General features: G+C 41.8%; 3 protein-coding genes, 1 long non-coding RNA gene and 1 pseudogene across 8 annotated transcripts in view; 2 read left to right on the plus strand and 3 right to left on the minus strand.

Moving 5' to 3' along the window:
* DIO1 (iodothyronine deiodinase 1) overlaps positions 1–9,046 on the minus strand; it is a 17,384-nt gene extending 8,338 nt beyond the window's left edge. The window contains exons 1-2 of one of the 3 annotated variants that reach the window (XM_039239020.1): positions 8,905–9,046; positions 553–699 (exon numbers count right to left, since the gene is read on the minus strand). In XM_039239020.1, the coding sequence (XP_039094951.1) occupies positions 553–699; positions 8,905–9,046 (289 nt within the window). Of the gene's footprint in view, positions 1–552; positions 700–8,724 lie in introns of all 3 variants that reach the window. The other 2 variants (XM_039239005.1, XM_039239011.1) reach the window with 2 other exon arrangements.
* Positions 9,047–32,601: 23,555 nt separating this feature from the next.
* On the plus strand, positions 32,602–70,025 carry YIPF1 (Yip1 domain family member 1). 3 transcript variants are annotated; one of them, XR_005529514.1, is made up of 11 exons: positions 32,602–32,692; positions 33,418–33,497; positions 37,841–38,004; positions 41,653–41,733; positions 41,929–42,016; positions 48,274–48,390; positions 51,777–51,943; positions 52,293–52,475; positions 57,205–57,302; positions 67,131–67,183; positions 69,495–70,025. XR_005529514.1 is itself a non-coding variant. In XM_039238369.1 (11 exons), the coding sequence occupies exons 3-10, from the start codon at positions 33,467–33,469 to the stop codon at positions 57,292–57,294; spliced, it is 921 nt and encodes a 306-aa protein (XP_039094300.1). In that variant the 5' UTR covers positions 32,608–32,692; positions 32,977–33,048; positions 33,418–33,466; the 3' UTR covers positions 57,295–57,302; positions 69,495–70,025. The 3 variants fall into 3 exon arrangements, 2 of the variants coding, with proteins under 2 accessions (XP_039094294.1, XP_039094300.1); XM_039238369.1 differs by lacking the exon at positions 67,131–67,183 and adding an exon at positions 32,977–33,048 and having other exon boundaries at positions 32,608–32,692; XM_039238363.1 differs by lacking the exon at positions 67,131–67,183.
* LOC120235858 lies at positions 70,013–76,322 on the minus strand. Its single transcript, XR_005529516.1, has 2 exons — positions 76,156–76,322; positions 70,013–70,166 (listed from the first exon to the last, which is right to left on the minus strand). It is a non-coding gene; the product is annotated as an uncharacterized LOC120235858 (long non-coding RNA).
* Positions 76,323–76,334: 12 nt separating this feature from the next.
* NDC1 (NDC1 transmembrane nucleoporin) lies at positions 76,335–119,600 on the plus strand. The gene is made up of 18 exons (XM_039238351.1): positions 76,335–76,799; positions 78,039–78,159; positions 80,575–80,676; positions 83,473–83,647; positions 84,082–84,220; positions 88,770–88,878; positions 91,469–91,520; positions 94,447–94,582; positions 95,387–95,479; positions 97,811–97,892; positions 99,720–99,875; positions 102,251–102,496; positions 102,599–102,714; positions 104,974–105,024; positions 106,972–107,035; positions 107,825–107,925; positions 116,050–116,210; positions 118,857–119,600. Exons 1-18 carry the CDS (start codon positions 76,437–76,439, stop codon positions 118,918–118,920), a joined length of 2,331 nt encoding a protein of 776 aa, XP_039094282.1. The 5' UTR covers positions 76,335–76,436; the 3' UTR covers positions 118,921–119,600.
* An 18,505-nt stretch (positions 119,601–138,105) lies between these two features.
* On the minus strand, positions 138,106–138,504 carry LOC120235701 (annotated as a pseudogene).
* Positions 138,505–141,249: the final 2,745 nt, after the last annotated feature.

Raw genomic sequence — 141,249 nt, forward strand, 5'->3', positions numbered from 1 at the left:
CTCAAAGTGTGGTCCCCAGACCAGCACCTTCAGTATCACCAGGGGCTTGTCAAAAATTCAAATTCTCAGGCCCCACCCCAGATCTAACTGATAAACTCTGGGGTGGGCTCTAGCAGTCTGTTTTAACAAGCCTTCCACGTGCCTCTAATGCTCACTAAAGCTTGGGAACCATTGGCTGAGATGAACCAGTGTCCCTTTGAGCTTCGAGAAACTTAGGCTGGATTTCACAAGTAGCTATGGAACAGTCATTCCGGTCTAAATTCCTCCTATTAGCTTCTCTCCCTTGATTTCCTTGTTTATCCATTCAAAATGGTGGGTGCTCTCCATCTTAGACCCGTCCAACCAGGTGTGCCTGGTTGAAGGCACAGGCGGCGGAGTTAGTGGTGGTGGGTAAACCCAGCAGGGACTGAACTGGCAGGTGCTCAGTGAACAGTGGGGCTCTTTCCCTCACTCCTCCTCTTCCTCCCCACCTCCCACCCCTGAGTCAGGGCCTGCAGGAAACAGGAGAGAAAAAAGAGACGGTAGGAAGAGGTAAGGGCAGGGAGTCTCTACCTGATGCGTGTGCTTCTTCGATGTAGATGATGAGAAAGTCTGCTATGGAGCAAAAGTCTTCAATAAGTCTCTTGAACTGGTCAAATTTGAAAAGAAATGAAGGTCAGGTACAACTTCCAAAATTCAGCACCAACGGTCTGTTGCCTGAAACAGGAACGGAACCATCAACAACGGATCATCTACACACAGCATTGATATGCCAGTACCATCTTTACTCCTGCCCTCACTTCTGTTACCACCATTAAAACAATTTGATGTTTATATTTATTTTGAGAGAGAGGGAGAGAGAGAGAACGAGAACAGGGGAGAGGCGGAGAGAGAGGGAGGGGGAGCGAATCCCGAGCAGGCTCCACACTGTCACTGCAGAGCCCGATGTGGGGCTTGAAACCACAAACTGTGAGAGCACGACCTGAGCCAAAATCAAGAGAGTCAGACGCTTAACCAACAGAGCCATCCAGGCACCCATATTCTGTTACCACCTTTATTTTCCCTCAGAGATGGAGCCAGACCACAGTTGGGGTCTGCCGCCTACAGGGCAAGACTTAACAGAGGCTGGAGCCAGTTTACGCCTCTCCACAATGAAGCGATTTTATCAAGGGGCCTCAGTGGACCACTTGCAGCCACTAGGTGGTCATTAAAATAATGATAGAGTCCCTCTCCTGCAGTTAATAAGGCAGGCACGCATCTGTTTTCTCATGCGATAAGGTTCGTATACTGCGAGGTAGGCAAATTTTTCCCTTGTTTATAGACTTGCTCCAGGCCACACAGCAGGTCAGTGGTGGCATTAAAATTAATACTCTGGCTTCTAGACTCTTAATTTAGTACTCTTTTCATTCAAAGCCACTGTCTCCTCATTCACAGATAGACATAATAATAATGCTTACCTTATAGGATCATTATGAGGATTGAAGAAGGTAGTACAGATAAGGGCTTAAAATGGTGCCTGGCTTATAGTAGGTACTTAATAAATGTAAGCTGTTGTTATCAGCTGTCTGATTCCTGAGCTATGAAGTGGGGAGGAACAGCAAAGGGGATGCCACCGAGGGGAAGGAAGGGTGAGGACGAGACTGGCTACATAATTTGCTGGCCTTGGACAAAATGAAAATGCTGAGCCCCTTGTTTACAAAGTGGGGAGGGGGAGTGCCCCAAAGTATACTAAGATAAAAAGATTTTCTGCCATGATCTCTCTCCTGCACTGGCATGGTATTTTTTAGCTAGCGCTTAATGTCATGCTCCCACGGACAGAGGGATATTCATGGACTGTGCAGACCCTCACAGTCACCCAGGAGCCCCCAGACTCAGTGCTCATGTCCGTGTGTGTGGCCAGTGGCTGCCAGTGTTCCTCTTCCTGTAGCACGAGATCCCCACACCATGCCTCCGCTAGGAGTGCAGAAATTGAGCTCTTCCCCCATGCCCTTCATTTACTCTTCCCCCATGCCCACCTCCTACCCCACAGCATATAACCACCTCCATTCAGGGACATGCCAGGCTCCTTGATGGGGGACAGGAGGTGGGCAAGAGGCTTCTGCCCCACTTTACTCCCCACACTTGGCAAACTGCACAAGGCACTGTCAGCCCAGGTTGGGGACGGCCGCCTCCACGCCCGACCACGAGATGCGGCAGGATGCGTACAGCTGGCCCCAACCTTCCCCGTGTCTGCGTCCAGGCCCTCTGGGGTTGAAGGTGGCAGCAGTCACTGGATAGCACTGGGAAGGAGGCAGGACAAGCCCTGTGTCCAAGGTGGGAAGAGTGGGTCGTGGAGAACATGTCCCAGAGAGCAAGGGGGCTGAGGGAGGGAGGGTCCTGCAGGAGCTGAGCCTCCAAGTCCCCTGCCGCGGGGACTGTCCCATTAGGCCTCACTTATAAAATGCAGCTTCAAAGATAAAATGATTCAGGATTTCAACACAGCTGCTGTAAGACGGTGAACCCCAAGCACGGGGCCCTCCCAAATGTGGAACCCTGTGTGACCTGCAAAGCCAGGCCCGGGTGGGGGCCTTACGCAACCCTCCCACCTTAGATCGGGGGTAACTCTGGGGAGCTGCCAGCACCTGGTGCTTACCTGTGGCTCGAGCTGACACTGTTGAGCCCTTCCCTCATATCTGTAAAAGCACACAGGCTGCACACTGTGACGTGTCTGTGTCCCCCAGGCTGCTTGTTGCCCCTTGTGGGCCAGGCCTGTTCCTTCTTCATCCTCACGTCCCCAAGCACGCTCTCATGCCACCTAGAAGCAAGCTGTTCTGACGTCATGTGCAAGGCTCTCTGCCACACACCACGGATGCAGCAGAGAACAAGGCCAGCAGGCCCCTGCCTGCATGCAATTTGAGGTCTATTTAATGGCAAAAAACCAAGTAAACACATAAATGTGGTAATTTCAACTTGCGATAAGTGTTACGAAAGAGACTGTAAAGGAGTGACCTACTTTAGACAGGTGGGGCGGGAAAGGCCTCTGAGGAGATGCCATTTGACCTGCGAAATGAAGGCTAGGAAAGAGCAAGCCATGGGCAAAGGGAGAAGAAGGGCATTCCAGACAAAGGGACTCTATCATGTACAAAGGCCCTGAGGCAGGAGACAGCTTGGTGTCTTCAAGGACCTGCGAGGTCACTGTGACCAGAGCCAGGCCTGCGGAGGAGGTGGGGGGTAACGAGAGGCAGGACTGCAGAGGTAGGTATGGGCCAGGGGAGGCAGGCTGTCCTATGCCTTGGTGAAAAATCTGGATTTTATTCCAGGTACAATGGGACATCATGGAGATATAAAACAAGGATGGTGGATATTTGTTGCAATTTTGGCTGCCCAGCTCCCAAGCCTCCTTCCTGGCTGGAATTTCCTATTTTGTACACTATTCATGGGAGAGTTTGCCTCTGTGGAGGACAGAGGGGCCAGGTCTGTCCTCTGTCCTGAGCAGCCAAAGCAGTGACCGAGGCCAGGCTGATTGGACCCTCCCACATAGCTCTTTGATTATGGATCCACTGAGATGGCAGAATTCATCCATGGCCCAGTGGTGGTGCCCCTGTCAGGACGGTGGGGTCCTGGGGACAGGGGGTTGGTTCTCAAGGCAATCACAGAGACAGCAGCATCTTGGCCTGACTGCTGATGCTAAAAGACAGTCCAGGCCCAGGGCTCCAGCTATAGTTGATTCCAGAAATCTTGCAACACCTGATTAATATGTTCTTTTGTACACGTATGTGTGTGCCTAAGAAAACCCGAGTGAGTTCCTGTGGCTTGCAAGCCAGAACCTTGACTGTTAGGTAGAGGTATATAATGACACACAATCGGATTTACACTTGGACATCACTCTTTGGAGAAAGGCCTGATGATGGGAATGGAAGTGGGCAGGATCCAGTTAGGGGGTGTCAGAGAAATGTATGTAAGGGACCATGGGAGCCCGGGCGAGTATGTGGGCAGCGGAGAAGGCGAAAGATAGAACTTGCTGATGGAGGGGAACAGAGGGCATTTTAACTTGCCGATAAACTTGCTTCATTCCATTAGTTATATCCTTACCTTACTGTGCAATGGGTTTGAAGCAGCTTACACATACAGTAAAGTATAAAAAAAAATCAGGCCTTTCTGGGAGGCACAGAGCAGGAGGTAACTAGTGAAGACAAATAAACCAGTCCTGAGGTCCCATGCATTCATTATAACTGAACTAATATTGGACTGAAAGACAGAAACAATTGCTTATATAGTCCTCATTTTCAGTACCCGAGGAGAAAGCTGGCCAGGAGATACAAAGCACTCCTTGCCCTTGGCTCACAGATTTTCTCTTAGGAGGCCCTACGGGGCACTGAGTGGGCCTCAGTCCCTGTTGGTTGATTACACAAGTCCTCATCCACGTGACAGGGTTGCCCAGGCCTCATCAGGGCAGCCTCAGAGGCAAGTCAAGGCCAAGTGGTCAGCCACTGGCCTCCAATGACCTCAGAGAGTCATGCTTTAGATAAGAACCCAAAAGACTTAAGGTCAGGACCAGTGCTAAATATTAGCTGTCTGGAATTTTGTTTTTAATTGGAACAAAATTCAACACTGATTAGGCCATTGGAAGAGACAGAGAGACATTTGTTTAATTATTTATAGTGGGGTTGGGTGCAGTGATCAGTATTGAGGGCAAAGTTTAAACTTAGTTCCTCACTTTCGTGGTAGCAGAGAGGAAGGATGGGTGCAAGGGGGTAGCGGTACGGGGGGCTGGCACTCTGCCTGTGTGCACAAGCCACGGTGCAGAGAACACCATTTCAGATGTCGGCCAAGTACTGTCAAGTCCAGCTTGTCTGTGTAAATGAGAAAACAGCTCTGTTGCAGCTGGACTTGAACCCCCCATCATAACCTCCATGCCAGTAAATTAACCCCCATACCAGGCTCTTTCAGCAGAGAAAGCCCATTTATATTTGCTAGATGACACCTCATAAGTACACTTGGAGAGATTTTAGAGGATTGGAAACAGGGGCTGAAATAAATACAATTCCATATTAACTCCCAAATACCTAGACAATAAAATACCTAGCATTGCCTTCTACTACAACACACCAGTTCATCACTGTTTTGCTGTGTGTGTGTGTGTGTGTGTGTGTGTGTGTGTGTGATGTGGGTACATGTGCATGTACATGCAGACAACAGGAGGTGGCTGGGAATTTCTCTGAGCCTCTGTTGTCTTATCCAACAACAAAAAGCACAGTAGCTGAGAGTCGGAAAGCACAAGTTCTAATTCAAGCTCTACAAGAACTTGCTATATGACTCTGAGCAAGTAATTTACCTCTCTGGGCCTTTGCATCTGAAAAAAATGAAAGAACTCCTTTAGATTATCCATAGAGTCTTCTAGCTCTTCCAGTCTGTGTCTGGAAATGAGCTCAGATTTATACCTAAAGCATACATCAGAGATTTTTAGTGGTCTGGTGGGTTTCCAAACCAGTTAAAGGATATCTTTCTATTAAGCAGAAGTGATCATGTTAACATCCTGCTTGAAAATCCTTCCAGAAGTCACCAATACCTTCAGGATGAAGTCTTCTCTCCTCAGTAAGACACATAAGGTCCCTTAAGTGCTGGTCCCTGATGACGTCTCCAGCCTCATCCTTCACCACTTCACGCCTCCCACAGCCCCACTTCTGCCAAACTGACGCTCCTTCACATCTTGGATCTCTGCAGCTCCTTCCTCCCCTCTGTCCTGCTCTGCCCTCCACTCCCCTACTCCCCACACACTCCAAGGCTTCGCTGTCCATAGACAATTGGCTCACCATCCTCTTCTCCAGGAAGCCTTCCTCTGACCACCTTCCTACCCCACCCCCACTTCTTCCAGAACCCCCTGCTTACCTCTCTCACTACACCATCTCTCCCTCTGGGTTATGAGATTTTGCAGGGCACATACCAGTTGTGTTGACTTCTGTATCACCGTATCTATTATTTCAGGACCACTCAGTACCATTATTTCTGGGTCCATGTGCTGAAAGCCAACTCCTTTTATAAACAGAGTTTTCTTTTGTCTCTTGGTATCCTTCTCTCTCCATTCTTCGGTCTCAGGTGCAATAGCAGGGAGCAGAGGCAAATAGAACAGTCTTTAACATGTAATCTGGTCCGCTGAAAGTCAACAGTTAAAAGAAGCGAGTGCGTTGAACTGGCCATGAAGCAAGGTGGCTTTCAGGGAACTGGTCAGTAGATGATTGACATTCATCAAATTGGCCTGCTTCTAGCTCAGTGCCTGGCACATAGTGGACACTCAATAAATGTTAGCTGTTATTCTCAGGATTCTTATGATCAGTGGTCCCTTAGCAAAATGCTGGATAAAAAGAGGTCATTTGTGCACCGCAGTTTAAAGTCATGAGCAAGAATCTGTGGCCTGTTGCTCGGCTTGAAACGCTTTTCCCTTAACATGCTACAAAAATCTTACTCATTTTTCAAGGCCTAGTTCCAAAGCCACCTCCTCCAGAAAGTGTTCCAAGCCCTGCGGGCGAACTTTATACCTTTGCAGCCTCCCCCACCTCACAGAGCTGTGAGGCTTCGTTTACTATGCCCATCTATGCTGTGAAACCATAACTTCAACCTTTTTGAGTGAAGGAGCAAGCTCTGACCTAACTCTGAGTCCCTGGCGTCTAGCTGAGGGCTGGGCACAGAGGAGGCGCTTGTGAATGATACTGAAAGATATGAGATGAAGAAGCCCAGATTCTGGGTCTGACTTGGTCACCCACTGGCTCTGTTGCCTTTGCCTCTCTCCGTGCTCTTCATTTCCCTTTTAAAGTGAGAGGACTGGATTAGGTCAACTTTTCCCAAAGGGTGTTCTTTGGATCTTGTGTGAAGATGACAGGCATTTCCTCAGGGGGGAGAGCTGGGGGTTGTGTGTGTGAGGAAATCAGTCAGTGCTTTGTCAGGTTTTCTTTTTTCCCCCCAAGTTTTGTTTTGAAGCTTCAGGGCTTCTCAGAGCTTTTAAAATATTCACGGGCTTGGGGCGCCTGGGTGGCTTAGTCGGTTAAGCGTCGGACTTTCGCTTAGGTCAGGATCTCGTGGTTCATGGGTTCGAGCCCCGCGTCGGGCTCTGTGCTGACTGCCAGCTCAGAGCCTGGAGCCTGTTTCAGTCTGTGACTCCCTCTCTCTCTGACCCTCCCCTGCTCACGCTGTCTCTCTCTCTCTCTCTCTCTCTCTCTCTCTCTCCTAGAAATAAATAAAACATTAAAAATAAAATAAAATAAAATAAAATAAAATAAAATAAAATAAAATATTCACGGGCTTTACGAATTTCCAGGAGGAGGGGATGGTGTGCAGGGTTTCTCAAACTGCTTCAGTCAGGGAACTTGAGGTAGTAAAGCGTATCTGTGGGATTTGACCTCCAAAAACATGCTTTGAGAAACACTAGATTAGCCACCCGCCTCAGGGACCTTCTCTACTCGATCCGCTGGTTCTAGGTCCTGGGAATTCAGAGACGGATTAGACACAGTGCTGTCATGAGGCTCCCCGTTAGGCAGCCAGATGCTGGGGCACAGACTCAGTGTCTGAGGAGAGGTGCAGGTGCACAGCCCCGAGTCCAGGAGAGAGAGCCCACGCCCAGCTGTGGGGATCTGAGCTGGCCTGAGCAGGCCCCCCGCTGATGAGGGGCTTGGACTGTAATAGAGGAGAAGAGCCAACAACATCAGCAAGGCAGAGAAGGAAAAGCACAAGGGATGTGCAAGGCCCGGGACTGGTCTGGAGGCCAGAGCATGAGTGGTGGCCCGCGCGTGAGAGGGAGGCGGGAGTTGGCTCAGGGAGGACCTTGAGCACGAGGCGGGGCCCGGGCTTCGTTCCAAGTGCGGAGGGCAGCGGAGGACGCTGGTGAGCTGAGGATGCGCTTGTGGAGGGGTGGTCTCGCAGCCAGTCACAAGTTGGGTGGGGAGGGAGGGCAAGAGGGGGAGGAGGAGGAAGGCCTTGTAGGAGGACAAAAAAAGAGGTCTGCTAGACCCCAGATCGATAGAGCTGAGATACACAGGAGAGGGAGAGTGGGAGCTTCAACATATATTTACTGGTGCCTATCAAGGGCCAGCAGCAGCCACCAGGGTGCAAAGTGGGTTAGATTGCAGGCTCCACCTGCATGGAGTGTGCAGGCTAGCGGGGGCGGCGCAGAACTACCTACCAGGTCAGGTGCAGTAAAGAAAAGTCCAGGACGTCCGGCATGGAAGAGGAGGTCACCTAGCCGTGGGAGCCAGGGCTGGCTTGCTGCAGGAAGTGTCACTGAGCAAGTCTGAAGGAGATGACCAGGCAGAGTGACTCTAAGAGCCTAAGAGTGTGTAGAAGGGGTGCCTGGGTGGCTCGGTCGGTTGAGCATCTGACTTTGGCTCAGGTCATGATCTCATGGTTCATGGCTTTGTGGGTTCGACCCCCACGTTGGGCTCTGTGCTGACAGCACGGAGCCTACTTCAGATTCTCTGTCTCCCTCTAAATCTGCCCTTCCCCTACCTCTGAAAAACGAATAAACAACAACAAAAAATAAAGAGCATGTGGAAGGAGCGGAAGGCCAGTGTAGCTGGTTTGTGGGTTAAGAGCCTGGGAAGGTGGTAATGCCCCTCAGAAGAACAGGATCTAGAAGTCCTAGTTGCAGGAAGTAAGAAGAAGACAAGAAGCCAAAAAAAGGAGCAGCCAGAAGAGAATTCATGACTTTCCCACTTCCCCACCCACCTCTGGTTCCCCCTCTCCAAGCACGTCTCAAGCCTGGAGCAGTCTCCTGACCTTGCATGAAGTCCCAGATGCTGCACTGCTGTCCCGAGAGCCGGACCACAGGGCAGTTGGGAGCCAGACCTCCTGGCTCAGTCCTGTCCTCGAGTCGTTGCCATCGGACCTTCAGGACAAACCGGAAATACTGCATGCCATACAGGGTCGGGGCCCAGTTGTCGTAGGAAAAGTGGGGGTTCTTCCGGTTCATGGCCATGATGTGTTGCTTGACTCTTGTGGGAAAGAGTATCAGGCACACTTTGCCCACAGCCACATGCAGGGCCACCTGCAAGAGGACCCAGAGCCTCCTCAGCCACAGCCCTACCCAGGGCAGCCCCATCCTGGCACAGCCAGAGCTGGCTCTGGGGCCGGTGGGCAGAGAGGCCACAGCCAGGCGGTAATGGGCGGAGCTGAACAAAGGTGCAGGGCGGACGTAGCCAACCCGGGACAGCAGGAAGGTGCTGGGACGGAAGGTGTCTGCCAAAGCGAGTGCTCAAAGGTCTCTTCTAATTATTATCATTTCTGATCCTTTGCCTTAACCTTTGAGAGATCCTTGTTGGTGTCTCCTTGGATTGGGAGACTTCAGATTTTAAATCCTCCCTCTGATACATTTTTAAAAACCAATACTTAAAAGGATTACACTTCAAGGGACTCTGTGTTCCTTTAGAAAGGCTCTGTTGCAAGTGAGTAAGTCCTAACACTAATTGTTCTTTGAATAATGTAAATGGTTCCTTTACTAATGAAAGAGGTTTTTCCCACTCACAGCTTCTTACTTGGTGGTTGAATGTTTCTGGAGGCATAGCCTCCCCAGAGGATTTTGGGCCTGGAAACTCCCCAGGCAGAGACAGAGCTGGGTTATCCCCAAGAAAACCTGGACTTGTGTGTGTGTGTGTGTGTGTGTGTGTGATGTAACAATGACACTCTGCACTCAGTAGGGTGGCAGTCTAGAGTGGAGAAGAGACAAGTAAGCAAGAAGTTATCATTTAGCATATTAAGTACAGAAACAGAAGATGGGGGGGGGCGGTCTGGAAGCCTGGAAGAGGGCAGTCAATCCTGTTTAGAGAGGTCATGATGACGTCTCCCAAAGTGATATCTATGCTGCAACCAGAAAGGCAGAACAGCAAGCCATAAGCCAGGCAAATGGTGACATTGGTCCTAGTGGAAGGAACCACATGTCCAAAGAGCTAGAAGCCAGAAACAGCATGGCCTACTGGAAAAATTAAAGAAGAATCCTAGAAGCTCAGAGCTGGAAAGTGTTTTAGAAAACATCTAAAACTGCTTTCCTTTTAAGCAGGGAAACTGAGGCCCAGAGAGGGGAAGGGACTGGAGGCCAGTTCTGCAATTAACTACTGTATAGGGAGTTAGTTAACAAAGCTTGAAGTTTACCTCTCCCTCACGCATTTGCATACCTGCACATTAGGGCCGAGGGAAGAAAGGCTTGAAAGCTGACTGCCACAGTCAAGTAGGTGTTAACCTTGGCCTCTAGCACACTAACTCTATGTAGAGAAGAAAAAAAACAGCTCCAAAAGCTGTTCTGTTTCTAAGCATCTCACTGTAAATGCCAAGCTGTGCCCCCAAAGTAGTATAGCACCTGCCTGTTTGAGCAGTAATGTGTACATAGTATTTTCCCATACAAAGCATTTCTGTTGTTTGTTTTAAATAGACTATATTTTTTTCAAGCAGTTTTAGATTTACAGCAAAATTAAGCCAAAAGTACGGGAGTGCCCAACTACCCCCTGTCCCCATATATGCACAGCCTCGCCTACTATCCATATCCCAGCAGAGTGGTACATGCATTACAACTGAGGAACTTGTATTAACAAATCATTATCACAAAGTCCATGGATTACATCAGACTTCCCTCTTGGTGTCGTACAATCTACGGGTTTTGACAAATCTATAATGATATGTACCCACCATTATTAAGGTGTCATAAAGAATAGTTTTGAAGCCCTTAAATCCTCTGTTCTCCTCCAATTCATCCCTACCTCTCCCCAGCCCCTGGCAACCATTAATCTTTTTAGTGGGTCCATAGTTTTACCTTTTCCAGAATGTCAGATCGTTGCAATCTTAAAGCAGGTAGCCTTTTCAGTTTGACCTCTTTCACTTAGTGATATGCAATTAAGAAACTCTCATGTCTTTTCAGGACTTGATAGCTCATTTTTTTTTTTTTTTTAACATTGGACAATATTCCATTGTCTGGATGTACCACAGTTTACCTGTTCACCTATTCAAGGACATCTTGGTTGCTTCCAGGTCTTGGCAATTACAAATACAGCTGCTGCTGCTATAGACTGAATGTTTGTGTCCTGCCCGCCACCCCCCTGCCCCCCACCCCCGCATTCATATGTTGAAACCTAATCCCCAAAGTGATGGTATTTGGTTTTTTGTGAGGCCTTGTGAGGTGATTAGGTAATTAGGGTGGAGCCATAATGAATGAGTTAGAGCTCCTTCACCTCTTCATCCGTGTGAGGACACAAGAAGAAGGTGACTGACTCTCTGGGAACCAGCAAGTGGACCCTCACTAGATACCAGATATGCTGGTGTCTTGATCTTGCGCTTCCCAGCCTCCAAAACTGTGAGAAATAAATTTCTGTTGTGACCCACCCAAGCTATGGTATTCTGTTATAGCAGCATGAATGGATTAAAACAGGTGCCATAACAACTCCACACAAGTTTCTGTGTGGACATGTTTTCAACCCATTTGGGTAAACACCAAGGAGCACAACGGCTGGATCTTATGGTAAGAGTATGATTAATTTTAAAAAGAAGTGGCTAAATTGTCTTCTAAAGTGGATGCATCGTTTTACATTCCTATCATCAATGAATGAGAGTTACTGTTGTTCCATGTCCTCACCAGCATTTGGTGTTGTCTGTGTTCTGAATTTTGGCCATTCTAATAGGTGTGTAATAGTATCTCACTCTTGCTTTAATTTGCAATTCCCTAATGACATATGATAATGAGCAGCTTTTTATATGCTTATTTGCCGTCCATACGTCTTCTTTGGCGAAGTGTCTGTTCCAATCTTTTGCTCATTTTAAAATCAGTTTGTTCATTTTTTATTGTTGAGTTTTAAGAGTTCTTTGTTTCTTTTAGATAATGGTCCTTCATCAGCTATGTCTTTTGTGAATATTTTCTCCCAGTCTATGGTTTGTCTTCTCAGTCTCTTGACAATGTCTTTTGCAGAGCAGAAGTTTTAAATTTTAATAAAGTCTAGCCTACCAATTCTTTCTTTCACAGACTGTGCCTTTGGTGTTGTATCTAAAAAGTCATCACCAACCCAAAGTCATCTAGGTTTTCTTCTGTGTTATATTCTAGCAGTTTTATAGTTTTGTGTTTTACATGTAGGTCTAAGGCCCATTTTCAGTTAATTTCTATGAAAGGTCTGTGCCCAGATTAATTTTTTTTATATGTGGATGTCCAATTGTTCCAGCACCATTTTCTGAAGTCTGTCTTTTCTCCTTTGTATTATCTTTGTTCCTTTGCAGAGATCAGTTGATTATATTTGTGTGGGTCTATTTCTGGGCACTCTTTTCTGTTCCATTGATCTTTTTGTCTATTCTTCTGTCTATATCACTACTGCATCGTTATAGTAAGTCTTGAAGTTGAGCAGTGTCAGTCTTCCAAGTTTGTTCTCCAATTTCAGTAGTGCATTAGCTATTCTGGGTCTTTTGTCTCTCCATATAAACTTTGGAATGAGTTTGCCAATATCCACAAAATAACTTGATGGGATTTGCTTTGGGGTTGTGTGGAATCTATAGATTAAGTTGGGAAAAACTGACATCTTGACAATACTGAATCTTCCTATTCATGAACATGGAATATCTCTCCATTTTTTAAGTTCTTCTTTGACTTATTTCACCAAAGTTTTCCTTGTATAGGTTTTTCACATATTTGGTTAAATTTATATCTAATATTCCATTTTGGGGCGTGCTAATGTAAATGGTAATATGACTTTAATTTCCGATTCCAATTGCTCGTTGCTGTTATATAAAAAAGCAATTGACTTTTGTATATTAACTTTGTATCTACAACTTTACTATAATCACTTATTAGTTCTGGGAGGGTTTTTTTTTTGGCCAATTAATTCAGATTTTCAATATTGTAATCTGTGAACAAAGAAACTTGTATTTCTTCCTTTCCAATCTGCATACATTTTTATTTCCGTTTCTTGTGTCTTACTGCATTCTCTAGGACTTCCAGTATGATGTTGAAAAAGGGTGGTGTTAGAAGGGATGTTGGCAGAGGTTATTGGGAGGACATGACTGCCAGTTGACCTGCAAGCTGGGCCTGGGAAATCAGGGGCTCCTTTACTACCTCCCCCATATTTGGAATGTGTGTGCCATTTGCCTTCCCTGTGCTAGAAGCTGCCCAAGGACACAGCCTTCACATAGTAATGTGCTGTGGAGACCATCTGGATGGTATACATGACGGAACCCAGTTAAGGCCTTTATATAACTTTTAAGATTCTGGCTGGCAGGTGCAGAGATCTACTTCTCTTGTGGTTGCCCAAGACAAGCCTCATAAGTAAGTTCCCCTGCTTACTGAAACTGCCACCTACCAATCTGGAATAGTCTGCCTCTTTTGCAGTCTCTCCTTGCCCTCTGTGTAAAAGGGCCAGGTTGTAAACCAACAGGGTGTGTCCTTGCCTTGTTCCTTATCTTGGTGGGAAAGCATCTAGTTTCTCATCATTATGTATGATGTTAGCTGTAGTTTTTTTGTAGATGTTCTTTATCAAATTGAGAAGTTTCCTCTATTCCTTTTTCTGAGATTTTTTTTATCGTTAATGGGTGTTAGATTTAGTCAAATACTTTTTCTGCATGTATTGCTATAATCATGTGATTTTTCCTTAATCTGCTGATGTAATGGATCATATTAATTCATTTTTGAATGTTGAACAAGCCTTATATATGTGGAATAAGTCTCACTTGGTCATGGCATGTAATTCTTTATATACATTGTTGGCTTCAACTTGCTAATATTTTGTTGAGGATTTTTGCATCTCTATTCATAAAAATGTTGGTCTCTAATTTTCTTTTTTTATAATGTCTGGTTTTGGTATTAGGGTGATGTTGGTTTCATAGAATGAATTAGGAGTTATTCCCTCTGCTTCTAATTTCTGGACAAGATTGTGGAGAATTTGTATACTTTCTTCTCACCCACCAGTGAACCCAGGGGGTTCATTTGGGCCTGGTGCATTTTCTGTTTTTCAAAAGTTTTTTATTTAATTTCTTCCTTTCTTTAAAAAAATGTTTTTAATGTTTACTTATTTTCGAGATGGGGGAAGGGGCAGAGAGAGAGGGAGGCACAGAATCTAAAGTAGGCTCCAGGTTCTGAGCTGTCAGCACAGAGCTCCATGTGGCGCTTGAACCCATGAACTGCGAGATCATGACCTGAGCTGAAGTCAGTAGCTTAAACAAGTGAGCTACCCAGGTGCCCCTTGATTCAATTTCTTTAATAGATATAAATCTCTTCAGATTGTTTATTTCTTCTGGTGTGAGTTTTCACACATTGTGTCTTTCAAAGAATTAGTCCATTTTATTTTGGTTATCACATGTGTGGGCATAGAGCTGTTTATAATATTCCTTTAATATCCCTGGGAACTGTAGTAATGTGCCCTCTTTCATTTTTGATACTAAAAATTTGTGTCATCTCTCTTTTTTCCTTAATTAGCCTGTCTAGGAGTTTATCAATAAACCTCTGATCTTTGGCTTCCTTGATTTCCTCTATTGAATTTCTGTTTCCAATTTCATTGATTTCTGTTCTAATTTTTATTAGGTATTTTCTTCTGCTTACTTTAGATTTAATTTTCTCTCTCTTTTTTTCTGGTTTCCTAAAGTAGAAGCTTAGATTACAGATTTTAGATCTTTCTTCTTTTCTAATTTTCTAGGTATTTTTCTCTAATTGATTTCTAGTCTGATTCCAGTGTGGCTTGAGAGCATATATTGTATAGTTTCTATTCATTTAAATTTGTTAAGGTATATTTTATGACCCAAAATGTGGTCTATTTTGGTGAATGTTCCATTAAGTTTGAGAAGAATGTATATTCCACTGTTGTTGGATGAAGTAGTCTATGTGTGTCGATTATGTCCACTTGACCAATGGTGCTGTTAAGTTCTACTATGTCCTTACTGATTTGCTACCTGCTAGATCCGTCCATTTCTCATAGAAGGATATTAAAGTCTCCGACTATAATAGTGGATTCATCTATTTCCTCTTTCAGTTCTATCAGTTTTTGCCTCATGCATCTTATGCTCTGTTGTTAGGCATATACACATTAAAGACTGTTGTGTTTTCTTAGAGAATTGATCCCTTATCATTATGTAATGCTCCTCTTTATCCTTGGTAATTTTTCTTGCTCTGAAGTTTGCTCTGTCTGAGCAAACCATCCCATCCCAGCTTTCTTTTCATTAGTGTTAGCATAGTGCATCTTTCTCCAACCCTTTACTTTTTTAAAAAATAGAGTTATTATGTAAACAGTTATTGGAACGATATGCTTTATATAGTCACTGTTCCTATTACTTTTTTACTTTTGATTTTTTATTGTGGTAAAGTTTTATTGTGTACATAAAATTTACCACCATAAACATTTTTAAGCATACAATTCAGTGGCATTTAGAACATTCACACTATTGTACAACCATCATCATCATCCACTCATGTAACTCTTTTCATCTGGCAATTCTGAAACTATATCTATTAAACAATATCTCCCCATGCCCCTCAGCCCCAGGCAACCACCACCGTTTTGTGTCTATGAATCTCACCACTCCACATACCTCATATACATGGAATCATACAGTATTTGTCTTTTTTATGACTGACTTATTTCACGTAGCATTATGTTCTCAAGGTTCATCCATGTTGTAGCATACTGAGGAATTTCATTACTAATTTAAGGCTGATTAATATTCCAGTGTATGTATATAGCACATTTTACCTATCCCTCATCTATTTAATGGTTACTTGGGTTCCTCGCATATTTTAGTTATTATTGTGAATATCGCTGCTATGAACATAGGTCTTTTTAAAAAAATTCTTTTAGTGTTTTTTATTTATTTCTGAGAGAGACAGCATGAGCAGGGTAGGGTCAGAGAGAAAGGGAGATACAGAATCCAAAACAGATTCCAGGCTCTGAGCTAGCTGTCAGCACAGAGCCTGGTGCGGGGCTCAAATCCATGAATCATGAGATCATGACCTGAGCCGAAGTTGGATGCTTAACCGACTGAGCCACCCAGGCACCCCTTGGTTTTGTTTTTATACTAGCTATCCCAATCGGTATGAGATGGTATAAACATTAATATTTAAAATTTTAATAGTTATATATTTCTTTCAATTTGTATTACATATAAAAAGCACACCAAAAACTGGAGTCCTTGGGTGGCTCAGTTAGTTGGGTATCTGACCCCTGGTGTCGGCTTGGGTCATGATCTCATGGTTTGTGGGTTTGAGCCCTGCACTGGGCTCTGCACTGATGGCCTGGAGCCTGCTTGGGATTCTCTCTCTCTGCTTCCCCCCCAAGAGGTAAATAAACTTAAAAAAGAAGCACACTAAAACTATCATTTCATAGTTATTATCACTTTAGGATAAGACCAACACACTTGGAATTTAGAAGGGTTCCCACCACTAATGATAGAGGTTCACTATGCACAAACTGTTTATGAAACAATGTGAACGCCTGCTGAATACCTTATGCGGAACACCTGCTTTCCTTCTGGGAATCTGGAATCTCGATGTGTACTAGACAGATGCCTATGTGATCAGCCTCCAGTAAAAAAACCCAAACAAACCTTAGGTACTGAGTCTTTGATGAGCTTCCTTGAAAGACAATATTTCGTACATGTTGTCACAACTTCTTCTCTGGACTGTTTTTCTCTGGTCTTTTGCCCCGTGTGCCTTTTCCTTTTGCTTATTTTGTTTTATATTCTTTCGCTGTGAAAGCACAGCTGTGAGTATGACTATATGCTCAGTTCTCTGTGACCTCCTGCAGATCACTGAAACCTGCGTGGACCTATGATACACCATGTTACACAGGCTGCCCGTAGTATTTCAGACCCCCAGGACTTCTGTTATTTTCAGTGATACAATAACCATCACTTCAGAAGCTGACAATTGTTTATAATGCAAAGTAGGTATAAACATGTTTCACTGACATCTAGAAAGGGATTAAATGTTTTGCCCTTCCTTTCCTATTGCAGATATGTGTTGGGAGTTGGGATTCCTGGTGCGATAGCACTGAAACCAGACAACAGAATCATTTTATCATTCTAGAAACAAATCTTTATCTTAAATAAAAAGACAATGAGGGGCACCTGGGTGGCGTAGTCAGTTAAGTGTCCGACTTCGGCTCAGGTCATGATCTCATGGTTTATGAGTTCGAGCCTGTGTTGGACTGTGCTGACAGCTCAGAGCCTGGAGCCTGCTTCAGATTCTGTGTCTCCCTCTCTCTCTGCCCCTCCTCCACTCACACACTCTCTCTCTCTCAAAAATAAATGATAAATGTTAAAAATGACAATGAGTTTAATATATCTGTGTTACTGATTGATCATGTGTTGTTTCATTATTCTCACTAAAAAGTATTTTAGATATGTATTTGTACAAATCAATTATTACTTTTATATATATTTTATCATTTATTTTCTTAATTTTAATGACTTTGATTTTCATTGTATTTATTAGTACAGCTACATTCTATTAATGGTAAGAGATCATGGTTTTCCATTTCATGGAGTTGATATAAAGCTTCTCTTTAAAGTAAATATATTTAGGGGCACCTGGGTGGCTCAGTCAGTCGAACATTCAACTTCGGCTCAGGTCATGATCTCATGGTTCGTGAGGTCGAGCCCTGCATTGGGCTCCTTGCCATCAGTGGAGCCTTCTTGGGATTCTCTCTCTCCCTCTGCCCCTCCCCTGCTCGCACTATCTCTCTCCCTCTTAAAATAAATTTAAAAAAATAAAAAAATATAATTTAAGTTTAAAGAATGAGCTCACAAAATCATTAAAAAAGAGAAGGAAAACGAGGACAGACGGCAAAATTGTAGTACGTGAACATAGGTGATGGTATATGGGATTTCACTGAATTGTCCTTTACTTTTCCTGCATGCTTGGAATTTTGAATAGTAGAAAAAAAGTTAAGAAATTCATTTCTAGCAGCATGCCAGCCTTTTGTTCACAAAACAGCTAGCTTTTCCATGAAAAAACTATTTTATTAGCTTAAATGTTTATTTATTTAGTTTTGAAAGAGAGAGAGAGAGTGCACAAGGGAGAGGGGCAGAGAGAGAGGCAGACAGAGGATCCAAAGCAAGCTCCATACTGACAGTAGAGAGCCTGATGCAGAGCTCGAACCCATGAACTATGAGATCATGACCTGAGCCAAAGTCAGACGTTTAATCCACTGAGCTACCCAGGTGCCCCTGAAAAAGCTATTTTAATGCACTACTTTCATAGGAGATAAAGAAAAATCTCCAAACATTCACGTGTAAGTGTACACACACATAAAAAATATTGGGTGAAACCAAAATAGGGAACTGGGCAAAATAGTTTGGGCAAATGGAAAAGTTAGAGCAGCCCTGAGGGAAAATGCCATATCAGTTCTGTGACTGTGCAAGGAAGTCCTGAACATGCTATGGGACAGAGCAGCTGATTCTGAGGTTCCTGCATTAAGACACAGACTCCTGGAAGGATATGGAAGTGGTCCCATGTCGGCAGTGACTTCCAGCTTCCGGAAGAAGCAATAGTAATTCCTCTCTGAAAAGGTATCCCCGTATCTTGGTGTCAACAGTGATTGTGTGCATTTGCAAAAAGAGCCAAACAGAACTTTTAGAAAAGAAAAATATTTAGACCTTGAGGATTTCCATAGATTAGGATAAAACTGATATGAGCATGCAAAGATTACCGCCACGAGTGGTACAAAGAAACAAACCACCATGGGTGAGAGTCAGCAGAAAAACATTGAAATCCTTAAGAATTCAGATAGTGGAATTATCAAATACAGACTATTTAAATAATTATAACTATGTGTTAAAAGTTTAATTCATTCACAGGAGCCAGGGAACCCTCAAGACAAAGATCAGCTTCTACCAGCAAGCTATTAAGTATTTGTCTTCCTGGATTATTAAACACAAAAAAAAGCATTCACGGGTTATCCAAAATGATTTTTAAAGAACCAAACAGAACTTTTAGAAAATAAATACATAACGGTTGGATTAAAGACTCAGGGGGTGGTTTAAATAGCAGATTAGGAACCCCTGAAGAAAGAATTAATAAACTAGAATGACATATAAAGAAATACTTTGGGATGCCATACAGATCAAAGGATTTGAAAAATATGAGAACATGTTATTTGAAGACAGGAAAGAGAAGTTAAAGCAATTCAGAGTAACATTTACAAAAAGTCATCAGTACGCTTTTTAGTGAGGCTATGGAACACACACAGAGACACACACAAAACAAGAAAAAGAGATTTTCAAGTAGGCATGGGGGGACAGGAAGTAAGTAAAAGCAAGCAAGCAAAGAAAAGAAAAGTCAGAGGGAAGATACAATCACCTACAAAGAAGTGAGAACCATAGTGACAGCAATCAGGAGGCAGCTTTCCTAGGAACAGAGCCTGAGTGAGGCATGATCCTTCAGGACATGATTTACTGACAGAGTGCTCTCAGGAGAACCTCTAAGGAATAGGAAAGCAGGACAGGGCAAGGGAAGACGATAAGTAAAATGTCATTTCAGATGAAGTCCAGGCTTTCCCTGATCCCATGAGGATGCTCTGGATCATGAAGGCACCACTGAGTTATATCAATTTGAGGCAAAGAGGGGTCAACCATTAGTACACTCATATCATTCAGTTCCTGGGTACAGGTCACTTCCCAGGCATTTCCAGGCAAAGCAGCATCCTTTGGCTGAGGGTAATTCTCCAAGGGAAAAGGGAGCTCTGAGCTGTGAGTAGTCACCCTGGAAGTTGGGGAATGGATGCACCAGAAGTCATGGAGATCTAGGTGAGGCACCAACTGCAATGGCAGAGTCCTCAGAAGGTAGCAGGATAATGCCTTCAAAGTACCAAGGGAAAAAATAAATGGCAATCAGGAACGGTGTGCTCAGCCCAACTGTCTTTTAAGAATGGGGATAGGGGCGCTTGGGCGGCTCAGTTGGTTGAGCGTCTGACTCTTGATTTCAGCACAGGTCATGATCTCGTGGTTTTGTTCATGAGTTTGAGCCCTGCATCGGGCTCTGTGCTGACAGTGCAGAGCCTGCTTGGAGTTCTCTCCCTGCCCCCCGCCGCCCCTTCCCTGCCTGTGTGCACACTCTCTCTCTTTCTCTCAAAATAAATATATAAAAACTTAAGAAGAAAAAGAATGTATCAAATATTCCTAAAAGAAAAGAATGGGGATGAAAGAAAGTATTCCTGAATAAACAAAAGCTGAGTTTAAGATCACAGACTTCATTAAAATTCCTTTTCAAATTTTCAGGACGAAGGAAATGCTCTCAGGAGGAATGTCTAAAATGCAAGCAGACATAGTGGCAATGAAACTGGTAAACATATGGGTAAGTTTAAATAAATATTTTCTGAATAGAAAAAGAAGAATAGAAATAAAGGGTTGGGCATCAGCTACCCCCCCCCCCCCCGCTCCCCCCCCCCCCCCCCCTCAACCACATCACCTTATCAAAAACGAAAAGTTGACATTGACACAGTTCAGTGAACTCAGGCACAGGCTAATGTGGATCTCACCTAATTTCCTNCCCCCCCCCCCCCCCGCTGCCCTCCTCCCCACAGTGATCAATTTGGAGGGAAATGTTAAAGTCTGTTCCTAACAGGATAGAGACACCTGGAAACACCCAGGGGCCAAGGTGGTTGGTCAATCTGTCAAATTAATGGGAACACCATGGTAACTTCCTGGGCAACAGAGGGTGAGGAGGTGTCATGAAGGCCCAGGACAGAGTGACAACACCTAAGAGAAGATGGTTGGGCACTGGGGACTGGAGAGAGCGTGGACTACGTGTTTCCATGTGTCCTTTGCTGTCCCATACATCCCACCGATAGACTGTTTCACTCCCTCTTATTAAAAAAAAAAAAAAAAAGCAGTACCCAGCCCATCACTACTGGTTAAACCAGCCTAGAGTGGCAAGGTTAACTGAGTTTCAGGCAGACTGGCCAGTCCTCAGTGGTCCCCCTTCTGCCATCTCTCTCCATATCTCCAAGGACTGGGTAGTTGTAGCTAAAGAGAACAGTGTTTGACAATGAGCAGTGCCAGGGCACCAATGCACAGTATAACACAGCCGCTCTCTGCAATCTTCGGTAGCTCTCCACACCTTTCTCTCCCAATTCATCACATAGAGCACAGGTTGTTTTTTTTAGGCTCTTCTGTCAGGCAGTCATCACCAGGACAGGGGCTAAAACCCCTAGGAGAGTAAGAGTTCATTAGGAAAGATGAAACACCAACTTAAGGGAAAAGATTCAATTGAACGAGTATCAAAGGATGCAGTGCGGGGAGGGTCATCAGTTATTGCAGCATGACCTAGCCTGTCCTGATTCGCAGACGTAGGAGGGAAACAAATAAAGGGAAAAGGATTTTCATAAAATCCCGATTAAAAACCACTGTAATTAGAGAAATATGTAAGCCTTCAGATTTAAAGGGAAATTTAAAAAACCACACCTAAGGGTGCCTGGGTGGCTCAGTCGGTTAAGCATCCGACTTCGGCTCAGGTCATGATCTCACGGCTCGTGAGTCTGAGCCCTGCATTGGGCTCGGTGCCAACAGCTCAGAGCCTGGAGCCTGCTTCAGATTCTGTGTCTCTCCCTTCTCTCTACCCTCCCCAACTCACACTCTGTCTCTCTCAAATATAAATAAACATTAAACAAAAAATACAAAACACACCTAGTCATCTTATCGTGAAGTTTAAGATTAGTCACAAAGAGAAATTTCTGTAAGTTTCCAGAGAGAAAAAGCAGATGTCACATAATACTGAAGGAGAAGAACAAAGTCATATGACTGATACTACCCAAATTCAAGACTTACTATGAAGCTACAATGGTAGGACAGTGTGGTATTGGCAGAGAATAGACAAGTATCAATGGAAAGAAATAGGGATCTGCCCAGAAATAGAATCACATACATATAGTCAAGTAATCTTTGACACAGGAACAAAGACAATACAAAGGAGAAAAGACAGTCTCCTCGACTATGGTGCTGAAAAAACTGACAGCCACATGCAAAAAAAAAAAAAAAAAGAATCTAGGCACAGACCTTACCCCTTTCACAGAAATTAACTCAGAGTAGATCACAGACCTAATGTAAAACACAAAAAGATGAGACTTCCAGAATATAACATAGCAGAAAACCTAGGTGACTTTGGGTTTGTTGATGATTTTTTTTAGATATAACACCAAAGATACAATCAATGAAAGAAAGAATAGGCTGGACTTATTAAAATCAAAAACTTCTGCTCTGCAAAAGATGCTGTCAGGAGAATGAGAAGACAAGCTACCGACTGGGAGAAATATTTGCAAAATACACATCTGATAACCAACTGTTACCAAAATATACAAAGGACTCTTAAAACTCAATAAGAAGAAAACAAACGATCCAATTAGAAAATGGGCAAAAACCTTAACAGACACCTCATCGAAGAAGACATACAGATGACAAATAAGTATATAAAAAGATGATCCACATTGTATGTCATTAGGGAATTGCAAGTTAAAATGACAATGAGATACCACCATAGGCCTATTAGAAAGGCCAAGATCTGGAACACTGACACCACCAAATACTGGGGAGGGTGCACAGTAAGACTCTCATTCTTTGCTGGTGGGAATGCAGAATGGTACGCCCACTTTTGAAGACAGTGTAGCAGCTTCTTAAAAAACTAAACATAGCCGGGGCGCCTGGGTGGCTTAGTCGGTTAAGCGTCCGACTTTCGCTTAGGTCATGATCTCGCGGTTTGTGGGTTTGAGCCCCACGTCGGGCTCTGTGCTGACTGCCAGCTCAGAGCCTAGAGCCTGTTTCAGTCTGTGACTCCCTCTCTCTCTGACCCTCCCCTGCTCACGCTGTCTCTCTCTCTCCTAGAAATAAATAAAACATTAAAAAAAAATTTAAAAAAAATTAAAAAAACAAAACAAAACAAAACAAAAACTAAACATAGCCTTACCATACAATCCAGTAATCCTGCTCCTTGGTATCTGCCCAAAGGATTTGAAAACCTAAGTCCACACAAAACCCTGCACACAGATATTTATGGCAGTTTTATTCACAACTGCCAAAACTTGGAAGCAACCAAGATTTCTCTCAGTAGGTGAATGGATAAAGAAACTGTGATACATCCAGACAATGGAATATACTATTCAGTGCTAAAAAGGAAGGAGCCATGAAAGGACATGGAGGAACCTTAAATGTGTAGTATTAGGTGAAAGATGCCAATCTCAGATGGCTACATATTGTATGATTTGAACCATATGACACTCTAGAAAAGGCAAAATGGAGACAGTGAAAATATCAGGGGTTTCCAGGGATTTGGGGTGGGGTGAATAGAGGAAACACAGAGAATTTGGGGGGGGGCATTGAAAGTACTCTGTATGATACTATAATGGTGGATACATGTCATTACACATTTGTCCAAACCCAAAGAAGATACAACATTAAGAGTGAAACCTAATGTAAACCATGGACTTCAGATGATTATGATATGTCAGTGAAGGTTTATCACCTATAACAAATGAACCATTCTGATAGGGGATATTGATAATGGAGGAAACTATGCATACGTGGGGCAGGGGTACAGGAGAAATCTCTGTACCTTCCTTTCAGTTTTGCTGGGAACCTAAAACTTCTCTAAAACAATACAATACAATACAATACAATACAATACAATACAATACAATACAACAACACAACACAGCACAATGTATAGTCCCACCTAGAGAGATGAGCAGATTATCTACGAAAGGATAAAATAATGATAAGAACCATTGGAAGCAAGTAGAAAAGGGAATAATATTTGTCAACTGGTGAGGGAAAATGACTGAATTTCACGTTCTGTTAAATCAATATTTAAACATGAGGGTAAAATAAATTTGAGATATTATGAGGCACATATAGCCATTGGAAGGTTTGCCACAGAGATACATCTTGAAAACATTATCACAGGAATTTCTTCAGCAAGAAGAGAAATGAAGCCAGGAAAATGCCATGAGCTAAGGAAAATAAGAACGACTAACTTTGTTCTGTAAAGTTTATCATTTTCTAAATGAGCAGGTATCAGAACAATGTATATAATAACAATACAGAAATAAAATTCTAGAGAACGTGCTAGGGTATTTTCTTGTTCAATAGGATAGTATGTATAAGCTTAATAAGTTGATATGAAAAAATAAAATGAGTTAGAAGCAACAAACAAAATAAAATAAAATGGATATATAACTTTGAATTAGCAAGAAAAGATTAACCTAGCTAATGAAAGATAGTAAAGGAGGTATGAAGAAGGCTTGGAAGTGATTAATGTGCAAAAATATGACTGAAGTATCTAAACATAGAAAATAATCACATTTAATATAAATGAGTCAGAAGTGCTTCTGGAAAGGAAGGAAGGGTAAGGACCTTGGAAAACCCACTCCTTTATAAAGGTGATGAGAACAATAGTAAAAATTGTCAAAATCAACTTTTTTTCCTAGAATTCTTTAAATTCACCAGCGAACAGTTTGTAATAATCTGAAAAGTGTCTATTCAAGAAAAACAGCTGAATCTTGGGAAGAGCTTTGTGATGTTTTAACTCTCTCTATTCCCATGCCCCTCACCCAGCTCCACCAGAAAGTCAGCTTCGTGACCATGGCCGCTGTGAAAAACAGCCATCAAGTAGCCACCGGATGTGGAAGAATGGGTTTGGAGCTCTTCAAAAAAAGTCCTATCCTCAGAGAACTGCCATTATTTGACTTGTCTAATGTCTTCCTTGGAAAGCCCCATTCTTGGGTCTTGGTTTTATTTGACCTGAGTCAGAGTTCACTCAATAAAAGCGGGGCATTTGTCAAAATATCAGTGGCAATTCTTTAACACTACAGTTGTCTGAGGTGATGCAAGGTTAGGGTGATAAAAAGCTGACCAAGACAATTAAGAAGATAATATCGAGGAATGAGATGTCCAAGGGACGTCTCGCAAAGCTGCATCGTATTCCTGGAAATCCAGAAGGCCATGTGCGTGCGTGGGGCTGTAGGTGCATACAAGACCCAAGAAGGCCCTCGTCTTTATCTCTGGCTGACCTCGAGGCTCTGCACAAGCGGGAAGTGAAGCCTAAGAGCTGTCACCTGTCTGGCTCAGTGTTGGAGGCAGGAGCCGACATTCACACAGAGCCCCTCAGCAAAGTCTGAGAGACTGATTTGTTCCAGGCAGTTAAGGAAATCTGTGTAATCATTAGCTAACTGCTCAAGCAACCAAGCAGAGGCCTCAGTAGCCACACACAACAAAGAACACAGATTTTAAAGCCTTAGTTCAGGAAAGGAACCGTGTGACCCAGCAATTCTACTTCTAGGTATATGCCCAAGTGAAATTAAAACATGTTCACACAAAACCTGTACATGGATGTTTATAGCAGCATAGTCCATAATGGCCAAGAAGTAGAAAGGACCTAAATTCTGTTAACTGGGGTATGATAAACAAATTGTAGTATATCCACACGATGGGATATTAGTAAGCAATAAAAAGGAACGACACATTGATACATGCTACATTATGGCTGGATCTTGAAATCATTACGCTATGTGAAAGAAGCCAGTCTTTAAAACCATATATTGAAAAAGTTTTAAAAACCTATATACTTTTCCACTTATATGAAATACCCAGAATAGACCACTGTATAAAGACAGAGTAGATTAGTGGTTGTCAGGGATTGTGAGGTGGTGATAGGATTGGGAATGACTGCTGATAGGTACAAGGTTTCTTCCGTGGTGATGAAAGTATCCTAAAATTAGATAATGGGGCTGGATACACAGCTCTGTGACTGTACTAATAACGACTGACATGTACATCATCATTAAATTAGAAATTTGGGAACAAAATGCTAGCTAAAAAATCCCTTATACCTTGAAACTTTAAGATACGCTGTCAGGTAAGTCTTGGGTTGAAGAAGAAATCACTTGGGAGATTATAAAATATTTAGAATTGAATAACAATGAAAGCATAATGTGTGTCACAGCTGAAACACTACTAAGAACAAATACATTTTTTAATAAAACAAGAAAGAATGAACAAATGAATGAAAGATTCAAATATATAATGAGAGAAAGGATAATAGAATGAGCCCCCTCACAAGGAAATCATAAAGATAAGGAAAGAACAGAATGGAAATAAGTCAGGCAGAGAAGGACGAATATCATATGTTTGCACATATAGGAGGATTAGGAGGAACTTAACTGAGGACCATGGGGGAGAAGAATGGGAGAAATGGTGGGGGAAAGGGGGACAGGCAAACCATGAGAGACTCTTGAATGCTGACAAAAACTGAGGACTGATGGATGTGGGGAGGGGAAGGGGGATGGGCATGGAGGAGGGCACTTGTGGGGATGAGCACTGGGTGTTATAGGGAAACCAAATTGACAATAAACTATTTGTAATAAAATAAATAAATAAATAAATTTAAAAAAAAAGGAAAGAACAGAATGAATTGGTAGCGTGGGGCGGACGGGGGAGCCAATGGAGAGCTAAAAGGAAAAAACAAACGACTCAAAATCTTTTTCCTTGGAATGATTATTGAGATTAATAAATCTCTAACAAAATCTGATTTAAAAAATTTCAAATAAACATTAGTAAGAATGGACATAACAGAGGGACACCTGGGTGGCTCAGTCGGTTGGGCATCCAGCCCTTGATTTTTGCTCAGGTCATGATCTTATAGTCATGAGATCGAGCCCCGTGTGGGGCTCCACACTGACAGTGCAGAGCCTGCTTGGGATATTCTCTCTCTCACTCTCTCTCTATACCCTGCCTCTCCCTCTCCCACTCAAAATAAATAAACATTTTTTAAAAAAAGAACAGACACAACAGAGATTTTAAAAATAAAATGGCATTTGAACAGCATGTTCATAAATTAAAAACTTAGATGACTTGATCTCACGGCTTGTGAGTTCGAGCCTTGCATCTGGTTCTGTGCTAACAGCTCCAAGCCTGCTTGAGATTCTGTCTCCCACTCTCTCTCTGCCCCTCCCCTGCTCTCTCTTTCTCTCTCTCTCTCTCTCAAAAATAAATAACTAAACATTTAAAAAAACTTAGATGACATGTACATTTCTGACAAATATCAAGATACTGAAATTGGTAAAAAGCAAGAGAAATTTGCAAAGACCAAAGCCCATTTAAAAATTGAAACTCTAACCTGACATCTTTCCCACCAAAATAATCCTAGCCTCACATAACTTTACAAAAGGGTTTAACCAAACTTTCAAAAGGGTTTAACCAATCTTTACAGAAGTTTTAACCAAACTGATAATACTTGCCTTGTACAAGATGTCCAGAAAATAGCAAAAGAGAGAGTGCCTCTCAATTAATTTTATGAAGCTATATAACCTTAATTTGAAAGCTGGATAAAGACCGTAAAAGAAAAGTATAGGTCCATTTCACTTATGGACATAAATCTAAAAATTCCCAGAATTCTCAACAATATTAGCTAATGAAATGCAACAGAAGTCAAGCAGTTTGCCATCTGTGTTCACTGGTTCCCAACACTACCCTCTGGTTCAATTACAGTTAAAAGGATATAGTTGAAAACGTATTACAGTGAAAGGATACAGAGTAATTTCAGCAAAGAAAAGGGACATAGGGCAGGATGTAGGTGAGACCAAGTACAAGCCTTTAATTGTCCTCCCTCCGTGAAGTTTACAGACCTTGCTTAATTCTCCGGGTAGAAATGGGTGGCAAGATGGAGAAACACTCACCCAGCATTGATGTCCAGAGCTTCTGATGGTTGATCATACTGGGAAGACTGACAGCTTCCATCTCCAGTCCCTCCAGAGGTGAAACTGATACCATATGACCCAAGGTTTCCAACAGAATCACATTGTTAGCATAAATTATCTGGTGTGGCCCAAAGCCTCAGGTAAACAAGGACTCTCTTAACAGGCAGGATATTCCAAGGGCTTAGAAGGGATCTTCCAGTAACCAGACAAGAGGCAAACTTTCATTTAAAATGTGCAGGATTTAGACAAGTCAGACCTGCAGAGTTAATCTTTTACTGCATAGCATCTTTACTGGGCTAAAGTAGAAAGATCACGCGATTTCTCATTAAATCAAGAAAAGGCATCTCATACAGTTTAATGTCTATTTAAAAAAAAAGATAAAATTCTAAAGATTAATTTGATATCTGCAAAGCCAAGGTACTAACCTTCTGTCAATTTTTGTTCAAAGGTGAGTGGGGGTTATGCAAATAAGACAGCGTAGCTGCAGGTAGCTGTCAGGTATGCTGGGAATCATGGTGGTAGCCCTGGACAGCTGAGTTTTGGAAAGCTTGTGGCTCCCTGTGGGCTTTGCAGAGAGAGCTGGATCTGAACCTAAAGTTTAATCACTGGATCTCTAGGGAAAAAAAGACTGTAAGTTTGTTATAAAATTTACCGATATCAAGGATGTGTAGTAAAACATTTACAAATGACAGTAAAATATAAAATATTCCTTATTGCAAATTCCATATTGCCAATTAGTTCTCACAGGATGCTTTCATTGCTTTTTTGCCAAATACTTTTCCTGAGCCTACCTATGTTTACAATTTAGAAATAGGATAATTTGGATATGAGTGTTGTTAATACTTTCCTTTAAGTTAAGGAGGAAGATAAAAGGGAAAAAATCATCACATATGTCAAGATTTGACTTGTTTGTTCATGATGTTGTTTTTGAATACTCAAAGAATACTGCCTCAACTTTTTTGTGTTATTCACAATATTACTACTACAGATACAGCATGTATTTTTATATTTAACCTGTTCGTTTTCCCCATCACTTTCTTAAATCTAGACCAGGGGCTGGTAAATGGTGGTGAGTTATGGCCAAATCTGGCCCTCTGCCTATTTTTATAAATAAAGCTTTATTTGAATACAGCCTGTCATTCATTTATACTTTTGTCTATGTCTGCTTTTGTGCTACAACAGCAGATTTGACTAGTTGCAACAGAGTTGCAGCTAGAAAAAGATTGCCAGCTCTGGTGGAGACAATTTATTATAATCAATCCTAGACACGTAGCTTTTGCCTGTATCTGTGATGTAATTAATTCCATCACTGCTAATTTTAAGCTACCAACGTGACATCACTGGGTTGGGAAGAGTATCAGAAGCACACTATGTGTATATGATAGATAGGGCTTCAGGAGAATAGATAATGGTGAAATGTAGAGAAATATTTAGAAAGCAATGGTGAAATGTAGAGAAATATTTAGAAAGTGATGTTTTGAACATTATTGCCTCTTGTTAAAATAATTTATTGTTCATATAATTTCTTTAATTTAACTTTGATAATGGCTGGATTTACTAACTGGCTCACAGGATTCCTGAAAATCTAACAACCGGCTCTCATGAACTGGTTCAAGAATGCTCCAGCACACCACTGGCCTGATCTCCACCGGGCTGGATGATCAAGGCCGAATCACTTAACCTCTCTATCAGACAGGGCATGCAACAGAATGCAGTCCAAGCCATGCTTCTGCACCTTGTCTCCCAAGTACTGCTAACTACTGAGTATCTGGGACTAGCCCCCTCAGTTTATAAAGACTTTGAAATCTCGTTTTGTCTTTTAAAATGCATGCAGTCGGTTTACAAATTTTTATAATCAAATTTTGGTAGGGGGGACACTTATATGAGTCTTGCGTCCCGTTTGTTGCAGGATGGCTCTGGCCTACCCTGGGCAAGTGCCGGCAGCCTAGGCCAGGTCTCCCTTACCCACACGGTCGCTTCAGCCAATCTTAGCCCTTAACACCGGGTGCATTAAAAAAAGGACAAGAGGGCTGTTTGTTAGGAAATCCAAAAGAGAAAGATTAAAGCAATCCTAGAGTCAGGGTGAGATGCTCCCACAGCTCCAGCAGCCCTCTCTTTGTGCTGGGTGTTGCTCAGGGGGTGGTAGAGATGGCTCAGCTATGGGGACACCGGCAAAAAGCCAGGATCACATGCAGAGTGTCCCCTTCACCCTCCATCCCCATCCTTATCCATCAGAGCAAGACGCTCCTCAGCTTTCCTTCCCCTCTCATGCTTCCCTCATTCTATCAAAGCGGGGGGGGGGGGGGGGGGGGGGGGGGGGCGTTCCACCTCTCACTGGTTCATTCTCCTTCAGAGCAGTACAGGCGGAATTAGCATCAGCAGCTGAGCTCATCTACTTTCTCATACTTGGGCAGACAAGTTAAGGACATCTGAACATTTGAGCTCAGTTTTTTAACCTTGACACCAAGAGTCTACATTTGGGACTCGAAAATTCTTTGTTGGGAAGGGGTCTCCTGTGCGCTATAGGGTGTTAAGAAGTATGATGGCCAGGAAAACTCCAGTAGCACCCCCCCCCCCAAGTTATAGCAATCAAAAATGACCTCAGACATTGCCAATAACCCCTCGGAGCAAAATATCCTACAGTTGAGAATCATTGTTTTAGTTAAACTAGTAATTTTTTATTCTTATCTCAGTTTGAGCCAAAACTTTTATATCATTATAACTAACATACCGATATAACATTTATTTCTGTTTCCAAGAGAAGAAATACATCACCTCCCGCCAACACACACCTTTACCACCAGCGATGGGACGGTTGCCATCTGACCGACGGGCAGTCTAGTTCTAAAATTCCAAGCTGAGGGCTGCTCACTGGGGCCACTCGTGGTACCAGTGTGCCTTAGCGTAGCTTCCTCATATGAGTCCTACATTGGCAAGTGTGGGTCCAAGAACCAGGAGTGACGGATAGGGGTTATAAAGCAAGGAAGGAAGGAGCACCATTGCAAGGATGCTTTACCAAATTGGCCACTTCTGAAGGTACTTGTTGCTCGATACTACAAGAGAGTTAGGAAGTTAAATACGAAATGTCTGAAGAGAGTCTTTCTGAGGAGAAAAAGAGAGAAGCGTCAGTTGTTGACCCCATTGGTCAAAAATGTGTCCCACCAGGCATCAACCACTCCCCACCCCCGCACTTCTAGGCTCTTCCTGTCCTGGTGCTGACAAGTTCCAACAGCCCCAGGACCCAGTGGGGTCAAGACACAAGCCATGACGCAGGTGAGAACCTGGAGTCATGGGCCTGAGGTGAAGCCCACTTAAGTTTATTCCTGCTGGAGTCGAATAAGATCCGTGGTGGTGAAATAAGCAGCAGGTGAGGCCAAGGGGATCTGAAATGGGGCATAAGAGGTGTTTAATATACTTGCCCACCTGAATTTGTACATTGTGATTCATCCCTGATACCTATTCAACCAAAGTACCCTTCTCATACTCTTAAGCCTCAGCCTTTTCTTTATAAAATGATAATCACCTCAAGCTTGCAGGATTATTTGGAGACTTAGAGATCCTGCATGTAGAAAGCCTGATCAGGATGTCAGCTCAACAAATACACTAAATGTTGGGGCGCCTGGGTGACTCAGTTCATGATCTCACGGTTTGTGGGTTTGAGCCCTGTGACGGACTCTGTGCTGACAGCTCGGAGCCTGGAGTCTGCTTTGGATTCTGTGTCTCCTTCTCTCTCTGCCCCTCCCCGCTTGTGCTCTGTCTCTCAAAAAATAAATAAATTTAAAAAAAATTAAAAAAAGGAAACAAGAAAATAAAACTTCCAGAAAATGCTTAAGATTAGGTTACAAAACAAAAGAAAACAAAAACCAAATACACTAAATAAAATGTGTGTGTGTGTGTGTGTGTGTGTGTGTGTGTGTGTGTGTCAGACGTAGTCTTTCCGATTGACCACAAGGGTCCGGTGTGGTTAAGGCTGAAGTCACCCGTTCCACCTCGTGTGAGCCGCGAATTATGTTTTTGCTGCTCAGACAGCCAGACCTTCTTCACGCCACAGTTAACCTTTAGTGAGCAACTACTACGTGCCTGGCCCCTGCGCCGGGCCCGGGGGACCCAGACACCATAATCATTTTGCTCTCAAAGCGCTCACAGGCTGGCAAAGACGGGCAGAAAACAAATCAGCAATTGCAGTGGTAGAAGAGAGCCCTGGGGACCCGGGGAGCCAAGATGTCCTTGCGCTGTGCTAGAGCAAGGCAGGCTTTTTCTGCAAGGAGAAAATGTACCAAAACCTGGAGGGTTGTGTAGGCGTTGTTAACCAGGCTAAGACGGAAGGTGCAAGGCAAAAAGGATTCTCACCAGGTTTGCTGGTGCACCCCCGCCATCGTTTACTGGGACCTCGTCGCGTGCCGGGTGGCGGTCAATGCCGTGGGGGACTGACGGGTGCTTGAGGACAACCTGCCGCTTCCCCCGCCCCCTCCTACCCCGGGGCAGAGCGAGGCGGGCGCGGGAGGGAAGGAACAAATAACTACACACACTGGGGACGGCGGCCACTAGTACAGACGTCATCCTGCTCTCGCTCACTCATTCACAACTCAGAAAGGATGGGACTCGTTCTCACCGCTTCATTAAATTTTTAGCCAGAAAATAATGCGAGAGGTTGATGACTTTTTGTCTCTGGACAACCGTCCTTCATTTCGCTATTTTATATTTCAATAACAATAGAAGTATAAATAAACAAAAAAGACCCCACACTCTAGAGAATTCTCTGCGCCTCCCCTTCTCCTCCTCCCCCCCGCCCCCCCGCTCCGGGCTGCGCCTATCTCTTTAAGAACCGAGCCTCGGCTTCGCAGGGGCGGGGCTCGGAGCCTGCTCTCGAAGCCGCGGCGGCCTTGTGTCTGAGACAAGGCGTCGGTCTCTTTAAGGAGGCGGGGCTCTGCCCGGAGGAGGTGGAGAAGTTCCTCCTCCCGGACCTCCGGCTTCCGGCAACTCGGCTGGGCTTGAACCTGCCAGGGATTATTGAGGTTGGAGTCTTCCCCCGACCAGCTGGACGCATAGCCCCTGAGGTGAGGCGGCCGGGCCTGCAGGGACAGCCCGGGACGCAGGAGGCCCGCTATCTCCTGGCCGCCGGGCCGCTGCACCCCGGTTGTCCCCCCTACAACTCTGCTTTTGCTTTTTGGGCAGCTCTTGCCCAGGCCTGCCGGGGCTTAGGGTGTCCCAGGCTGCAGGGTCGCCGTCACTCCAACGCCTACTAATTGCTCAGCTGTGCACAAAGCGCCTTACACTCACTGTCTCATTTAATGGCCCCCAACACCATGTGAGTAGGTGCCATTATGAACCCACTTTACAGATGAGAAAACTGAGGCCCCGACGAACCCACAGTCCTACAGCGAGGAGAAGCAGAATCGGGAATCAAACCCAGGTCTGTTTGACCCCAGAGCCTGTGCCCTTAACCACTGCCTCGGCTTAACTGTCTTTGCTTTTCAGTGTCCTCATAGCCACCTCTTAAACTCCAGCCTCCCCTTCCTCACCATTACATTTCCAGGCTGCACCTGGTCCTTAAACACAGAGTGAGTGAGATTGGATGGAACCTTTGGACCCCCTAGGGTTAGTTTCTTTATGACCGTTTTAATAATACCTGATGCTAAGCGGTTATCTTCATATAGACCTATCATACCCCCCTAAAGAAGGAGGCAAGGAAAATCAGTACCATTTCTAATGCCGAAACAAGATTTGTTTGCATATATTTTATTCTGGTAGCCTATGAAGTTTCTCTATTTTTCCTTTTTAGACCTCTGCAAATTTTCTTCTGAATAATTGGGAGAAGACCCACTGGCTGAATGGCAGCTGTAGATGACTTGCAGTTTGAAGGTACATCAGTTGGGTGCCCCCCCCTTTTACGATCCATACCTCCAGTCACAGCAACGGGTTCTGACTGATATACTGGCATATATATTTAAGGAGATTATTTCAAACATCTTGGTACAAGTATGTTGGCCACATCCAGGGTTTTGTTTGTCCACACCGGCTGTTCTTTTTTGCCAAATAGCCCTTCAGATTGGTAGCGTCATTAATTTAATACTGTGATTACAAAAAATGCTTATAGAGTTACTGCTTTAGTTCAACAAATATTTACTGAGCATCTACTTTCTGCTTAGAACTTACTAGATACAGGAGATAAAAAGTGAAAGGGGGAGGTTTTTACTCTGCTGGAGTAGATAAAAGTGTAAAAAACTAATTATGATGAAATGTGATCAGGTCATTCCTTTACTGAATCAATAAATATCTCATGAGTGTGACTATGAACCAGGCAGTTATTTTAGTTGTCAGGGATGGAAGAGTGACGCTTCACTCCCTAATGTAGCTTTCAGTCTGGTGAGGGAGACACTAATTTGGTAAATAATCACTTAAGTATATAGCACAGTTTATGAAAACTCCAGAACAGTTCATCACTCATATCCTAGAACCTAACCTAGACTAGGGACTGATGAATGGTTATTTGTCTTGTAAACACTTGCACAACACGTACTATATGTCAGGCACTAGTTTACATGCTTTACAAATACTAGTTCATCTTGTCTTTATGTTAACTTTATGAAATAGTCTCCTTGTTTTACCAGTGAGGAAACTGAGGCACAGAAAAATGAAGTAAATTGCCTAAGGCCACATAGCACGGGGTAAAGCAGGGTTTGAACCCAGGCAGCCTGGCTTCACAGCCAGTACTACCTCACTGCTCTCTGAGGAAGAGATAGGATGATTAAAGAGAAACCCACCCCCTCGGCAAATCCGGTCAGCTCCATCTTTAACGTACATTCAGCATCTCACCATGTCTCATCACCACTACCTCTCTCTCACCACGCTCAAGGTCACCATCACCTTTTGTATGAATTAGAGCCCTTCCCTTCCTTCTAGTCTTCCTGCTTCCTTTCTTGCCCTTTTACAGTCTGTATCATGCAGCCAGTGCAAGTGGTCCTTTAAAACGACGTCAGATCATGTCATTCCTTCGAAACCTTCCAGTCACCCCCGTCTCACTAGGTGTGAAAGCCAGAGCCTTTTCTGTTTGGAGGCCCTCCGTGATCCCAGCGCTCCACGCCCTCTGATCTCTCCTGCTGCTCTCGTCCTTTCTTTTTCTGCTCTACGGACATGGGCATGTCTCTGTCCCTCCTAGACACCAAGTACATTCACAGCTTAGGGCGTTTGTGCTCTCTTTCTATTTGAGAATTTTGTTCTTCGGACAGCTGCATAGCTTGCTCCCTCACTCTGTTCACATTTCACCTCGTTCGAGAGGCCTTCCTTCGCCACCCTTTCGAGTACAGTGTGGGAAAGTACCATGTAGAGAACGGCATATGCAAAGTACCCGGGGCGGGGGGTGGGGGTGGTTAGGGAGGAAGTTTGACTTTTTTCCCCAGTAACTGAAGGAAGGCTAATGTGCCAGAACACAGATGGTTGAGGCAGAAGGAGGGCTGAGCACAAGGTGAGGTTAGAGAGGAGGCAGGTGCCAAATCACAGAAGACTCTGTAGACCTTGTTAAGGACTTTGCTCTTTAGAAGAGAATGCAGGATGCTGTGGGGGTCACGGAAGGCTTTCCTGAGGAAGGTGGGGCTTCAGGTGAGAAAGTGGGGATTGGGACCCTTTAGGTGGAAGACACGGTGTCAGGAAAGGATCAGAGGCCACACATAGCACTGGACACGCCAGCATGTAGAAGTAGAGAGTGGCGATGGTGAAGGTCAAGAACCTGCCAGTCTTGTCCTCCAGGAGCTGTGATGGACACCAGCAGTGACACATAAGGAGCAGAATGTGTGGTCAAGTGACCCTGTGAGAGGTACACACACGCTACATTCCAGTCAGCCCATGCTACCTGCTGTTTCTCAGACAGGGGACACATCTTCTGTCTTCTGCTTTTTCTTTTTTTTTTTTTTTTAATTTTTTTTTTAATGTTTTTATTTATTTCTAGGAGAGAGAGAGACAGCGTGAGCAGGGGAGGGTCAGAGAGAGAGGGAGTCACAGACTGAAACAGGCTCCAGGCTCTGAGCTGGCAGTCAGCACAGAGCCCGACATGGGGCTCGAACCCACGAACCGCGAGATCATGACCCAAGCGAAAGTCAGACGCTTAACCGACTAAGCCACCCAGGCGCCCCACATCTTCTGCTTTTTCTCATTCCACGCCCTTTGTGTGCGATGCCATCCCCAAGCATCTGGCCATCCTTCTCGTGTGGCATCCTTTCCTAAGCTCATCAAATAGACAAGTGATCCTCCCCCTTTGCACATCCTCCTTTGGCCTTTGCATTTCTAAAGTGACCCTCTGTTCTTCCTTCTGGCCCTTCCGCCTGCTGAACTACTACTTTTTAAGTATGAGACTTGGAGCGCCTGGGTGGCTCAGTCGGGTAAGTGTCTGACTTCAGCTCAGGACATGAACTCACGCTTTCAAAGTTCAAGACCTCCAGAGCCTGGAGCCTGCTTAGGATTCTGTATCTCCCTCTCTCTCTCTGCTCCTCTCCTGCTCGCTCCCGTGCACACATACTCTCTCTCTCTCAAAAAATGAATAAACATTAAAAAAACTTAAATATGAGACTTAAGTGTATCTTTCTCTGTCTGATTCCCTCAGCTGTGGTCATCTTTTTAAATGTTATTGTCCTGTTCCATCAACAAATGATAGCTATGACAATATTTTTATATCCTATCCTCAAAATCTCTCTGTAAGATAGGTGTTACCTACATTTTATTTATTTTTATTTTTATTTTAAAATTTTATTTATTTTTGAAAGAGAGAGCAAGCGAAGGAGGGGCAGAGAGAGAGAGAAAGAGAAAGAATTGTAAGCAGGCTCTGCACTGCCAGCACAGAGCCTGATGTGGGGCTTGGACTCACAGTGAGATCATGACCTGAGCCGAAATCAAGAGTCAGACACTTAACCAGCTGAACCACCCAGGTGCCCCAATTATCTACATTTTAGAAAAGAGACTTAGAGATATAATGTCATTTGCCCAAGGTCATGGAGTATTAGTCTTAACTAACTCTTTGACCTGGTGATTGTACTGACAGATGTTTGTAGGTAATAACTCAAAAGCTTTTTCTTTGTAGACATTCCTTCCAGTGTTATTTTTTTTTTATTTTTTTAAATTTTTTATTTCTAGGAGAGAGAGAAAGAGACAGCGTGAGCAGGGGAGGGTCAGAGAGAGAGGGAGACACAGACTCTGAAATAGGCTCCAGGCTCTGAGCTGGCAGTCAGCACAGAGCCCGATGCAGGGCTCGAACCCACGAACTGCGAGATCATGACCTAAGCGAAAGTCGGACGCTTAACCGACTAAGCCACCCAGGCGCCCCCTTCCAGTGTTATTTTTATAATGAAAAGCTGGAAACACCCTAAACATCCAACTTACAGTCTCTTCTACTCCCTCCACCTCCCAGCTGATGGAATATCATACAGTTATGAAAAGGGTTATTGTAAGACTGATATAAAATGAAAAAATCGTTTTTTTATAATCTCTGGCCAACAGAACAGGATACAAAATTATTTATATATTATCACATCAGTACTTGGCACATTGGAAGCCTCCAGTATATATATGTTCAATGAATGAATGAATGAATGTTAATCACTGGAATGAATCTTAGAGAGTTACTATATGGAGAAAAGGAAACGTACCAAAAATTATTAGTGTTTGCCTTGACGTGGTAGGACTAAGTGATTTTTATTTTATGGTTTCTACTTTCACTTTTGATCCTCTATTCTCTATAGTGATTATATTGGACTCCTTGGAAAAAATAACTTCCATTAAAATTTTTTGAACTTGAATCAAAGAAGACAGGTATCGATTGGGTACTTGCTGTGGGCCAGCCACTCTGCTAAGGACTTGACTTAGGTAACATTCCTAACTTTCCCCAAATTCTCTGAAGTAGATGTTATTCTCCCCATTGTGTAGATGAGAATACTGAGGCATACAGAGGTTGAGTTACTTCCTCAGCCTCCCATAGTTAATAAGTAGCTGAGCCAGGAGTAAAATCCAGGTCTGACTCCAAATTCCATCATCTTCGTAACCCCTTTTCTAAGTCAGCTTGATGTCTAGATGAGGTTATTTTTCAGAGCCTTTTGCAATTTATACCAAGTAGGGTCTGCAGCGAGGCTGGGGCTGTAACAGCTTGTCTTTAAATGAAAAGTGTAGCATTTTCAGTGTGGGTCAGGTCTCCAATGCCCTTGTGCTCTAATTACTTTCAGAATTTGGTAATGAGGCCACTACTCCAGCAGAAAACCCAGGTGCCACTACGATAAATATCGAGGGTCCTGGTGAAAGCCCGACGCGTCCACCAGGACCCCCAAGAGGCTCAGGGGGAGAAGAAGACGACGAGTTGCTGGGAAACGATGACTCCGACAAAACTGAGGTTCGAACTTGTCTTTGAAACTGGTTTTTCCTTTTAATTTTTTTGAAAGCCTCATGCATTTATTCACTGTCTCTTGTGTGCCCCGTACAGTGCCAGGCAGTGGCAGCCCATGTGTGATCTATGTGGCCTCTGCCTCGGGGAGAGACACACAGGCACGCAGGCAATTGTCCCCCACAGGGAGTGTGCTGCGGGAGGGGGCACGGGGGTTGTGGGGGTGGAGCGAGGGCCTTGTGCAGGTAGCGACACTTGACGTGGGTCCTGGCACAAGGGTAGGAGGTGGCCAAGGGAAGAAGGCAGGGAAGGGTGATCTAGGCAAAGGGAGCTGTTTCAGCAAAGCCAAAGCGGCATGAAAGAACGTGGCACACACAGCACATTTCCCGTCTTCATGTACATTGGAGCAAACTACAGGTGAAGACAGGAGGTGAGGTATCACGGCTTGGCAAGGAGTCAACCAAATGAGTACAAATTGTGTGCTGAAGGCTATCGGGAGCTACTGAAAGATTTTACATGATATGGCAGGAGAGTTTAAAGACAAAGGTATGGCGGGCTTGTGGGGTAGAAATTGGAAGGAGATGGACTGGAGGCCAGTGGGAGACCGTGGCAGTGGTCTAGGCTAGAAGTGATGAAGCCAAACTACAGCCAGACACAGGTGGCTAGGGGGTGGGCTCCGTAGGACTTGGTGGAGAAGAGGTAAGGGAGAGAGAGCAAAGGTTCTAGCGAGACTTCTAGGTGTCTGCACCGGGTTGGGCGGTGAATAGCAGCTGTTTTTGATCACAACGATTTATTTCCATGTGCTCTGTTAGTGTGTTCCAGGAAAACAGTATTTCTATTCCTATTTTATGAATGCAGTCATGACCGTGGCGCTCTAGCAGGGCACCCAGTTTACAGCATTGAGTTCTCAAGCTGATTAAATAGCAGAGCTCCCGGGTTCCTGGTGCTCTTTGTGGAACTCCGTGAGATATCGAAATGAATACCGAAGCTTGTGCTACATTAAATACTCATATATGCTAGGTATCATGGCGAGAGTTTAGACCAGGCGCCTAACTTTGAATCCCGGTCCAGCCAGTAGTGCTCGCTGTGTTGAGTAAGGTACTTGAACTTCCCTAAGACTGAGTTTTCTCACCTGAAATATAAGAAAAAAATGTGTTGACTATTGTCATCATTATCATTACAGTGTTTATCCCGTGTTTCATAGCTGCCAGGCACCATTTAAAGTTCCTTACTTGGATCATCTCACTTAACCCTCAAAACAGCTCTGGACAGCAGGACCTATTCTTATCCTCATTTTACAAAGGAGAAACATGAGGCACAAAGTTTAAATAAGTTGTTAAATAACACACAATTAGGTAGCATGCTCCAGAGCGATGGAATCAATAGGATGTGTATATGTAGAGAGAAGAGGTTTATTTTTAAAAATTGGTTCATGTGATTATGGATGCTTGGCAAGTCCAAAACCTGCTGGAAGTGGCTGGTGGACTGAGACCCCAGAAGGAATTGGAGTTTGAGTCCAAAGGCATTCTGCTGTAGATCCAGGAAGAGCAGGGGTTGCAGATGAAGGCCAAAGGCAAGCTGCTGAAGAAGTCCCTCTTGCTCAGGGAGGTCAGGCTGATTGGTCAGTTCTAGTCAGGCCTTCACCTGATTGGCTGTGGCCCAGCCACATTATAGAGGGCAATCTGCTTTACTCAGAGAGCTCACAAGTTTAAAAAAAAAAGATCGTTTATTTGTATTTGAGAGACAGAGAGAGACTGAGCACCAGCAGGAGAGGGGCAGAGAGAGAGGGAGACAGAGAATCTGAAGCAGGCTGTTAGCTCTGAGCCCAATGTGGGGTTCGAACCCACAAACCGTGAAATCATGATCTGAGCCAAAGTTGGATGCTTAACTGACTGAGCCATCCAGGCTCCCTGAAAGCCCACCAATTTAAAGGTAAAGCTTATCCAAAAACACCCTCACAGAAACATCCAGAATAATGTTTGACCAAATACCAGGGCACTATGGCCTAGATAAGTTGACACATGAAATTAACCATCACACTGAACAACAGCAGGTGTCAAAAGTTTGTGAAATGTATGAGGGGGAAAAGTCTTAAAATTGAAAACATTCTGGGGCGCCTGGGTGGCTGAGTCATTTAAGCGTCCAACTTTCGCTTAGGTCATGATCTCGCGGTTCGTGGGTTCGAGCCCCGCATTGGGCTCTGTGCTGACTGCCAGCTCAGAGCCTGGAGCCTGTTTCAGAGTCTGTGACTCCCTCTCTCTCTAACCCTCCCCTGCTCACGCTGTCTCTCTCTCTCTCTCCTAGAAATAAATAAAAACATTAAAAAATTTTTTTTTAAAAAAATTGAAAACATTCTATCCATCATGTTAATTTGTCTGGGAATTGGGAAGAAGTCACCAGGATTCTATGAGAGATACTGAATTCCTTGTCCTTGCTTAGAGAACGTGGGTGTCTGGAGTTCAATATCTTCTAATACTAGAGTTTGAAAGAACCTTCAGTCTCCTGTATGTCAGCTTCCCTCCCAAGATACTAATGCTGCCTGTGGTAGGTCAGAAAGCAGCACTTGGATACCTCCTTCTGGAGGCTGTTCATTACCATGTAAAGCAGCATTGCCCCTGTTGGACAGCTTTAATTATGGAGAGATTCTCCTTTTAATGACCAAAAAAACCCTGGCCCTTGTCCTGCAAAGCACCTCCTAGTCCATCTGAACATTTGCTGCACGAATCCTCACGAAATATCTGGGTGGCAGTCTTCATTCCTGGCAAGGAGTCTGCATTCTGCTGTTGAATAGCTGCACTGCTGGGATAGAAGAGCCCCATATGTGCTGCTCGTAAGTCGGAGTTTTGTGGGTTTTCTTTTTGTCTGAGGAGTATATTGTAAGTCTGTAGTATGTTAGAGTGAATCGGTGTATCAGTTTTTTTAAATAAGCTATTTAAAAAAATTTTTTTAACCTTTTTATTTATTATTGAGAGACAGACAGAGCATGAGCAGGGGAGGGGCAGAGAGAGGGGGAGACACAGAATCTGAAGGAAGCTCCAGGCTCTGAGCTGTCAGCACAGAGCCCAACGTGGGGCTCCAACCCACAAACTGTGAAATCATGACCTGAGCCGAAGTCGGACGCTTAACCGACTTAGCTACCCAGGCGCCTCTTCTTTTTCTTTCTTTTCTTTTCCTTTTTTTTTTTTTTTTTTTGGTGTATCAGATTTTTGAGAGTTGAGGTGGTGATAGTAGTAGGAATCTTGAGGAGGTGGGGAGCAGAAGATCTGACACTGCCTTCTGTATGTATAGGTTTGTTTGTGTAAAAATGCACATATATGTCACTGTACCTGATACATATTATATATAATCGATCTAATCCTTCCTGTAATCCTATGAGATGGCTCTTGTTGGCTGTACTTTTTGGAGAACGAAGTCTAGTGATTTGACAAAGTCTCCCCCTGGTGGAGGGACCAGGCATTGAAACCTTTCTGTCTGACTTAAAACAGATGCTTGTTTTCTGTCAGGCTGAGTCGGGCATGGCAGTTGCAAAGTTGATGAATGCACAAGAGCTTGGTCTCTGATATATCTTGATTTTTCCATTAGAGCAGCTCCCTGTCTGCATCGCTGATATAAGGATGTTCCTTCTGTGTTCATTATGTTTTATTTCACCTCTGACAGTTACTTGCCGGCCAGAAGAAAAGCTCCCCCTTCTGGACATTTGAATACTATCAAACGTTCTTTGACGTAGACACTTACCAGGTTTGTAACCCATTTCACCTTGCCTTTTACACGTAATGGAGACTTGTGTCTTTTGTGGTTAAACAGTCACATGATGTGAAAGCTTTTATAGACTGGATATGGCCTTACAAAAATAAAGGGAAATTAGCGTTTGAAAATACTATCATGAAAGCTATAAGAAATCTTCAGGAGACTTACCCCTATGTTGTTTTCCAGGTCTTTGACAGAATCAAGGGGTCCCTTTTGCCAATACCAGGGAAAAACTTCGTGAGGTTATATATCCGCAGCAATCCAGATCTTTATGGTATGTGTAGTGCTGTTTTGATTCTTTACCATGTACCAGTTGAATTCAGGTGAGCGTGTGACCTGCTTGAAAAGGTGGGGAAGGGCACTTTTGGTGGGGCATGCAACATTTCACTCAACCCTTCTGAACTTCAGTAACAGCCCTTACAAAAAGTTTGGAGGAAAATGAAATTCTGTGTTCTATGAAAGCTGTGCTTACAAGTAATTGGTATGGCCTTTGAACATCTTCAGATGACATGGCGAACCTGAGACGAATTAAGTCATTTTGTCCAAGAGGAGATTGTTGATTTTAACTTGAGAGGATCTGGGGAGCCCGGGTGTCTCAGTCGGTTAAGCATCTGACTCTGGCTCAGGTCATGGTCTCATGCTTGATGGGTTTGAGCCCCCACATCAGGCTCTGTGCTGACAGCTCAGAGCCTGGAGCTTGCTTTGGTTTCTATGTCTCTCTTTCTGTCTCTCTCTCTGCCCCTCCTCTGTTCGTGCTCTGTCTCACTCTCTCAAAAATAAATAAAACATTTAAAAAAATCAACTTGAGAGGATCTGAGGGTGACAGTCAGTGTGAAAGTGCTCTCACACTTGCTCATTGTTGTGCAGAGTCACAGCTCTGCCCTCAGAGGAGCTGGCTCCCCTTGGGATTCAGCTAGCAGCACTGGAGGTCTGTAAGAGGGATGGGCCAGGGGTGACTGTCATCCTTGACCTCCCCGCTATCTGAGAAGAGGTCAGACACCCACCCGGTACTCCTGTAGGGAAAAGGCTCCCGCAGCTGTGGCCTTCCATGTTTGAAGGGAGAAGCGAGCCAACGGCTCTGGGTGCCTCCTGTGTGCAGATGCCCTACAAAAGACTGTATGTGGGCACATGTAATTTTTGTGACAACTTTTGGGGTAGGTATTCTTCTCCCCATTTCTCAAATGAGGAGCTGACTCTGTGAGGCTCAGTAATATGTACGCTCCATCCTGAATAATCATTAGAGTCATATGTTACATATTTCATACATATGTTGATTATAAGAGGAGAGGAATTCTTGAGATCTCTTATGTGCCAATGAGTGCATACACTGTTTAATCCTTTCAACAAGACTATATTAAGTGTGATTATCCCTCTTTTTCCTGTGAGGAAACCAGGGCCAAGAGTTGTCAAACTGAAAAAGGAGAGCTAGAACTAGTTCAGTGTTACACGAAGCCCATATTCTGTTTGCCTGGTGGTTTTAAGCTACAGAACCTTTTCATCAGCTGGCATGGAGGTCTGATACTTGGAACCAGTGAAAGCAGAACCACTGTGGGGGATACTGGGGAGAGGGTCCCTTCTGTATAGCTCCTCTCTGGCAGCACTGAAAGTTCCAGCCAGATGCCGGCACAATGCCTGAGTCCAAGGAGTACCACGTACGTGCACAGCATTGCCTTGGCGCATGCCTCTCGTCTAAATGTGGCCAAGGCAGGTTCTCTTCCTCGCTCTCTTGTTTATTCTTCTGGCCTGAGACCTTGAGAGAGGCGATGTGTCTGAGTGATTCATGTCATCAGTGCCCCGTGAAGCTCTGGCACAGATGAACATGTGACCAATTTTTGAGCACCTTATTTCGTGCTACAGGCTGAGGATGCAAAGATCAAGTCAGTCTCCACCCCCAGGAAGAAAGAAATGAGAGAACCAGTGTGTGCTGCGTGCCTCATAAGTGCCAAGAGCTTCTCCCTGTGTTACTGATTATAGTTTTATCTCCCACACCCCGAGGTAGGCTCATCTTACAAAAAAGAAAATGGAAGTTTGGGGAGGATAGCTTGCTCATAGTCAGAGTTGGCAATGAAAATGACACTAGCAAACACATGCCGTGCTTATTATGTGGCGCTGTTATTAGGGAAGAACCTATAGTAACTCACTTAATCCTCCTAACAACCCCAACTTTATGAGGTAAGTACTATTATTATGCCCGTTGTATGAACAAGGACACTCAGTTACACGGATGTCAAGCATCTAGTATAGCTAGTAAGTGGCTGAGCTCCGTTTTCAAATCAGCACCACAGCTCATAATCCATACTCTTCATCACTCTCTTACACCACCTCTCATGATAAAGCCAGGATTTGAACCCAAAGTTTGCTTCTTTCCATAACACTGTTAGCCCATGAATTCATAGACATGGTTAAAGGAAAAAAAGAGGTACCGTTTGGTGAAGTGTTTGCTAGTGGAGAGGACTGGGCCTTGTGGGGATGTTGGGGGAAGGTGGTCAGGAAAAAGGTGACCAAAGTGCCAGTCTGCAGAATCAGAGGGTGAGGTTGATGAATTTGATTGCATTTAAGTTAAAATATAAAATTACTAGGGGAGCCTGAGTGGTTCAGTTGGTGAAGCGTCCGACTCTTGATTTCAGCTCAGGTCACGATCTTATGGTTTGTGGGATCAAGCCCCACACCAGGCTCTGCACTGACAGTATGGAGAGAGAATCCTCCTTAGGATTCTGTTTCCTTCTCTCTTTGCCCCTCCCCCACTGGTGGGTGCGTTCTCTCTGTCTCTCTCAAAATAAATAAACTTTTATTTAACTAAAAAATTTTTTTTAAACGTTTATTTATTTTTGAAAGAGAGACATAGCATGAGAGGGGAGAGGCAGTGAGAGGAGACACAGAATCTGAAGCAGGCTCTAGGCTTTGAGCTGTCAGCACAGAGTCTGACGTAGGGGCTCAATCTATGGACTGCGAGATCATGACCTGAGGTGAAGGCAGATGCTTAACTGATTAAGCCACTCAGGTACCCCATAAATAAATAAACTTTAAAAAAAGCAAAAAAAAAAAAATTTCTACACCACAAAATAAATATAAGCAAAGTAAATAAATAAATAAACCACAGGCAGAGATAATATTTGTAATTCTCATAAGCAACAAAGGATGAAAGCAAGACTGTCTTTAGAACTCCTACCAATTATAAGAATAAAACCAATTATAAGTTGTGGGGGAAAATGAGCAATTCACAGAATAGGAAACCCAAATGGCTAACAAATATATGAAAAGATGCTTAGCCCCACCTGTTATCAAGGAAATAAAAACAAAACAAGAGATTATATTATGCTCATTTTAGCAAACATACAGATTGGCTTGTCTTCATTCATTCAATTAATTCAACAAGTATTGAGCAGTTAACTATTGTAGGCACTGGAAATATAGCAGTGAGAAAAACAGACAAAACTCCTTGCTCTGAGGCAGTTTAGAATCTACTGAGCTTAATGATAAATAAATAAAATAAGTCAAATATATAGTATGCTAATGATAAATGGCAAAGTGAAAATTTTAAAGGACAGGTAATATTTGTGTAGGTACACGGACTTATGTTTAAAAATTTTTTTAGAGTTGAATTTTGAGTAAAGGCCTGGACAAATTGGGAGCAATACGTGTAGATATCTGAGGGGAAGGCATCTGAATCAGTGAGCACAGCAAGCACGAAGGCCCTGAGGCAGGCATTTGCTTCATATGCTCAGAGAACACCATAGACTAGTGTGACTGGGCCAGAGGGAAGAAGGGAGCCTAGGAGATGAGGTCGGAGAGACAACATGGAGGGGTAAGTTGTGTAGCATCTTGGTCACGGTGAGGACTTCAGCTTTTACTTAAGTGAGAAGCCATTGGAGGGCTTGAGCAGAGTAATGACACACTCTTAAGTCAGATTTTCAGAAACACTGATACTAAGAGTTGTCAAGATTGTCCAGCAATGGGAACTAATGTGTGTCTGGTGGGTATGTATGTGGTGCACAAATGGAAGCCATTTGAAGATGCTCATACCCTAAAATTGGCATTTCCACTCCTAGATGTATGGTCTTAGAGAAACACACAAATATAAAAGAAGATATATAGAAGAATAGTATTCACTGCAGCAACAGTGCTCATAATAGCAAATATTTGGAAACAAACTACTCATCAGCAGGAGAAGAGATACATAAATTGTGGTGTATTCATACACAGAATTCTGTAGTTTTTAAGAATGAATGAGATCTATGAGCATCAATGTGGCTAACTATCAGAAGAAGGGTAGATGAAGAAAGGCATGTTTTTTTTGAAGGATGTGAGTAGTATGATCCCGTTAGATTTCAAAAAGTAGCATGATGAGTACACCAGTGTTTATCATTCTTTGTGCTTTTCCGTATGTTAGAAATATTTTATAATATAAAAATGCATAATACAAACTAAATTAAGACTCCTTCCCACCCCACCCCATAGTAAGAGTAGAATTTGGCAGGAAAGAGGGAAAGGGAAGGCATACAAATCAACCTGGCAGGCCCTGGGATGAGGAGGTGGTGGTGTGTCTGGAATCCGAGCTTCCTGTTTGCCTATAGGCACAGGACTCAGCAACTGCCTCTGTTATGCATCATTGTGTCCCTCGCACCTGGGCCAGGGTCTAGAGGACAGTGGGTTCTTACAAATAATCTGCATTGTCAGCGCAGAGCCTGATGTGGAGCACAATCTCCAGACCATGAGCTCATGACTGGAGCCGAAATCAGGAGTCAGACGCTTAACCGATAGAGCCCCCCAGGTACCACCTCTGCTTTCTTGTTATAGGTACTGTAATATTTTGGCCACTTGTGGTCAGATCTTGGATGGTCTCAGCCCGTTGACAACACATGGTCATTTTTGTTCATTTTGTCAACAAAGCTTTTGGGGATTTTTTTAATTGTTGAATTGTAGGAATTTTTCTTTTTTGGCCTGTTCATTTGTCGCATCTTTTGTATCATCAGTACTGAGAAGAATACAGTGAACAAGATTTAGTCCTTGGTGGTAGCAGAGAGCTTGCAGGCTAGTGAGTCAACAGCAGTATGTGGAAAGCCAATGTTGGTAATTCTTTGGAGTATCCCAGTCGATTGCTTGGGTTCCCTTTCCCACCTTCAGGAGCCAGCTTGGCTTTGAGAAGCGCTAACCCATTTCTGCCCGTCATCTGCGACACAGCAACTTTCTGAATTTTGTGGTAGGTCAGGGTGCCTTCAGTTATTCCAAAAAGTGTTGCAAAGTATTGGTGAAATTGAAAAATTAAATTCATACAATTTGTTAGAAATATTTCAATTTAAAAATTATTATTTCTACTTTTGTATTTTTTCTAGATAAGGAGAAACAAGGGTAGTGTTCATGAAATCAAGTGAAATGGCAAAAGGGATTTGCACAGCATGGTGTACTCACTCACTCAGTGGAATAGTTGATAATCACTAAAGTAGAATAAGCTGATGTTTTTAAATGTTTATTTTTGAGAGAGAGAAAGAGATAGAGCATGGGCAAGGGAGGCGCAGAGAGCCAGGAAGACACAGAATCTAAAGCAGACTCTAGGCTCTGAGCTGTCAGCACAGAGCCCAGCATGGGGCTCAAACCTGTGAACCTCGAGATCATGACCTAAGCCCAAGTTGGACGCTTAACCCACTGAGCCACCCAGGCGCCCCCGTAGAATAAGCTGATTTTTATGAATAGCTATGGTAGAATCCCTAGGATATATTAAAGTGAAAATAGCAAACTATGCAATAAGATATATATATATATGCATATATATATATGCATTATTATTTATATAAACACACACACACACACACAAAATGTGCATTTGTTTATATGCATATAGAAATCTCTGGCAGGATTCACCAGAAACTGGTTATGGGAGCGAGCTCTGGGGAGGAGAAATGTACAGAGCCAGGGAACAGAGAGAGAAGGAATTTACTTTTCTCTATATTCCCTTTTGTACCTGTTGAACACTGAACTGTGTGCATGTATTGCTTTTTCATTAAAAAGAAAAGCCTTAAACACATATTACATGCACACATATAACCGTGACAAACTGCTAGATTAAATTAATTCTTCCCTAAAGTGTTCTGCTTGCACTACTCTTCCATTTAGACTGCGGAAGAACCTGTCTGATTTAAGTTATTTTTCGTTGGCATTAACATTTGGCACTTAGATAAGGGAAGTAACCTTTGCTTTCTGTATCCTGGTGGTGAAGATTTCACAAAATGTCCCCGAGTTTTTGGATGAGCCTCTAATAAAAGAAGCTATAAAGAAATTAGTGTCTTTATTCAGCTAATTGTGGAAGGTATTTTGGCCTTTTCATTCCAATCTCCCCTGTCTTTAACGCACCTAATTGCTGAGTTGTGTGTTTGGCCTTTTACAAAAGAAAATTCCTGTTAAATGAGTATTGATTGCATCTAAAATTCATTTTCCCTTGCTTATATGAATAGGGCGAGGGAGATAAGAAATTCTCTAAGAGTCTATAAGCTGGTGCTTCATTTTTTGGTCTGACTTTTCTGGTTTTCTTTGCAGGCCCCTTTTGGATATGTGCGACATTGGTCTTTGCCATAGCAATTAGCGGGAATCTTTCCAACTTCTTAATCCATCTGGGAGAGAGGACGTACCATTATGTGCCCGAATTCCGAAAAGGTTGGTGAATAGTTGGACTCATTTGGAATGCTTTCAGTTTGTTACCACGGGTTCCTTTTAGTGAGCTCTGGAGACCCTGTCTCTAGGTGCCGCAGCCCCTGCTTTTTGTATTAAAGATTCAGACATCTGTATTACCTCAGAATTTACCAACCGTCTGTGTCAATCGACGTGATCTGTTTTTATGGTGGTGATATATACATAACATAAAATTTACCATTTTACCTATTAAAGTATACAATTCAGTGGCATTGAGTACATTTACAATATTGTGAGTCCACATATCTTTGGAAAGCTGTAAGGCCAGGCCAAATAGCAATTGGAGTTTATTCAAAGCAAAATGTGCAAAGTAAGTAAAAAGCAGCATGCATGAAAGTCTCCATTGTGGCATTATTTGTGTTACCCAGATGTTGGAAACAATAGGGGCCATTGTTATTTAAGTCATGGTGACTCAACTAGCTGGGTCTGTAGCCACTAATTATGAAGCACTTAGAACCATGTGGAAAACTGATAATCCAAAATGATGCCTGTGCTGTTAGCAACTCTGTTAAAGAGGAGTCTGCAAATGGTCAGGGGCTAGAAGGGAGGATGAAGAAATAAGTTTGTCCTAGTGATGGGCCTCTGGATGACATTGTTTTAAAACTTTCTTTCTTGTGGCAGTATTGGATAATCATACAAAGAAAGAAGTTTGTTCTACTTCAAACAAACAAACAGCTTTTTAGGGACTTGTAGATGACAGCCACTTCAAAATGAGGAAGTTTGGCTTTCTAGGAGATTGGTTGTGTAACACTTCCTCAGTTCTCTCCTTCCCTCCCTCCACCCCCCTGCCTGCCTGCTGTCCTGTTGAGAGGCTGTATACAGACTGTCTACGAGCACAGTCTCTGGAACTAGTTCACTGGCTTCAAGTTCCATTTCCATCATTCATTAGCTTCTACTTGCTGGGCAAGTTATTTTATTTGTCTTGACTTCAGATTCCGTGTCAGTGAAATGGGAATAATAATACCTAATATTACAGGGCTATTGTAAGAATAAAGAGTTGGAAAGTGCGTAAAGTGTGTAAAGAGGTTGGACTAGTGCCTTGTACAAAAAAGAGTTCATACACATGCACATATATGTGTGTCTAGAGAGATATGTAGTTCCTTCTGTGTGTGTGTGTGTGTGTGTGTCCATGTATTCTTCCTTCCACCCTCCATGCCCATTTTCATGGAGTCAGTCCTGATTTATTTCCAGCCCCATTTGTCAAATGATCCTGGCTTGTAAATGTTATTCATGAGATATAGACCCTGCCTTCAGGTTGTTTAATGGCTAAGTAAAGAAAGTCAGGTAAATGAATATTGCCATAAATGGTATGTGTTAATTTCTGTATCACAGGTATGTATAGGTATATTGACAGAAAAGAAGGAGTGAATTACTCTGCCTGAGGGTCTGGAAGCTCAGGAGAGTTTTTATCTTTTCTTATCCTCCTTGGTTGCACAGTACAAGGGGGTCATGGGATGAATGTACAATTAAGATAGTCGTTGGCTCTATCAATAAACATTTTTCCATTTTATGTAAAGAGCATACATCCACACATCCAAGGTCAAATCCTGCTTCCACCACTTGTTAATTATTTGACCTTAACCAAACTACTTTTCTGATTCTATTTCCTCATCTCTAAAATGAAGATGTAGATTATGTGAAATAATGTATTTACATTATCAGTTAATGATATGAAAAGTTAGTTCTTGAATGAGCATTTATTTATCAATCAGTGTTATAAGTATATTTGTTTTTTTAAACTTTTTTTAAAGTTATTATTTTTATTTATTTAAAAAATTTTTTAATGTTTTTTATTTATTTCTGAGAGAGAGAGAGACAGCATGAGCAGGGGAGGGTCAGAGAGAGAGGGAGACACAGAATCTGAAGCAGGCTCCAGGCTCTGAACTAGCTGTCAGTACAGAGCCCAACACGGGGCTCGAACCCATGAACCGCGAGATCATGACCTGAGCCGAAGTCGGACACTCAATCGACTGAGCACCCAGGCTCCCCTAAAGTTATTTATTTTGGGGGGAGCATGAGAGAGTGCACACATGTGAGCTGGGGAGGGTCAGAGAGAGAGGGAGAGAGGGAGAATCCCAAATGGGCTCCAAGCTGTCAGTGTGGAACCTGGAATAGGTGCTCAATCCCATGAACCATGAGATCATATGACCTGAGTTGAAATCAGGAGTTGGACACTTAACTGTCTGAGACACTCAGGAGCCCCTCATTCTCTTAGTAATCTTAGGGTTACTTAGCTATAAGTGGCAGAGCTAGGATTAGAACTCTTGGAGTCCACATGCAGAGTCTGTGGCCTTGACTGCTATACAGTGTTGTCTCAATAAAATATTCCATGAAATGCCTGACACCCAGTGGTTGGTTGGCTGTAGGCATATAGGCAATTCCCTTCCCCTTCCTTTAGTTATTAAAAAAACAAAAACAAAAAGCAGTATAGCAGGAGACTTACATTTGGCTTAATGAGGGAGTTCCCAGTATGAAAAATCTCATCTGGGAGCTGAAAATGTTTTGGCCAATCACATGTCTTAACCAGAGTCTGGCTACAACTGCTTGGGGTGCCTTTGTGCTTGTCAAGAGCGTTAAGCGCATTACTTACTGATTTTCCTGTAGGAAGAGCTGGTGCCATGGGCTTAGCCACACTTTATGGTCCTCTACTCCAGAAGAGGGAAAATGAATCTTCTGGAGCATGGTGCTGCAGGAGGAGGAGGAGGAAGAAGAGGAGGAGGAGGAGGAGGAGGAGGAGGAGGAGGAGGAAGGGACTGTAATAGACGAACACTGCTGTTCTGAGGAGCTGCTAGGTAGCGTTTCTGCCACAGACACGAATGATTTAATGAAGAAAGTAAAAGTGAAGAATCTGTCGAGCAATTCATCAATGAACTGCAGTTCCCTATTTCAGAGACAGCAGGCTCTCTAAGTAGCATGCAGAGCAAGTTAATCTGTACCCAGGGCCTTTTAACACATTTGCTCAAGACTATAGTGTCAGCTCCTGTTATACCAGCAAAGAGGATGCGTTCTTCCAAGGGGATAGTTGGCTTTCATTTGATTGAAATGCTTGGTATGTTTAAACACTTGTCTTGAGGCCCTCTGAAGTCTTTCAGTTGGGTAATTCAGTTGTTTAGTACTATTGTTATTAAACAAATTATAAACACCATGTGAGAGATCGCTGGTCCTCACATAAAGGCAGTGCTAAAGCTTCATCAGCACAGCCCTAGAGTACCTGCTCTGTGGAGTACTGGGCTGGCCACAGGGACGAGGGCCAGTTAAGACCCGATCCCACGATCCAGTGAAGCAGGTGCACATGCAGGAAGTAGTGAAAGGCACAATGAGGATTAAAACTTGTGTCCTGTCATCTGCAGTGTCCATAGCGGCCACAATCATCTATGCCTATGCTTGGCTGGTTCCTCTTGCACTCTGGGGTTTCCTCATGTGGAGAAACAGCAAAGTCATGAACATCGTTTCCTATTCGTTTCTGGAGATTGTCTGCGTCTATGGATATTCACTCTTCATTTATATCCCCACGGCAGTAAGTACTTACTTATTCTGAGTGATGCTCTGGGCTTGTTGGACATTCAGCCAGCGTCATCATTCCTAGCGTGACACCGATGCACACCTGAAAAATGCCATTTGAATTTAGAAGTTCAGCTGGCATGGGGATAGGGAGCCAGGCACCTTTGCTGGATCTGGAGCCCTTTGTTCTGAGAGCACGTACCTCAGTCTGCATGTTTCTCCAGCTGTCCTGAGAGACCCCAGTGGCAGAGGGGGCCCAGCTGCTGATTGGCTCAGGGGCCTTTACAGATACCCGTGCCTGGAATGAACAGATGCCTCTCCGAACTGCCTCTCAAAAAGCCCTCCCCTTCCTCCTTGTCTTTCAGGTGCTGTGGATCATCCCCCAGAGAGCTGTTCGTTGGATTCTAGTCATGGTTGCCCTGGGTTTCTCAGGCTCTGTCTTGGCAATGACATTTTGGCCAGCTGTCCGTGAGGATAACCGCCGCATTGCACTGGCCACAATTGTGACCATTGTGTTGCTTCACACGCTGCTTTCTGTGGGCTGCTTGGTACGGTCTTGTTCCTGCGATCTTCGTGTGTGCTTTAGATACAGATGCTGAAAGACCTCAACCTGTTATTCACAACAAACGGGTCTTTTAAGACAGGCTCCATAAAATTAATATTGTTTTAAATAGACTGTCCTAAATGGGAAGTGGTAAGTTGATGAGAATTTGATGGTAATCTCTGGCTTTACCTAATTCCTGACATTTGTTAAGATACGGAGTCTGGCCAGAGGAAGTGGGGGTGCATGAGTGTCTATAAGAGGTTGGGGGAGCAGGGGCGGGGGGATGTCTTTCCTGGTTTTCTGCACATATCTAGAAAGAGTTTTGAAATATCAGGTTCCATAGATGGAAAGCGTGAGGACGGAGTCAAATTAGGAAAGGGGAGATATTTTCAAGGTGAATAACATTTAAAATATTTTTTTTTAATGTTTTATTTATTTCTGAGAGAGAGAGAGAGACAGCGTGAGCAGGGGAGGGTCAGAGAGAGAGGGAGACACAGAATCTGAAGCAGGCTTCAGGCTCTGAGCTAGCCATCAGCACAGAGCCCGACATGGGGCTTGAACCCACGAACCGTGAGATCGTGACCTGAGCCGAAGTCGGACGCTTCACCGACTGAGCCACCCAGGCGCCCCTCAAGGTGAATAACATTTAAATGAGGTTTTGAGTTCATGTATTTGGGTGTCTTTCTAGAGAGAGTGTGTGCTTCTCAGATAGGCCCAGATTGAAGACCAGCTCTGTCACTCACGGGCTGTGTGAGCTTGGCCATGGTGCCTAACCTCTCTGAATCTGGACGTCTTAATCTGTAACGTGGGCATAAAATTTCCTGCCACCTAGGGTTGTTCTGAGGATAAAATAAAATAGTACATATGAAACAGTTAATATAGAACTAATATAGAACTAGTTAATATAGAAATGCCCATAAGTTAGGTCCCTTTCCCATGGTCCTGAGGAGACACTGTTTTATATCTTCTGTGCACACTGCACGTGAAAATTGCTGTCCACATCCTTAACAAGGCCTGATGTAGGTTTGTAAAGAACACTGAGTCCAAGAATGTTGAGGTCACTGACGAAGGAAAAGATGTGCCCACAGGAGGGTCTCCATATTGCGTGTGTCCAGACCCTCGGTCAGCTTTTACAGTTGTGGGAGTAAACATTTCTTTGGCACCATTTGATCTGTGATATTTTTATGTAGAGAAGCTGGGTCATTAATAAAATCCTGATACCTGATCATTGAACAAGTCTCAAAAAGTGCCAAGTTTTTGAAACTGAAACACAGCCCTGGTTTATGTGCACTTTCCGTGTCTAAGCTTTAAATTCTTGGGACAGAGGACTGCTGGTTTGACTCGTGGCAGTGACACCATTAATTTCAGGCACTTGCAGTCCCTGGGCTGATCCCTTGTAATGGTGCTGCAGCTTTCTTGACCCTTCTGTCCGCTGAGGAAGAATGTCCTTTCTCATTGTAGCCCTCTCACCGGTGTCGCCCCATATCTCTCCTGAATATTTCCCCCCACGTACTCAGTTGAAGAGTTGGTGGAGAGAAGGAGGCAAGAGAGGAAGCATTGCTGTGTTCAGTTCTGTGAAGAATGGAGAGGAGGCTGGCAGATCAGACGATGGGGCGGGGAGGGGTGGGGGGGGTAATATTATTGAGAATCTGTTCCCTTTGGTACGGGTGGAAGGATCTGTTACCGCCTATGCCTGTTACTCCCTTCTGGGCTAGATGACACTGAAGTGAGGATTTACCTGCCCATCCTGCTGCGCTGGAACTTTCTGGAAGAGAGCACTATAATGTACTATATGTTATAAATATATATAAATTATAGTGCTATAATTTCCGTGATGAAGTAGAAAGAGCACTGGACTGGGCTTAGCTTTGTGAGCCTAGCAGAGTGACTTCATTCTCAGAACGCTGGCTTCCTCCGGTGTCACGGAGATTCATATTTGTGGGCTCTTGTGAGACTCCATCAGGCGGCTGTGAGAGCCCTTCATATGTTGTGAAGGGTTCTTCAGATGTAAAGAAGTTACCAAGAGAGCCCTGTGTGATCCGAAGCTGCCAAGGCCGCCCTGCTGCCTGTTCCTCCTGAGTGCCCAGTGAGAGCGGTCCGAGGTCACATAGCTCGAAAGACAGGGCCCTTTCATTGGTGCCTCTCACCGGGGTCTTCCCGCCTCTCTCCAGAACATCCTTTCCATCATACACCCGGCTGGGAAGTTGGAGGAGAGAAGGAGGCAGGAGAGAAGGCCTCTCGTTCACTTCTACTGGGCTCCGAGGAGCTGGGCATGTTGGATGATGGAGTAGGGAGGGAATTGCAAGTGTAGGAACCCTCTGGGAGGGAGGCGAGTTTTCTCCTCCTCATGGAAGGGAACCATCCCATGATCAGGTGTTTGGCCCAGGCCCCCTGTGCCTGGGGTTTTGTTCTCCGTGCCAGACATGGCCTCCTCTTATCTCTTCTGGAGATGTGCAGTGCAAGAGGCTGAGGCAGATGTTAGGAGACAGGTCTGGTCCCAGCTCCATCCCTCTCTGCTTTATTTCCCCTCTCTGGACCCTACCTTCTTACTTAGAAAACGGAGCTGCAGGAACATCTTTACTTTTATAAGGATTGAGTGATATGTGCAACATGGATGATACAAGCCATGCAAATGGCAGACATTATGATTATTGGAAGGGCAGAAGGGAGAAGAATTGGCAGGGGAAGGGCACTGGCCGGTCACATGGCTTGGCTTCTCACTCTGCCCCAGGGAGCACGGATTGCCAGTTTTAAAGCTTCAAGATACTAAAGCGCATGACAGCCCTCTGTGTGCCAAGGGCCCCTCAGGGCTCACAGCTATATGCTAAGTTGGTAGTGGGACACTCCTGGTCGGGGGGACTGAGGCGGCACCAGAGGGTGCACCCTTGACTGGTGTATTTGAGATGTACAAGCCTGTGTTTACCGTGGTTACTGCTGATAGTGGGCAGCCCTGTGCCCTAACTCTCTGCCAGCAGACACTCCCAGCCCTACTTCTAGAAAGCCTGATGTCTCATCCTGAGCCTCCACAGTGCCTAGGTAAAGACTGGGTATAGTCTACAGCCATACCACCCTGAATGCGCCCCATCCTGTCTGATCTAGACTGGGCTTAGAGATAGGTGCCAAACTGCAGGCTGCACTGGAGAAGAGAAGAACATAGTTTTTGGAGCCAGACACAACCAATTGAAGCCCTTAGACACAGGGTTGTGTAGCCTTGGGAAAATCTCTATCTTTTTGAGCCTCTACTTGCTTCTCTTTAAAATGGGGATAAAATTGCCTATTACAGGATTATTGTGCCTGGTGCACAGTAGGCACTCCCTGAATGACAACTGTGACTATTGCTAACTATTTGTGGAATTAATGAACGAATGAGTGACAGAATTATAGTTTTCCCTTAGAGGTCACTTTTTCCAGTCCTTCCATTTCACAGATTAGAAAACTGAGACTCACAGGGGTAGAGTGATTTGTCCAGAGTTACTGTGTGAGTTACTAACAAAGCCAAGTTTAGAACCTGGCCTCTTGGCTCATTCCCTCTGATGAGGGTTTTGTCCAGTAGTCTGGAAGAGAGGCACTGTTCCTGCCTCATGGGGGCTTTGTGATTCCACCTTCAAGATACTGGAGGGGCCCAACACTAGCAGCATGGCCCCTGTCCCCTCCTTAATTTAGGGACCATTCTTTCCCTGCCTCAGAAAACAAGGGCCCAAAGGGACCCTAGGAGGAAGGCTAATAGGGTTGCTCAGGGAATGTGACAAACTAGAGTCGCCTTTGCAGCTGGAAACTTGGAAATGGATTGTTGACGAGCTAACACAGAATAGGAGTATGTTGGGGAAAGCTCTAGTGTGTCATCTTGGTGCCCCCTTCTGGCTGATAGCAGAGCTGGCGAAACTGTTCCTGGCTTTTTATCCATTTACTCCTAATGCCCTGGCTCCAAGGGGGAATCACAAGTGTGCAGTGATCCCTGATCTATTAAGAGTTCACCTTTGGTTTGAGCAACCCAGGTATTTCCCTGGGCTAAAGTCAAGATTCGCAGACCTTGAGACAGGTCGGAAGATCCTCCTTGGTTTTCCCCCTCTTCCGTCTCCTCCTGATTTTTGACAGTTAAATTGTAGACGTTGAGTGGAAGCACTTATCAAACCTTTCATTTCCACGCTGAAGAATTATGAGGTAAGTCCTGCCTGGCGCTTTCTTTCAAAGGTCTTTACCAAGAGCCAGCGGGTTTAGCAGCAATCTGTTGTAGTTAAGTTCATTAAATACTGGCTGTTTGCATAATGTGCCGGACCCCACGTCAGAGGCCGGTGGCCCAGGGACAAGGAGAATGTAGTCTTCACCCTGGAGGAGAGACTGTATGGTAGTGATTAAGAGCCCGAGGAGCTTGGAGTCAGAAAAGACACGACGCTCCCACTCATTGGCCATGTGCACCTGATTGAGTGACAGCCTCCCTGAGCCTCAGTTTTCATTTGTCAAATGAAGACACCAGTAGCACTCTCCTGGGGTTGTTATGCAGATGAAGTCATATGTAGTAAGTGCCCAATAAATAGTGGCTAAATTTTTAAAAGTTACAGTAGAGTAGGTGAGATGGACAGAAACAGAGCCGATTATAGTTTAGTGGGATGACAAGTGTGACAGAGGGGAACATAGGGGCCGCTAGAGCCCAGAGGTACTATTAGCATGAAGTCTGGAACACTCGAGCAGATCATTGTGTTTTAACTCCCCTCATGGGTTTCCTTCTCCTGCAGGCCTACTTTTTTGACGCACCGGAGATGGACCACCTCCCCACAGCGACAGCTGCTCCAAACCAAACAGTTGCAGCAGCCAAGGCCAGCTAAAGAGGAAAGTAAGAGATTATCTTTTCATTGTATTTTTTGCTGTTTGGTACAGTCAGAAATGGGCAAGTGAAACACTTCTGTTCCTGTCAGAATCAAGAACCAAGAGGGCCAGACCCTTTTGTCTTTCCGTACGATTCACTGTGGCATTTGTACATGAGCATATCTGCCTATATGTGTCCCTTTAGCTGAAGGCCTCAACTGTGAAACCCACGTGGCATGGCTTGGTTTGATAGATTTGGGAGATGTGAGCTCTAAGCTTCTTCATTAGAGGAGGTCCTGCCTTCTGGTCCCAGCGTGCCCTACCCTCTGCTCTCTGCCCCCTTTCCTAGGAGCACAGTGTGGCTGCATTCTATTTGGTTACCATCCTGGTGGTTTTTCTAGTTTCCCTGTGACTTCTCACCGTGGCCTCACACCCGGGGTGTGACTTCTCTTGAATTACTCACGGGGTTCTCCAAAGCTTACACATTCTCATGCCTGGTTTGCTCTATGGCCTCTTGGATGATTCCACTTCCATGGTTAGCTCCGTTGGTTAGAGCACAGGAAGAGGAGGCCATTCCTCCATGGCTTGCTCCCTGCCTCCCTGTTCCAGCTCCTCTGTGTACCAAGGCTGCAGCCATGCTGAACTTCTTGCCCTTGCCAGAGCACATATGCTTTTGTACTTGCTGTTCCAGATGGCTGATATGTTCCCTCTCTTCCAATCGTCATCACTTACCTTGTGATCCTAGTATAGCTTGTATTATACATCACTGCTTATGGTGCTTGAAATACTAAGTGCTCACTGCGCGTCCATCTGCCTGTTCATTTGTTCATTCATTGATTCATTTGTCCTCTATGGACTGGTATGTCCTCCTGAGGTATGAACGGTTTGACTCAGTTCCATGAGAACAAGAAATGGGTATTACCCTTTATCTTCATTGCTCACCACAACACAGTGGGTGCTCAGTAAATGTTTGTGGAGTGAATGAATGAAGCTATACTCTGCCCATGATCTCCCAGCGGGCTAAGAACCTTTAGTCTGTTTTGTAATCATAGGGTGACCTCCTCTACCAGAGTCACTGAGTGGTGCAAAGACTAGGGCCTTTAGAGTCAAGTAGGACTAAAATGAGATCCCGGCCTTACCTTGTACTGGCTGTGTACCTGGGGCAAGGAGCTTACTCTCTCGGAGCCTTGGCCAACATAACTGTGAAATAAGAACGATACAATACATACCCTAAGACTTCAGTGAAGATGAGAGATCACGTTTATAAAAGCTCCTGGCACATAGTTAAGGTACTTGGTGACAGACTGAATGAGTCTGAGAGTGTTGAATTTGTGTTGAAATTTGGTGGTTATCACTGGTTTTTACCTTGAGCCTTTATTTCCTTCTTGTAAAACAGCTGGATTTTTTCTCTTAGTTGAGGAATTTGGGTTGCAGGCCTTGCACATTGACAAGATATGGTTGGTCAAACAAAGACACCTCTGGCGGGGTGGTTGGAAAGACAGTTGCCCCAGCCGATGGAATGACTATGGTAAATGTCACAGCCCACCTTCCCTCCTTCCTCTCTTCACAAGGGGATATGATGTTAGAATCAAAGATCAGAGCCCTTGCATACAGGATGGGTTTCCCTCCCCACCCCTTTTTTTAAAATTAGTTTATTGTCAAGTCAGTTTCCATATAAAACCCAGTGCTCATCCCCACAAGTGCCCTCCTCCATGCCCATCACCTCCCTCCCCCTTCCCCCACCCCATCTGCCCTCAGTTTGTTCTCAGCATTCAAGAGTCTCTCATCATTTGCATCCCTCCCTCTCCCCTACTATTTTTCCCCTTCTTCTCCCCCATGGTCCTTCGTTAAGTTCCTCCTAATCCTCCTATACGTGCAAACATATGGTATTTGTCCTTCTCTGCCTGACTTGTTTCGCTCAGCATAACACCCTCAAGTTCCATCCATGTTGCTACACATGGCCAGATTTCATTCTTTCTCTTCCCTCCATTTTTTATAATGAGGAAGCTGAGGCCGAGAGAGGACAGTGCCTTGCCCAAGGCCATCCCAGACTTTTGGAGCAAACCAACAAGTGTACATTGCATTTCATTCTACAGAATACTTTCCAGGTCACTCTCTCTTTGTCCACTCTTACCAGCCTTGTTGACCCCATTGTATAGATGAGGAATCTGGACTCATGAAGTCCAAGCTGACTAAGTTTACCTACCTCTTAGAGGCAGAGCTGGGACTCAAACTCATGTTTTCTGGAGTCAATTCCTGAGGTCTTTCCAATTTCCTACCTTTCAGGTTGATGTTCTTTTTACCAATAAAATTTGCAGGCTCCTGCTGCTGGCCTTTGCCCCCTTTAAGGAGCCCTCCTTTGCTGGTCTAGAGATGGTTCAATTCAGAGAATCCATACTTTTTTGATTGCACAACCTATCAAGTTAAGAATTTAAGAATTTTGAGGGCTGTATTAATTATCTACTGCTGCCTAACAATATTACCTCAAACCTCACACCTTAAATGACACCCATTTATTAGTTCGCAGTTTCTGTGGGCCAGGAATCTGGGCATAGTTTAGCTTGGTTCTCTCCTTCAGGTTCTCTTAACAAGGCTGCACTCAAAATGTTGGCCTGGGCTGGGGTCTCATCTGACAGCTGGACTGGAGAAGGATCTTCCTCCCAGCTCACGTGGTTGGTAGCTGGATTCACTTCCTTGTGGCCTGGAGGCTGCCCCTAGTTTCTTGCCACACAGGTCTCTCCATAGAATGACCGAAGTCATCAAAGCTGTAAATGGAGGTAATTGACAGTCTGTTAGGAAGACAGAATATCTGTAATGTAAAGAAACCATGGAAATGATACCTATCACCTCTGCTGTATTCTTTTGATTAGCAGCAAGTTACCAGTCTTGCTCGCACTCAGTGGGAGGGGATTACACAAAGGCATGAGTACCTGGAGGCAAGGTCGTTGGAGGGCATTTTTATATCATTTTATTTTTCAGCTTTATTAAGCTATCATTAACAAATAAAATTGTAAGATATTTCAAGTGCCTGTCATGATGACTTGATATACGTATACATTGTGTGCAGGCCATTTTGCAGTCTGTCTGCCACAAGCACATACCCTAGTAATATGTGTGTATTTAAAGTGTTTATGCATTTTGTTGTCAATCCATACAGTAACCACTAAAGCTCAGTTTCTTCTTTTTTTGATGAAAAATAGATATTAACAGAAGTTCTAAAATTTCTCTTCCATCAGGCGGGTTGTTTTTGCAGCCCACTGCCTTAGAATGGGCACATGGTAGCTTGTTTGCCTTACGGTTTGATTGTCTACACACTTGTTCAGCTCCTCTTGCAGATGGAGTTCACTGAGTCTTAGCAGAGAAGGCCCTGGAACAAGGTGGGTCTCTTCCTGAGACTGAGGTCCAGGGGGAAGAGACTGAATCTGTTTGGACTTGGACTTCCCAGTGCTTGGCCTGATGCCTGCCTGGCACAGAGAGAGCGAGTGCTCAGTTAAAGTTGGGTGGTTAGAGGTGACCCTTAATAAGATTAAGGCAAGAGTGGGATGTGGGCTTCTACCAGGCGTGTCTTGGCTCACAGAGTCCTAGACATCATTTACTGTCTCACTCAGTATTTACTTGAGGCAACTCTGTGGCCCCCATGGGCCAGGCACTGGGGACCTAGAAAATCAGATACAATCTGCCACGGGGAGCCTTGGTCCATGGGTAAAATAGCTAAATAGATAATGGCGGACTATGTGAGAAGTGCCCTACCCAAATTGTGAATTGATGAGCATGGTGGGAGCACAGAAGCACTGACTCCTTTGGTCTGAGGGAAGGCTTCACAGAAGGGGTCTTGTTTGAGTCAGGCCCTTAAGGTTGAGCAGAAGCAATCAATTACCTGTTTTTCTGAAGAGAGTAGTCAGCTTCCCATAGCATTTGGGAAGGTGAAGTCATAGGTTGTTCATTGGGACACAGTGATGCGATGTGGGCTCACATTGCTGAGAACAAGAACATCTGAGCTCACTTGGAGGAGAGAGGTAGAGACTGCAAGGGCAACAGTTGCTTGGGTCTCTCTGCCTTGGCCGAGAATACCTGACATCAGCCTGGTGAGGGGCTCTTTCAGCCTGCTCCTGCATTAGGACTTGAGTTCCTTCCTTACATTTTATTATGAAGACTCCAGACTAATGTCCCAGGTGCTGTAAACCTTCAGAGAGTCAGAAGCTGTCATCTGAGAAAAGCCTGGACCCTTTGCAGACCTCCCATCCTGATTTATACAAATTTGACGCCTTTGGGCTTTGCTCAGATCTATAAACTTGGGTGTCAGTGTCTCCATTTGGGCGTCACATCTACAAATGAGATAGTGATGAACAGTTTCTTTGGAGCTTCCCTGGCAGAAGCATCAATCGCTTTGCCAGTGAGAGGGTGTCCAGAGCCCCAGGCAGTGCAGATTTATGAGCTGGCTGCCTTCTACTATAATCTCTAGCCTCCCAGCTTTCACTGAAAAAGAATGGCTTCTAATCTCACAGATAATCTTCCTCATGTAAATCTGTGCATTGGAGGGCTTAGCTTGGCATGGATTATGGGGGGAGCTCTTCCTGGAAACTCAGGATCATAGATGAGCTTCCAATTACTTGTGATCAGGGAAACTACCACTATATGAGTCATTGAGATATTATAGAAGATACTTGTCTTTCTTCTTCCCCCCTTTCTTTTCTTCTTTCCTTTGCTCTTCCTTTTTAAAAATTAACCTATCGCCCGAGGGCCAGTGCCATTTCTTCTCTGAGCCAAGACCCTGTGGAAGCCTAGAAACTGTCCCTTGGGAGTCTTACATTGGCTTGTGAGAGGGAGTATGTGAAGGACCGCATTCAGACGGGGCTGCCTTCCCAGGAGCAGTGACAAGTGGGTCTGTCTGGAGGAAGGAGGCCAGCAGATAAATACATTGCAGTGTGATAGGGCTTTAATAAGAGATCAGCAGAGCACTTGAGGAGATTCCTTTGTAATTAAAACCCTCCTGATTTGATACATAGGTTTTTTGCAATTATCCTTTCACTCACTCGGGTTAGGAGGGGTCCTTTGGCCAGCCAAAGCTGACCCTTTTACTACGTTTATACACATCAATTCCATTGTCCTGAAATCAGCTTTAACCCAGTGCTGCCATCCCCTTTAACACAGCATCCGAACAGTGGGACTTTACACCACGGCTAACACTGTTTTCTACCAGCCCTATCTGTTTTCCACACCAAGTCTGAAAAGTCCCTGCTGGAGAATCCATTTGCAGTTTCCGTGCTATTTCTTCTTCTTGGTTCTCTTTCTTTGAAGTAAGCTGGGAGAACCTGGGATGGAGAGTGGGTCAACACAGTAACTTCTTATTCTGTGTTAAACTTATTTTGTGGCAAGTCTTCAAACATGGGCAAAAGCAGAGCGAACAGTATAAGAATCCCCACGTACTCATGGCTCATTTTCCATTTTGTGAGCTCATGGTCTGTCTGATTTCATCCATACACCCATCTATTCCCTCCTATTCTTTTGAAGCAAATCTAAGGTATCCTATTATTTGATCCACAGATATTTAAATTCTGAATCTACAGAAGATACTTTAAAAAACATAAATATAATATCATCATCACATCTAAAAAATTATAACCCCTTAATGTAAAGTATTGGTATCTGTATTGTAAAGTATCCGTGCTTCACAGATACTGTGATTTTTACAAATTAAAGATCTGTGGTAGCCCTGCGTCAGGCCAGGTCTGTCGGCACCATTTTCCCAAAAGCGTTTGCTCACTTCTTGTTTCTGTGTCACGTTTTCATTATTCATGCAATATTTTAAAGAGGTTCATTATTGTTATGTTTCTTACAGTGATCTGTGATCACTGCTGTTTGAGGTTACTTCCTATTGTAATTGTTTTGTGGTGTTTGATCTACTCCCATATAAGATGGTAAACTTAACCGGTAAAGGTTATGTGTGTTCTGACTGCTCCAATGACTGCCCATTCCCCCATCTCTCTCCCTCTCCTTGGGCTTCTCTGTTAAAGACACAATACTATTGAAATTAGGCCAGTTAATAACCCTACAATAACCTCTGAGTGCTCCAGTAAGAAGAGTCACACATCTGTCACTTTAAATCAAAAGTTAGAAATGACGGGCACTGGGGTGGCTCAGTCGGTTAAGCGTCTTTGTCTCGGGTCATGTTCTCACTGTTCGTGAGCTTGAGCCCTGCATCAGGCTCTGTGCTGACAGTGCTAGGCCTGCTTCTGATTCTCTGTCTCCCTCTCTCTGCCTCTTTCTCTCTCCTTTCTCTCTCTCAATATAAATAAATAAACATTAAAACAAAACAAAAGCTAGAAATAGCTAAGCTTAGTGAGGAAGGCATGTCAAAATCTGAGATAGGCCGAAAGTTAGGCCTGTTATGCTAGTTAGCCAAGTTGTGAGCACAAAGGAAAAGTTCTTGAAGGGAATAAGAAGTGCTACTCCAGTTAACACATGAAAGATAAAACAGACTTACTGCTGATAGGGAGAAAGTTTGAGTGGTCTGGATAGAAGATCAAACTTGCCACAAAATTCCTTTAAGCCAAAGCCTGATCCAGAACAAGGCCCTAACTTTTTCCAATTCTGTGAAGGCTGAGAGGAAGCTACAGAAGAAAAGTTGGAAGCTAGCAGAAGTTGGTTTATAGATTTAAGAAAAGAAGCCATCTCCATAACATGAAATTACAAGGTGAAGCGGCAAATGCTGATGTAGAAGCTGCAGCAAGTTCTCCAGGAGATCTAGCTCAGATAATAAATGAAGGTGGCCACGCTAAACAACAGATTTCCAATGCAGACGAAGTAGCCATATGTTGGGAGAAGATGCCGTCTAGAACTTTCATAATTATAAAGGAAGGAAGTCAGCACCTGGCTTCGAAGCTTGCAAGGACAGGCCGACTCTCTAAGGTAGTTGAAGCCAGTGCTCACTTACCATTAATAAAACCCCAAGACCCTCAAGAATTATGCTAAATCTCCACTTTTTGTGCTTTCTAAATGGAACAGCAAAGCCTACATGATAGCACATCTGTTTACAACATGGTTTACTGAATATTTTAAGCCCCTGTTGAGACCTGCTCAAAAAAAAAGATTCTTTTCAAAATGTTACTGCTCATTGACAGTACGTCTGGTCACCAAGAGCTCTGATGAAGATGTACAAGGTGAATGTTGTTTCCATGCCTGCTAGCACAACATGCATTCTGTAGCCCACGGATCAAGGAGTAATTTTGACTTTCAAGACTTACTACTTAAGAAAGAAATTTCATAAGGCTATCGTGATTCCTTGATGGATCTGGGCAAAGTAAATGAAAAACCTTCTGGAAAGGATTCACTATGTTAGATGCCATTAAGAACATTTGTGATTCATGACAAGAGGTCAAAATATGAACATGAGCAAGAGTTTGAAAGAAGTGGATTCCAACCCTCATGGATGACTTTGAGGGGGTTCAAGAGTTGAGGGGAGGAAGTAACTGCAGATGGGGTGGAAAGGGCAAGAGAACTAGAATGACAGGTGGACCCGGAAGGTGGGGCTGAATGGCCGCAATCCCATGATAAAACTTGAGCGCCTGAGCAGTTGCTTCTTACAAATGAGCAAACAAAGTGGTTTCTTGAGATGGGATCTCCTCCTGGAGGAGATGCCGTGAAGATTGTTGCAAGGACAATAAAGGATTCAGATGATCACACAAACATGGTCGATAAAGCGGTGGCAGGGTTTTAGAGGACTGACTCCCAATTTTGAGAGAAGTTCTACTGTCACAAAAATGCTATCAAGCAACATCACAGCTACAGGGAAATCGTTTGTGGAAAGAATCAATCCACATGGCCGACTTCATTGCTGTCTTATGACAAATGGCCACAGCCACTCTGGTGTGCAGCAAGCAGCACCCTGGTCATTCAGCAGCCATTGACACTGAGGCAAGACCTTCCACCAGCCAAAAGATTGTGACTCGCTGAAAGGTCAGATGATGCTTAACACTTTTTAGCAATAAAGTATTTTTTAATTGAAATACGTACATTTTTTAGACCTAATGCACACTTAATAGATTACAGTAGAGTGTAAACATAACTTTTATATGCTCTTGGAAACCAAAAAGTTCATTTGATTTCACCTTGTTGTGGTGTTTATTTTATTGCCATGGTATGGAATATCTCCACCATATCTCTGAGATATACCTGTATCAAAGATACTTTAATATTTTAATTTCATCTTGCAATTTATCGATGTATCTCTTAAATGTTTTTTAAATTCTAGATTTGATTCCTACTCCATTTCCCTCTCTCTTCCTTTACCATGTATTTGTTGAGGAATCATTTATCCTACAGCTTCTTACTGTCTGGATTCTGCTGACTGTATGGTGTCATTTAACATGTTGCTCTGTCTTTTGTTTTCTGCAAACTGGTGGCTGTATCTAATGGTTTGTTCAGATTCAGCTTTGGTTGGTTGGTTGGTTTTGGCAAGACTACTTGATATATGGTGGTAAATTCTCCCATCCCTAAATTCATAATGTGTAATGATCTCTTTTACCTTTAAAAAAAAATATTATTGAGAGAGAGAGAGAGAGACAGAGACAGAGCATGAGTAGGGGAGGGGCAGAGAGGAGGAAGACAGAATCTGAACCAGGCTCTGAGCTGTCAGCACAGAGCCCGATGCGGGGCTCGAACCCACAGACTAAGATCATGACCTGAGCCGAAGTCAAATGCTTAACTGACTGAGCCACCCAGGTGCCCCTAGATATTTCTTTTACAAAAACTTCCCTTTATCTACTATTTGGCTATCTGTGATATAGTTTCTATAGAAACGCAGGATAAATGATGTTTTCTTTTTTTCACCTATTTTCAAAATTGTAGTTGGTTCACCAGCACTCGGCAGCAGTGACCAAACTGGTTTCAGTCCATCACAAGTATTATGCTTGTCAGTGGTCAAACTGTCCCATCTTTGGCTAGTGGGAACTCTTCAAATTGGCCCGAGTTCTGTTGCCATGCCCCTAAGAGTCTCTGATAACTGCCTTGTTATCTGTTACAAAAAAAAACTTTCTGGGCTCATTCTGAACATTTCCTGTGCCAGACCCAGATTGAGTCATGCCTCAGGGGGAGGGAGCCTCAGCCCTGGTCAGTGGGGAGGCAGTTACACCCCAGATCACGGTCTGGATGCTAGCGGAGCTTGCGGCAGTGGTCCTGGTTGTTGACAGGCCTTTCTGCTGTTCAGAGTCAGGAAACAGATTTGTAGTTTGCTTGGTTATTTCTTCTTTAATGAAGATACTTTGTGAATTCATACCCAGCCTTTCAACTCTTATATAGCACTACAGAGTTTTCACTAAATTGCTTTCATCTTATATCTGCATCTCCTTTCTCACCTACTGAGGATCTCACTTTTCAACGATGCCAGCAGTGGTAGGATTGGCCTGTCTCATACATACTTAATTGTTGCATCCAGACACTCACAACGGTCTCAGAATAACAGCAACAGCACTACCGTTAATTAGTGAAAATATTGCTTTAAAACCTTTTAAGGTTTTTTTTTGTTTTGTCTTTGGTCTTGTTTTTTAATTCTGGAAGTCCCTTCCCTGGCTTGCCTGCTTGGAAGCTTACTATTTATTCCTCAGGACCACTTCCGACACCCTCTCCTTGGGGAAGTTTGTGTTACTTACTCCTCTGTGCTGACCTACAGCTCATTGTGTATTTCTCTGTTACAGCAATTTTCCTATTTACTCTAATCGAGACTGAGAATTCCTTGAGAGTGAGGATGTATTTAGCAGTATACCCGCAGCTTCCAGCAGGCATTTGGGGAGAGCTTGATTTTGAACGAGTGACGGTTGATACACCTGTCCCATGCACATGTCTTCGGTTCTTTTGCCAGGTTACTGAGGAACTTTTTATTTGTTCATTCGATGAGAACTACCCTTTGCAAAGGTAATCACCTACTTTTTGCTGGGTGACTGGGTTGAACAATAGTGATAAGTCCTTACCCTCCCAGATTTTACACCCCGATTTTCCGATTTTCTTTTCTTTTCTTTTCTTTCTTTTCTTTTCTTTTCTATTTTTTACTTCTGAGAGAGAGAGAGAGAGAGAGAGAGAGAGAGAGGGAGACAGTGTGAGCAGGGGAGGGTCAGAGAGAGAGGGAGACACAGAATCTGAAGCAGGCTCCAGGCTCTGAGCCAGCTGTCAGCACAGAGCCTGATGTGGGGCTTGAACCCATGAACCGTGGGATCATAACCTGAGCTGAAGTTGGACCCTTAACCGACTGAGCCACCCAGGTGCCCCTACACCCCGATTTTCTATCTCACACGCTCAGATGGACTAGAAGGCTCTGCTAAATTAAAGAGAGAATTCTAACTTTGGGGACTTCTGATTGGAGCACCCCCAATCAGGCTTGGGTGCTGGGCTGCATCCACGAAGGGGACACGGCACATGCCTGTGCCACAGTGGGGCCACCCAGGCTGGGGAGCCAAAAGTGGCCAGGAACCGGCTGTTTGGCAGGGAAGAGGCGAGGGAGCTCTGGCTGTTGGTGGCGTTACGGGCCAAGTGTGCCACAAAGGGCAGTATCATCTGACTTGCCACCCTCTGGCCTGAGCCCTAGCAATTCCCAGCCTGTGTCCCGCAGGCTACCTATAAATGTTGGCAGCAGGGCAAGGGAATTTTGTCTGCAGTTCCTCCTCTATCTAGTCTTGACATTAATTTGGAACAGACAGCTAGAGAGATGAGAGAAAAAGAGTAGGTTTATGAAAATAAAATCTTCAGTGCCTGCCCTGTGGGCTCGTTTGTCCCTACCTTTATTTAGCATTTCAGAAACCCGAGCTGATGTTTACCAGAAGGCCAGTCAGGACTTTAGGTCCTGATGGTCCAGCAAGTCCCAGCAGCATTCACCCTTCTCTAACCACTCTTCCCAGATATATTGTTGACCACTTTTCCGTTTTCTAGAGCCGGGCCATTTAGGCAGATACCTCTGCCTTAGCCCCACCTTCCTAGTGTGGTCAGATGCCGACATCTAGGTGTGATACTGCCCCTGATGGTTTCTAGGAAGGCCTGGCACATTCTCTTAGGTTCAAGGCCATTTATTAGAAAACCCTCTCAGCCGCATTTCTTAATCTCCTTACCCCTTCCCCCAATTTAACTATATCTCTAGCCCCTCTTTCCAAATTCCCATCTGTTGCAAATCCCCAACCAGGTATACCAACAGAGGACTCAAATTCATTATGTTCAAAGCTAAACTCCCCCCAGCCCCCAACCAGATCCTCCTTGTATTATCCCGACTCAGTGACTGGCACTACCATCCACACTGCCCCTGACTTCACACTAGGTTGGATTCTTTATCACACTCTCTCACAGTTACCTTGTAACTGTAATTACATAAGCAATGTTTTATGTATTTGTTTCCTCTGTAGTTTCTCTGCTAGACTGTAAGTTTCTTGAGAGTTAGGACCACGTCTTCCTTATTCATCACTCTCCCCAGTGCCCGACACATCTGACACATGAGTCCTCAATCAGTATTTATTGGGTTAATGAAGAAATCCAACCCAGTCACCCAGGCTAGAAACCTCATCATCAGTGTGGATTCCTCCCTCTTATCATCTACATCTTATCTATCAGCACAACTTGTCCTTTCGGCCCCTGAAATGTTTCTCAGGCCTGTCCTGTCAGTACTGTGCTGTGTTCAGGATCCCATCGTCTCACGTTTGGACTGTGGTAGTAACTTGATGGGTTTTTCTATCCCTTTTCTTTTTTTTCTTCCAGTCTGTCCTATGTGTAGCCAAAGCAGTTTTCAAAATATGATAAAGCTGTGTCACTCCTCTATTTAAAAACTCTTGTTGTCTACAAGACAATGTCTAAACTCCCCGGATAGCAGGACCTGTCCCTCATCTAGTGTCCTGCCTCACACCCTGCCATCGTCCCCTGCATAACCACATGTTTCAACAACCACAAGTAGTTCCCTAGCTCCCAAATCTTATGTGCCTCCATATTTACTTTCTTCCTTTAGCACCTAACAGCTGTCACAAAGACGAGAGAAAGAAGGATGGGTGAAGGTAGCTTTGGGATCTGCCAGAGAAAAATCACTGGGTTTCCGAAGAAATAGAGGAAAACTTTTAAAAATGTCATGGTAAATCAGGGCTCAAGGCTGTCTGGTATTGAAGCTTACCTCTAAACATAAATACCCTGTCCTGCAGTTTAGCTCCTTCCTGTCTGGGGGACTCTTCATTTAAAAGCTACTCTTTGTGTTTTTCAGTTCTCTTTTATTTGCTTTGGAGCGTGTCTCTTTTGGACGTGGCCTCTCCTGCAGGAAAGCAGCAGGAAAACTGATGGAATGGCACCACCCTCCGGCATCTGTAAGGTGTCACACTGAAGCCCAGCCACCTAATTTAACACACAGTAATTAAATGTTGTTCAGTACCTGTGTCTTTCAGCTCTTTCTCAACTGTCGATTATCCTCGGGGACCATATGCTGATTTGGAATGAAATCCAAGGGAACGTGGGATGTGTGCCTGCATTTGCCTCACTGTCATGTGACATGCCCCACGTGAGGTCTACCCTTAGTACGTGCAATGGATCCATCCCGAACTTCTGATGTCTTTGTTCTGAATGGTGTACAGATGTTCCTCTAAGGCAATCCTCTCCTCTCCAAATGCTTGTCATCCTAAAGTGGCCAAACTATAAGAACTTTGGTTTGGATTCACTGGGAGCCTGAACGTTTGTCTTTGGTGACCTGACACTGGGCAACCAAACCTAATCGTTGCAAATAAATACCTCATAGAAGGTCTGTCTGCATTTCATGACTTTGATCTCAAGTTCTTCTGGATGTTTTATCTTTAGCATGCTGGAGGCTGCTGGGAATCTTGATTTATTAAATGTGCTAGCTGTTGGGGTGTGGGAGTTAAAATGGAGATTGGAATTCTTCCTCCTAGAAGGATGGAACAGAAGGGTTAAAGAACATGCTCACTTACACCCTATTCTGACACAGATTTTAGAAAGGGCACTTTGAGTGAGTGCCTCTTTGAGGTGGCATGACCTGGCTAGGGTGCCTTAAGGGGAGAAACCAGTGACAACTCACAGATACTTTTTAAATACTTTGTACTCAAAATGCATACCACCTGGGAGGCTGAGCTGCTGCCAGGGTGGGATTGCTGATTCCCTACTGTTTTCGTTACCTCCTTCAGGGCAGGAATTTCCAATGTATTTCTGAGACAGCTACAGAGACACACTCGGACTTACAGGCTGATCACACCGAAAAAGGAAGATGCATACAAATTCCGGCTACAGTGAGCTTAAGGTCCCCTTGGCAAATCTCCCATCAAATGCGGAGTATTCCCCCCACTGATTTACTTAACACATATAGGTTGCACACCTACTACGTGCTGATCACCGTTCTAGGTAAAGGGACTAGAGCAGTGAACAAAACAGACAAGGTCCCCCATCCCCTGGATCCCACAGTCACATGATCACTGCTAGGCGGTCACCAGCCTTGGCCTCTCTGAGGCCGCCATCTCCTCCTCGAACAATTCTTGTGTGTACCTCTGAAGCTTTCACTGCTTGGTCCCAGCTCTACCCCTGGGCCTTTCAGATCAGGTGTGAGCTTTCCTCCCTTTGTGGACTTCAGATGTTTGAAAACAGCTGTTCTGCACCCCCTGAGTCTTCACCAGCTGAGTGTTTCTTTTATCTTCAAGGACTCTTCAAAGAACTTGGTGTCTGTACCTTCTGGTCACCCTCTGAGCTGGTACCCTGGTGCTCTTTCTTTAAAACTTAACTCCTACTGCCCAAGGCAGTGATTCTTAAACATGTAGGTCCCGTGAATTCCCTGTATGGGCCATCTGTAACCTCCTCTTCCTGTCCCCTAGCAAGAGTGGCAGGACTTTTCTCCGACTGAAGAAGAGACACGTATTGCGAAATGATAAATCTATATATTGGTCTCTGTCACAGTTTCTGACAGAGCTGCTAAGACCCTTGCATTTTCCTGGGTGAGAAAGAGTGTGTGACAGAGCTCCCAAATCTCTTGGAATTTCCTAGGTAGTGGAACTTTTTTTTTTTTTTTTTCCTAATGAGGTGACTCTTGGGAGGCTCTGGAGGGGCTGGTCACCAGGAAGACCAAGCCATTATTAGAAGCTTGGAACTTTCAGCCCCACTCCCCATTCTCTGGAGAGAGGTGAGGGGCTGGAAATGGAGGTAATAATCAATCATGCCTATGTGATGAGGCCTCCATAAAAATCCCAAAAGGATGGGGTTTGGAGAGCTTCCAGGTTGGTGAATACATCCACATGCTGGGAGGGTGGTACACCCCCAACTCTAAGATTGACAGAAGCTCCTGCCCCTGGGACCCTTCTAGAATTCGCCCTATGTATCTCCCCATCGGGCTGTTTATTTGTATCCTTTAAAACTTCCTTTGTAGTGAATCAGCAATAGTGAGTACACTGTTTTCCTGCATTCTGGGAGCAAATGATCAAACTCAGGGAGGGGATCATGGGAACCCACAATTTATAGCCAGGTCATACAGAAATCATGGGTAACCTGGAAACCCACTAATGTCTGAAGTCAGCGGGGTGGTCTTGTGGGACTGCGCCCCTGACCTTTGGGTTCTGTACCACCTCCAGGCAGTTAATGGCAGAATTTCTTGGTGTGGAAAACCCACATATCTGGTCACAGAAGTGTTAAAAGTTTTAAAGTGAAGGAGAGCAGTGAGTTTTTTTCTAGGCATGTATAAATATCCACATTTGAGGGAGTACTTAGTTACTACTGAGTACTTTCAAGTGTGGTATGACTGGTAAAGTTTCCCCCACCCCAAAAAATGTTTAGAGATTCTTTACTGCAGTGGTCAGGATTTAATTTTTAAGTAAGAATTTTAGACACAACCACTCTATCATAAATTACCACCATCATCTTATAAAAGAGAGGATATTATAATATCAACTAATCTGGAGGGGCATATTCTCAGTACTAATGAAGCTGACTACTTTGTTTACTTTTTTCTCACCTACCAAGGACCAGTGAAAATTTCATGAACCGACTAGCACTGCCATTTGGGAGCCCTTGCTCCTGGGACCCCTGTGAAGCACTTATAAATTGTATTCAACCATGAAAGAATTCTAAAAAGCAGTAGCTTAAACACATTAGCAGTTTTACTTTTCTCATGCAAGTAGAAGCTTAGAGATAGCCCCATCCAGGTTAATATAGCTGCTCCATGGTGCCCTTCGGGATTCTGAATTCTTTTCATTTTCCTTCGGTTCAGCAGTCCTTAGCGTGAATTTGCCATCACCTGATCCCAAGATGTCAGCTGTCTTCCAGCAAAGTGTAGGCGGTAAGGAGTCCAGCTCCAAGCCAGAACCCTATATCTTTCTGACATGACCATAGGCAGTTAGGGGCTATATACCTAAAGGGCTTTACCTGACAGGCCTCTGGGAAAGCTGCCCACTGCACATAAGACTAGGTGCACAGCCTTAGCACTGTGCTCTCGGAGGGGAGTTGCAGTCAGGGGCTCTGGGCTCACTCTACCATTACCCCAGCCTTGTTCTTATGCAGATCTCCATTTATAGCGCAGCTTCCTTCCTTTGGAGGATGGAGCTAAGGGATGAGGGCCCTAGCTGTGGACTCTCTCAGGTGCCTCTGCTAGACCAACATACTAGGGGTGGGGTGGGGGCTTGAAGATGTTTTCTCCACTCTGACCCAGTCTTCAGTACTTTTCTACCCATAGCCCCTCCCCTCTCCCTTCTCCTACCCTTCAGGGCTGTAAAATGGCAGGTGACTTTTGTTTAGGCATCCTTTGGCAGTAAGACTGCCCCACATCTGTACCAATCCACTTGACCCTTGCCTGCCACTGTTCCATGGAGGAAAATGGAACATTAGGGGAGCCAGTGCTTTCTTCTATTTAGTATCTTGCTTATACCATCACAGTAAGTGATTAAAGGCTTTATTGTAACTATTCATGTTCACTCAGACACCTGGCAGCTCAGCTGTCTCCAGCTTAGCTTATCTTTTGACAGGAAGAATGACCTGTCATTTTGACCACTTGAACCCACTTTTTAATGAGCTCTCTCCAAAACTTCATCTAATGTCTTATGTTTATATCTCATTGGTCAGAACTGTATCACATGGTCATCCCTAGCTGCAAGGGAGCCTGGGAAATGCTCTTTAGCTGGGCACACTGCCACCATGAATGAAACCAGAATGAGCTTTAGATAACTACTACATCTTGGAACCCCTACTTTTGAAAAGTTATTGGATGGTGGTTTTGCATTGTCAGTTTGATTTCACTGGCTGGCATCATATGAAGATTCAAGGGAAAAGAATTCTGAGACAATGGCAGTGGCATATTTGAATCTCCCCAAATTCCTCCATTCAAAATAGAACATCTGGGATAGCAAAACCAAAACCTATGGACAACATCTACAACAAAACTGGATGACAAGATATTACCACAAACCCCGAAATTCAAGCAGGTAGAAGTCACTAGCAACTCAAAGACTTGTATTCGCACTTTTGTGGAAAGAAGCAAAGGGAAGCAGCTCAGTTTCTGAGAAATCTAAAAATGAGAGAACCTCAAAATAGCCAAGAGGTGCTTCCTAGAGAGTCCAGTGGGCCAGTGAGAGAACAGTGGCTCAATTTTGGGGGCAGTTTTGTACAACTCAGTTTGTAGCTGATGAGCACATGGGGTCTGAAGTAAGGTCTGAAGAAGTTGGAGCAGCCCAGGTCCTGTGAACTCTCAAAAGTATCAGCGAAAGTACCAGCCAAAGTATCTTCCCATGACATCAGAGCAGGAACTGCAGGGAACAGAATACAGATAGAGTCCACCAGGGATATTTGGGGCACAGGGAAGGGAAGTCAGGTGAGAGTGGGGGAACGGCACACAGCCAGGAGATCTCAGGAAGTACGAAGCCATATTTTCGAACACTTTGTGAAAACAGAAAAAGAAGCTGTAGTCGTGAATTTAGCAAAGCTATCCTAAGTCACTCATCCTTCATAAATGTGCAGGAGAACTAGTTTCATATAAAAATGAGCAACAGAAAGGACTGCAGTCATATCTTATCATGAAGTTCTTATTAGAAAAATGGAAATACAGAACAGAATGATATCCCTAATGATATGAAAACATTCCAGAAAGACATGCCCATAAAAAAACACATAAAAAGTCTAATTTAATATTTCAAAATAAGCTAAAGTAAGTTAAGAAAATAGTGCAGGTTCCTGCTCTACAGCCACAGGGTAGTTCTAACAGCAGCACTGGCGTTCCCTTCGTGAGCGCGCGCTCATGGGTTCTAATACGAGTAGCACCTTCATGATCTTTGGACAAGAGCTCCCTTCTCCCTTTTGCTACTACACCCCTATTCTTTCTTCCCTGTGCTCTTCAGCCCTTCCAATACTTTTGTTATCAATTCTCCACATTCAGTCCCTCTTTGATTTAGATAGCAAAGTTTGTTGTCCTGAACAGACACTTTCTGATGTAGTTACTTCCATTCATTCTTCTGTTCATTTAACAAACATTTATTGACTACTGTCTAATGTTATGACATTTCAAAACAGTGATAAAGAAGATAGACAGAGCCCCTGACCATGTGAGGCTTATATGCTAGTGAGGAACTCAGACAATAAATAAGTAGTTACACGTGATGATTTCACATTGTGGTAAGTGCTCTAAAAATAAACTTGGTGTAAACAATAAATAATTGTCTCTTGTGTAAATGAAGTCAGGAGGTAAGGGCAGGTAGCCTAAGGATTGGTTTAGTTGCTCCAAATACTCAAGTCTCCTTTCATCCATATTCCATGCAGCTGGATGGAGCAAGGGATTAAGAAGGGGCAAAGACCTTGGGTAGGTAGCTAAGGGGAGTTTCTGGGAAGCTACCACGCAATTGTTCGATTCCATTTTATTGACCTGATGAGGTGAACTCATCAGTCACCTGGCTCCACCTAGTGGCAAGGGAGACTAGGAAATGTAGCCACATGCCTAGTTAAAAATTGGGGACTCTACTTAGAAGGAGAGGATAGACAGACTGGGGTAGACAATTAGTAGTCTAAACGAGATACTAAAGGAACTAAACAAGGTAATCTGATCGCAAGTAACCTGGAGTGTGTTTAATTTTTTAAAAGTATTTGTTTATTTTTGAGGGTGAGAGAGACAGAGTGCAAGCGGAGGGGTCAAAGAGAGGGAGACAGGATCCTAAGCAGGCTCCAGACAGCCCAATGTGGGGCTCGAACTCATGAACTGTACCATGAGATCATGACCTGAGCTGAAGTAGAGCACTTAGGCGTCTCTCCTAGGGTGTGTTTAAGGACCCTTATTTAGAATGATTCTTTATAATCTTTCTCTACCACCAGATAGAAGGTTGGCAGATACTTGATCTACCTTTGTATTCCCAGTTTGTTCTTCAGTGCTTCAGACATGATTGATATTAACAAGTTTTTTGAAGTGAGTATAATCTTAAAGCAAGTCAGGAAACCATTATTAGCAAACATTACAAAGCGCTATGTGTGATCTCAATTTCTCTCACTAGACTAGTAGTTTTTCCAGAGTCAGTAAATAACTGAATCTCTGTTACTAGAGTACTGAATATTGACTATGGTATGTAATTGGGTACTAAAAGGTGTTAGCAGTATGTCTCCAAGGATCTCACTGAGGGCTGTTGCAGTCAGAGAAGATTTCATGAAGTGGGACTCGGGTTGGTAAAACCCTTTTTCCTTACTGGCAGGAAATTAATGATAATATTTGCATAGCATTTTATCATATCTTTGCAACATCACTGGATGCTACTTTTATTTTTATCTTTATAGATGAAGAAATGGAGGTTGAGGGTCAAAACATTCCACTTAGCCAGTGGCAGAGCTGGAAGTAGGAACTTGATCTTAGAAAACCAAAATTCACCTTAATGGAAAGACATTTTTTTCCCATCAGTAAAATTAGTGAGTACCTCTTTGGTGAAGTCCACACCATCCTTTGGTTTCACTTTCAGGCAGTCGATAAAGAAAACTGGGAGATATAAGGGCTGAAAATTTTGCCAGATCTAACTGTAAAATTCCGAGCAAATGACACTGTTACTATTATCGGCTATACAAAAGACTACGATTCCCAGCATGCAACAAGGTACCTCTGGGAAGACTTCCACTCACGGCATGCCGCACTTTGGAACTGAGTCCCAGAATGCAACGCTCCCCTTGCTCCTAGAGCGCAGTCGAGACTACAGTTCCCAGAATGCAGCGCCGCCCCCAGTCTCTGGCGCCCCGGGGGACCCTGCTTCGGGAAGACCTTTTGGACGCCAGGGGGCGAGTCTTGAAGTCCCAGCTCCCTTTGGGGGACGTATCCGTGAGGCAGTTCTGGCGCGTTGGGCCTGTCCAGAAAAAGCCTCGAAGGGACTGGTTGGGGCCCGAGGCGGGCTTCGCTCAGGCAGCGTTTGAGGCAGCCCCAACAGGGTCCTCCTGGGGCCTTTCTCTCTTTGAACTGTGGTGGCGGGCGGGCGCACGGTCTCCCGCACCCCTCGGAGTCAGGGCCGCCATCACCATGGCCACGGCTGCGGGCCGGCCCTGCGCCGGCGGGTCGCGGGACATCTTGTGGCGCGTAAGTGCTCGCGCTCTGCCTGCTGCTGCTGTGGGGCCTGGCGGGCGGGTGCTAACCGCGCGTGCGCGGTGAGCGAGTGGGGGGGGGCGGTGTCTCCTGTGTCGCGTGGGGAGTGCGTGGGGAGGGGGCGACCAGAGGGACTTATTACAGGAATGTGCGGGACATCCCGAGTGGAATCTGGTTATAGGGTGGGCGGAGCGGGCTGAGGAAAGCTGATTAGTGGTGTGTGCGAGCGGGACGTCCTGAGTGACTTGTTACGGGGTGGGAGAGGAGTCGGTCGGAATGAGAGGGATGACCTGCCTGGGAGTTGGGGCAGGGAACGGGCAAGAGTTTTATGCAGGGATGGTCTGCCTCGTAGGTCTCTTACTGGTTACTTGGAGTAACAAGTGGGAAGGAATGTCCAGAATTGGAAAGAATGTGGTGTGGCCTTAAGCAGAGGCTGTTTTCCAAGCTAAAAACGAATGAGTCCTTAAGTTTTTTTTTTTTTTTTTATCGCTTATGTTATCAATGACTGATGTCCAGTAGACAGAAAATACGGCTGCACTTCTTTTCCTTTCCCGTTGCCACTGCCTTCCTTCAGAGACAGACTGTAAGGCTTTGGGCAGTTGTGTAAACCGCCTCCTCGTTGTGGCTTTTGTGGGTCTTGTTCCTTCTGATCCATCTTCATTATAGCCACCTTACAAACACGGGAGTGTATTTACCTTCCAAAATGTAAATCCGATTGTCATTTTCTTTCTTCAGACCCCTCAGTATCTCTTCTTGTATTGACTTATTCAGCATTCTGTCTAGTGTCTCTTAAGTGGCAGGTCGTGGTGATCACATATGAATACAGTGCGTAACTGCCTGATGATCGTCCGTAGCTCATAATGGAAACACAATGACAGTGTGCCGTCCTGTAAAATGTACACATCTTTTAGATGCTGACTTATCTATCAGTTAAACCTAGAGAGACAGGGACAAGTTGCTGTAAAATACAGTTGTAAAGCTAGATAAGACAATTCCTCCCCTCTCCCAAAGTGTGATCTTTAATGTGGCATTTGACTCTGGACTAACACAGGTGTCAGTTAATCTGATATTACAGTATTCTGTAGTTGTATGCAGTATTGTTAATAGGAGTAACCGTTATGATCTGGGTGTAAATGTTAGTGGTTAACATCCCGTCTGAAAAGGTAGGATTTGCATAACTGAAGTAACTAAAATAGTTTGACTTCATTATTGAGGGATTTTGTTTAATTATAGGTTTTGGGCTGGAGGATAGTTGCAAGTATTGTCTGGTCAGTGCTGCTTCTACCCATCTGTACCACAGTATTTATCATCTTCAGCAGCATTGATTTATTTCATCCTATTCAGTGGCTGTCTGGTAAGTGGTACTCAGTTTGGGGAATTTCATCCTATTCAGTGGCTGTCTGGTAAGTGGTACTCAGTTTGGGGAAGTCAAATTTACAGGACCTACTTCTCAGCATAAAAACTGTGTTACGTTTTAAATCATTTGTTTTTAATCACTGTTTATATTGATATGGCAAAATATTCACCTTGAGGTAATCTTAAGGCACTCCCTTTATGAATCGCCTTTTCACTATATAATAATAATAGTAAACCTGTCTGAGACTGTATTATCACATGAGCAAAAAATAATTAGGAGATCACATAAATGAAAACCTACCTTAATTTTTGTTTGTCTTTTTTATTGCTTTTCTTTTTTTTTTTAATGTTTTATTTATTTCTAGGAGAGAGAGAGAGACAGCGTGAGCAGGGGAGGGTCAGAGAGAGAGGGAATCTTTTTTTTATTGCTTTTCTTTTGACATTGTCTTTTTAAGGACCAGAACTGTTCCTTTTATCTACTTAAAAATTTGGAATCGAAAATATGACATCTAGCTCTTTAAAGAAACCTGCCTAACATTGGGCCTACTTTATTTCTGTATTGTGATTAATAAGAAAAAGGTGAGAAGAGAGAAAAGGAGGGAAAAGTTTAAGCAACATAGAGTTAAATGCAATGATGAGGAGGAAAAGATTAGAGCAGACTACATGTTTCTTAGTGTCTGTCGAGACAAAAGTACTGAATTTATTACAGTATGATTATGTTAGTAATAGCTACCAATTATTGCTGTGTACCGTGTGCCACACACACTGCACTGAGCCCCTTCAATATATTAGCTGTTATCCTAATATCCTACAAGCCTGTATAATAAAGAGGTATCATCCCTGCTTTATAAATGAGAAACTGAGACTCACGTTGTATATAAGTCTGTGCAGAGACACAGTTAGTGAGTAACTTAACCAGGATTTGAAGGTTGGGCTCTGACTTCAAAGCCTGTGTTTTTCCGCTGTGCTACACTAGAATTAAAAAGACAGAGATGTTGCCAGGATAGGTTTTGAACTCTTTAAAGTCTTGCCTAAGGCTAAGAAGCACAAGTAGTCTTGAAATTCTTTTTATTTCCCTCTCTACAACAATAACAACAAATTTCTTTTGCTTTGGGAAGTGGAAAGTGTGTTGTTAATTTAATTTTCAGAAGAAAATACCAATGTTCAAGGAGTTAGAAGCTTTACCTTGTGGCCTTTGGAGACATTGCTACTAAAGAATTCTAGTCATGTGAAGTTTTTTGTTGAGATGCCTCAGTCATTTCTTGCATGGGTCCTACAAGGCGGATAAAATTAAGCTGTCAGCCTGCACAGGGACGGCAAGTGTTTCTGTAACCACCTTGCCTGAATCTGCATCGCTCACTGATCTTGGCTGTCCAGTCCCACCCTCCTGAGTCTTCAGTACTGAGTTCGAGAACCATTACCGGTTGTTCAGAACTGGCACTTAAGAAAAGTTTTTGCATTTGTTATTGTTAATACTTATAACGCCTTCTCTCCAAATGGGATTTGATTTGTGCCATTTTTATCATCTAATTTACTCATCTCCTTCAACTTTTGCTCACAAAGTCTTTTCAGAGAAACTATGCCCTTCCCTTACTTGTTTCTAGTCCCATGAATCAGTTCTTTTATTCTTTTAGTTCAGTATAATGTTTGGCTTTAATTGTGAATTAAATTAAATATTAAATATTTAATAAATATTCTTTATTAATCTTGGTCAATAAATTATACTCCTAAAAATTACAGGTTTTATTATTAAGTCTCAGTCTATATAGCAAATATATCTCCTTGTTATTTCTCTTATTTATGTTTTTTGGTGTTTTATATATATAACATATACATAATGTATACATTTTAAACTTGGTCATATTTTTGAAATGGAATATTTGCTTGTTTGGACTACTCTAAAATGTGAATGTTAGTATTTTACAAGAATATCATGATTTTTTTTTTTTAATTCAGCTCACTTAGATGATTTATGGATTATGCTGTTTCCAGAAATGTTACCTTTTTAGCTGTAGGAGCTAATTGCATTTATTAAGAAGAGATCTGAAAAACGTTATTTACATTTTAAAAAGAAACCTTGTTGGTATATTACTAAATGTGGTACTTCTCTGTTTCGCACGATGAAGTACATTTGCATATGGTAGTATTTTGTCTGATGTTAACATCTGGGTCATCTAAAGGAAATTCTAGTATAATTTTAAAGGACCAAGAGCTTGGTGTAAGTAACCCACACTGTAGTTCTTGAGTTGATGTCCTATAGGACCTGTCAGCAGTGTATGAATACATTCTTGAAGAAAAGGTAACTTTTACAATGAAATTTACAGTTGTGGTTCAAACCCCTTTTCTATCGCAATGTATGGATCATGACTACATGACTGAATGAATTTACTAATTCATCTCTCTTGTGTTTTAGATTCTTTCAATGATCTATATAGTTCCTATGTAATTTTTTACCTCCTGCTCCTGTCAGTGGTAGTAGTGATAATAAGTATTTTTAACGTGGAGTTCTATTCAGGTGAGTGTTCAAATGTTAACCGTCTTAAAAATATACGAATTTATATTATTAAAGGTATACTCAATGCATTTTGTATGTGAGTATATATAACAGAGGCTTGTTTAAAGTCAGTTTAAGATATGTATATAGAATCATCTACTTTGAATATTTTAACTAAAAATTTATTTGAATGCCAGTTTCTCTGTGTTTAAAAATATTTAGAGGTTTGGGACACCAGGGTGGCTCAGTCAGTTAAGCATCTGACTCCTGATCTCAGCTCAGGTGTTGATATCAGGGTCATGAGTACAAGCCCCATGTTGGGCATGAAATCTATTTAATATTTAAAATATTTAGAGCTCTTAGGACAAATATTGTATGATTTCACTTATATAGGAGGTTCCTAGAATCAAATTCATAAAGACAGAAAGAATAGGGGTTGCCAGGGGCTGGGGGAGGGGAGAATGGGAAGCCCTTGTTTGATGGACACAGAGTTTCATTCAGGCAAGATGGGAAGGTCCTGAGGGGGGGGCGTGGTGGTGATGCTTACACAACAGTGAGCAAACTCAGGCTGCAGAGCTATGTGCTTAAAAATGGTTAAAATAGGGGAAAATGGTTAAAATGGCCAACTTCTGTATGTTTTACCACAATAAAAAAATTTAGACCTTTTAATAGTTCACAGCTGCTGTTAAAGTTGTGACTCAGCAGATGTATTATAAAAATAACTCCTTTATAGGGTAGGAGATCAGGACCAGATGATTTCTAAGGTCCTTTTCAAATATAAAAGTCTATAATTCTATAGTTAAAAAAACAACAACAAAAAACCTGTGTGTTTTGCCTTGGGAAAATCACCTGCTGGGTTCCAGAGCTTTTTATTTTTCGTGGTTTCTCTTTTTACCCTTAATGCCCTTTCTCATTCCTGCATCTGTCCTTATGGTACAGTAAGAGGCTTTTTCAGACACTTCTTTTTCATTGTTTTTGTTTTTGACTAGAACATCGTCCCTCTTTTTAGCTCTTCAGTAGTTGCTTCTTAGAGATGGTATAAAATTTCAAGTTCTCCTCTGGTTGTTATAATATATGCCCTTTTCCCTTGCTTTCCTAATCCCTCACTCCTAGCTGATGGATCTCTTTTTCTGTTCAAGCCATACACCGATCTGCCTCGCTTACAGCACTGTGCTCTTACATGGCCGCACGTACCCAGGTTATCTTGATGTAGATGCCGCACTAGGGCTGTCCTGCTTGTCATTCTTAAAGCCTGATTAGTCACTTTGGATCAATCCTTCAGAAGCATTTTGTGTGCCGTACATTGTGTGGGGATAAGAGTTAAGTGTTACAGTCCCAACTGTCCCAGAAGATCACAGGTAATCAAACGTGTTGAATTACAATACACTGGATAGAATGGGAATATATGGAAGCACGATTCACCCAGCATGGGAAGCTCCCTGAAGGAGATGATGCTTAAACCAAGCCTTGAAGGGTGAGTTGTATTAATTAGAGAAGGAAAATGATGATCCAGGGAAAAGATATAGTATATAGAAAGGCTTAGGGACGCCTGGGTGGCTTGTTTGAGCTCTTGACTCTTGGTTTCGGCTCAGGTCATGATCCCAGGGTCGTGGGATTGAGCTCTGTGTCAGGCTCCGTGCTTCGTGTGGAGCCTGCTTGAGATTCTCTCCTGCCTCACCCCTTCTCCCCCCGTCTCCCTCTCTCTCTGTCGCTCTGTTGCTCTCTCGCTCTCTCTCTAAGCCCCTCTCCCTCCTCATATGCTCTCCTCAAAAACAAACATAGAGACATGAGAAGCTTTGGTATGTTCAGAGTATTGTAAGTCAGTTGCATGCTCACTGGGTCTCATGGGCATTTCTGGGGGCCAGGGAAAGGGGATAGCAACCTTTTTCTCAAAATGTAAAGCACCTAAGCCCTCTCCCTTCATAGGAATTTTCCATCTTTCTTCTATCTCTTGGAGTCTTTTAAAAGAAGAATGTGTAGGAGCACCTGGGTGGCCCAGTTGGTTGAGCATCTGACTTTAGCTCAGGTCATGATCTTAAGTTTGTGACTTTGAGCCCTGCTTTCAGGCTCTCTGCTGTCAGCATGGAGCCTGCTTCAGATCCTCTGTCCCTCCCTCTCTCTTCTCTGCCCCTCCCCAGCTCATGCTTATCAAAAATAATAAATAGTAAAAAAAAAAAAAAAAAGAATGTGTGTATGAGTAGGTCAGGAAACCCTCCGCTATCTGTTTTCAAAGGTCAGTATCCCTCCTACGCACACTCACCTGCCCTAGCACACTTCCTGAAAACTTTTTTTGTTTATCAGAGAGGTATTAAAAATAACTGTACAAGCATTTATTTTAGTATTCAGTGTTGTCATCATTTACCTCATTTGTGGTTTATTTTTCGCAATTGGACTCTATTTTGACAAGTTCAAATGCTGAAACGAAGGTTACTTGTTGGAGGGCAAGCACTATCTTTCAAAAACTATCATTATTTGTTCTTTTATGGCACCTATGAGATTGGCAGGGTAGACAGTATTTGAGCTGTCAGGAAATTTTAATTAAAAAGAACTGAAAAATATTAATCATGCTGTTCTTAGGTTTCACCTCTCTAGAATCTTTGGATTTTCTTTTTTGTATGCATCTCTTTGTATTCAATCTTTTCAACATATTTTTAACTTACAATTCTTAGCGTAGAATTTTTCTGTACTTCACATTGATTCTGGGTTTTCTTGTGCCCTTTGGAATATTTGTGCAAGGATGAGAGGGAGTAACAGTTCGTGTCCCCTGACCTCGTGTGCTACAGGTTATAAAGCCGCAGTAATGTGCTTTGTTTGCAGTTGTGCCTTCCATTCCCTGCTCCAGACTGGCACTGATCGGGAAGATCATTCACCCTCAACAGCTCATGCACTCATTTGTTCATGCTGCAATGGGGATGATGGTGGCCTGGTGTGCTGCGGTGATGTCTAAGGGCCGCTATGGTTTTCTTGTGGTTCCCTGCACCGCCACTGAAAGGTAATATTAAATATGTTTTCTCTATGGAACTTGGATAGTTACTAATCCAAAGGTGACCTGTATAAGTTAATAGTTTATGGGCATTGTGTGTTTTCTAGACTTACACAGAAGATGCTTTTATGCATAACATCAGATATTTTTGATATTTATGCTTGTTGAATTTCAGTAGTTTTTTTAAAACCATTTTCTGTGCAAGGTGCTATGCTAGGTGCTGTTGGATTTGTGAGAGTGATTCACGCATAACGCTATAAAGTCTTGGAGAGTTCAGAACAGTAAGGGAATTAAGACATGGACACAATTGGATGTGATAGGTAAGAAGTAGGAATTTATGTGAAATGGGAGGGAATAAGAAAGTAAGGTGTACACGTTAAACCTGTGGCGGTTCAGAAAGCAGGGAAGATCATTGAATTAATAACCTAACTTTTTCTCTCCAGTTTAAATAGCCCTGCTGCACAAACCTGCTTAAATGAGTATCACCTGTTTTTTCTCCTGGCTGGATCATTTATGGGCTATAGCTACAGTCTCCTGTATTTTATTAACAACATGAACTATCTTCCATTTCCCATAATACAGGTAAGATACTGTTTGAGTATTATGTCAGAATTTAGCAGAGTTAAAACTGCCTTGATGTATGTGTGTATAACTGGCCTCCTCTGATTAATTCAAGATTTGAGCAGCAAAACTTAGGACTGAGATCGTCAAAATGCCATTTAGAGAAGAGATTTACTTTCATGAGGATTTAGCATATGTCTGAGAGCTAGAGTGGCCCTTTACATTGGCACTCTGAGGATCCACTTTGCCCCCCTCTTTCCATCCCTGCTAGGTAGTGGCAGTGCTGTGACTCACAGGAGTGGGGACGGAGGTGGGGAGGACACTCATGCAGTGTGCTTCTGTGCAGCTGCCAGCTTCTTTTTGCACCTAAGAACTCCTGGGCTTGAAGGTGTCCACATAACGTAGAATCTCAGTTACTGTCTCATGTCTTTTCCAGAATAAGACATGTTGCATATAAATAAATAAAACAGTTTTGATTAGCGTGACTGGATGGTTTAAACTGTCTTTCAGTTAGGTTTTTAAAAATCTCATCTGCTAGGAGCCTTTTGTGGAACTCACAACCACCTCCTTGGCAGGAGAGAGAAAGATGGGTTGAGCTTTCTCCTGGGGCATCAAGGCTGTCTCCAGGCTATTCCCGCTCTTCTTGACTGTGCTCTTATTCGCCTCGTTCCTATGCTGTGGCAGCCCGAGGATTGGGCTTTGGAGCAAAACTATTAGGACCAGTCCTTTCCCACTAGGACCCAGTCTGGTGGGGAAGGAGGGATGTGTAAACAAATGATGTGTCGTGAGAGTCCAAGAGTGTAGATGAGGGTTCTCCTGATTTAACTGAAGGCCCCATATGCCTGTGGCTTCCATGAGAACACTTTGTTGAAAATAGACCTATTGCAAGGTGATAGTGCTCACAGAAAAGGAGCTGGTGGGGGCACCTGGGGGGCTCAGTCAGTTAAGAATCTGACTCTTGGTTTCAGTTCAGGTCGTGGTCCCACGGTTCCTGGGTTTGAGCCCCACATTGGGCTCTGCACTTACAGTGTGGAGCCTGCTTGGGATTCTCTCTCTCTCCCTCTCTGTCTGCCACTCCCCTGCTCATGTTCTGTCTCTCTCAAAAATACATAAACATGAAAAAGAAAAGAAAAGCAGCTGGCCCTTATTTCCCTGCAGTCTGTGAGTGTGTTAAGGAAAAAGTCCTGATTAGATATTCTTCACATCTTGAGAAGATGAATTAAAAGCAGAGTGTCTGCTTTGCCACCTTAAAATTTTAGGAGAAGAAAACCCAAAATTCTGTACAGCATATCCATGCTAAATCGTATTTGATCCAAATATAATTAAGAATATAGAGAATATAAGTGTTAGAGAAAAACAAGATACCCCGAAATCACTTGCTCCTCCATGAACCTCAGTTGATGCAATAGAGTAAATGTAGGAACAGTCCAATAACTGACGGTGCCAGTAGAGGCTTCCTGCTGCCGTATAATGTCATATTTGTAAAATTTGACTACTAAAGTTTTTGTAATTTCCTTTGATAAAATTCTATTTTATTTTATTAAAATTTTTTTTTAATATTTGAGAGAGAGAGAGAGAGAGAGAGACAGCATGAGTGGGAAAGAGGCAGAGAGAGAGAGATAGGGAGACACAGAATCTAAAACAGGTTCCAGGCTCTGAGCTGTCAGCACAGAGTCTGACTCAAGCCTTGAACTCAGGAACCATGAGATCATGACCTGAACTGCAGATGGACGCTTAACTGACTGAGTTACCCAGGTGCCCTGTCCTTTGATAAAATTTTAGATTTGTTTTTATACCCATGAAGTTTTTTTTTTTAATGTTTTTATTTATTTTTGAGCATGAGCAGAGGAAGAGCAGAGAGAGAGGTAGACACAGTATCTGAGCAGGGGAGGAGCAGAGAGAGAGGGAGACACAGAATCTGAAGCAGGTTCCAGGCTTTGGAGCTTTTAGCACAGAATCTGATGTGAGGCTCGTACTTGTGAACCACAAAATCATGACCTGGGCTGAGGTCAGATGCTCAACCGACTGAGCCACCCAGGGGCCCCTGAAGTTTCTTTTCTAATGCTAATATTTAGCTCTGGCTTCAGATTCAACTTTGGCACATTTGGCCATTCTGTATGGGCCAAAATCTATTTTGGGGGCATCTCGCGTAACCATGAGTGTACAGGAGCAGTGCTGTTTGGTTTGCCCAGGTAGGTGCTGTTCTCCAGCCAGAGGCCAGTTGGAACAGGGGTTTGTGGGTGGGCACAGTGGAGTAAGGGAGGTACAGATTTTGGCGAGAGTAGTTGAAATGATGGATCTTTGTACCTAGGATCACAGTTTCTCATCCATCAGGTTTGTAACTGTCTTTGCCTGAGGAGATTTGCCTCCTCAGAAGATTGATGGGGAAGGAAGATACTGTAGCTTAGCCTTCTTTGATTAGCCCTAGGGGCACAGTGCACATTGTATGACCTCCCCATATGCACTTCAGTTGCTAAGGGAAACAAGATTGATGGTCAGGACTTGCAAGCTTGATGTGCGATCAGGCCAATTTCTTCTTCTGAGCCTCCATAAAATGAGATGATGGTAATAGCTATTTACTTTTTTCTTTTACTGGCCAAGCTGACCAGAGAATATTAGACCTTACTTTTTTTTTAACAAGCGTAACAGCCATTGTTATTAGCAACATCATCATCATCATTATTATTGGTGCTTCCTGTCAGCTTACATCCTCTAAGAGTAGGGTGGTAACAGTTTTTTATAAAATGTTCCTATACCATAGATAAAAAGAAAGTTCTCTTTGGTCATTCTGCTACCAATCTCAGTCTTTGCCTCAGAGATCACCATGACCAGTTTAATGTATGTTCTGCTAAACCCTTTACTGTATGGTTACATATATAGTACCTGTAACATTATATATTTTGTAGGGTAGAGCTTCCATGAAGTTTTATGTTGTATATATTATTCATTAACTACTATTTTCACGTAACTATGAAAAATTAGTTATTTTTAAAAATCTGATTCTAAGCAATTTACCATTAGCCTATTAGTTTTTCTTTAAACTAGTGTACAGTACTAAAACCAGTTCCATTGTCCTTATCAAATTCTTAATGAGAGACTGATAGGGAAAAACAGAACATTAGCCTGGAGTGGGAGACAAAGAAGTGGATGAAGGTCAGGACAGGGCTTGGCAAGCTCTAGGCCAACAAGACTGAAAGTATTAAATAAGGTAAGATTTATAGAGCTGGTACATAGTAGGTACTCAGTGAAGGGTAGTTTTTTTAGCCAAATCACAGAAGAAACGCACTAGGGAGGGGAGCACAAAGAGGTTGTGTTAGCTATTCTCTGCATATTTACTGAAATGCCTACCAGCTTGCCTCGTCCCGGGACAGCTGTGAGTGGTGGCTGAGGAGAGAGCTTCAGTACAATCAGTATAGGCACTATACACTTTAATTGGGAGGTCGAGGTAAGAAGGTGGTAGCACACAGTAGCTGTGCAGAATTGTGTTGCTCCATATCTTGGACTTTGAATATATCCGAATAAACCAGGATACTTGAAGCTGTGTGGTTAGTGACCAACTATTCATATGGGTTGCTTTTTGAAAGATACTGTAGGAGTTCACAGACACAGTATGAAACTAATTTCCACCCATGTACTGTAATTATTCTTTTTAGCTTCTGAAATTCCTTAAAGAAGGATCAGCCATAATAGGAGCAGAAAAGAAAACCAGAATTTGGGAAATTCATCTTTGCCTTATTAAATTTCCTTAGATTCTTTCCAATAATTTAAAAATATTTTTCCATTGGCATTTTTTGGGCAGGGAGGGGGGGAGGAGCAAACAAGCCTTTTTTTTCAGACAAAGCATTTTGTATTTTTTCTTAATTGATTTTTCTCTCATGGTTAGAATTGAAGGTACCCATTAATGCACTGTTTAGCTGGGTCAGCCTTCTTATCTCACAGATAATTAGGAGACCCGACTTGCTCAGCGCTACACAGAGAGAAGTACTAAAACTCAGGTCTTCTGACTCAGTCTCGTGCCTTCTGCCTATTTTTCTTGCAGACAGCATTTGAAAACATTGAGTGTGGAGGCAGCATGCATTATATTTAAGATTACAGTCTCTGAAACCAGCCTGCCTGGTTTAAAATCTCAGACTTTCCTTTAGCTAGCTCTTCAGTTGGTTAAGTTGCACCCCGGTTTTCTCACCAGTAAGATGAGGATAATAATGGAGTCTCTGTCATAGCGCTGTGCTTAGAAGAGTACCTGGTGCATGCGAAGCGCCCAGACTGTCAGCTGCTGCTTTTGTGATTGTCGTGTTTGTACATGCAGCTCCACAGTGCTTAGCAGCAGTATAGATCGATCCTGTCAATCTTGTCATTTCTGATCCCATCAATGAGACATTGTATAATGTAAGTATTAAATATTTTAACATTGGAAATTGTTGATTTTTTACCTCTGGAATAAACTTTGTCTTTTTATGCAGATATATTATTATTATTTTTAAGTATGTGGACTGTTTTAGTGCTTGCTTTAGAATGAAATAGAACCTCTACTTGGAAGTGTCCTTTGATTCTGTTTTTCTTTTTTCCTCAGCAATACAAGTTCTTGCGCTTCAGGAGATCTCTGCTCTTGTTAGTTAAGCATAGTTGTGTGGAATCTTTGTTCCTGATTAGAAATTTCTGCGTTCTGTATTACTTCCTTGGTAAGAATTTCTGCTTTTTGATATAGTGTATGTGTTAGCTCATCAGTTACAAAGTCATTTTTTATTTTATTTGCTTGCTTCTTAATTGTAAGTAGGTGATTATCCTAACTGATTCAATGTTTAGATTGCATAAGTGTATTTAGTTAAAGGAAAATATTGTTAAAGAAAATGTGTATACAAACAATGGTATATTATTCAACCTTAAAAAAGAAGGAGATCTTGTCACATGCTACAACATGGATAAAACGTGAGGACAGCATACTAAGTGAAATAAGCCAGCTATCAAAAGACAAATATTGCGTGATTCCACTTACATGAGGTGTTATTTGAAGCAGTCACACTCTTAGAAATAGAAAGTATAATTGTGGTTGCCAGGGGCTATGTGGGGGAGGAAAAAGGAGAGTTGTTGCTAAGTGGGTAGAGAGTTTCAGTTTGCAAGATGAAAAAGTTCAGATCTGTTGCACAAGGTGCAATAGTGTATGTACAGTTCATGGTTAGGCTGGCAATTTTGTTGTGTGGTTTTTACCATTTAAAAAAAAAAGAAAACGTATGTCATTTGGTCATTCTATAAAATACTCTACTTTGTAACTTTTTGTAAGTTGGTACTAATATACTAGAATATCCTGCTGCTAAGGGAAACCTATAGAATTTATTAACATGAATATTAAGCACAGAAACAGCTTATTTAATATATTAAGGCAGTTCAAGTTGAAAGGAAATATTAATCTCAATAGCAATATATAGTAATATAAACAAAATTCAATATTGTAAAATACTGTATTCAGATTACAGGTTTCCACCACTATCCAGAAGTGGAGTGTTCCAGAAGCAATTACTGTTAATTTATATGGAAAGATTAAAAAAATTTTTTTTAATGTTTATTTTTGAGAGAGACAGAGTCAGAGTGTGAGGTGGGGGGTGGGAGTGGGTGGGGAGGTGGGCAGAGAAAGAGACAGAGAATCCAAAGGAGGCTTCAGGCTCTGAGCTGTCAGCATAGAGCCCGATGTGGGGCTTGAACTCAGGAACGCTGAGATCATGACCTGAGCTGAAGTCACATGCTCACCTGACTGAGCCACTCAGGTGCCCCTATATGGAAAGATTTTTGAGCATCCCAAACTCCCAAAATAACCTCTCTTAGGCTTTTCTGATACGTTAGGGCACATCTCGCTAATGGATGCACAGAACAAATTGAGATAAAGCACAGATGCTCACAGACACAGTTCAAAGTTTTGGAGGCTTGGTGCTGAGTTGCTGCGGGTGGTTCCCGGGAAAGGAGCCTGGCGGGGCCGTTCTCGCTGCTCAGGTGTGCGGCCTTTACCCGGCAGCTGTGCCGGCATGCTGCCACACAAATGCCGAGTGTTGTTTTCGCTTTTGTGCCTTCTTCATGAATTTGGATTTCTTTCAGTTAATGAGAACAAGTGCTAGTGTAGGCCTTTCATAAAAGCGAAGTGACATAACACAAACTTGCAAAAAGCAGGGGATATCTGTATAACTTTCTGATCCTACTTTTTTCTATGGAATCATTTTATTGAATTGTTTTTACTGGGCATGGGCGGTTGTGCTGTCTACTTCTTTTTTTTTTTTTTAATGTTTTATTTATTTCTAGGAGAGAGAGAGAGACAGCATGAGCAGGGGAGGGTCAGAGAGAGAGAGGGAATCACAGACTCTGAAATAGGCTCCAGGCTCTGAGCTGGCAGTCAGCACAGAGCCCGATGTGGGGCTCGAACCCACGAACCGCGAGATCATGACCTAAGCGAAAGTTGGATGCTTAACTGACTAAGCCACCCAGGCGCCCCTGTCTACTTCTTTTACATGTAGTTTATATACCCCGTTGTTTTACACAGCTCTTAGAGTTGTCGTTCTGATGTTAACACCTTGTTGTTTTTATTAACCTACTGTCTTCAGCCTGGCTGGCCCTCTACCGTTGTACACTTGGGCTGACATAGCGGCTCTGTCACTGTTCCCCTGGTCAGCCATTTCTTCTAGAACTCCGTACATGTTCCATTCAGATTTCATTTCAAATGTTAGCACTTTTCATTTCTTTGTTACACTTGGGTCTTTTTGGCCAGTTTCTTCTCTCAGTTATTCATTTTTATAAAACGTCATGTGGGCTTTTCATGAGAGACAAAGAGGCAACACAATTTCATGCTTTGCTGTCTGTGCCTGAACTGAACAACAGATGTCAATGACCATCATACACAGACTTAGAAAGAAGGGATGTGATTAGTCAGACTGTGGTGTGTATCCATTATCAACATACTGATTTGTGTACTGAAGAGCTGGAAGTCCTATATTCAGTTGCTCTCTGTAAATATACCATTGGTAACTGAAATTTGAATTATGCTGTTGAGGGACTAGTGTGATTTAACTAAACCACCACTGAAATATGTACATAATCAGACCTATGCAAAGCAAGGACTTCCTATATTTAGAAATTATTCCCTTTTCCTGCCCATTCCTAATCAAACAACCTGGTGCATTGACCTAGGTCTTGGTGTCTACTTGGTCATCTCATCAACATCATATTACAAAGTATGGATAAGACTTACTAACTTTTTATGTTCATAGCATGATATTTTTTTCCTCTTAGGCCATATTCCCAGAGCTTGGATTAGCACTGCAATGGACCTTCAAATAGATGAGTAAGTGATTTTTAACTCTCGTTAGTTGTTTCCATCATTTTAGGTGTTTACCACTTAACAGATGTTTTATTTAGATTTAGCCTTTAAATTTTTAAAGTTAAAAAATAATAGTATTCGTTTTGGAATATACCTAGTTCATATAACTTAAAATTCCAGTGTCATATAAGAGAATACAGTTAAGAGTAATCCTTTTGTTCCTGTCTCTAGTCACAAGGTCCCTCTCCCTGGAAGTTAGCAGTGACAATTTGTTTCAGCTTTTATATCGTAGACAAGCGGACTTCTTGTGTTGTATGGGCATATCTCTCTTATGTTCCTCTTCAGTAATCATTCTCTACTATTGTGGTATGCACGCACAGTGCTGTGGTATTTTAATTTTGCCGCTAAGAAAACCAAAATTGGGCAGGGTCATGTGACCAGTTAAAGGTCAATAAGTGGTAATCAAGTGGCAGCACTGGGTGTATTACTCTAGTTATTTCCCATGTACTTTGCACGTAGATAAAGCTTTAATCTTTATTTGAGAAAAAAATGGAAATTTTCTATCAGTATTTGTTCTTTTAATTATTATTCTACTGTGAGACTTTTTATATCATGTAGATTTAACTAATAGCAGTTTTGAGGAGTGGGGATGTTGACATTTGTAGGTGTTTGAGATATTATGGTTTCTACATTATGTATTTCAGTTTCTAACTTCTTTTAATGTCTATTTATTTATCTATTTAGAGAGAGAAAGAGAGCGAGCAGGGGAGGGGCAGAGAGAGGGAAACAGAGACTCTCAAGCAGAAGAGAATCCCAAGCAGGCTCTGCACTGTCAGCATGGAGCTCAGTGCAGGGCTCGAACTCATGAACCGTGAGATCATGACCTAATCCAAAATCAAGAGTCGGATGCTTAACCGACTGAGCCACCCAGACACCCCTCGATTTCTAACTTTTAAAATTTCTAGGTAAATTTAGTTTTGTCCTCGGTTTAATTGCTAGATACGAAACCAAATGCATGGGTCATTTCTTATCTTAGCCCAGATTTTCCTTGGGTCTAATGGAAAGAGAAAATTAATGACATTTGATTGTAATTTAATGTAGTACTTTTTCCTTCTTTCACTTAAAATGTATTTTATTTGTATGGTAGTGCCAAATATTCTGTCCTTAATATATGTCAATATATTGAGGCGCCTGGGGGGGCTCAGTCGGTTAAGTGTCCGATTTCGGCTCAGGTCACGATCTCACAACTCATGAGTTCGAGCCCCACGTCGGGCTCTGTGCTGACAGCTCAGAACCTGGAGCCTGCTTCAGATTCTGTGTCTCCCTCTCTTTCTGCCCCTCCCCTGCTCGTGTTCTGTCTCTGTCTCAAAAATAAATAAACATTTAAGAAAAAAGAATATATATATATGGCAATATATATATAAATACTTAAAATCTGAAAGTAACTTTATTCTCCTAGAAAATGTTAAGCACTATGCTAGGCATTCATAACCTAAGGTGATTTAAATGTCAGAATACCCCTAAGAAGTAGAAGGAAGAGGGGTGCCCGGCTGGCTCAGTCATTTGATCATTTGACTTTGGCTCAGGTCATGGTCTCACAATTTGTGGGTTTGAGCCCCGCGTCAGGCTGAGAGTTTGGAGCCTTGAGCCTGCTTTGGATTCTGTGTCTCCCTCTCTCTCTTACCCTCCCTCCTTCCCTTCCTCTCTTCTCTTTTTTTCTCTAAAAAACATATAAACATTTAAAAAAAAACCCTTTTTTAAATTAAAAAAAAAAAAGTAGAAAGAAGAGATAATGGCACCATTATATAGATGAGGAAATTGAGGGTGGGTTAGGTCAAGCAGTTAAAGGTAATCACAGCAGTCATAGATGGCAGAGCCAGAGGTTCTAATCCTGCTTTAAAATTACTAGTTGTGTGACTGTAGGATTATGATGACTTTGCTAATTCATCTACTCAAGGTTTTGGTAAAGTAGTGTTCCCTTTATTTAGCCTTCTAACAGATTTTCTTAAAATTTTTTTTTAAAGTTTATTTATATTTTGAGAGACAGAGAGAGGTAGCACTAGCTGGGGAGCAGCAGATAGAGCGGGAGAGAGAGAATCCTAGCAGGTTCCTTGCACTCGGTGCAGAGCTCCACGTGGGACTTGATCTCATGAACCATGAGATCGTGACCTAAGCCAAGATCAAGGGTCAGATGCTTAACCAACTGAGTCACTCAGGTGCCCCTTAAATTATTTTAAAAGTAAAGATTATGCTTTTCTGATAGTAGTAGGTGCTCCCAACTCTTGTGGAACCGTTTATAGGGTGTACAGATAGAGCTGAAATCCGCCCCAGGAGAGGTGGTAGGCCTGTTGAATGATTATGTATAAACTACAAAGCAACAGTAGTAAAGTTTTACCCAGCCACTAAGGGTTGGCTTACAGGCTTGGCTCATTCTTTCTCCATAGTAAATGACAGTGAAGATTTGGAGCACAAGAAACTGAGCATGAGTTTAGGTCTATTCTTCCTTTAAAGGCTCCCTTATGTAGTTTGTAAGAAGGTATTAGGGAAAGAATTGTATAGGGTGCAAAAGGACGGGAGTCTATAGCACCATTATTTATTTATTTTTTCATTAAAAATATTTTTTAAATGTTTATTTTTGAGAGAAAGAGCATGCACGCGTGCACGTGCATGAGTGGGGGAAGGGCAGAGAGAGAGACAGACAGACAGACAGAATCTGAAGCAGGCTCCAGGCTCTGAGCTGTCAGCAGAGCCTGACGTGGGGCTCGAACTCACAAACTGTGAGATCATGACCTGAGCCGAAGTCAGATACTTAACTGACTGAGCCACCCAGGTGCCCTTATATCACCATTATTATTTATAAATAAGATTTATTTGTTTGTCATTGTGAGACTGTTGAATGCTAAGACTGTATTTTCCTCATTGGATTAAATAGTAATTTCTGCTTTCATAGGCAGTTTCATAGGCCTCTTGACACTGTGAGTGGCCTCTTAAATCTCTCCTTACTGTACCATGTCTGGCTATGTGGTGTCTTTCTTCTGATGACTTGGTATATCTCATGGATACTCTTCAAAATCTTTGCCACAGAGGTTAGTGTTGAGTTTTTTTGTTAATACATTTGTGTTTCAGAGTGCACAGATTTATTTTTAGCAGAGCACTAAGCAGTATGCTATTGTGCCTAAAGCCATTTTGATAAATTGGGTTTTGGTCTCTGTTCTGAGACTTTATTAGGGATGTATCATTTGTAACCATAATTTGCTCTGTGTGTGTGTGTGTGTGTGTCTGTGTGTGTGTGTGTGTGTGTCTGTGTGTGTGTAAAGAACAGTGTTAGTGTTCTTCATCTTTGGAAACTAAACTACACGAACTGCTAGTGGAACTTACTTTGCTTTATCTGTAGTGTAATTCTTATTCCTCTAGTGAGCACATACTAAGTGCCTGAATTTTAAATTAGTTTTGCATGCTATTGACATAGCTACTATGAAACTATTTAATATAAAGCAATAAAATATTTGTTCTGAAAGAAAGTCTTAAGATTTGTATAGAAATGACTTTAGATGAATGGGAATTACATTGTCTTTATCATCTGAGTGTTTGTCTTAGGAAATGAGTGTCTGTTTTTCAGTTTACTGTCTTTGTAGGTTTGTGTCCTTCAGTAGCTTCAGATAGTCTTTGTTACTGGAAGCCAGAAATTTAATAGAATGGGGAGAGTAACATTTTAGAAAGTAGCTTGTTGAGGTGTGTGTAATTTTGATGCAATCCATTATTAAAACACTGAAGATGTTAATTTGGTTGTATTGTTTCCTGTTGTAACAAATTTCAATAGTGCTAACTTACTGAATAATAGAGTCAAGAAAATCATCATTTTCATAGTCTTATTTGATTCTATTTGGTAGGCTCATCTGTTCCCTGTCCAGCCACCATTCTCAGAAGAGTCGGATGAATGCCTCCCGAAGGTCTTAAACAGCAATCCCCCCCTCATCATAAAGGTGCCTGAACTGTGTGTTTTGTGTCTTTACACAATCATTTCGAACCTATTTATGAAGTGGACTTGGTATTTAGTGTATTTAGATCTAACCTTTGAGGGCCTAGGATATTCTAGCACCAGTATTTTGAAACATCATCTACAGGCTGCATGGAGTACTGTTCACTTTCTTAGTTTTCATTCCATGTGACTAAAATGCAAGGGTATATTGCAATGTGTATGTGCAAGCTATGCTAATTTGTGCAAACTATACTTAGAATAGGCATAAAAATATTTCCTGGCATGAAATACTATGATATACAACCGCATGCATTAGCTTTTCATAAACTTAAAATTATGGCAAAACAAAATATTCTGATTTATTTATTATGGAGTCAAGACATGTTTTTACTCATGTAGTATTGGTAGTTAGATCAAAGGTAGTGCTTGGTATGTATACACATATAATGAACTGTCTTAAAAGATGAATAATGATAGTGATCCTAAATTAAATTTTAATCAAAAGAGTTTAAAGAAGTTCTAGTAAATTTATAAATTAAGAATAGATTGTTTTGATTCAAATTGCATTTTGAAATTTTAAAGTAGATCTATCTATATGTAATATGTGTGATCTGTTAAGAAGTCATAGTACTTAAAAAATAATTCAAAGAAATGGAACCCAGAGTTTGGAATATGTTCTAGAAAGGTGTAAACAAATAAGAAAATGAACCACTGAGGTTTTGATTACCTTTAAACATCAATTATGACTAACTTATTAGATATACAAAAATATCAGGTACTCATTTGGTTATTTAACAAATCTTTATTTACTGGGTAGGTGTCAGTCATTGCTAGCTGCTTACGTCATAATAACGAATAAGATTTAGCACAGCCTAATGGAAAAGGCAGATACACAGAAGAATGGAAATTTGTTGTGATAAGTGCAGTAGGAACCACTTACTCTGCTTGGAACCAAAACAAGAAAGCTTCATAGAAACGATGGTGTCTTGAATGATGAGTGAATGGGTTTGCCAGAAAACAAAATGAAGATTTTCAGTAAAAAGTTCAACATATGTTGTGTGTTTGCTCTGTGCCAGGCACTGCCTTTGGATGTGGTGGCAAGCAAGATGCTGTCTTTGCCTCAGAGTTTAGTGGGTGGAACCAGATGAGACCAGTAAACAGGCAGTTACAGTAAATTATGTTAAGTGCCATGGTTGAGAGCTGTGTGAGTGTATGTTTATGTGGGGGAGGCCCGGGAAGTTCCAGGAGGAAGTGATGTTTATGTTTCCCACCATAGAGATGAGAGAGAACACAGAGTTTCTTGTAGCTGGGGCCTACAGTGGGTAGGGTAGCTTACAGAAGGTAGAGGCAAGAAAATTCTGGGAGTCCGGAAAGGAAGGTTATGGCCAGCTTGACTGACAAACTGAATATCCTTCATGAGAAATTTCAGCGATTTCCCCTTACCTGTATGATGCTGAGCTCAATTCATAACTAAGATTTGATATATAGAAGTTAAAACAATTAGGGACACCTAGGTGGCTCAGTTTGTTAAATGTTTGATTTTGGCTCAGGTCATGATCCTGCAGTTCATGAGTTTAAGTGCCTGATCGGCCTATTGTCAGCCCAGAGCCTGCTTTCATATTCTCTTTCCCTGCCTCTCTCTGTCTCTTTCCTGCTTGCGCATGCATGTGCACACACACACTCTCTCTCAAAAATAAACATTAGAAAAAATTTAAAACAAATAATGTATATTTTTTTTTTTAGCTATGTTATTCAATTTTTTTTTTTAGCTATGTTATTCAATATTTTATTTTATTTTATTTTTATTTTTTTTTATTTTTTTTTTTTTACAAATAGTTTATTGTCAAATTAGTTTCTACATAACACTCAGTGCTCATCCCCAAAGTGCCCTCCTTCATGCCCATCCCCCCCCCCCCCCCACAACCATCAGTCCTCAGTTTTTGTCAGCATTCAAGAGTCTCTCATGGTTTGCCTCTCTCCCTTTCCCCTACCATTTCCGCCCTTCTTCTCCCCCTTGTTCCTCCGTCAAGTTCCTCCTAATCCTCCTATACGTGCAAACATATGGTATTTGTCCTTCTCTGCCTGACTTATTTCGCTCAGCATCACACCCTCAAGGTCCATCCATGTTGCTACACATGGCCAGATTTCATTGTTTCTCATTGCCATGTAGTATTCCATGGTATAGATAAACCACATCTTCTTGATCCATTCATCTGTTGATGGACACTTAGGCTCTTTCCATGTTTTAGCTATTGTGGAGAGTGCTGCTATGAACATTGGGGTACATGTGCTCCTATGCCTCAGCATAAATAATGTATATTTTTTTCCCTTTTAGTATTTGGCCTTACAAGACCTGATGTTGCTTTCTCAGTATTCTCCCTCACGAAGACAAGAAGTTTTTAGCCTTAGCCAACCAGGTATTGCTAAACGTGACAGATATAGGCATGTGTGTGCAGAAGGTGTTCGACTTAAAATTTTTGGTGACAGAGATGTATTTAATAAAATACACAACTGTGAGTCCATTAAATGAAGTTTTGATTTAAATGACATATACCATTAAATGTTTGCATTGCTGTGGTTATAAGTTATATTTCCAGGAAAGGTATTTTTAAACTTTCTTCAGCATCCTCCTTCCCTTAACCTGAAGAAATTATGAGGTAGATTGACAGTTTTAGAGCAGAGGAGCACAGTTTTAGTATCCTTAAAGTTTTCATGCTATAGAGTGTCTGAAAATCGGGTGGTCTTATTCCTAGATGGGGCATCTAAGTCTCAGAAATATTAAGTGGCTTATATACAGTTAATGCCAGAGCTGGAATAAGAAATTCTGTCATTTGACTCCTAAGTGCAGAGCTCCCTCTGTCTGTCATGCTACTTTGCCTCCCTTTAAAGAAAAGTAAAAAAGTACTAGATTTGGTGGTGACCCAAAAGAGTGCTCTCGGCACCCCTGAAACACTTTTCCCCCGTCAGTTGTTACAAACTCCTCAAGACCGCAGCTGTGCCAGTGCTCTGCCTGTTCCTGGATGGAAAGCATTCCAGCCTAGCAACCAGTGGAGAACAGAGGCCCTAGCTAGCTGCTCATCTCTGTAATCAGCTCTTCATTTTTTTGCTAACCTTGCTAATTCCCACATTATAAAAGAAACCTTCTATGGTTAAATGTTACATGGAAATGAAATTCAGTTACATAAAAATATAAATAATTAGAGCCACTCTCTCCTTTTAGTAGCATGAAAAATGCAGAGCTGATGCTGTGGAAAATTATTAACTAGCAATTCTTTTTGGTCAAACTTCGGTTCACTTAGGAATTCTCTATGCATTAAATATTTTCACCAGATACTCCAGTGAATTGTAGCAGGGTGACATGTTCTCCACTAGAGAACTTAAATTCTAGGGCATATTATTAAAGTTTCACTGGACCATCACATCGTTCTTTAGTGGTCCTGAGTTATAGCAGTGCAAAACATCCTGGAACCTACTGATGAAGTATTTTGTTTGCCTGTAGGTTAAGCTCTTGAGCTGTAAATGGGGGAAATGTTTAAGGAGGGCTCTAAGTGAAGACAGAAAGCTTATTTGGCAGCCAGAATGGGAAACCAGTTTTCAGTGGACTCCTTGGCTATTTTCAATATAGAAAGAAGCATGGTTGATTTTTATGTGGCAGCTGTGGGAAAGAAAAGTTTTAGGGAATGAAAAGATGAGAGTAAAGGAATTTTTACAAGACTGCGGATCATAGTAGTTTGTAACAGATATGTGTATAAAGTATGATAGTCTTTCCTACAGACATAATAACAAATAGGGGCCATTGTAAATGAGAATGGAAGGACGCACGGTGGGCCAGACACAGTTTATGGGTCTTTGGGGGCCATGGGGTGCATCTCACAAGACATGCTTGTGTTCGTTGTCTTAGTCTTCAGGCTGTTCAGTGCTGGTGGGGAAGTAACTCTAGTCTTTTTCACTCACACCATGCTCTAGTGTTTGGCTTTATTTCAGCAACAATTTGATAGTTTTTTTTTTTTCTTCACACTAAAATAGCAAATTTTTGCTTGTACTTTTTGGAAAATGATTTTGTCCAAACATGTATTGAACTCCTGCTGTGTATTAGATGGCAGGAGCATAAATAGTAGCTTAGCCATGGAAAGTGGGCCTTGATGCAAAGTGTAATGTAGCATTTCTTGCAGAGTTTTCTCCTCATTTTGAGAGGAGACTATAAGATTACGTACATTTTAAAAGCTGGTTTTTCAACCCCCTAGGTGGACATCCCCACAATTGGACAGCCATTTCAAGGGAGTGTTTGAACCTTTTAAACGATATGACTCAGAAACTGGTTCTCTACCAGGAAGCAGCTGCTACGAATGGGAGAATGGTGCCTTCATACTCTGTGGAACCTAAGAAATCGAATTCTCCAGGTAATGCCTGTACTACTGAGAGAGGGCAAAGTGTGTACATTTTGTTTCCTAAGAAAGATGATGGTGGTTAATCTAAAGATATGTATACATGAGTGTGAAGGATTTTTAGGGAAAATTTTTAGGGAAAGTTGATCTAATATGTGGGATACTATATTGAACCAAGAAAAAAGCCTGAGTACCATTGTAGATTGAAGAAATTAAGTCTGGTGTGCTGATGGTGTTAAAAAGGCTAACAAACTGTGGCTCATCAAACAGAAGGAAGCTTCAGCTTCCTCAGGTACAAAGCCAGGTGAAGCTTTAGAGATAGTGCTGGGGCTGGTCTTGTTGCAGTATCCCAGAGGCAGAAAGCTGCTGGCCAATGCCCAGTGAAGAGTAACTGCGTGACTGAGTGATTTCCTGGTGCGGGCATCACTTTCATGGTTTTCAGAGGGCCTGATAGTATGTTTGAAAGATGAAAGCTGAGGGGAAGAGGCACAGTGGAGGAACCTTGGCCATTTGACCAAATTCCTTAAGTCGAAGATGCCAAGGAATGTAAGACGAATGAAACAACTTAATGTCCACCTGCCTTTTGGAGCCAGGCCTTTAATGAAAATGGGCAAAACTGGCTGGGTGAGGACTGTGGTAAATGTGAGAGCACTGGCTTCATATGCACGGGAAGCTGGGGGTTAGCTTCAGTCCATTGTTCCCATGTGGGAATTTTGACCCAGTATCTGAACTTCTATGTGCCCCTACTTCCTTCCCCCCTTTTAAGAGAAGCCTGAAGTCTAAAAATATAGTGGGTGAAATTTTCCACTTTTTTTTAAAGTTTATTTATTTTGAGAGAGTATGTGGTTGTGAATGGGGGAGGGACAGAGCAAGAGGGAGACAGAATTCCAAGCAGACCCTGTGCTGTGAGCATGGAGCCTGATACGGGGCTCGATCTCACAAACCATGAGATCGTGACCCGAGCTGAAATCAAGGGTTGGATGCTTAACCAACTGAGCCACCCCAGGTGCCCTGAAATTTCCACTTTTTAAATGTTGGTAACTAATCTTGATATTTGAAAAATCACCATATGGGTCACAGTAAACATCATGACTCTCAAGGGTCATAGATGAAAATGAGAGATTACAAACGAAAAACAAGTTAGGTAAGATCATGAATGTCAGATTTTTAAAAGATTCTAGTGTTTCAGTTGTTCTCCACATTCAGATTAGCATTTATTTATTCAACAAATATTTATTGAATGCTTACTATATACCAAGCAATGTGCTAGAAACCAGAGAATCAAAGATGAAAAAACACTCTTAGAACTGACCTTTTAGTGGGAGGTACACAAATAATTACAAGACAGTGGAATTGCTAAAAGGAAGTCTGTCACAAAGGAGTCTAAACGGGTAGGATGATGATTGATCATGAAAGAAGGCCTAGCATGTATATAGAGTTTACATTTTGTAGGGATATGGAGCCATTTGAGACTTTTGAACAGGCTAGTTATATCAAATTAGCATGTTAGATCAATGCAGTCCTGGGTTGGGAGGGAATCATGGGTCTGACCAAATAGGAATTATTCATTATTTTAAATTGTTGTCACAGCCCGTTGCTCAGTGAATATTTATTTCACATTTTGCAGAACTTAAAAAACCAGTCTTAATTTTTAAATCAATTCTTCAAATATTTCCATCTGCCACTAACCTTAAAAAGTCGTTAATAAAAGTTTGGCACTTTAAATGTTTGACATTTTATAGTGGCTTTATTAAGGTAGAATACCAGTGTAATATATTTGTCTTTGTTCCTTGCCCTGGAATAGCTGGAAAAATATTCCTTTGTTTTTGTTCAGTGGAGTCTATAAATTGGTGATTATAAGATAATTTTTGAAGAAAGCGTTTATAGGTCATATTTGTGGATAATCCTGGACAAATTCGTCTCTGGTGTGACTTTCGTTAACTTAAAAAAATTCTGTGGAAAATGGATATAAGTGTGCATTTATCAGTACGCTTTCACAATACGGATTTGTTGTAGCTGAGTAATAGCTGCAGTGGGAACTTGCAGTAACATAGGATACATCCCAGTGCAATAACTGAAGTTGTTGCCGTTTAAAAATAAAATATAAATTGATAGGTTCCTTCAAAACAGCTTAGATTTAGAGAAACTGACCCCGAAGGTGAAGATCTTCTCCAGGGGAAGAAAATGAGGGAAGTTGCACCAGTTTGACAGAAGATGTAGAACACCCCTTGAGTGGTCACCAAGTTGCCGTCATAAAAGCTGGATGTGGGGAAGGTAAATGTTATGTGGAAACAAGCTACTGAACTTTGGGTAAATGCATTAAGCGAAAAACTGAGACATACAGAATTTGTTCAGGCTGCTTCTTCAGCACTGGATCTGTTCTTTTACAGAAGAAACTACGTTTCAGACCCCGAAATCTAGCCAGATGCCTCGGCCTTCAGTGCCACCATTAGTTAGGACGTCACTGTTTTCCTCAAAATTATCTACACCTGATGCAACAAGTCCCCTCGGAACCCCGTTTGGCTCTAGTGTAGTGAATCGAATGGCTGGAATTTTTGATGTAAATACCTGCTATGGGTCCCCTCACAGTTCTCAGCTGATAAGAAGAGGGCCAAGACTATGGACTTCTGCTTCTGGTGAGGACTGTTTTTTAAAGTTTGTAATGTCATAGTTGTAGAGAATCCGATATCCTCTAAGTTTTCACTTTCTTGGGTTTTTTGTTTTTTGTTTTTATTTAGATCAGCAAGTGACTGAATTTTCTAATCCTTTTGCATCTACCTCTGTTAGTGCGGAGGGTAAGACAGCAAGACAGCCCAGTATGATTTATTCATGGATTCAGAATAAACGTGAACAGGTAGGATTATAGGTTATAGGATTTGTATTTGCATGTAACATTGAGAGCGTTAAGAATCTCACAAGAGTAACCCATCAGGGATAAATAGGACTTTTTTTTATGATGCTTCATGTATTAAGTTGACTCATATGAAATTGCCAGTAATTGACTGGTTTTGAGCTATATAAATTGCAATTTCATATGACTGAGCCTAATACAACACCTTTGATGTGTGAATTCCTTTATTTAATAAACAATTACTAAGTTCTTTATATATGCAGGGTATGGTTTTAGGCACTGGGAAAACAGCAAACAAAAGTCCCTGACCATCAGTGAGCACTCAAACGTATTAAACCAGATCTCTTTGAATATAATACTGTTGTGAGGCTTATTTCATATGCTGTTAAGAAAAAAAGTTGCCATCACATGCTGTCAACTGTAAGATGCATCCTAATATGTTATATTCAAAATGTGAAAAATATGTGTCTTAAAGGGGAAGAAAGTTGATTTCTTAATACGTGCTATTTAGGAAAATAGAGCCATTAAAGGAGGTCTCCTTGATAAGTTGATACTTGATTAGAGACCTGATGGGAAGGCAGAGAACAGACAAATGCAGCAGTCCTCAGGTGGGGAGTGTGCTTGATTTATGTGAGGAACAGCATGGACACTAGTAGGTGGTGATGAAGTCAGAGAGTCAGCAGGCACATTAGTTATCGTGAAAACTGACGTTTCCTCTGATGAGATGGAAGGCCACAGGATGATTTTGTCCACAAGAATGACGTGATGTAACCTTACATCCTGAAAGTGCTGCTTGGCTGTTGCGTTGAGACTAGGCTCTCAGATGGCAGGGGCAAAAGCAGAGAGACGGTTGTAAAGCTGTGAAGTCGTCTAGTGGGAGATGATGGCATCGGTGATCAGGGTGGTTGTAGTGGAGACCGTAAGATGTGATCAAGGTCTGGATGTATTTTGAAAGTAGGTATAATAGGATTTGCTGACGATTTGGTTTTGTGAAAGAGAGAATCAGTGTTGACTTTCAAGTTTTTGGCTTGAGTATCTGAAATAATATAGTTGCAATTTATGGCGTAAATGTAACTGATTTGAAGAGATTTGATAGAGATGAGATTGGGAAATTATGAGTTTGATTCATGTCCATTTTGAGATATTTATTAGACAACCAGTTGAAAATACTGAGTAAGAACTGAGACTTTTATCCAGAGTGTAGGGGAAAGTTCTGGACTAGAAATACAAATTTGGAAGTCATCAGAATATCGACAGTATTTGAAGTCATGAGACTCCCATGAAAAAATGCTTTGGGAATGGATACAAAAGAAAAGACATGTAAGAACTGGACAGTCCAGTGACTAAAGGTCTGAGAGATGAGGAATAGCAGAGGAGACCAGGTGACTGTTGAATTGAGGAAAGAACCAAGAGAAGGGGAAGTAAGTGCCACATGCTGCTGGTACACAGCCTGAGATCCACACTAGGAATGAACTGTTGTGCTAGAAATGTGGAGGTCGTTGAGTCCTTGTCCAGGTGTTGGGTGGAGCCATGGGGATGAATGCCCGGTTGGACGGGTCCAGGAGAGATGGGAGGAATTGGAGGCCACAAGAAAAACTGATCTTTCAAGGAGTTTTGCAATAAGTGGTACAGAGAAATGGGGTAATTAGTAGCTGGAAGGAGTTGAGGGGCAAGGAAGGGCTTTATTTTTTAAGATGGGAGGAATAAAATCATTTTTAATGGAATGATTGATTAATAGCGAGGCACTACAGGCATTATACAAACTTCGGGATCCCTTTACCCTACATGTCGTTAAGTACTGCCATATCGTGAATTCACTTTCAAGTCAGTTGGGGTATATAGCTTTCAGCTTAATACTAAGAAGATTGTTTCCCACATCAAGATCAACTAATAGAAAACCATTTCATGTCTTAAGATTTCTTTTTTTGTTGTCTAAGGAAATACTTTTTTTTTTTTTTGGCATTAATTCGTCAAGGGGCAAGACAATTGTCAAGAATTGAGTAAGAAAACATCACCAGCATCAATTCAAATTCCTTTTATTGTGGGGTTAGACATGTGTACTTGAGAATGCAGTTTAGGTTAGATGGCCCATCTTAGTTCCAGTTTATAGCCCAAAGGTAGTTACTTATGTGGTTTACTGTAACTATTCTCTGTAAGGTGTGAAGTGTTTCATTAGTGTCAGGAAGAAACTGGGGATGTGTTAACATTACGTTTGAATAGATTTGAAAACTACATGTATTAATTCTTTTTTTTCCAACTCAGGTTAAGAATTTCTTATCAAAACGGGTGCTGATAATGTATTTTTTCAGTAAGGTAAGAATGTGTAGTTACAGCATTGGGAATGGGGAAAGAGGAAATGAAACAAGAAATGAAGTACTAGATTGGATTTGACTTCTAAATATGTAGCTCGATCCTAGCAGGCCAAACAGCTTGGCGTGGTGCTCCACTAAACCTCCATGTTAGTAACCGCTGCCCTAGACCCACCTCGGCTCAGTGGCTTCCTGAGTCTCCTGGCTGGGGCCACCTTTGTGCTGATATGCAGCCTCTTCCTGCAGAATGATCAAATCCATGGCGATCCTTCATGGCTCACTATCCTGCTAAAATCTTTGTGGCCAGTTTGGTGTTCAGAAGAGAGATGGCTGGATTAGATTATAGATGTTAAGCTTGTGTGATTCAGGCCACAAATGAAATGACTTTCCACCTTGTCCGTCCGCTACCCTGGCTGCCACAGGAGAGTGGCTGAATCGCAGAAGCTAAAGAGTCATTCCTTTCTCACTGACTACAGCTGTGGCATGTTAATCATTTGATGAGCAAAACTTTTGCCCATATGTAGGGGAAGGAATTTTTGTTAGCTGTTTAAATCTAACTTCTTTCGTTCTGAAGATACTGCAGTATTAGCTAATATTGTACTCAGTTAAAGTGAAAAGTGTGCACTGGTGTATAATTATTCATTTTCATTCTGTGGGAGAGAGATCTGAGTAACTCTGATAGAACATAGGCAGGCACACAGAACAAAGAATCATTTCAAGTGCTTGAAACTTTTTTCTCGCTTTGGTGGCAGGGAAGATCCACCCAACTAGCAATTACCTTTACCAGAAAGAATCTACCTCAGGCTCTCCATTAGAGCTTTGGGCAAACTATCAGCCCCTGAGGAAGCTGTCCTGTCTTCCACCAAGAGGAAGAGGGGATGTCCGAAGTTTTACTTCAGAAGGATGGGAAGAGAACCACCCTTGTGTCTTATGTATGCCATGCTCTTTTCTCTTAAGTTCCCTCGTTTAATTCTAACAGCATTCCTATCAGCTGTCTTGTTGTCCTCATTTTACAGATAAGGAAACCTGAGGTTCAGAGGGGGTCAAGTAGCTAGGCTAAGTAAGGGCACATAGCGAGGACGTGGCAGAGCAGATGCTGAACAAAGTCTCCTTTTCCCTCGGAAGTGAATGGCTGCTTTTGATTCTGATTTTGCGGGTGGATCTATTTTAAAAAGAGGAGGTGTAGACACTGCCGTTGGATGTTGAAAAATGTAACATGCCCAATGCATTCAATAGGCTTTATTGGGTGCGTTACCAAAGTCAGCATTTGTTAAAGTGGGCCAGTTGTTGCTCCCTACTATTTGACCTTGCTGTATTAAAAAGGTTGGATGGTGTTTCTTTGGAGTGGGGGTGAGGGTAGACAGTTTAAGAGCGGTAATGTGTATTTAGGCATTCTGAGGTTTTAACATTAGGTGTTCTGAGCATTTGCAACCTTGTCTTAGGTGATCTCTATACTAATCTAAGGTGGGCTGAGTATATGTAACTCTTATTTTAAGTGGGAAACTAAGACATACAGAGGTTTAGAGATTGGGCAAGAGTCGCACAATAAATTGGTGACAGACTGCTTTATTGCAGTTAAATCATATTGTATAAGAATTTCAGATTTTAGGGGGCTCCTGGGTGGCTCAGTCAGTTGAACACCTGACTTCAGCTCAGGTCATGATCTCACAGTATGTGGGTTTGAGCCCCGTATCTGGCTCTGTGCTGACAGCTCAGAGCCTGGAGCCTGCTTTGGATTCTGTCTCTCCTCTCTCTGGCCCTCCCCTGCTAGTGCTCTGTCTCTCTGTCTCTCCCAAAATAAATAAATGTAAAAAAAAAAAAAAAAATTCAGATTTTAATTCTTGAGAGGCAGCTGTAAAGTTTTTATTGTTATAGGCTACATAGTTGATAGATGAAATAACAGAGTTATTGCCCAGGAGAACTTACTTAAATGTTTTTGTTGTATTTGTAGCACCCAGAGGCGTCTATTCAGGCTGTTTTTTCAGATGCCCAAATGCATATTTGGGCATTAGAAGGTAAGCAATCTCAGTGAACTACAATTATGATTTTCATTACCAGTTAAATACTGAAGTGTAATCCATGAGAAGTCAATTCTAGACTTTGTCTCAGTCTTTTAATTTTTAGATACGTTTTTATATCTTTGTTTTCTATTGGTCATTTTTCTTTCTTAGATACTTAGGTGTGCTTTAATTTGGGCAGAAATTTTCCTGATGTATAAGCAGCGAAACTGAGTCTGGGATTCTTAACCTATCTTTTTCTACTTCAAAAAGGTGCAACAATTAATAGATTGTTTTCAACTGTCAACTTATGTTGACCTAACATATTTAACATTTTAATGTATTTAACTTAGCTTGAATATGAAAACTTAGTTGTTAAAGAACTGTTTGTTTTCATCTTCTAGATAAGGCCTTCTCAGTGCTTAAATGATACTTCCTCAGAGAGCCCTTACCTGACCACCCTAATGAAAAGTGCCCTCAACAGCTTTCGCTCTTTTCTCTTATCCTGCTTTGTTTTTCTACCACTCATCATTACCAGACACAATATCATTTAAAAACTTTTCTTCCTACTAAAATGTAGAGACCGTCATCTTATTCAGGACTGGTGTGGTTGAGCACCTTTTCTAGGTGCATATTGGAGTGCATATTCCAGTCTTTTGCCCACTTTTCTAGCATATTGCCCTTCTCCCTTATTTTAAGTTCTTTAGATTCTCAGGATATTAATCCTTTCTCAATGGATGTATTGCCAATAGATGTATTGCCTAATTTTTATTTCCTTTTAATTTTTTTTCCCCTTTTCTTTTGGAGGTCTGTCTCACTTAGTAGCAGCATCATTCACTGAAGATAGATACGGAGTTGTCCAGACCACACTACCAGCTATTCTTAATACTTTGTTGACGCTGCAAGAGGTAGGCAGTGTGTGGGTTGGGGGGAGATAGATGGTCGTGTTTTTCCCTCCCTCCCAGGTTTTTCAGTTTGTTTCTCACATATCACATTTATCAAGTAACAAAACGTATTTTAGAAGTTAAAATATGGTATTGTTCTCACCCATGGGAAATTCTAATATAAGAGAGACCAGGAAGAGAAACTTCTAGTTCGTTTATAAATAATAATTTTATATAAACAGAAAAAAGGAAGCCGCTAAGCCTCTAGTATTAATCAGATTACTTAGAGTATTAGGATTCTGTTCAGTGGTATATGTTTGGATCGTTACACAACTTGTAGCTACTAAGAATGACCTGTAGTTCATTTATCCTTGCAGATGAATATTACCTATGGGCCAGATCCCTGCTACCACGCTGGGTGCACATATTTAAAAGTAGCAGGACCTTTTAGTCCTAGACTTAAAGACAGAGATAAAACATAAGCTTCTTGCTTTTGAGTAGGCTGCCTTTCCTGACTTCACGTTGGGTGGTATGTTTTACGCTGTCTTGTCATTGTCATTGTATGTCAGGTGAGAGATCCAGACGCTGAGTGCCAAAAGCATTTCCAGGTGGGAGCTGGGCTGTGCAGTAGGTGTTCCAAAGGAGTGGTGTTGAAGTAGGCTGAAAGGAGAACGTTTGGTGCATCTTTGGGTCTTGGGAGGGAATGTACAATATGAAACATGCTTCGCCATCCTTTTCTTCCACCCTCGATTTATTTTACCTCTTAGCAAGTCTTAGGCATCAGAGCCAGTGAGTCTTTCTTCTCTCTTTGAGTTCTTTTTGTGCCCACTTTCTCATGAGTATTTTGAGACGTGTGTACATGTGTATAGTTTTATTATTTGTGCTCTTTTCCCAGCTACTTTTCTCTAAAGAAATAATTTCCTAATATTTCCCCACAACTTCTAATATTCGGCTCGCCTGACCACACAGTAGGATACCCAGGATTTGGGCATATCTTTGACACGCGTAGCATCGTTTGTTTATCATCACTCGGGTGATGTAGTTTACAGTAAAATAACAATAACAGTACAGTGCTTTGTAGTCTACGGAGCACTTACTGTGTTTTGTTTTGTTTCAGTTAGGAAGACTTAGTTTTAAATTCTCCTAATACCAAACATCTGGGGTTTTTAAAATATATTTTTTGTTTTATTTTATTTAAAATACTAATTATTCAAGTATAATTGCTACACAGTGCTTTTTAGTTTAAGGTGTACAATATAATGATTCAGCAGTTCTGTACATTGCTATGCTAGTGTTCATGCAGTAAGTGTGCTTTTAACCCCCTTCACCTATTTCACCCATCTCCCCTTTGGTAACCACCAGTTTGTTCACTGCAGTTAAGAGTCTGGGTTTTTTTTTGTGTCTCTTTTTTCTTTGTTTTGTTTCTTATGCCTAACTTTACACCCAGCAGAATGGCTAAAATAAAAAACACCAAGAAGTAAGTGTTGGCGAGGATGTGGAGATAAAGGAACCCTTATGCATTATTGGTGGGAATGCAAACTCATACAGACTCTGTGGAAAACAGTATGAGGTTCCTCAAAAAATTAAAAATAGAACTACCCTGTGATCTAGTAATTCCACTACCAGGTGTTTACTCACAGAAAATTAAAACAGTAACTTGAAAAGATATATGTATCCCTGTGTTTACTGCATTTACTTACAACAGCCAAGATATGAAACCATCCCAAGTGTGTCCATCCATAGATGCATGAATAAAGAAGATGTGGGACACACACACTCAAAGGAATGTTACTCAGCCATAAAAGAGGATGAGATCTTGCCATTTGCAACAACGTGGATAGATCTAGAGGGTATTATGCTAAGTGAAATAAGTCGGTTAGGGTCAACTGGGTGGCTCGGTCAGTTGAGAGTCTGACTCTTGATTTCAGCTCAGGTCATGATCACAGGTTGTGGGATCAAGCCCCACATTAGGTTCTATGCTGATTGTGGTGCCTGCTTGGGATTCTCTCTCCCTCTTTCTCTGTTCCTCTCCCCTGCTCACTCGTTCTCTCTCTCAAAAAATAAGAAAAGAGAAATAAATCGAAGACAAATACCATAAACTTTCACTCATACTGTTATTTTTTTTGATCCTCATAACTACCTTGTGAAGGAAGTAGGATGGAGGTGTTTTAGGCCTTATTTTATAGATGAGGGAGGCTTGTTTCAGGTATCACTCATAAGCCTCATAGGTTGCAGAGCTGGGACTTGAACCTGAGCTGTTTGCAGGGCATTAGCAGTGTAGAACTGTGGATTTGACGGCTCAGAGACCCTTGACCAATATTCTTTCAGAAGTTGGAGTTCATTCTTTGGAGAATCCTGTGCTGCTCTACCTAATGTCTGGGTGCTCTGCTAAAGAAATGATTCTTCTTTAAGGTTTTAACAGCTCCATAAGTTTGAATAAGACCTATTGTATATGGTTGTATTTCTCTCAAAAAGTCTATATCTACTGGTATGACTTATTTAAGATTATGCCCAGTAAATGGTGGAGTCAGATTTGAAAACCAGGCTCCTAGACCCCAGGTCCTTTGCCTCTGTGAGGGCTTGGTATGCCTATACTAACCTCCTTTCCTGAGGTTGAATGGCAGCATGTTTGAAGGACCAAAGTGTGAGATCTAGAGCCAGTCCTACCTGTGTCTAAATCCTAGAAATACATTTACCATATTTCATTGAATCTAAGATATCCTTAATTAGAAGATACATCACCATTTCAGAAATTTTAAAATGGTGATGGGGGGGAGTGCATTGTATAACCAGTAAATATAGCAATCTCTGAACATCAGGTTCTGTATCTGGAAAATGGAGATAGTAATAGTAGTACTTACCTCATGGGGATATGAAGAATGAATGAGGTCAGGACTCAGGGTGCCTGTCCCATATTAAGTGCCCCAAAAATGTAAACTTTTATTGCTTTGTTATATGACAGAATTCTTAGTGTGCAGGAGAAAAGATCTTTCAAGATTAAAAAAAAAGTATTGCTATCAGTACTGTTAGCATGCAGTCAAAGAGACATAGTGTCAGATGCCCAGTTCAAGTCCAGGCTCTAGTACTTTCTGAGTGATCAAGGGGAATTTATTAAACATCTTTCAGATTAGTGTCTTCATCTTTAAAATAGAAATAGTGCCTTGCAGAGTTATTTTGAGTGTTAGAGATAAAGTCCGTAGAGTCCGGAGTGGTGTCTCAAGTTATCAATTGCCTGGCAATAATCAAACAGTTGCCATGTGCTAAGATATAGACTAGAGAAAGACCGACATGATTGCAGCCCTCTAGCTTACAGAGTATAAAACAGATAACCTATGAATAATTAACAACAATTGTGATGAGTGCCACAATGTATAGAAATGCAAAATGATCAGAGAACATAAAACAGCTAGGCAATAAATAGCACATGCAGTTATAAAAACATCTAATTAAATGAAATAGTTGTGATGTTAGCATGGTGGCTTTGCTAGCAAATTATTTTATTATTTAAATGAGGTAACATATATAAAGCAGATTACTCAGTCCTGGCTCACGGTAACTGCCATCAGTAAATGTAGCTATCAGCATCATCTAACAGTAGTATCTCATAGCTGTGGTTTTCTCCAGGGGCAGTTCCGTTCCCCAGGAGACTTTGGGCAATGTCTGGAGACATTTGGATTGTCACAGATAGAGGGGGAGTGCTTCTGGAGTCTGTTGTGGAGCCAGGGACGCCACTAAACAGCCTGTACTGCACAAAGCGGCCCCCATGACTGACAAATACCTGGGCCAAGATGTCAGTAGTGCTGAGGTTGAGGAGCTCTGCTCTTTAGGTGTTCTCCTTACCATTTGTTTGGGATTCTGGCTTTAGTGGAATAAACCTTTATTTTAACTAGGTTGTAGGTAAGATCCTTGAGACCAGGGGCTTTCAAAGCTCTGCACAGTGGACAATTTGTTAATGATACTGATAGATAAATATGCACAGGAGAGCAACTAGAGGTTTCTCTTTATTTGGCTTTTGTGCATATAAATATAAATGGGCCAAAAGTGCCTATTTTCATAGTATAGCCCTATTTTAGGGTTTCATAAGGGCTAACATAAGGCCTTCTTGGCATTTTTAATTTTTCCTGAAGAGTATATTGTTTAGTGGTGTACTGTACCTACTGCTCACCCTTTCCATTGTTTGGGATAATTCTTAACTAGATATTTGAGATTCCAGTTGTGTAATCTGTGTCTTCAGAAGCCACATGTAGTACATAAAGTGAATGCTCAATAGATACTTGTTTAATCTCACAACTTATTATGTACTTCAGTTCTACTATGGGGCACATCGTTAAATATTGTAAACTGATGTTTTCCCAGATGGAAGTTATTCATGTACCACTTTCATAGTTTTTACTGTAACCATTTATTACCATATGTTATTGTGATAATTGTAGTCATATTTGTATGCCACCTGAACTGTTATTTACTTATTTATAAGTATTTTAAGTCACTCATTTTAAGCTTAATTAATTCATTAATTTGGATTTTATTTTTAAGTAATTTCTATACCTAACATGGGACTTGAACTCAACAACCCTGAGATCAAGAGTCTCATGCTCTACCAACTGAGTCAGTAAGGTGCCCCTAACTTAAATTTATTGAAAAGGGGGCGCCCGGGTGGCTTAGTCGGTTAAGCGTCCGACTTTCGCTCAGGTCATGATCTCACGGTTCGTGGGTTCGAGCCCCGCGTTGGGCTCTGTGCTGACTGCCAGCTCAGAGCCTGGAGCCTGTTTCAGAGTCTGTGTCTCCCTCTCTCTGCTTCTCCCTCATTCATGCTGTTTGTCTCTGTGTCTCGCAGAAAAATTTAAAAAACATTAAAAAAAATCAGCAGTCTACAGAAAGTAACTTAACCATTTAAAATAAATAAGTATATAAATCTAAGATGTATTTTGGAATCTTAGTGATTTTACATGTCTGTTATCTTGAAATAAAAAGATTCAAGATTTGCTGTTTGATCATCCTAGGAATTATTTCACCATTATTCATTAGTTATTCCCACTTGTGGTAAAAAGAAAGCCCAATAAGAAACAGGAAAATGATGGAATCACATAGTATTACATCATCTTTCAAGAAGAGTATATAAGCAATCTGAACATATATCCTTATAGTCTTTTTTAAAACTTTTCATTGAATGTAGTTACTAATTCAGAATTTAAAAGTTTTTTGCTCACACTGGCAATGGGAAGAAAATTGCCAGTATATTTGATATATTTAGATAAATGAGAAGATGAATGCAAATAGCATTCTAGACTAGCCCTGTCAGAAATATAATGCGATGTAATTTTACATTTTCTAATAGTTACATTAAAAAAATACAGGTGAGGTTAATTTTAATGATATATTTTATTTAACTCAGCATATCTAAAATAAAATTTTATTATGTAATTAGTACAAAATTATTAATGAGATACTTTATACCTATTTTTTATTTTAGAGCATGCGCGGGTCAGGTAGGGGGGCAGAGTTAGAGAGAAAGGATCTTCAGCACTCTCCACGCTCAGTACAGAGCCTGACTGAAATCAAGAGTTTGGATGCTCAGCTGACTGAGCCACCCAGGAACCCTGAGATATTTTATGTATTTTTTAACACTAAGTTCTCAAAATCTGATGTGTACTTTTCACTTAGGCAATCTCAGTTCAGACCTGCCACATTTCCATTTATCTTAATGGTTACCATATTGGATCACACAGCTCTAGATTTTAATGAAAATCATAGAAGAGGAATTTTAAACTGAATCTTCAGATGATAGATATATGTTCTCAAACTCAAAAATTGATGACAGAACGATGTATTTTTAAGGAGAAAGGAAATATATGTGATATTCTTATTCAGTAAGTCATTCAAGAGGAAGGACTTTGTCCCAAAATCTTTTATAATAAGAACCTGTGAATCATCTGATTTTCTTGAAAGAATATGGACAGTATTCTTCCATTTTCTGTGATATTTTGCCGCAGAATTTACTTTAAATTGTTCATAAGTGGATAAATGCTGAAGGGATACAAAGGTGTGTACAGAGGTGATTGGAAGGAAATAGATGATGTTGAAATGAAAACACTCACTAGATTTGTCATTTGAATTTTTCTTTATAAAGCTAAGACTGAAAATGTTTTACAATTATGGTACAAGGAAAATGGCTAAATTCTCTTCAACAAAATTATGAGCTGTCAAAAGTTTTTTTAAAAATAATTGCATTTCGATGGTATCATTATTCTGTAGATGTAGATGTTTTTGTAAGATAATTTTAAATTATAAAAAGGGACCATTGGACCCAAGTAGTAAATGATGATAACTACTTTTCCTGGTCTAATGAAGATTAATGAGAAAGTTTGCAAGAAAATTGAAGCGGGAGTAACTTTTCCATTATGATTCAGTGTTGTCTAATGTTGCTCAGGTATGTCACTGAATACCATCTCCCATTCCGCCTCAACTTATTTCAAGTACATCCTGGTCTTAGGAAACACTCTTATAAATTACTGTTAAAAGAATAAATGATTGGACTTGAACTTATCCTGGCAGACCGAACACACACATTAAATCTAGTTCCTTCCCCCAAACTCTGCTAAACCACAGTAAAAGGATTTTTAAAGAGAGATAAATCCACCAACAGGAGAGGAGACAACAACAGAGTCTTCAAAGCTGGAGAGGAGATGGTTGAGATCACTAACTTAGTAGATCCCAGAAGCAAATCTGAAGTTGGTAGTGGGACAGGCCCCCAGTACCTCTGGAACTGCGGATGAAAGGACAGGTACCAAAGTAAGAATGATGGCTGAGAGCTGTTTGAAAATTAGTGAGATCCCTAGATTGTCTACTGGTGCTGCTGCCTCCAGCAGTGAAGATTTGTCCTTTAGAGAGGGTAGAGCACCGGGCTCTCTGGGCTGGCAGAGTTGTGAGTGGACATGACAGCCACGCCTGTGGGTTCTGTATTATAGGATAGGGGTATACTTGCCTGCGTAAAGGCCCTCCAGACAAGGTACTGGAAAACTCTTCTCTGGGAACTCTGACTAATCCAAGAAGAAAAACAAAGTTACTGAGTCCGGGACTCACTTTAAAAAATCCATGCAGATCACCTCTTGTGAAGCCTGTTGTCAGTAATCTCTGTGTACTCAGTGCTTTTGGTCAGCTTTTTAGGAGGCCCCTTTCACAGTCATGAGCCAGGGATCACTAGATTTTTGAGCACAGTCTCTAAGGCAGAAGATAAAGACCAAAGAAGCAAAGGCAGAGCAAGTAGCTTGGAAGAAACTGTAAAAACAAAACACCAGAACCACAACAAACATCAAAATCCTCAAATAGGAGAGGATGTTACATCCTTGAAACAAAACTAGGATGCTAAAATAAAAAGGATCACTCAGATGATATAAAGGAGTTCTTGAAATTAAAAACATGATGGCAGAAATCATTTTAACTGTTGTTTTTAGTTCTTTTGGTAGTTATATCCATAACTATGAATGGTAATCTTACAGTATTATTTCTTGTCACTGTAGTATTATCTTGCTGTAGTAGTTTAATACACTTAAACTTCTGTATCTTCAGTTCTTGCTTTTCTTAACGTAGTTATATCATTTAAAAATTATATTATTTACCTTTGGCCTTCAAAAAGATATACTTAAATCTATATTTCTTTTTCTATCAAGTAGAAGTCAGTTTAACTTGTGAATTCTCTCTCTCCCTACCTATTCTTGCTCATAGATGTTTTATCATCTACAAATGAAGATAAGGTAGTTTAGTAAATAACTATGTAAAGCATAAAGTTTCAGTCTTTTTTTTCCTTTTTGCTGAGATTTATAATAAAAGTACTCTTAGCCATCGCACATCAGCAGAGTAGGTATCTGTATTAGGTTTCCAAGCTTTGCATTTTCAAGACTGTTGCAGAATGGCTACTCTTCAGAGGACAGGTCTGGATTTTTCTCTGCTAACTGCTCTAGTGGCTCAGCTTCCACTGCGTGGTCTTTCAGATGGTTTTGACTGACCAAAAAAGTGTTCTCTAGTCTGTTTGTAGGATGTGTGTATCTGTCTATCAATTTATTTGAAATAAAATCTCCTTGATTCTTTGGACTAATAAGGCTTTCTTGATAGTCTGAACTAATGTGCCTTCTTTCTTTCTTGATCTAGGCAGTTGACAAGTACTTCAAGCTTCCTCATGCTTCCAGTAAACCGCCTCGGATTTCAGGAAGCCTCGTGGACACTTCTTATAAGACATTAAGATTTGCTTTTAGAGCATCACTAAAAACTGCCATCTATCGAATAACTACTACATTTGGTGAACATCTGAAGTAAGTTTACCTGTTTTAATCCATGATAAGAATCTACTTTCAGGAGTTCCCATAAGAAACAGGTATGAGAATTATAAAGGTGCACGTGTTCAACATGTAACGTTTGTGATTCCTACTGAGAATTAACAGCCTTGATTTAGACTTTATATTTTAAAAATTGGGCCTATCATATAAGCTTTAGGGCCTTCTTTCAGATGGACAACAAAGAGGATAGAAAGTTAAAAAAGCAGCAAATGTAATTATGTATATATATATATATATTTTTTTTAATTGCCAAAACATCCTTCCCAGAGAAAAAAGGCAAAAAATGGATTACCTTTCCAGAAAAGCATATACAAAATAATTCTGACATTACATCTTGGTCAGCTAACTAAGACTTGGGGTGAGCAGAGTGTTCCATAAGTGAGTCCTTGGTGCTTTGTGAATCATACTGGAAAAACGATGACAGATCATGACACCTTTGGAAACAGAACCAGAAAGAAAACCACAAATGCCAGGCCTGTTTATATTTAGTTTCATTGATGTTTACTGCTTTCTTCTCATGAAATAATCCAGATCGGCAGGATAAGGGATGCTAGTTTATTAACTAAACTGTGTTTATCACAGTTATAAATGAACTTAAGAAGACACAAAAGATTGCTTTTTCTGTGTGCGGTCAATGAGTAGTTTAGAACTTCCGCATACTGACTGCTTTTAGAAAGAGTAGTGTATTTCCTTTTAATTCCACAATGCACGAGTAATAGCAGGTTTTTATGGGATGCTTAGCTCTGTGTGGCAATGTAAAGAGCAATAGATAATCTCTGTTTCAGACGCTTATTCACTTGTTTAAAAACAAACAAAACGAATTATGGAGTGCCTTCTAGATCTGTGCTCTCCAATATGTTAAGTCCATATTACTGTTTAAATTTAAGTTAACTAAAAATTCAGTTTGTCAGTAAAGCTGGTCACATTTTAAGTCCTCAGTAACTTAAAATGGCTAGTGGCTAGTGGCTACTGTAGTGGACATCTTAGGTCTAAAACATTTGTGTCATTGCAGAAAGTTTATCAAGACAGCACTGTTCTAGACAGTACACTTAGCACTTTAAATACATTGTTTCATTTCCTTCTCTCAAAGAGTCTATGAGGTATAGAGGTTATTATTATATAGATATGGAAACTGAGGCTCAAGGAGATTAAGGACTTGCCTAAAAGCACAGTCTAGTTGCTGTTAGAACATGAACCTGAAATCAGGTCTTTCTTACTCGTAAAATACCACCACTTCTCCCTGTGGTGAATAGACTGCCTCTGAGATGTGAACTGCCATGGAGGATGCTTGATGAATGTGGAGCATGAAATATGTGTATTCATGATAGAGCAGAAGCAGGGAGAAAGGAGGAAATAGAGAGTTTTAGGTAAGGAAGGGGGATGGATGACGGCTATAAAGAAAATTATGAGACTGAAATTCTGCCTTAGTTTCTTTTTTCTGAGCCATCTTTCATATACGATGAGGTCAGCAGAGACTGTTGTATGTCTAAGACCAAATGGTATGGTGGGAAAAAAGATTTGGAGTTAAAATGCCTGGATTTGTGTCCGGTTACATCATTGACTACCTGTGGTTATGTCAAGTTACCTAATGGTTTAACTTGCCCACGATTATGCAGAACCAGAATTCAGACTCCAGTCTTTCTGACCCTAGTGTTCTAACGGTGTCTACTCTTTACCAGGAGGCTGAGTTGTCTCCTCTAATCTCTGACCTTTGTGATACTGTTTGCCCTCCTGTGAAAAGGGTATGTTATCTGGCCTCACCAGCACCCGGAGGGAGTCCACATAGTAAAGTACTTGAAATGGTTCAGTTAGAGGCACCTGGTTTAAGCAAGCAGCGATATGTATTTATAAGGCGATTTGGGATGATTTGAAGCAGAATTATTGTAATAAGACTTCTTGGTCACTTTTACAAGTGGAAACTTTCTATAACCTGGATTTTTATCATTTAATAATACCATCTTCAGCAACTAGAAAACCAGAATTGTATTCAATTTTTGCCCAAAAGTTTGAAAGAAATTTTTATACTAATTATAGAATATATTTGCTCCACTTTTGTCAAGGTAATGTATAATTTTCATGGGGGGCGAGGGTAGGGAGAGAACTCGATTTCCCCATCCAAGACATAACTTATGTTCAAAGGGAAAACTAAATCTAAACCACCAAGCTGTTACCTTTGAAAACGATTAGTGGAGTCTATTGTGTTTTAACCAAACATTTTAGTTTAAAGGATTTTATATTAAAGGCAATTCAAATACTCCACAACTCAAAGATAATGTTGGAATCTGGTTTAAATAAAATAATAAAATCCAGAAAATCTACTGCAAGGCCTGGAACTCTGCACAGCAGGTTCCACAGCAGAGCAGGTTAAAATCGATGCTTTCACTTGTCAGTCTTAATTTGCTTTGGTCTCTTAGAAGGTAGAAGAATGCCGTTACTGAATGTGAGCCCTCCTCCTCATTAGATTAAGGAGGGTTTTCATCCAGCTTTCTCAGAAGTACTAAATAAGTGAGGATTTCTATTCGTTTTTAATTGTTTTGAAAAATATTGACTCTGTGCTCTGTGGTTCACTTAATATGCTTAATGTAAAATAAAGCTTATGCTTTGAATTTATGTTTCATTTAGTGCTGTGCAAGCATCTGCAGAACATCAGAAAAGACTTCAACAGTTCTTGGAGTTCAAAGAATAGCTCAGTAATATAAACTGTGTTCATTACACTGCTGATACAGCTACAGATGGGACAGTAAATGTTCAGCATTCTTGGATCAGAAGAAAATGGACTAATTAGATGCTTCCTTTGTCGTGGTGGTTGCTTTGAAAACTATACTTTAATGGGAGAAATCATGGAAAGAAATTCCTAACAGAATAACCGAAAACCCCCTTTTCTGTACCGATGTCTTTTTGTGTGTGTGGTATAATAAAATCTTTATTCAATTTTACAGAAGCCTCTATGGCACTAGAAATGTCTTTAGCTTCTATAGCTTAATAATGATAACTGGAAAATTTTTAGAATTTACTTTTGAGCGAAGTAGAACCAGTTCATAAGGTAAAATAGATTGACTTGATTTGGTCCTCCTGATTGTTGTGAGAGTTTAACTCTCTGTACACTCGAAATACATGAACTTTGTAAGACTAGTTTCTGCTTACTGATGAAAATGGTAACAGTGGAGAAAAATTCACAGAAAAATTATTGTTTAAAGGACATGTTTTGTTAATCTGGTAAGTTGTGTTTTTCTTTCCAGGGACAAATTAAATTTGCATGATTGTCCAAAGTCTCGATTTACAGATGCTAACTCTCTATAAAGGAATGTGGAAGAATTCAGTTCTTAAGTTACAAGATTAAACATTCACATTTGATTTTTGAAAGACGATTGACTGACAACTATAAATTTGTTTTGCATCATGCTAGTAAACAATAAGTGTACGGGTTTTTTCCCCACTAGTTTTCCTTTCTTTTTCTGGAACAAAACATTAAGTGGTTGCAGAGCTTTTTAAGTGAGAGAAAAAGTTTTGCAACAAAAACCAGGAAACTTTCCCTTTTTTCCCCTCCACCCTTCATCTTCATTAGATCAAATTATTTGGTGAAGCTCGTTTGGCCTCACAGAGGGAGCAGCCTTTTCTGTGTTAACTGGCTAATAAAAATATATTAGGAAAATCTTTACAACAAGAAACAACTTAGTCATCAAATAGCAAGTGAAACCAAAATGTCAGAGGGCTTACTGTACTTGGGAGTATATTGTATGTCCCCAAAATGAGCAAAGTAATTTTATAATTTATTAGATCAGCTTCTTGGGAGATGGAAGATTGGAAATCCCACTGGTAGGTATTCACTGGACTAGTGTTGGACTGAAATGCTCCCTTGTAATTCTTTTCCTATTATCTTTTCCCTCCACCCTCTCCCAGTTTTTTCTTTAAAGTCAGCACAGTATTGTATATGAATCTTTAATGTGGTATATATGTCTACCATTTGTCTGATTACTTGATGTATTATATCTTTATTCCTTTTATTTGTTGCCCCATCAGCCAGCACATGCCAAATTATAAATGAATCCTGCTGGCCTTCAGAGCGTCATTAGGAGACAGTTCCCTAGTTGTCAAGTGTTTGGAGTATTTAGGCTAATTGCCATTGCTTTATTTTTTCTTTCCGTTTTTTCATCTGAAGTGGAGTGATCTCTTTTTTGAATATGAAAATTAAATTTTGAATGTGGTAGTTCCTTGCAGATGTCCAGAAGAGTGTGGTGAGGTTGACCGAAGACTGTTGAGTTCCATGTTTTGGAGCCCTTGAGTCTTTTCTGTTGCACTCTGTGCTGTCTATCCCTGGCTGAGGCATTTTGGGAGAAAAAGACTCTTAACCTTCTGTTTCCCTTAAAGAATTGTGGCACTTCACCCACTGGATCCCTGAGACTGACAAAGAGATGGTTCCTGTAAGCTCTGAGTGACTTGGGTAAAGTATCTGGCCAGGTTTAGGTTTTTTCCATTTCCCATATGCTTTGGGAAAAAGTATATGTGGTGAATAATGTGAAAATTTCTGGAGAGGTGTTCATGCCTATTTTCTCTCAAGGGAATGTGCTGTGTACAAAATACAGGTCACATAATGTCTGCCTGGTAGAGGTCTGGAAAGAGCCACCCCAAATCTGGATTGTGTTTAGTAGATAAGAGAGGCAGTTCCTTTTCCCCATTATGTTGAGGTAGGCTGTTGCTCGGCCTACACACCATCTGTTGAGGTAGGGCATTGCTCGGCCACTTGCTGTTAAAGGGAGCTCCTTCTCCTGTGTACAAGGAGGAGGGTCTTAGAAAGGCCAACAAGAAACATTTCCTTTGATGAAGTCCTATCCTGTTTGTGAGCCCAGTGATGCTATATAACATTGGCCTGAAAATTAGAGTGTTCTTTAAAAGCTTTTCTCTGACGGTCAGTAAAAACTGGTTCTTTTCAGCTCTTGTAATGTTTGCTTCACCTTATGGGAGGAGTAAGTACACGTAGCTTCTTTCCTGGGGAACTGAGAAACTGTCCTAGAATGAACCATGTACAGTTGAGTAGATGTGGGTAAGCAACAATTTGTTATTTTGCTGGATTTGTTCCTTGATAGTTGTTTTGTGTGTCTTCCTGTAAATATGATAATCTGTTTATATCCTTTTGTATATTGCTGATACTGAATTGGGTAGAAAAATAAATTGACAGTTTTTCTAAATGGGACTATTAATTAAAATATGTGTATCCTCAAAGTCAATTATTTAATGTCTGGTGTGTGTGGGTGTGTGTGTGTGTGTGTGTGTGTGTGTTCCTTTAGCTATTTCAGCCAAGCCTCAGTTACTTGCAAAACTTGAAAAGGTTTAACTTCTTGATAAATTAGTGATTGCCTGTAACTGAACTACTTTGGTGGGTGATTTTTGTTCAGTGATAACTAAGGAACCTGAATTCTGAAGGTCTCTTTCTTCCTTGTCTTGGCTGCCTTTCTTCTAGTACTGAACAAATGATGTAGGTGCTGAAAGCCATCTCTTAATAGAAGTTTCTTTTCTTGCCAGAATAGTGTTTCTGAATGGATCATATTCCCCTCGGCTCACAGTTAGTCTGTCAATTTTTCTTAAATGAGTCTCAGTCTGAACTTCGTCTCAAGGTTATTGAGGTACTACACGAAGGCCCTCAACTCCCTCTTTTGCTCTCCCAACCCATAGTTTCCTTTCTTTAAAACCAAAAAGCTTAAAAGAAAAGATGGCTTTAATTTCTCAGTTAATAATCCAGGTATTATTAGCAAGCTGCTGACCACCATTTTCAAATAAATAAAATTGTTCTTGTTTTAAGGCGGATAAGACAAGGTAGGACAAGCACATATCCCCTGTAGTTCTCAGTCATGGTCTTAGCTATCTGGGCAGTTGCTGTAATCATGTGCAAGTTGATCCAGAGCTAGCTAATCATTCAAAAACATTCACTGAGTGTCTGTTACAGCCCACCTATTGGAAACAAATTGAACTGTGAACAAGACAGTTCTTGCTTGCCCTTGAGAAGTTCATTATGAGATTTATTTATTTATTTTTGTTTATTTATTATTGAGACAGAAACAGCATGAGTTGGGGAGGGAGCTGTCAGCACAGAGCCTGATGCAGGGCTCAAACCCACAAATTGTGAGATCATGACCTGAGCCAAAGTTGGACGCTTAACCGACTGAGCCACCCTGGCGCCTTGAGAAGTTTATAATCTAATGCAGTGGCATTTGAAACTTGGAATCAGAAACATGAGACTCTCAGGAAGTGCTTATGAGAGGTGTAGAGTCCAAACTCCACTTTAGTACAGACTATGCTTCTGGACTGGTTCCAAGAGATGTAGTTCGTAACAAATTCTAAGCAGTGGTCTGAGAATCACACTGTGAGAAGGGTTTATTTTAGATCAGAAGTTCTCAAACTTAGCATACATCAGAATCCCTTGGAAAGCTTGTTAGTTAAGACAGATGGCTGGGCCCCACCTCCAAGGTTTCTGATTCAGTAGTTGGGGTGGGGCTCAAGAGTTTGTATTTCTAGCAAGTGTCAGGTGGTGCCGATGCTGCTAGTTAGGACCCCATTTTGAGAAGCATAGCTCTAGTGGATTGTCTACTCAATGGTGCTCTCGGATGAGTGAGTGAAGCATGTGAACTCTCATTTGCTGTAAGGCCGACTTCTGATTCACTTATCTGAAAGCTTGAAGAATATGGTTAGACCCCATAGGCTGAAGATGAGGTGTTCATATACATACCTTGACATTACAGCAGGTGATGGGACATGAATTGCCCTTCCATGCCATTATGCACTCATGCCCATGTTCCCTTTGCCTGGGTTTGTGCCTTGGCATAATTCCCTTTCTTCAGGATGAGCTTAGCCTTTCTACATGCTCCCACATAGAATTGGATGTGCTTTCTCAGTGCTTTGTCATTCCCTCTTTGTACTTATCACATTGATTTGTAATTTAACTGATTATAGTATGTATCCCCTTTCAGACCAGGAGCTCCCTCTCTTTCCAGGATTCCAGTTACACTTTCTCAATATACCATCTGTGTCTTAACTCGTCTTCTCTATTTCAATATTTTTGACTTTGTATACTTTATTTTGAATAGTTTCTACTGACCTATCATTTTCTTCCACTAAGTCTAATCAGTCAAAGTTATCTGTGAACCCACGTAGACTATATGCTCCACTAACTGTGGCTTCCCAATAAATAAGTGAAAGTTAGTAGTCCTTTCTAGGGTTTCTTGAGTTTTCATCTTTAGTAGAGCTTTGTCTATAAGTCTGAAATCTAGAGCGCTTTTTAATTCATAACTTTTGTGACAATATTTATTTGGCAGCAAAACCTGACCTGATGTTAGGCTCTTTGTAGACTTACTTTATTCCACGTAGTTTGACTCTGCTTACATTTGCTGTATGTTTGCTAATGAGGTGCTGTCCCAGACCTCATGAGAGTGTTATGTAATATACATCATGATTACCAATCTAACACCTGAAAAACTGTATTCTGAAACATCTGGCCTTGGGCATTTAAGACAAGGTGTTGTAGCATTTTTGTAAAATGCTGTTAATTTTTCCACTCACTCGGTCAGCATTCACTCATTGCCTACTGTATACTGGACTTTGTGATAGGCACTGATCTTACAAGGTTATAGACCTTGTCCTCAAAGGGTTCTCCATCCTGTGTGGGAGAAGTAAATGGAGGCAACAATGTTTCCACAGAACCTTTTTCTTATTTATTTACAAAATTGATGTGTCCTGGGGCACCTGGGGGGCTCAGTCAGTTGAGCCTCTGACTTCGGCTCAGGTCATAATCTCATGGTTCATGAGTTTGAGCCCTGCCTCAGGCTCTGTGCTGTCAGCGCAGAGCCTACTTCAAATCCTCTGTTTCCTCCCCCTGCCCCCCCCCCGCCCTTTCCCTGCTCACTCTCTCTCAGAAATAAACATTAAAAACAAAAAACAAAAAAAAGCCAAAATTGATCTGTCTTGCTATTGCTGTTCGTTGATTGAGCATCTATTCTGTTCCTAGCCTACTTCAAGCAATAGCTGTTAATTGCATTTGTGCCCACTTCCTTTACGGACCCTTCCAGCACTAAATACAGCATTTCCTTAGGTATCCTGGTGCTAGCTCGCTTTGTCACTTGGATTATTTTGCAGGAGCTGTGTGGCTCTGCCTTGCCCTCAACATCTCATGTTCTCTCTGCACACACATATCTTATCAGATTCTGTTGAGTGTGCCTTGCAAGTGATCCTGGTGGTAAAGCAGTTGTGGAAGACCTATGGGATGTTCCCTGGCAGGTAAACATTAGAAGGTAACCTCTAAATCACAGACCTTTACCTTGACAGTCTTTTAAAGATACGTTGACTCTTAATTGACTCAGCCTATTTGTTTCTCAGCTTATTAGTAACAGTAGTCTACAGTCTTGAAAAAATATGAAACACTAGTCTCTCCCTAGTATTATGACCCTTAGCTGCCAGGACAAAATCCCCACCTCAATTTAGCATAAACATAAAATGGGGAGTTGATCCCAAGGGCACAATAAAGTCTTGGTAAACACAAGTATAGATTTGCTTCTAGTCCCATGAAGAATCTGGAAAGTTTTCAGGATCTCTGAATGGTTCTTTCTGCATTAATGCTTTCTTCTCTTTCTGCCTACTGGCCTACCACTTGCTCCAGCTGCCATATAGCTCCTGAGTTTATATAATAGGGACTGACTGGCCATTTCTGAATGCCAACCACATTCCTGATTGAAAGAAATAGGCCCAAATGGATCAAATGTTCAAGGGTCTAGATAGGCTAGAGGGATAAATAAGGCCATGCAGTGCTGACTGGGCTTCTGAAAGCTTATGTTTGTTGATCAGGAGAGAATGGAGGCTAGGGGCAGTTCCCAGAGCCTCCTGAGATAAGGGCCAAATTTTGGGGGTCAAGACCTACAAAGAGGCCCTGTTAAGTCCTCTTGTTTTGGGTTGGAGCCCAAAATCCTATACCCAAAAGGGGAAGGAGGAAATAGGTTGAGTGGACTGTAGTCGAGTTTAGCATCCTTGTTAAATGGATTTGTGGTGTTTCTAGGTTTTGGGAGAAACTGTCATAAATCCTCTGTAGAGAAAAACACTCTAGCCTGCAAATTATTTTTACAAACGAGTTTTCAAATACAGCGTCTGCACACAATTAAAAATAACCCGGCATAGGAAGAGACAAGACAACAGGAATGAGAACAATAAAAGCGATAGACAATAGAATAGACCCATAGGGGCTCCAGATTAATTAGAGTTAAGAGACAGAAATTGTATTTATTATTTATTTTTATTAAGATTTAATTTTAATTCCAGTATAGTTAATATACAGTGTAATGTTAGCTTCAGGTGTGTAATGTAGTGATTCAGTACTTCGATACAACATCGATGCTCCCTGACAAGGGCACTCCTTAATCCCCATCACCTGTTTCATCCATCCTCCCACCCACCTCTCCTCTGTAACCATCCGTTTGTTCTCTATACCAAGAGTCTATTTCTTGGTTTCTCTCTCTGTACTTTTTCCTTTGCTTGTTTTGTTTCTTACATTCCACATAGGAGTTAAATCATATGGTATTTATCTTTCTCTGACTTAGATTGCTCAGCATTATACTGTAGCTCCATTCATATTGTTGCAAATGGCAAGATTTCATTTTTTTAAAAATTTATTTTGAAAGAGCTCGTGCAAGCAGGGGAGGGGCAGAAAGAGAGAGGGAGGGAGATAATCCCAACATGGGACTCTTATCTCACAAACCATGAGATCATGACCTGAGCCAAAATCAAGAGTCTGATGTGTAACTGACTGAGCCACCCAGGTGCCCCAAGATATCATTCTTATGGCTAATATTCACACGTATATATACCACACCACTCTTTATCCATTCATCTATCGATGGACACTTGGACTGCTTTTATAATTTGACCATTATAAACAATGCTGCTCTAAACATAGGGGTGCATGTATATCTTTGAATTAGTATTCTTGTATTTTTGAGGTAAATACCCAGTAGTGTGATTATTGGATCGTAGGGTGGTTCTAATTTTAACTTTTTGAGGGAACTCTATACTGTTTTCCACAGTGGCAGCAGCAGTTTACATCCCCACCAACAGTGCAAGAGGGTTCTCTTTTCTCCACATCCTTACCAACACTGTTGTTTCTTTTGTTTTTGATTTTAGCTATTCTGACAGGTGTGAGGTGATACTGTGATTTTGATTTGCAATCTCCCTGATGATGAGTGATGTTGAGCATCTTTTCACGCATCCATTGGCCATCTGTGTGTCTGTTTTGGAGAAAGGTCTGTTCATGTCACAAAATTTTAAATAATTATGGTTAGTATGTTCAGTGAGATTAAAAAATGAAATTTTAATTTGTTGGAAAACTAGAGGCTTCATATGTATGTAGTAGAACTATACATGCATATATATATTTGAAAAAGGATCACAGAAATTCTAGAGCAGAAAAACAGAATAACTAAAATTAAGAAGTCACTGGATAGGCTTGCCTGCAGATTAGACATAGCTGAAAAAAATGACTTGGAAGGAAGGTCAAAAAAAATTATTCAGAATGAAGCAGAAAAGTAAAAAATATTAGAATACAGAAGACAGTTAAGATAGATGATGCAATGAGAAACTTTGCAAGTGTAATTGCAGTTCTGGAAGGAGGAAGAGATCTAATGAGGCAGAGCAGTTTTGAAGATTTAACAGCAGAGAACTTTCTGAAATTGAGAAGACCTAAAGCTGCAGATTGAAAAAGCTCTATGAACCCTAGGCAAATAAATAAAAAGAATACTCATTGAGGTACATCATAGTAAATATGCTAGAACCCAAAGACGAGGTCTTAAAAGTAGCCAGAGGAGAAAAAAAAGACTACTAGCAAAATGAGCGACAGCTAAACAGCTAACTTCTCCACAAAAACAACTGAGGACAACAGAGTGTCAATTTTAAAGTGCTGAAAGATCCATTCGTCTGTTGATGGACACTTAGGCTCTTTCCATGTTTTGGCTATTGTTGAGAGTGCTGCTATGGTTTATCTATACGATGGAATCTATACATGGCAATGAGAAAAAGTGAAATCTGGCCATGTGTAGCAACATGGGTGGACCTTGAGGGTGTTATGCTGAGTGAAATAAGTCAGGCAGAGAAGGACAAATACCATATGATTGCACATATAGGAGGATTAGGAGGAACTTAACGGAGGACCAAGGGGGAGAAGAAGGGGGGAAATAGTGGGGGAGAGGGAGGGGGGGCAAACCATGAGAGACTCTTGAATACTGAGAACAAACTGAGGACTGATGGGTGTGTGGGGGGATGGGGGTGATGGGCATGGAGGAGGGCACTTGTGGGGATGAGCACTGGGTGTTATATGGAAACCAACTTGGCAATAAACTATTTGTAAAAAAAAAAATAATTAAAAAAAATAAAGTGCTTAAAGAAATCTAACCTAGAATTCCATACCCAGCATTAATCTATAAAAATAATGCAATAAAAATGAAAAAAAGCCGAGAGATTTCAACAGATTAGACTAAAAGAAACTCAGTTTATAAAGGAAGTTTGTTTTTCAGGGTGAAGAAGGAAGGGCAGTCAGAATAAATTAAGAATAACAAAAAGGTAGGGGCACCTAGAGGACCCGGTCAGTTCAGCATCAGACTTCCACTCAGGTCATGATCTTACAGTTCGTGAGTTCGAGCCCTGCGTCAGGCTCTATGCTGACAGCTCAGAGCCTAGAGCCTTTTTCAGATTCTGTGCCTCCCTCTTTCTCTGCCCCTGCCCCTTCCCCCATGCCCTGTCTCTCTCTCTCTTTCTCTCTCAAATATAAGTAAACACTAAAAATTTTAAAAATAATAATAACAAAGAGGTAAATATGGCATATAAGTAAGAATATCTGGGAGTTAAAATATACTAAAGTCTTTTCATTGGAAAGAGAGTAAAAGTACCAACAATAGACTTTGATATATCAAAGATGTGCACTGTGACTTAAGGATAACCTCTGGAAGAAGAGTAAATGTACAGGGAAAGAAAGAAATCACAAAAAAATAATATAAAAGGAAGTAAGTAGAAGGGTGGAAAGTCTAAAATAGGCAGGAAAAAGAGAAGGCACATAGTAAGATGTAGATTTAAGTCCAAATATGTCAGTAATTACATTAAATGTAAATGGACTGAATCAATACACAAAGGTTATCAAACTAAAAAAATAAAACTGCTAACACAAGAGCCACATCTAAAACATAAGGATAGAAATATTGAAAATAAAAGGATAGGAAAAGATAAACATGCAAATACACAAAATGAGCTAATATAGTTGTATTCATTTTTGACAAAGTAGACTTAAAGGCAGAAAAAACTTAACTAGAAATAAAGAGGAGCACTTCAAAATAAAAGATTCAGTTCTAAATGTTAAGGCACCTCATAACAGACTAAAAGTACATTAAAACAAAATTTTGGCTAGAAGATGAACGGGCACTTTTTCTATTCATGAAGTTTTTATGTATATTCCAGTTGGATACCTTACAGGGTTAATATTAGTTGAGGTGTACAATAGTGATTGAATGCTTCCATACAATAAGCATTTATAAAAGGAGGGTATTCAAATGGCTTATAAGAGAAGGTAGATATTTAGAGCCATTAGTTATGAGGGAAATAAACATTTAAACTTTTAAAAAATGTTTTTATTTATTATTGAGAGCAAGAGAGAATAAGTCAGGAAGGGGCAGAAAGAGGGAGACACAGAATCTGAAGCAGGCTCCAGGCTCTGAGCTATCAGTACAGAGCCTGATGTGGGGCTTGAACCCACAAACTGTGAGATTATGACATGAACCAAAGTTGGATGCTTAACCAACTGAGCTACCCAGGCGTCCCAAAAGTCAAACTATTTTTAAAATTTGTCTTGAGAGAGAGAGAGAGAGGGAGAGTCCCAAGCAGGCTCCATGCTGACAGCACAGAGCTCGATGCAGGGCTTCATCCCATAACTGTGAGATCATGACCTGAGGCAAGATCAAGAGCTGGTCCTAAACTGACTGAGCCACCCAGGTGCCCCGGGAAATAAAATTTTAACTATACTGACATCCCACTACTCACCCATCAGAAGGGCTTTTTATTTTTTTTATTTTTTTATTTTTTAAATAGTTTATTGTCAAGTTGGTTTCCATATAACACCCAGTGCTCATCCCCACAAGTGCTCTCCTCCATGCCCATCACCTCCCTTCCCCCCCCATCCATCAGTCCTCAGTTTGTTCTCAGCATTCAAGAGTCTCTCATGGTTTGCCTCCCTCCCTCTCCCCCACTATTTTTCCCCTTCTTCTCCCCCATGGTCCTCCGTTAAGTTCCTCCTAATCCTCCTATACGTGCAAACATATGGTATCTGTCCCAGAAGGGCTTTTTAAAAAAGACTGACAATGACAGGTGTTGATGAGGATGTGGAGCAACTAAAACTCCCATAGACTTGCTGGAAGGAGTGAAAAATGGGCAGTAACTACTAAAGCTAAGCATATGCCTACCCTAGAATCTATCCGTTCCACTAATTGGTGTTGGTGCATGTCTCAAGATATGCAAGAGAGATCAGTGCATCTCTCCACCAAAATTCATCTATTAAGGATGCTTGTAGGATCCTTAGGATTTTTCACAATAGTCCCAGATTGGAGACAATTCAGATGTCCATCACTATAGTAGAATGGATAAATGTGCTGTGCTTTTACAATATGATTTTACAGAGCAATCAAAAGGATGAACTATTGCTGTGTTAAACAGTGTGAGTAAAGTTCAGAGACATAATAGTAAGCAAAAGAAGCCAGACATAAAGGAATATATACTGTGATTATATTTATATACATTTCAAGCACAAGTAAAATAATGTTTCACCCTAAGAATAATGGGGAAAGGGGCAGCATATTGGCTTGGAAAGCAGTGAGCAATCCTGAAGTGCTGGAAATGTTCTGTATCTTGATTTGGATTATGTGGGTGTATAGATATGAGAATTCATTTAACTATATATGTAAGATTTCTGTACTTTATGTTATACTTTAAAAAAATACATAATGGACAGAACCACTTACAAGGAAGGGTAGACCAGTCCACAATATAACAAGGTATTTTACATACTTTTCTTAGTAACTGATAGAACAAGTAGATTTTAGAAATCTGTAAGGGTGTAGAATATTTAAATGACATGATCAGCAAACTTGACCCAAGGGGCACATATGGAACATGACACCTAACAACTGAAGAACACACATTATTTTCAATCTTACATTGAACATTTACAAATCTGGCCATATGTGGGTCCATAAAGCAGGTCTCAACAAATTTCAAAGGATTAAAATCATTTAGAGTATGTTTGGCCATAGGACAATTAAGGTAGAGATCAGTTAAAAGTGATAATTAGAACACTCCATATGTTTGGAAATTAAGAACTACACTTTTAAATAGTCCACAGGTCAAAGAAGAAACCACATGGGCGGGAAAAATTATTTTAAATGGGCGATAATAAAAATAAATGTTGAACTTAGGAAATATAGCTAGTGCTATGCTTAGAGGGAAGCTTACACCCTTAAATGCATATATTAGAAAAGAAGAAAGACTGAAATCAGTGAGCTAAGTAGCATCTCAAACTAGAAAGTGAATTTAATGACGGTAGTCTTTACCACTTCTATACCTCTGCGGTGGCACGTGTTGAAATATATTATAATTTCCAATTTACTAGCTCTCACTGGAAACTTGGGTTCAGGGATGATGTCTTTTTTTTTTTTTTTTATAACCCCAGTGCCTATATTAAGTGCCTAGCATGTAGTTGATACTTGTTTGAACTGAATTGGGTTCATGATCAGTGCCTTTGGGCTTTTAGAAATCCAGGATCTCAGACTCAAGCGCTTGCAAAAGCCAGACAGGTGATGTGATGAGCAAGGCAGAGCAGAAGTGCAACCAGCAAACTGGAGAGCATGCACCCCATCTGGAGGGAGGAATGCGGCTGCTTGGCCCTCATTGGTTTTTGGTGTGGGAGAGTGGCCCGAGAGGACTAGATCTCTCCTTGTTGCTTACAGGAATGCAGAAATTCAGATTCTGATGTGAAATCTCAATTTTTAAAGCGTTGGAAACTAATTAATTAAAAATGTAGAGCAAGCACCAAACCAAACAACATGGCCCTGTGGCTGCTGGTTTTCAACCTTTGTTTTATTTCACACCTTAAGCAGTAGGAATGTGTTTCATGTCTAAATGTCCCAGCCAACAGACGCTTAAGTAGACTCTTCCATCACAAGTGTATTTCTGACTGAACAGAAGGGACGTGGTGGCTTCCTAATTGGATTTCTGGGCCATATCTGTAAGAAGTTTGCAGGGTTCTTTAAAGCCTTCTTTGTAGTTGGCTGTTTACCCCAGCTGAATCAGACATGTATTCATTCCCAAAGATTTTTTTCCCTCCTTTTGTTGTAATATTCTTAATGATGCATTCTGACTTTTTCACTCTGTTTTCTACACATTTGTCACCACTTCTGCTTTTGGATCTTCACGCTGGAAAATCTGAGGCTTACATGGAAGATTGATTTTTAATGCCCCTTGCGTTGTTTTTCAGCTGTAACATTTGCATGCAATTATGACATTTTAAAAATAGGAGACCACGGGGTTTGAAAAAAGAATCTTCTGGGCAGATGAGCAAATGGAAAGGCCGGCCTTTAATTTTGTTAACATCCCAATTACATCGTGGTAACCCTTGTGACGATTTCTGTCCCTTGTAATGCAACACCTGGTTTTTGTTCCAGGGACAGGGACCAAGCCTGGCTGACTCAACCCTTGCTCAATCGTGAAAGAGTTGGCTGGAAAGCTCCGGGTTTCCACTGACCAGCAGAGGTCACTATTTCAAAGTTGTTAGAGGAGAGATTATCTGCAGTCCATACCACCTCTCATTTGTTTGGGGGCGGGGGTGGGAGGTGGGGAGGCGCGGAGAGACTTTATTCATAGTACTGATGGGAGATTTTTTTTCCCTGTATTTTCTAAATGTTCTTTTAAAATCCATTGTTTTAGTATCTTACATTTAAGACTGCTGATGGCTTAGTGGGCTTCTGTAGAAAGATGCTTATAAAGCGATAACTGTTACCATTTATTGAGCACCTGCTGGGTGCTGGACCCCAGGTTCCACACTCTGTACACATTATCTTTAATAGACATTTATCTGCCAGGGTTGTGTCGTTTACCTCAGTTTTCCAGGAGAGGAACCTGAGGCGAGAAGTAATGTAATTTGCCCAAGGATGCACAGCTAATAGAGATGGGATTCAGATGCAGGGAGATCTGTCTTAAAAGCCAGGCTCTTAATTTTCTTGGGAGCTCTACTTTATTTTTCCCTCAGGAAGAATGTTTTACCTTGAAGAAACAATCCCCAAGAATTATATATAATATGTCAGAGGAGTATGTATTTTGAAAGCAAAGCCTTAGAAATAGCATGCTATTTTTTCTTTGCAAATTTCAGCCTGTGATTTTCTTGAAGCTAGACTTTACTCCTTGTCTTCTTTGAAGCGGAACCGTGATGCTCTGCCAGGCTTTGCTCCTTCTCCTCCTGAAAACAGAACATTAGAATACATTGTCTCCAAATAGGTCTCAAACTTAAGACTTACTTAGTTGAATCAAATTTGCTAAAAAGATTGCTTATTTCAATGTGCAAGTCCAATGGAAAACTTCCTAACTTTGGAAAGAAGTGCTGTTTGTGAATGAAAAGATAAATCTGTTTTAATGGACTTATTTATTCGTGTTTTAAAACATGAATAAGTCACCAGGATTTTCCACAAAGCTAGACAGTTATAAGAGGACAGCTGTGTCCATCACCAGATAATGAGTGGTCAGTTTGCCCCACCTCATTCTCACTGAAGAGGTCATATGAGAACATTAAGAAAAGTCTTTGTATCTTCTGGGCTGCTATAAAAGGATACTGGGATCTGGAGTCAGCCTTACAAATTGGCCTGAAATACTGAAGTCCATCATTATTTCAAAATTTTTAATGTTTTTGAGGTTGCTATTAACTATGATAATAATAATAATTATTGTTATTTTTAGAGCAGAATACCATATTACTCTTTTAGATCTTCTTAATTAAATAATTAGATGGAGCTGGCTTATGTTCTTTGTCAGCAAATACTTAACACGTTTTCACAGGTAGCAAGTAGCTCAGAGTAGGCAAACTAAGGCTGTAGTTGGGGGAGATAGGCAGTGACTATAAACCAACGTCATGTGGTGGTGAATATTCTGAAAAGCAAGTAGATAAAGCAGGTAGATAGTAAATAGCAGGGTGGGGGGCCATTTTAGGTGGGGTGCTCAGGGAAGGCCTTCCTGGTAAAGTGATGTTTGGCTGGAAGCCTGAATGGTGTAAGAGACAGAATATGGGGAGAAAGTCCCAGAAAGCAGGACCCCAGTACCAGAAAATGCTTGATAAGTTCAAGGGATAGCAAAGAGGGCAGAGTGGCTGGGTACAGTGGGTGGAGGGAGGGAGGAGGAGAGGTCAGAGACGTAGGAGGGGACCAATCCGTGTCAGGCCTGGTAGGCTACAAAAAGGACTTCGCTTCTACTCTGAGTCAGAGGCAGCCATTGGAAAGTTCTGAGCAAAGGAGTAACTTGGGCCTACTTATGTTTTTTCAAAATTCAATCTGTCCTGTGGAAAGTAGACTGCAGAGAGGGGGTGGCCAGTAAGAATGAAAGCAGGGAGACTACTTAAGAGGCTAGTATGTTGTCTGGTTCTGTTTCCTGACAAATACAGTGATGTGCTGAAAGCCAACTAAAGTTTTTATGGGAGAGCAGTTGCCTAGTAATGAGAGTGAGGAAGGGGTGTAACTTAGTGGCCTGGTAATTGCCGCAACTTTGCTTCCAGAAACCACCATTAAGGATGAGGGATGCCTTGGGCCACCTGGGGGAAGTTCCAAAGTTGAAAACTGCAACTTCCCGATGCTCGGCCTCTCCCTTCCCTTCCATCACCCAGGCCTGTCCAGTTTACTTCCTCAATAAAGCTGCATTTAGCCACTTGGGTCCATCCCTACCGACCCTGGCCACCTGAGTTCAGGCTCCCCAGCACTGCTCTTTGGGACTTGGCCTGATAATTCTGACAGCATCTGCACTTGCCTCTTTCTCAATCCACTTTCCACACAACAGGTAAAATGGTATTTTCAGAACAGATCTGATCATGTCAGGCTCCAGCCTAAAATTCTTCATTAACTTTGGATCCAGCCCTTTCCCTTCCTCAGCCTCATCTGGGGCCTTCCCTCCCCTCACTCACTGGCTTCCATTCACACTGCCCTTCTTTTGCTGCCTGGAAGGGATCTTCGTTCCTCTCATCTCAGGGCTTTTTGCACATGCTCCATCATCTGCTAGAAAGCCCTTCCTCAGCTCTGAGACTAGCGACTTTGTGTGTCCTCCAAGATTCCATTTGAATCATCGCCTCCTCAGAGAAGCCCTTTGTGACCCTTTCGACTTCATCAGGCCCCTGACTCTTCTGCATACTTCACAGCCTCTCATCACATGGGGCAGTTCTCCTTCAGGACCTTCAGATGTTTGTTCGTTGGTAGGATTCATGTATGTGCATGGATTTGTATGATTAGTTGCATACTTTGTGTCCACTACCAGTTGGAAACTCCATGAATCTCTGGCTCTTTAGAACAGCTCCTGGCATGGTAGGTGCTCAGTCAATATTGTTGGATCACGATGGAGGGTACTCTGCATATACCACCTCTGATCTCTCTGAATGAGTTTCTGGAGAGTCTTCACATCCTTTAGTAACTCCTTAGTTCACTCTATTAACTTATGCATCTATCAACCATAATTCACTGAGTGTGCATGGACACCAGGACACCAGCACATAAAAAAATTCCTGCCCCCAAAGAGCTAGGGGCACTCAGAAGGCTTTCAGCTAGGAGAGCAACATGGTGGGATCAGTTATTTAGAAAGACCACTGCAGGGAGGAGGATGGATTGTAGAGGCCGGGCAGGAGGCCCAGATGGGAAGCTGGTCCAGTGATTCAGACTAGAGATGGTGAGGCCTGCTGAGGGCCACAGTGTGGAGATGGAGAGAAGGAGCACTTACAGAAAGTACATGGGAGGTAGGAATCATAGGCCTTGGAGTCTAGATGTGGGTGGAGGGAGAGAAGGAGCCTCGGATAACCCCTAGGATCCCAGCTTGGTCGTGTCATGATTCATGTAAGAGAAAACACAGGAGGAGAGGAGAGGGGAGAAACTTGACTTCTCAAGCTGTTTATCAGTTTCTATTTCTAGAGAGAGTGTGATTAACCTGTGGCATCATTTAGAAGAGAGTCTACTTTTAGGAATAACCAACTTGACCCTTTGTTTTTAATTTACATACAGTAAAATTCACAGTGTACAGATCTATGGGTTTTGATAAATGCATTGAGTTGTGTAAACACTGCCACAATCAAGAGACAGAACAGTTCTATCATGGCCCTTCCTCCCCGAAAGTGCCTCATTTCTTGTAGTCAGATCTTTTCTAATCCTTAATTCCTGGCAATTGTTGATCTGTTCTCTATAATTTAACCTTTTCCAGAATGTTACATCAATGGAATCATATGGTATGTAGTTTTATGAGCCTGACTTTATTTTTTAAGGTTTATTTATTCATTTTGAGACAGAAAGAGAGAGAGAGCATAGTGAGGGAAGGGCAGAGAGAGGGAGAGAGAGAGAATCCCAAGCAAGGCTTCTGTCAGTGCAGAGCCTGACTTGGGGCTCGAACTCATGAACTGTGAGTACGGATCATGACCTGAAGTCAAGGGTCAGATTCAACCTACTGAGCCATCCCAGGTGCCCTGAGTCTGGCTTCTTTTACTCAGCATGATGCATCTGATTCATCCATGTTGTTATGTATGTCACTAATAACTTTATGTTATTGCCGAATAGTGTTTCATTCTGTGCATTTACCCCAGTTTATCCGTTCTGCAGTTGAGAAACATTTGGTTTTCTACCTTTGAGGATTACAAATAATGTTCCTAAAAAAGTCTTCGTGTACAGGTTTTTGTGTAAACCTAGATTTTCATTTCATACTGGGAAGGAGGTTGCTGGCTTGTATGGGTCGTATGGTAAGCATTATGATTAACTTTGTAGGAAAATATCAAACTGTTTTCCAAAGTGGCTGTGCCTTTTTGCATTTCTACCAGCAATTTATGCGAGTTCCACTTGTTTCACATCCTTGCCAGTGGTTGACATTTTTTAATTTTATTTTTAAATTTAAAATTCTAACCATCCTAATGATGCGTAATGGTATTGCAGTGTGTTTATAGTTTGCATTCCCTGGTGACAAATGATGATAATGAACATCTTTTTAGGTACTTATTTTGCAAATTTTCTTTGGTGAAGAATCTGTTGAGATCTTTTGCCCATTTAAAAACTATGGTGGTTTAAAGTTGTAAGAGTTCTTCAGATATTCTGAATACAAGTCATCAGTTGGATATATGATTTGCAAATATTTTTTTCCCTATTTGTGGCTTGTCCTTTCATTCTCATAATAGTGGCTTTTGCAGGGCAAAAATTTTAATTTTTTATCAAAGTCCAATTTAACATTTTTTTTCCTTTATGGATTGTGCTTTTGGCATCCTATCTAATTTATCTAATCTGAAGTTCCAAAGATTTTCTTCTCTATTTTCTTCTAGAAGTTGCAGCTTTGCATTTTGATCCATTTTGAGTTAATTTTTGCACTGTGCGTGAAGTATAGGCTGAGGTTCATTTTTGTATCTGTATGTGCAGCTGCTCCGGCCCTGTTTGTTGAAAGGCTATCCTTTCTCCACTGAATTGTTACGCACTTTTAACAAAATCTCTTCGCCATATGTGGGTTCCATAGAATATGGAATATTCTGTTCCATTAATCTATGTGAATATCCTTTTGCCAATATCACACTGTCTTGATTATTGTAGCTTTATAGTGAGTTTTAAAATCAGGTAGTGAGTCCTCCATCTTTTTCTTTTTCACAGTTGTTTTGGCCATTCTAATTCCTTTGGCTTTCCAAATAAGTTTTCAAACCAGCTTGTTGCTTTCTGTTTAAAAACAAAAACAGGGGCGCCTGGGTGGCTTAGTCGGTTAAGCATCCGACTTTCGCTTAGGTCATGATCTTGCGGTTTGTGGGTTCGGGCCCCGCACTGGGCTGTGTGCTGACTGCCAGCTCAGAGCCTGGAGCCTGTTTCAGTCTGTGACTCCCTCTCTCTCTGACCCTCCTCTGCTCATGCTGTCTGTCTCTCTCTCTCTCCTAGAAATAAATAAATAACATTAAAAAAAACTTAAAAACAAAAACAAAACCCCCCCTGCTGGGATTTTGATTGAAGTTGTGTTAAATTTATAGGTTAATTTGGGGAGAAATGACATCTTAATAACTAGTCTTCCAAATGACGAATATAATATGCCTCTTTGTTTATTTCAGTCTACTTTGATTTAACCAGAGTTTTGTAGTTTTCAGCATATATATTCTGCACTTATTTGTTAGATTTATATCTAACTATATCTTTAAAAAATGTTTTTTAATGTTTTTTTGAAGGAGAGAGAGAGAGAGACAGAGCATGAGCCTGTAAGGGGCAGAGAGAGACACACACACACCACAGAATCCAAAGCAGGATCCAGGCTCTGAGCTGTCTTCACAGAGCCCGACGTGGGACTTGAACTCACCAACTGAGATCATGACCTGAGCTGAGGCCAGATGCTCAACCAACTGAGCTACCCAGGCGCCCCCTAACTATATCTTTTTAAGTGCTATTATAAATGATACTTTAAATTTTTCTCCTCTCTTCTCCTCTCCGCTTTTCTCCTCTCCCCAGCCCCTCCCTGCCCCTCCCCTCCCCTCCCCTCCTTTTCTTCCTTCCTTCCTTCTTCCTTCCTTCTTTCCTTTTTTCTTTCTTTCTCCATTGAGGCATTTTATTTGCATGTATGTATTCCATCCCTAGAAAAAAAATCCCAGGATTTTTTTTTTCCCTCCAGTGTGTTTTCATCTTGCTTCTTCATGGTCTGTGCTGCCAGCTGAGGTTGTCAGTATGATGAAACCAGATGGGTGACCCAGGAGCAGATTATTCTGCCATTTCTCTTCTTTAAGTTGTATGTCACATCTTGGGCTGATCACTCCACACTTGTTTAACCTGCCTATGAGGTTCACAACAATTTTCTCACCTCTGTGATCATCAGTGATTTCAAATTCGCCAATGTAACCATGCTCCATCATCACCGTTAGAAACTGGACTATGACTTCGGAACATGACTTAATAAGGACCTGGTGTTTGCCTCTCCTGTCAGCATTGTTAATGCTCTTGAGAGCGTCTGCCAGGATATTCACGTGACCATTAAGGTGGCATTGGAAGATGGGAAAAGAAAATGAGCAAATTTAAAAAAAAAATTTTTTTTTAATGTTTTATTTATTTCTAAGAGAGAGAGAGAGAGAGACAGTGTGAGCAGGGGAGGGTCAGAGAGAGAGGGAGTCACAGACTCTGAAACAGGGTCCAGGCTCTGAGCTGGCAGTCAGCACAGAGCCCGACGCGGGGCTCGAACCCACAAACCACGAGATCATGACCTAAGCGAAAGTCAGATGCTTAACCAACTAAGCCAGCCAGACGCCCCGAGAATGAGCAAATTTTTTAAAAAATTTCTAATGGTTTATTGCTAGTATATATAAATATGATAGATTTTTCTATATTAGCTTTGTATCCTGCAACCGTGATAAAAGTATCATTTATTAGTTCTAGGAGGGGTTTCTTGGGGTAGTTTCCATGGGATTTTATACAGCAATAATTATGTTGCCTGTCAATAGAGATTATTAGTTCTTACTTTCCACCTTGTATGTGTGAATTTTTTTCCCCTTGCCTTACTGCACTTGTTTAGGATGTCCAGTGTGATTGCTGAATAGGAATAGTGAAAGTAGATTTCTTCATTTGTTTTTAATCTTCGGGAGCAATCATTCAGCTTTTACCACTAAGTATAGTGTAAATATATGATGTTAGCTATAGATTTTGTTTTGTTTTTGTAGATGCTCTTTTTCTAGTTCAGAAAGTTCCTTCCTATTCCTAGTTTAAGTTGGTTCTTATCCTCCCTAATCATATTTGAGATTTTATCTAGAACATCTTTATTGGTCCTTTATGACTGTGTTCTGTGTTGGGATTCTTCAGGGGTTTTTCTTTGTTCTGAAAAAGAGCATCTTTGGGACGGCTGGGTGGCTCAGTCAGTTGAGCGTCCAACTCTAGATTTCAGCTCAGGTCATGATCCCAAGGTTATGAGATTGAGCGCTGCATCAGGCTCTGCACAAGCATGGAGCTTACTTGGGATTCTTTCTCTCTTTCCCTCTGCCTCTTTCCCCCATTCATGTGTGCGTGCTCTCCCTCTTTATATATGATAATAATAATAATGCATCTTCAAGTTAATAAATGAAGTCTAGAAGTTGTGAGAGAAGTATGTTGGGTATTTCATTTATCATCACCATGACCTCATTTTCTGGTGATTTGATCTTTTTCCACCTTCTCATTGAGTCTCCACAGAAGCCCTGGTGGGTCAGGTACTGTCATCTTTATTTGGCAGATGCAGTGTCAAGGAAACATGGATGGTGACTTGGTCAGGTCCCTCAGCTTAATAGCACCAGAGCTACAACCACTAAAGAAGTCATTTTACGGACTGTCCTCAATGAAAGCCCCAAAGTGCAGTGAAGGAAACTCAAGCTTTGTACTCAGGCACACAATCTTTAATTTTAATTAAAGTAAAATTTTTTATTGCAGTAAAATTCATGTATCATAAAATTAACCACGTAAAAGTGAGTAATTCAGTGGCATTTAGTACATTCACAATGTTGTGGAACCATCATTTTTATCTAATTCCAAAAATTTTTCATTAGCCTAAAAGAAAACTTGTAGTTATTAAGCAGATAATCCCCATTAGTACCACCAATCTGCTTTCTCTCTCTATGGATTTACCTATTAAGAATATATCATACAGGGCGCACCTGGGTGGCTCAGTTGTTTAAGTGTCCAACTTCAGCTCAGGTCATGATCTTGTGATCCCTGAGTTCAAGTCCCACATCAGGCTCTGGCTGACAGCTCAGAGCCTGGAGCCTGCTTCCGATTCTGTGTCTCCCTGTCTCTCTGCCCATCCCCCACTCACACTCTGTCTCTCTGTCTCTCAAAAATGAATAAATGTTAAAAAAAAAAATAAAAAAGAATAGATCGTATGGTGCACCTGGGTGGCTCAGTCAGTTGAGTGTCCGACTTCGGCTCAGGTTATGATCTCATGGTTCATGAGTTTGAGTCTAGCATTGGACTAGCTGCTGTCAGCACAGAGCCCACCTCAGATCTTCTCTCCCCCCTTCCCCTCCCCCACTCGTGGCTGGTCTCTCTCTCAAAAATAAACATTTAAAAAAAGATATAAGTGGAATCCTAAAATATGTAACCTTTAGTGTCTTCAGGTTCATCCAGGTTGTAGCATGTAACTGTACTTCATTCCTTTTTAAGGCTGAATAGTATTCCAGCATGTGTGTCTTGTGTGTGTGCGTGCGTGTGTGCAGTTAGTTAGTTCATTCATCCATTGGTGAATATTTGGACTGTTCCCACAGTAATGTTCTTTTGGGTATTTACTTAGGAGTGGAATTGCTGGGTCATATGGTATTTCTATGTTAAACTTTTTGAGGAACCATCAAACTATTTTCCACAGTGGCTGAACCATTTTACATTCCTGTCAGCAATGTATGAAGGTCCAAATTTCTTTACATCCTCACCAACACTTATTATTTTCTGTTTGTTTGGTTTTTTAAATTATAGCCATCCTAGTGGGTGTGAAATGATACCTCATTGCAGTTTTGATGTGCATTTCCCTCATGACTCAAAAGGTTGAGCATCTTTTCATGTACTTGTTGACCATTTGTACACCTTTGGAGAAATGCCTGTTGAAGTCCTTCGCCCGTGTTTTGACTGGACAAACATGGTCATATGGGTTATATGAGCTATTCATATATTCTGGATTCCAAACGCTTATCAAATGTACAACTTGCAAATACTTTTTCCCATTCTATAGGTTGTCTTTTCACTATCTTCATAATGTCCTTTGATTTTTTTTA

This window comes from Hyaena hyaena, unplaced genomic scaffold (genome assembly GCF_003009895.1).
Source record: "Hyaena hyaena isolate Hyena2069 unplaced genomic scaffold, ASM300989v1 scaffold_5, whole genome shotgun sequence".
Classification (NCBI taxonomy): Eukaryota; Metazoa; Chordata; class Mammalia; order Carnivora; family Hyaenidae; genus Hyaena; species Hyaena hyaena.

Excerpts from the sequence above, each read along its gene's own strand:
- YIPF1 (XM_039238363.1), top strand. The coding sequence starts at position 33,467 with ATGGCAGCTGTAGATGACTTGCAGTTTGAAG. Across the intron at positions 38,005-41,652 it reads ATGACTCCGACAAAACTGAG|TTACTTGCCGGCCAGAAGAA; the intron begins GTTCGAACTTGT and ends CACCTCTGACAG. Across the intron at positions 42,017-48,273 it reads CAGCAATCCAGATCTTTATG|GCCCCTTTTGGATATGTGCG; the intron begins GTATGTGTAGTG and ends TTTTCTTTGCAG.
- NDC1 (XM_039238351.1), top strand. The coding sequence starts at position 76,437 with ATGCAGCGCCGCCCCCAGTCTCTGGCGCCCCGGGGGACCCTGCTTCGG. Across the intron at positions 94,583-95,386 it reads TCAAAATCTTTGCCACAGAG|GCTCATCTGTTCCCTGTCCA; the intron begins GTTAGTGTTGAG and ends TCTATTTGGTAG. Across the intron at positions 95,480-97,810 it reads ATCCCCCCCTCATCATAAAG|TATTTGGCCTTACAAGACCT; the intron begins GTGCCTGAACTG and ends TTTCCCTTTTAG.